Source organism: Dermacentor albipictus, chromosome 6 (assembly GCF_038994185.2).
Source record: "Dermacentor albipictus isolate Rhodes 1998 colony chromosome 6, USDA_Dalb.pri_finalv2, whole genome shotgun sequence".
In the NCBI taxonomy this organism is placed as follows: domain Eukaryota; kingdom Metazoa; phylum Arthropoda; class Arachnida; order Ixodida; family Ixodidae; genus Dermacentor; species Dermacentor albipictus.
Genome location: NC_091826.1, coordinates 144549920 through 144694098, shown reverse-complemented (window position 1 = coordinate 144694098; position 144179 = coordinate 144549920).

The window sequence follows — 144179 nt, the reverse complement described above, 5'->3', positions numbered from 1 at the left end:
TCCATTGGAGTTGTGTAACAAGTATTAATTTAGTGTTAGCTAGCGTTTTCACTATAGCAAGCCATAAGTAGGCAGTTTCTTTGCGAGATGATGCGCGTTTGACACAACTACTTTTTTGTATTTTTGTCAGTTTTGTGATGAGATGCATGCATGGTTGATTAAATTCAAGGTATCCAGTGAAGGTCAATAACCAGACACTGGCCAAGATGCAAGGTAGAGATCAGATTGAAAAAATTAACACAATTGCAATGAACCAAAGTGTACTGTGTTAGGATTCGAAAAGGTGCTTTATACACAGGTGTGGAACCGGTGGCGTCATTAGGGGTACATAAAATGTGCTGCAGCTACATCTGCATTGCGCTCGCAACTGCTGTAGAAATATTTCCCCACCCTGGCCAACTATGCTAGCGAATAGTGCGGAATTAGCATTAATTTGTGCCTTAATTTTGTTGTGAAAGCTCCATAATACCACATTCTACTGAGACTGTATTCTTCTTCGCGTAGTGGCCTGCTATTTGTGGCTCATCTTCAGTTTCCTCTCCCTTCAAGGCGATTCGGTCAACTTCACTTTAAAATGTGGATAATCTATTGTTGTACATACCTGTGCGGTTACATATGCAATCTGCAACAAACTTGGCTCTGCATACACTATGCGTACACATAGTGCTACAGGCCTTTTAGTGTGGTCAGTTTGTATTTCTTGCGTTCTGTTCATGTTTATTCCGATAATGTTAATCTATACATTCATCTGCCAAAAAATATTTGCAATTTATTTTTTGAAGTGTTTTTTTTTTCAAATGAAGAAATTGCAAACTCATGCTTCGCTATCTGTTAGTACAAAATAAACATGTAAATATACGCCTTACAAGTAATATGCTTAATTGGGAGTTGTGTGGTGCACTGGTCACATTGGACACTTAAAAAATCACTAAAAAATTACTCATTAGCTACAGAGCAAACTCCATGTTGGGCAAGCTACGTGGATGAAACTGCTTCATTGCTCGAAGCCAGAGCGCAAGGTGCCATTGCAGCAGGCTACCGCCCTGAGTGCCAATAATATGATGCACGCCACTGTGCGGAACAAATTTTAGATCAACTGGAAGTTGACAACACAGTGCTATCCCACATCTCACACCAACCCTTAATTCAGAAAGGCCTACTAAATTAGTCTCCTGCCTGTGTTCTTGAGTGCTTTTTGTAGATGCCTGTTCGGCTTGCGGGGAACTTTTTCTACTTATAGCATTGTTTTGCACTCTGACAGCGCTTCTGTGACGAGTGCAGCGCAGTAATGTGAATGCAGTGATTTGTAAAGAAAACAAAAAGATGAATTTGTGAATGAATGCCATTGTGAAAAAGGACTGCTGTTCACTGTTTTGGTAATAAAGAGTCGCAGAGATTAAGCGTGGCCGAAAATATTAGAGCCGAATTGCCTACTCCCATGCAAGAGCCACACCCGCCTTGTGACCAGCTGAAATTATTAAAAATGTCTATGGAAGTGCCCTTGAAAGCTGGGCAGAAAATCAATGGCAAGTCCCATGCAGCACGTAATCGTTTTTCTAGGATGTCAGGGCATCAATACTGTATCACGAGGTCGCCACATCGAGCAGCTGGTGAATTGCAAGGCAAGCTTTGACTGAATAACGACCATGTTTTGCAACTGGTTTCAACATATCAAGCGAGTCTTTGCCGACATTGCTGAATTGACAGCATCAGATACAAGAAACATGGCAATCTGAAAGGTTGAATGGTTGTCTTTGGTTGTCCTTTGCTGACTTGTACTATAGAAGCACTGACAACGTGGCAGAGTGCAAAGATGCATAATTGCTTCAAGTGTGCAGATTTATTTCAGAATACCAAACATTTTCCGAAGTAATTCTACATCATCCACATACTTCGTCAAAAGCTCCCTCCCCTGATTCCTTTGCGCATGGTGACTTTTGTGTTGCTTCCAAACAAACTCACTTCCCTCACCTTCACACTTTAAGCTTGCGCCATACACAATTGCTGTAGTATATTTTATTGCCCAACACTGAACTACACAGCCAACAATTGTTACACTTCAGAAGGAAAATCAGGAAGCATACTATTAGGCACATACAACTTTACTGCGCTTTTTCAATACATATTGTCACGTGGTCGTGACGTCAAAGAACACAGTAGCAATACTGCGAAAGGCAAAACTAGCTTTTATTGGGCGAACCTGTGCCCACAAAACAGGCTACACTTAAAGCACAACGAGAGCGGCGAACACAGTCGGCGATCGTCGTAAATCTGATCAGCGGGTCAAGCGCGTCGGCTTTTATACAGCAATCATCGAATGTTCCAGACTAAACGGTGGGACCTGCATGCCTTCTAAAATGTTCTACACCATTCGTGTCAAGCGATGAAATCAGATAACACAAAGTTCGGCGACAACAGACGACGTATAGAAGCATCGATAACTTTCCAGAAACTTCGGATACATGCAGGTGCGTCCCGCGCTGTGCGATAACATTTGTTAGGCGGCAAAACTTGTCGCCCGATAAAGATAAGTACACGTGTCAATATTAAAAACAAGGAAAGAACATTGTCAGACTGGAAAAAGATTTATGCATTGCACTGAAATAAAGTACTCAGAATGACTACTAGTGTTCTATAAAAGAAAATTAGGCAAACTCGAAAAACAAGGAAAGTCTTTTCCTTTTTATGAATGTCCCTCCACTCTCTGGGCTTCACCAGAAATTATTTGCTAACAATACACTTTTGATGCAATTCATTACACAGGCAACGTAAGCTTGGATGATCACTTTCAGTGCACACTGACTAAACAACTGCTTGAATCATACAACATGCCTTGTACTGTGTCACATGAAATAGAAGGTGGTGACAAAAACGATAACCTGAGAATGTCACCACTGGACTCCGAACACAAAGATGCCTATCAAGATTTCAGGTACAAAACAAACTCCAAGACTAAACATGGCAAGTTTATGGAAAGGCGTGCAATTGAAAAAGAACGGTGTAGAACATGTATCACAGACGTCACCAAATTGAACAAGAAGCTTTAAAGTGCAGCAGCCACAGGGGGCCCTCATGTCACAGTAGATTTCATGTGTGTTGAAATATTTTCATGTGCTACAAGCACTTGCACTTTCCATCTGCTCAACGCAAAGCACTCTAGACGTTACTACAGTTGCAAAGTCAACACTCCCACTTCAATACACAGGGCATAATGCAACAGATTTAATAACGCATGACACTAGCCAATGGCAGCCTATCTGCCATGCCTATCTTGCGGTGCTGTGTACAGGTGATGCAGCAGTTATGAAAGTTATAGCATGTACAGTTGAAGCCACTTATAATGATACCGGTTTGAATAATATGTTGGTTATAACAATGAAAAGCTGCTGCACAGTCAACTTTTTTTTGTTTTCCATGGTGAAATAACCCACTTACTACAATGCCCCGCTGCTGCATTATCGGTTATAACGATGAAGTCTAACTGCTGGGTGTCCATGCCAGAAGGTATTGAAATGCGAGATCCTCGAAAAGAAAAAAAATGAACACGAGAAATTTGAGCTGCTGAACGATGGCCCGCTGCCCCAACGGCCGCCATGCGCTCATTTTCTAGCCCTCTTCGTGCACCTCTCTCCCGTCGCTCTTGCATTCCTCCGAACACGAATGGGCAGCACCCACACCTTTAAGCCGCACCACCCTCTAAAACATGAATGGACCGCGCCAACTGCACTGCTCCCAGATTGTTCACTGGCTCCTCATTCAGAGCAGTTATGCAAAGAGTTTAATCGCTCGTGTTCGTCTTTGTGGGCTGCAGTGAAATTATTCCTGGCTACGTGGTTTCTGAGCCTTCTATGACTTGCTGCTGAAACGGGAGATGAATGATCCGCCCACTGATCATCGACAACGCACGATTTTGCCAGTGTAAAGAAAGTACAAAGCTATAGATGTGGAAACTAAGTGCTTCTAACCGATGAGGCGATCGTCGCAAACATGCTTGCATTGGATACGGACGGCAACGACAGCAGCAATGACTCGGTAGGGCAGGCTGCCTCAACGTTGTCTTCACAGAAGGACCGCCAGATGATGCAGTGCCTGCCGTGCTTTGTTTTCATGAGGAACCTCTCACTGCATTATGTGGAGCACCTGGATGCCTTCAAGAAGGATGACGGCAAGGTTTGCATAAAGCATGCAAGGTTGATGGATATAGGGTTTGCTCGTACAAGCCAGTTAGAAGTACGTGGCGGATGCTCGTGCGATCTCGCCTCAGCATTTCTTCTGGATTTCTCAAGCTGACAGGCTGCCGCGGAAACCTTCTCGCGCTCTTAAAGGCCCCTTTTGGAGCCACCAACGCGATGCCTTGGCGGAGCTCGCATATCACCTGCCACCCGTAACCCTTCTTAGCAGTTGTTCTAGCAGTGCCATTCTATAACGCCGACAGCCGTGGCTTGCTCCATGAGCACCTAAGAGGCAGTTACACGAGTGAACACAATCAGCAGCCTGATGGAGGAACGTGGTGGGGGGGGGGGGGGCACAGGCCTCCGCGCCATTATAGTTTTCTCACAACAGCTTTGCCATCCCCCATATTGATTTTTTCATGCAACCCGGCTTGACAAATATGAATTATATTACAATCTAATTTTAGTGGCACTTGAGTATTGTTATAAGTGCGTTCGACTGTAGTACTAACATTCGGGCCAAAAAAAGAAAAGTGTTTGCAGTCACATCAACAGCTATCTGCTTGAGTTTGGCAAAGGCATTCCAATGCACAAGTCTTGTTATAAGCATTTGTTATTGAAACATTAATGTCCAAGCGGATTCAGTAGCACCCATGCAAATACCAAATTTGTCTTGTATCAGCAAGAGAATAATAAGAGCTGGTCTCTTCAGTCGTGCATATGGTAGCCAGGTAACTTCGCACGAGATCATTTTGAAAGTTTGGCCTGATACAAGCATTACAGCCGCCCCAGCCAAGGCTGCCACATTTCATTGAAGGGGAAATGCAAAAATGGTTATGCACCATACATTGGGTGGACGTTTAACCAGCCCAGGTGGTCAAAATAACCTGCCCCTGCCACCGCAGGCCCCATAATCATACTGTTTCAGCATGTAAAATTTCTTAGGTTAATTGAATTAAGCATCACTGCTGAATTTGTGAGACAAGCATTCTCCTTTCAGCAAGCTGCTGGAAGAAACGTAATTATGCACATCCTTTTGTTCATCACCGCCACTAGCCACCACCCCTCCCCGCCAAGGAAAAAAGTGTATTCTCCATGCAGCATTACAATTTTCTTTCTATATTTTTGTGTGAAGTGGTTGTGTTGTCAAAAATACTAGTTGAAGGCCAATTACAATAAAAAAAATTATACTTTGCCCAAACAGGCTGCAGTAGTACTATGCGGGGTGTTTCTCTTTGGTACACGCAAACTTTATAAATATGCAAATGCCACTTAGCTGGGCAGAACCAAGGTAATGTTTGCCGTCACCTGGAAATATTCAGAATACTTCTTCCATTCTGCCAAATTAGATTACTAGTCTTAATGTAATTTCTAATAATATAAGTAGATGAAAAGTGTCCGTGAGAAAATTGTAGAGCAGCATAAAAAAACACATACAGCTTTCTGTTGCTCAGCACATTCTACATAAGTGTTTTTCCAAGAGTGAAAAAAGCCAGCGAATGCATGCGCAATTGCAGCGAGTCTGGCCGCTTGAGGCACTCTGTGTATACTGCTCAGCACTGTTCTCCGAGGTCATGTCGAGGAGCAACACGTGCGGTGCCCCATGTCGCTTTCAACAAGTGGTAATAGTGGCATTTTTTCATATATAGGTCTTATTTCTACGAGGACGACATTGAGGACGACGCAACGAGCTATGGAAAGCAGAATGATAGGTGTAACGTTAAGGGATAAGAAAAGACCAGATTGGGTCAGGGAACACACGCGAGTTAGTGACATCTTAGTTGAAATCAAGAAAAAGAAATGGGCATGGGCAGGACATGTAATGAGGAGGGAAGATAACCGATGGCCATTAAGGGTTACGGACTGGATCTCAAGGGAAGGGAAGCGTAGCAGGGGGCGGCAGAAAGTTAGGTGGGCGGATGAGATTAAGAAGTTTGCTGGGATGGCATGGCCACAATTAGTACATGACCGGGGTTGTTGGAGAACTATGGGAGAGGCCTTTGCCCTGCAGTGGGCGTAACCAGGCTGATGATGATGATGATGATGTTTTCTACGAGATCTTGAGGATGCATCCCCTACCTTTCGAAATGTCAGAATTTGCTTGCATGCAGGCTCTATATGTACGCTATATAAAACTAGGTTTCTTACGCGGTCCTAAATTTGTTGCGGTTGGCCTATAAAGGAAAGCTGAAAGTTTTTCCAGAACAATGAGTGAACATATGTACATAATGATTTTCGACCCTCCGAATTCGAATATCGTATCGAAATTGAGTGAAAGAAAGAGCAAATATATTTTATTTCGACGAAAAGTGCAGCAGCAGACACGCCCAGCTCGCGCGTCTCGTTTCCGCCTGTGATTGGTGGGGCGCCTCGTGACGTCAACACTAATGTTCGTCCGAACCGACCGCTGCCGCTACGCATGAAGCGCGGTGCCAGGTAGTTTGGTGCCGTTTTTCTGAGACGGTAATGCAAAATTGAGAGAGACTGCAATTTTCTGGGGAGTTCGGCGTTACTCCCTACATGTACGAGCCGATTGCGAAGAGGCGGCCGCTCGAAGATGCAAACGATGCTGGTGCGAGCAGTGCTTTCGACGCGAACGAAAGCGAAGTCTTGGGATCTCCTCGTGTTGAAAATGCTCTTTGGTGAGTATGTATGTTATCTAGTGAGCTCGTTTCCGGTCAAATAACAGTAGTGTTGTGTTCCTGCATGCCTCCTCGTGGAACGTAAGCGGGGATGCGGTCGTCGGCATTTGTGCGCTGTCCAAAGCTGTCGGCCATCTACAAAGACGGTTTAAACGCGTGAAAAGCTTCCCGGTTCATGCAGTACGTGTAGTGACCTTCATCTATGCGCCATCCGCACAGTACTCGTAACCGAAGTCGTAGAGGCGGCGAATTCCGTGAGATAGTCGGTTTCTCGCTGTGCGCGAGAGAAGGGGGGAGGGTAGCGTCATGGCGTGCGCCGGCTTTCCAACACATGCAAACTCTACATTTGCACTGCGTTATGGTAGCTGCATGCAGGCTGTTTTACAACGCACGTGCAAATAGAAAATTCGCGGTGCTTTGCGACGAAACCTGCGTCAAGGGCGGGAGATAAACATGCACCTTCCGTTCAGCGGGCTAACACGAAGGAGCTCGCAGTAAATCAAAATCCAGGTTTGGACGAGTCCGTGTATTCATAAGGCCTTCCAACACCAGTTATCATCCGTCAGTCCGCAGTCGTGCCGTCTTTGTTTTCGTTAAAAAAATATGGGCTTTTAAGTGCCAAAACCATGTTCTGATTATGAGGCACGCCGTAGTGGAGGACTCCGGAAATTTCAACCACCTGGGGTTCTTTAACGTGCACCTAAATCTAAGTACACGGGTGCTTTCGCCCCCAGCGAAATGCGGCCGCCGTGGCCGGGAATCGATCCCGCGACCTTGTGCTCAGCAGCCCAACACCATAGCCACTGAGCAACCACGGCGGGGGTTGTTTGCTCCTATCTTTTCGCGCTGCGTTTAGAAAGCCTGCCACTGGCAAGTAGTCCTCTCTCATTCTGTGGCCATGTACAGCAACTGCGCAGGCCGAATTGCAGGGCTGGCCGTATACGTGCTGCGTGCTTGACAATGTATCAAGCTGCTTGTGTACGCGAACACTGATGGCACTGCGCCGGGCCTTAGACGAGCTGACTTGACTGACAAACCCAAGGCACGCATTAATGATAAATTCTGGTGATAGTCGTCGTCATGGAAGTGGTTGGAGCACAGCACTGTTGTTCTTGAGGGCTTGAACTTCTTTCGCTTCACAGCAGCCTCCCACTTCGTTAAAAGCTTCTTGTCTAGTGGGAAGTAATGGAAGACAACATCGTCGCGGCCGCTGGTGTTCGTGCAACCGTAGGCTGCACAGAAAGCCCGCATGATCGGCCCACCACCTCAGTTGATGCTGCGCACGTTGACTACCAGTCTACATACACGCAGACGCACCAACAAAGGAATGCAGGGTCGATTGAAGCAGATTACGGTGGCACGCACGCAGAAACAAACACGGTCAGGCACGGTCGCGGAGGCTGCGAAGGAACGGAACACTAGTGTTGACGTCACAGCACCGCGGTTTGCGGTCTCCGCTCGCATCGTCAGCGCCAGCAGCAGCGCGCGGCATTCGACGGGGAGCGGAGCTACAGCGCAATTTTAACCGAGCATTACGTCGCTCCTAATTGAGAAAAAGACCCCCAAATTTTACTTACATGGTATATAAGGTTCCCGCATCCGTATATGATCGTCTTATTGAATTCGACAGACTCTTCAGCTTCCCTTTATTGCCCTATATGGGTGTGTCTGGCGAGGTACATTTCGCGAATGGTTTTGCAAATGAGGGCGTGCACCCGGACATAGAAATTTCTATCAAGTGCGCATCCTGTGTTTGGTTCGTACTATACAAAATGCGTGTATTGCTGGACCGGTAGCTTGTGTTTTGCAGAAAAAAAATATTTTCATATTTATACCTATACGTTGACGGATTTCAAGTGCACATGCTGCATGTAAGCATAATGGAAAGTTTCAGATTAGGGGACGCAAGCAGCTTGCGTACGCAAGAGCTAGGGGTGACGGTAGTGCGCATGTGCAGACCTAGACGTAGGGGTCTGTATATGCGCAGTACCGTCGCTCTTAGTTCTTGCTTACGCAAGCCACTTGTGTCCCCTAAATTAAACTCTCTAATGTTGCAATGGGAGTGTGAAGTAATGAAATTATGAAATTCTGCGAAAATTCATTACCAACCTTGTTTCCAGTTAACATCTTTCATGACTAGGTTATAAATAAATAAATACTTCAGCAGGAAAAAAAGTAAATAAAATTATGGACTGCATTTACCTCAACTTCCCATAATACTGATGCCACGCACGTCCTTGAGTACTGTATTACTTTAGCTTGACTTCATATTTGCCTTTAGGATCGCTTTGAACATACTGGCTGCATATTCGAAGAACTGAGACTCCCATTCCCCACACATTTACTCTGTAAATAAATTACGAATAAAAAATTAAAAGCCTATATTTGGCTGCAGTACAACGAAGCTGGTTTATTGATGGCTATTTGTTACTCCTCCTTTTTCTTCACATTGTTTTTCCCCTTATTTTACAACGCACTGTGTAATGCATTTAGCCTTTTCTTCTACATTGAAATAAGCAAACACATCAATGAAAAATTAAGTTTTTTGTCTGCAAATTCTTTCACTAGTTCTAGCATCTTTATTTTAAGTTCTAACTACCTCTCTTCAGGCACACGCTCCGTGTACTTGGCCAGACACAGCCCAAAATGTTCATGCTCATTGCGTGGCTCTGTTCTCTTGAGAGCTTCGCAAAGGTCGCCGAAATGTGCGTCTGTTTCGCTAGTGTCGTGCTTTCTTTTGCTGCCTTTGCACTGGGGGGTAAAAGCATTTTTTTGAAAATCCCTAAGCGCAGTAGTTGGCACTGCATGTGTTTGCAGCTGGCAAAGTGGTGGCAGGGAGGGCGGTTGCAAGACTATGTCCGAGTGCACAGAGCCATCTAGGAGAACATCTCTATCTATGTCTTCAAATTGCACGATGTTGTTAAGAAACTCCTGTGCATTCGGCTGACAGCTAGCAGTTGGGCTTGCTGGCCTCACTGGCTGGCTTGCAGGGCTTACTGGCTGGCTTGCAGGGCTCGGCAGATAGCTTGCAGGCCTTGGCGCCTGGCTTGTTGGGCTCACTGCCTGGCTTACAGTGTTCGCCGACTGGCTTCCAGGACATACGCACTGCCTTGTCTGATATGACGTGTAATTGCCCGACGTCCTACACAAACAAAAAGGCCAAACGTATCTATCAAGATGTACATATATTTGTCTTGCAAACTCTTTCCACGCAATGACGTGAAATAAAGAGTTTAGCGGGTATTCCAGATTTATCTAGTATACTATTACTACTGTTAGCATATTGTTATGCGGTGATAGATAATGCCACCACCAACTTGTTTGCAGCACTGCTGTAATCATGGAACAGAGACCTCGAAGTCATTACCAAGTTTACAGATATGCGATTGGCCGAGGCCGTTTTAGAGCAACTCTATAGAGCAGCCAAAAGTGCGTATCGGAGCATCTAAAGGCTTACATCAGCAGAAAGATTCGTTTTGAGCGAAACAAGACAGCTTACAAAAAGAGAGAGCCCTACTTGAGGCAAAACATAGGCGTGCACCAAAATGCATCTTATTGTACCAGCCCCCACAACTTTATTGCGAAAATGCAGTAGCCAGACCAGGCCTTTCCAACATGTGTAATACGACCATAATTTCCCTCCACTGCCACAACTCTTCTGTGGCTGCTCATAGGGTCATATTCCCTGCATTAGCACTATTACAATAGCGTATTTCTTCAAGAAGACAAAGACGTATATATTTTCATAACATCTCTAATGGTACGTCTTGCATTATTCTTTTCACTGGGCGCGAGCTGTGCCCTTTCTCATTTTCTTCCTCTTGATGTGGTTGTGTAAGCAAGGGACCATACAAAAGTACACATTTCGACTTTCAGCATGTGGACCTTGTCAATGCATCACACGTGTCCCAAAGCATGAAACTTTACAGTGGCAATTGTGTAGCCACAAGAGATTGCCTCAAATAACAAACTTAAAAACTTTTGCACTTTGTCGTTGGGCACGTCACTAAGGGTAAAGAAGCACTGTGCTCTAGCTTCGAAAATCCTATAAGGTACCACTTCTGTATTGCAGAATAATGAAGTAAGTGCGGAACTTAATTTAAAGATGACTGGATATGCAAATAATGAAAGAGACTGTAAAACCCGAAACACTAGTTGCAATTTGCAGTGTAAACATGCATGTGAAAATGTTACACATGAAATGAGGAGACAAATTAATGGCTTGGTGGTGCGTTATGAATCAGGCAAATTTGCCCTCTGCCCGTTCTGTGTGTGGCAGTGCTCGTGCTTTTTTTCAATTATGAATGCTAACTTGTTCAAGCTAATCACATTTTATCTAGACTAACAGATGCCTTGTCTTTGTTTCAGCAGGCCTAGCCTGTCCACGTTGCACCGATATGTTTGGTCTTTTCACATCATTCACCTAAATCGCAATCACAGCTTCTACTTCCTGCTGGAGGAAGTACATGATGGACTATATTATCGCTTGTGGTAATTAAGGCACCTCGACCTGAAAAGATTAGTTTCGTTTTCAAAAGTAACATACAGTAACTTCCATACAGCAAGTGAGCGCATAGAGTTCATTATAGTAAGTGGGGTATGTCAAAGCACCATAAAGTTACCTGCAGCTTTGCATGACCGGACTGCTGATTAGAAGCAAAGTGGCCATGTTACTGCAACTGAAATACTATTGCACTCAACACAAGCTACGTGAGAATGCATGGCAAAGCGCTGGCACATTGCAGGTTGCACTAAATGTGAGAGTACATCACAAGATGTGCCCACAACTAACTACTCGTTGTGTGCCGTTCAGTATTCATCTCCAGATAACCACTTCAGAAGCCCGAATTTGCAGAAGTAGGACACTTGTATTCGGTAATGACGTACTCAAGTAAGGTAGTTCTGACGCAAAAGTAGATGTCCAAGAGGACAGAGAAAAATAGTCCTTGCATTTTACAATAAAAATGAGCAAAGGAACAGCACATGAAATGTATCTGCAAAGGACAGCATTGCTCAAATTTTTGCACACCTGTGTGCATATTCAACAACATCAGCTATGTCAGTTGTCAATACTTGTACTTCGAAAAATGCACACGCTGCACTATACGTAGTAGTTAAAAAGAAACCACACTTTGTAAATAAATAGCCCGCCAACATGCACAGGGAGTGTGCTGCAGCTACTGAGCACACATAGTGGCAGGCGTAGACAACCAACTGTCATTTACCGCGTTTCACTCTGCCTGTTACTTGACGCGCTGTAGCTGCTGAACTGAGCACGTGCCTGAGCTGTTTGTCGGATTAGTGCCCAAGTGACAATGAAAGAGCTTGAAGAACAATGTGTATGTGACTGAAATTTTGCTACAAACTTAGCAAATCGTTCACACAGACATTGCATTGCATAGTCAAGCAAATGGGGGGAACTGGATGAGTAGCATTCAGTGTTACGGGTTGTTTAAGCGGCTTGAACACAGCAGAATGTCAGTCGGCGATCATCCCAAGTCTGGACAACCTTCCACATCAACAGACAATGACCATGTCGAGAGAGTTAGTGCTGTGAGTTGTGCAAATTGTCGTTTAGCTGTTTTAGAAGTAGCTGACAAGTGGGCATCAGTGCAGGGTGATGCCATCAAATTTTGAGTGACAAACTTGAGATGCGTCGTGTCATTGCAAAATTCGTGCCGCATTTGTTGACTGATGACCACAAACAGACTTGTGTTGAAATTGGCCAGGAACTGCTTGCCACTCCCTATGAAAGCTTCCTTAAGAATGTAATAAAAGGTGCACATTAAAACGAAGGTGCAGTCGCAGTGAGTGAGCAAAGGGTATCCTTAACGAAAAAACACGCATCAGTCAGCCAAACAGCAAGGTGATGTTGGTTGTGTTTTTGACTGCAGAGGAATTGTACATCAGGAAATTCTACCTTGGGGTCAGATGGTAAACAAGGAAACCTGGCACATTTGAGGGTTGCTGTGCACAGTCCTGAATTGTGGGAAAACCAGACTAGCATGTAGCATCATAATAATGCACCGGCCCACATGTTGCTCCTTGTCCGCAGCTGTCCAGCAAAATGTCACACTCCTGTTGTGCCCCATGCACCGTATTCTACAAACCTAGCCCCAGCTGACTTTTTCATGTCTCCCAAACTGCAAACTATATTTAAAAGGCATTGTTTCCAAGCCACATAGGACATTCTACACAATGTGAGAACAGACCTGCACTCCATCCTAGAAGTCGTTTCAAGAGGGTTTCGAAAAAATGGAAGAAACGATGGGAACAGTGTATTGCCAGTAGAGGGGCTACTTTGAGGGGGACAGTGCTTAGTATGTTGTGAAATAAGCAGTAAAGCCGCTATATCAAAGTTTCGGTTTTAGAACACATCTCATACAATAAAGGTATCCAAACACAGAACTACAGCTATGTGTGCAAATGACTTTAAAAAAATTTGGCAAAACTAACATTTACACCCTTGTTTGCATTGTGTCCTTCAAGAACAGCAGTGCGTCATAAAGGGCCATGAACTCTCCGACGATTCGGCATCCTCTTGGCTGGCGCCACTTCTGAGCTGAGCCTTGCGGGCAAAGAAGAGGCGCCCAAACTTGTCCCGTAGCGACGTATATCGTTTCTGGACAAGTTCAACGCCTTCTGCGCAAATGACAATCAGAAGAATGTATAGTAACAGTGCTGACATAAGCAAAGCATGAAAATCCGCCAGTCAACTCACCTTCAATGCCCACACCAACGGGCATGACGGCGGCCGCTACTTCACGCCACAGAGCCGCTTTCACCAATTTGTTCTTGTGCTCTCGGTGCCGGGCCATCCATAAAGCTGGCCGCTGCTCAACAGCAGCGATCAGCAATTCAGTGTCGGCGATCATTCCGGCCATGCTTCTGGGACACACACAACGAACTACACGCGAACAGCAAGCACGGAAACAGCACGGCGACAGCGGACAGCATGACCCGCAGCAGTTGATCAGGAAGTGTCGTCGTGTACGATGGAGGCTTCCGGTGAGGTTGCGCCTTCCGTGCAGTTTCGCAAGGCCGAAACCGTCGATTTGTTTGCCGGTCACTGTTTGCCGGTTATCGCCAGTCATTGTTTTCTATACGTGCTACCCCGCCGTTAGCGGATTTATTCTTCGTGTACTGCTTCTCACGGATATCTCTGGTTCAGTTCTCGCGCACATGCAACTGATGGCTGAAAGCTGAGCAAATTTCACACGCAGATTTATCGAAGGGTAACTTGTCGATCGCGTGGCATCGCGCGAATCATTTGCCCTCAAATTTAAAGACGTTTTAATGCCGTAAAATGCACAAATCGAAAAAAATACACAACGCATGTGGACATATATTCCTGAGATGTGCCGGAGAGTGCGACTGCTGCCTTCGTCAACGGTGACGACGGATTCCGGTCTTGACAGCAAGCACGCCGAGGTTCACCGTGCAAATTATATTTCAAATCGGTGTAATGCAGCCTCACTACTAAATTCACTTCCTTCAACAGATTTTCTTAGCTGGCCTGGTTCACTCGTCAGTTACGAACTCGATGGACCCGCTAGGCCTACGCATAACGTAAACAACATTGGCGATAGGCGAGTGCTGATTATGGCGACTTCGGAACTCGTAAACATGTTTCCATTCGTTTTGAGCACAACAAAATACACATACATCAAGCACAGTCATTGCGGTAATCATGGTTCGATTGGCTGTTTTAGCAGACGATCGCACAGAGCCCGGCGGAACCCAGGGGGCAGGTTGGATTCGCCGGCGTCGTTCGAAGTTGCTTCGGATCCACGTCGCACTGCCACAACCCACGGTCGTCGGTCGTATCGTCGTCGGCATACTATTACAACACTGTCTTTCAGGAACACTGTCGCACGCGTCGTACGCCCAAGGAACTCGGACGATCGTTGGTGCCGGCGCCTTCGTACGGGCGGTCATCATGGGCCTAGGAGCCGGAGTCTCCGCAGCCTCCGATTGGCTGACGCCTGCGGCGCGTCACAGCCTCTCATTGGTGCACGCCGGCGCTGCTACGCCGCGCGTCAGCAAACTTCTAGCATCGGCAGTAGACATAATCGCTGCGCGACGCTCCGCTTCGCCGTGTTCCCGACCGACGCTTTTGACGCATTTGACCCTTCGGCGCGCGCCGAAGCTTTCCGGCGAAGCACGAGGAGGAAAGTGGAGAAAGCACGAATAGGAAAGTGGAGGAGGAGGCTGCAGGGTGTGAGAAAGGGTAAAATGGGCCCACGTGCACCATTAAGGTATCGCAGGTTTTAGGAAATAGGAAATAAGAAGGTTGGGTTGGAAGGTGTTGGGTGAGGAGTAGAGAAAGGAGTAGGAATGTGTAGAAAGGAATAGAGAAAAGAGTAGGTGAGGGGTGAAACGTGAAGGATTAGAGAAGGTGTGGGTGAGAAAGTATGGAATAGAGAAAGAAAAACTACCTTCAGCATCCAGAGCCAAGGAGACGGGCTCGACCACACAACATACATTTATTGAACGAAAAGTAAATAGAGGTTAATAAATAAAGTGCTTTTTTCCGCTTCGTCTTCAAAGGATTCCTTTTTCTGCCTTATTCTGCGTGTTCATATTTTTTTATTCACATACCCTAGAGGCCCTTTACAGGCATTACATAGGGGGTTAAAAAATACAATAAAGTGATCATATTGCATAACACAGTGAACGATTAGAAAAGCATAAACAAACACGTGCTCAGGAAAACAGGGAACATAACTGTATAAAAAGAAGTGTTTGAGAAGACGCACACATGTGGACCACAATTCTCAAGACAATGTAAAAAAATACACTTCTAATAATAATCTAGTAAGGGCCAGCACAGAGTAAGCACTTCAGTTTGTTCACAAATGCGTGGTAATTATTTTCGGAAATGATTTCTGCATGTAGTTTATTCCAATGACAAATGGCAAGGAACAATGGTGAATGACGCATAACTTTGGTGTGAGCTATCTTGGGTAGCACTTTGAGGCAGTGGTCTAATAGGGGGAAAATGCGATGTGCTGGTTTGATATGAGATTCTGTGAACGTTGAAGGATTGTGATAAAGCTTGTGAAAGTGACATAGCAGGGTGACAAGTTTATTTATTTATTTATTTATTTGAGAAATACTGCCAGCCTTCAGAGAAGGCCGTAGGCAGGAGTGGACAGTACATATGAAAAAATGATCAAAAATGACAAGAACGCATTACACAATGCTCGCACTACGCACTGAAAAGTAGCGAAAGACCAATAGTTCGCACGTCGCTTGCATACAAACCTGTGCTACAGATATAAAAATTGTACCATGATATATTGACAGAGTGCTTGACAAGAAAAGAAGAAATCAGAACATGGACAATTCAAGCTGCACATGCGCGTCGCTCGATATGACTAACTGCTGTAATGCATCACATATTGAAGCATTTTGCGGGAGAGCCATAGCATATGTCGCGAGATGATAAGTGTTGCTGAAATTGAAGGCTGATGGAATTATAAAGCACTTAAGAATGACTGCATGGTGGGTTTCTCGACAATGTGTGCACTGAGACGGTTCCATTCTCGAATAGTTCGAGGAAAAAATGAATTACTGAAGCAATCGGTTCTGCAGGCGAATTCTTTGAGCTTTTTCGAGTGATTTCCTCGTGTGGAGCGACGAGTCACCTGCTGAATGTACAATTCCTTATTGATACGTAAATTATAATGATATATTAAATACATATATTTCAACCTATCACAATGGTCTTAGTTCAAGTGTTTCTAAATTAGCTTTTTCTAGCAGCTGAGTCGGAGATGTGTGCCAGCTATATGAATTATAGACGAATCTTATTGATTTCCTTTGGACACTTTCGAGTTTACTTATATTTAATTCAGTAAATGGGTCCCATAAGACGGAAGCATATTCAAGAATCGGCCTAATAAATGTTTTATATGCCAGTAACTTTATTTCTTCTGTCGACTGACGTAGGGAACGTTTCAGATACCCAAGCTTCTGCATGGCCTTTTTTTGTATGTAGTTGATATACAAAAGCCTTTTTTTGTATGTAGTTGATATACATGGCCTTTTTTTGTATGTAGTTGTAGTCTACCTGATTGGCAGTCAGCGGCGAAGCGCTTCTTTGTGTAACCCTGCTTTTCGCTCTTGGCAGGACGATCAGGTGTGCTGCGAACTTCAAAGGGGCGGCTGCGCCCGTACGACGATCCCGGACACTTCCATAAGGATTGCCTCGTTGCGCATGCGTTCACCTGGGCGGTTGTCATCCACGTGCAGTCGGCAAGCCCAAAGTTCCCGGATGCAAGAAGCCGGGCGGAGGATCACGTGGTGTCTGCCAACAGCCATATAAACCGTTCAACACCCAGGCATCATCGCAGTCAGCGGCGAAGCGCTTCTTTGTGTAACCCTGGTTTTCGCTCTTGGCAGGTGAGTTTGACTTGTCAATTGCTGTAACTAGTTATATTGTATTAATTTTTTTTTCTCGCCGCTGACTGCAAAAATGCCTGATACATGCTCTACTTGCACCAAACCCGTAGACGGGAAGTGTTTGAGTTGTTCTCGTTTCAAAAGATGTTACCACTTTGGAAAGAACTGTTCTAGTATCTCGAAAAATGCGTTTTCAAAAATGTCGACTGCTGAGCGTGAAGCCTGGACATGTCCATCATGCGAATCCAGCACAAGCAATCACTCCGACTCGGATGATTGTGAAGCTTCTTTTGGTCATGAATTCTCTGCTGTTAACAGCAAGCTTGACCGACTGACAGTTACGGTTGAAGCACTCGTAACTAATGTGGCGGAACTACTTCATTTTAAGGACACAGTTGAAAAAGTGGCCGAAACTGTTACTGAAATTCAAAAGTCAATTGAGTTCCTTTCCAATAAATATGAATCTGTAAAGTCTGGCCTGGAAGCTAACCAAACAGAGTTAACTCAGCTACATGCCCGAGTGGAATCACTTTCTGAGACTGTTGACGCTCAAGCTGAGCTACTGGATAAAACAAGGTGCGTAGTTAATGATCTTGAACAGTACAGCAGGCGATGCAACTTTGAAATACATGGCCTCCGAACCAACCCTAACGAGAATTTGGTTTCCTTCATGGGTGATCTAGCTCAAAAACTAGATTTTTCGGAATTTGAAGCAAATACTATTGCTTCAATACATCGAATGCCGAACAGAGACAGTTTGACTCCCCCCATCCTTGTGCAGATGCGTGACGTGGCGTCTAAAGAAAAATGGCTTGCGCTACGGACAAAGCTTCGCAATTTGCCTACTGATGAGTCTCATCCTCGGTTGTATTTCAATGAAAATTTGACAAGGACAAACAAGGAGCTTTTCCGATTGGCCAGGTCCAAGGGAAAAGAAAACCAGTACAAATTTGTGTGGACACGTAACGGCAGAGTTCTGGCCAAGAAATCGGAAGAAGTGAAGTCTGTCATCCGCATTGAGAAATTGTCTGACCTAGATAAGATCTGCTAAGCATGAGCAATCTCGAATTCCTTACGTGTGCAACTTTTTCTGAAGCTACAAAATATTTCACAAGTGACGCGCAACTTGCATTTCGCGCAACGCACGTTAATATCCGTAGTATCCGAAAGCACTGGGATGAATTCATGGCCGTAACTTCACCTTTTCGTTCTACATTTGACGTATTTGTACTGACAGAAATTAACATTTCAGCTGATGTTTTTAACCAGTATGCGATACCGGGTTACCAAGCAATTTCATGCACACGACCTGTAAAAAAAGGGGGCGGCGTCGCAGTTTTTGTGAGAGACAGTTGGACTATTACAGAGCTAAATTTTGGCTTCCAGCAAGCAGAAGTTGTAGCTTTGCGTATGAGCACGCCAGCTCTCTCTTTGATAGTCTTTGCAGTATACCGACCCCCCTGTTTTAATGGCAGGCTCTTTTTGGCCGAACTTGACACCGCCCTATCATCTCACTCGCAAGAAGACTATATCTGTGTAATAGGCGATATTAACATAGATACCTTTCGCCCTTCTATGGCTCTGGTCGCAGATTACCTTGATTTGTTATCAAAATGGGGACTGCAACCAACTATCCAGAAAGCAACGCGAGAAGAATTTCTGGCAGGGCAACTGGTAGTCTCTTGCATCGACCATATAAATATAAGAGCTCCGAATTTCGCCATACAGTCTGCTATCGTCGAAGCAAAACTATCAGACCATTACTTTGTTTGTTGCTCTTTAGCCCGGAAATCGAACCCTCCAACAGCGGTTCGCGGCAAAAGGGAAATATCCATCTGTGATCCCAAAATCTTCTACAGACTGGCATCGGAATACGATTCGGAAATGTTTTTGGAAAAAGTGTCCCCGATAGACATTTATGATAAACTTGTTGAAATAGTACAAGAGTTTAAGAAAGCGGCTACTCGCGTGGTTGAAATCAGGCAGCGCAATAAAGAAAACTTGTGGATGACCTGCAAAATACTATCAGCTATAAAAGAAAAGGATTTGCTCTGGGCCCAGTCGAAAAGGGCACCTGCTTCTATCTTGCTACGGTCAAAATTTAAGGTTGCAAGAAATAAAGTGAACGCAATGATTCGTCAGGCAAAACGAGCACATTTCCGTAACAAGTTTAAAAAAGCAGGCTCAGATACTAGAAAAACATGGTTTTTGGTTAATAATCTAAGAGGTGTCAAAAGGCGTGGCAATGATGGAAAAGATTTCGTGTCGTATTTTGGCACTGATGAAGAACACATAGCTAATGAATTCAACAAGTTTTTTTCGCAAGTTTCGGGTAGTGCGCAACAGCATCCCGAATTTTGTACTCTTAAGCACAGCACTGTCGAATCCGCACACCTACCTTTGCTAAGTGAGGATGATTTACGTTCAATTATTTTCGGTCTTAAGCGAAATAGATCTATGGGAATAGATGGCATTTCAGTTGATGATCTGCGAACCTTGTTCGACATACTTAAAGGAGTGTTGCTGTCGCTGTTCAACAGCATTATCTCAAGTGGCATGATCCCGCCGAACATGAAAGCGGCAATTATTACCCCAATTCACAAAGGTGGTGCACATAATAGATATGAAAATTATCGTCCTATTTCAGTCTTGCCCTGTTTGACTCAAATATTAGAAAAACATCTGCTGTTTACAATGACAAGTTTCTTAGATAAGCACAAAACCCTGTCACCGCGTCAGTATGGCTTTGTACAAGGTAAAGGGACGGAAGTGCTCTTGGAGGACTTTTCTGACATGTTAAATCGTTCTTTTGAATGTAACCAAGTGGTGTGTGCACTGTTTCTGGATGTCAGCAAGGCTTTTGACAGCGTTTGTCACACTCTGTTATTGTGTAAACTATCCAGGTTAGGCTTCCGTGGAGTGTTTCTTTTGCTTTTGAAAAATTTTTTGCAGCAGAGAACGCAATACGTCTCGATTGGGCGGGGAAAGAGTGCTTCTTTGCTAATAAAAGCTGGCGTTCCTCAAGGTTCCATAATTAGTCCGCTGTTGTTTAACGTCTACGTGAACGACCTTTCAAACGCCGTGCCTGCAAGCCTGTATCAGTACGCTGACGATACTGTCCTCGTATCCCAGTCGCCGAACTACTCTGACTCCCTTTCTTCTCTTCAAGCTGCAGCAACTATTGCTATGGACTGGTTCTCACGCAACCTAATCAAAGTAAACAGCTCTAAGACCCAACTTATATGTTTTCACAGCCCGATGAAGAAAGTAGATTTGAACCAACAGCTGCTCCTGCACGGATCTAATTGTTCTCAATGTCAATGTCTACCCCTGAGCTATAAAACTAGTGTGGAATACCTAGGATTATACTTCGACAGTGCTCTTTCTTGGAATGACCACTTATCCCACATTTGTAAAAAGCTCCGAACCGTCTCCTGTGTGCTGTATAACATTAGATACTATATGCCACTTTCAATACGCAAAGCTATTGTAAACGCTCTCGGTTATAGCGTACTGCGTTATGGCGTAACGATCTATGGTCACTGTGCAGTTCGTTGGAAGAACAGGATCAATTCTCTCCTAAGGTCTCTGTTAAAAAATATTGGCTATGATTTAGGCCTGCCCCCCAATTCTGATGTTTTTAAGGTATTTTCGCTACCTGATTTTGATCGCCTTTTGATGGAAACTATTGTCCTGAAACATTTTTGGTTTAGTGACTATAAAATACCGTATGTTCCCACACGGTCTCTTCGACCGAAGGAAGCTTTTTGTATTCCCCGACGGTTTACAAGATATGGAAAGCGCGTAAGAGATTTTTACGTTCCCTTTTACTTCAATAGGTTGCCTCCAAGTGTTCGCCGTGCAAAAACTAAATATAAAATAAAAAAGATGCTGCGATACGCTACTTAGTGGGTGTACGACGTTGTACACGCATGCTCCACCACTTATCAAATGAATCCTGTGAATTCGCTAGTTACTGCAGTATTTGTTGCACTTATCTGAGTATTTTCATGCTATTTTATTTTCCTTCCTTGCTCTTTACTCTGTTGTGTTTTTTTTATATGTAACTTGGGTTCCGTGTCTATTTTTATTATTTTTTTGCCACTATACTAATTTGATGTTCTGTAACTTTTCATGTGCCTTCATGCCTGTGTGTTTATCTGCGTGGTTCCGCTGCCTGTCGGGCTCTGCAACTCAAGCCCAATGAGGCTTTGGCAGGCCGGATGTTTGTACATTCTTTCAATACTTGGCGCAATAAAGTATTATTATTATTATTATTATTATTATTATATGCGTGTTCCACCTGAGATCAGGTGTGATCATGACACCCAAGTATTTATAACTCTCTACTGAAGAAAGACTGTAGCCATTTATTGAATATTGGTAGTGTAGGGGAATTCGTTTTCTTGTTATTGCCATCGATACGGTTTTCTTCTCATTTACCTTCATTTGCCACTCAGAACACCAATGATCTATTTTAGATAGAGATGAATTTAGAAGAGCCTGGTCATTCGGATGCTGAATTACGTTATACAGTATACAGTCGTCAGCAAACAACTTAGTTTTCACTGGTATGTCGTGAGTAATGTCATTCATAAAAATTAAAAAGAACAGTGGGGCCAGGATGGATCCCTGCGGTATGCCTGACAAAACTGGGGCCGGACTGGAACTAATGCTGTCGATGGAAACACTCTGCTGTCGCAATGAAAGATATGCTTCTATCCAGGATATTAATGTAGTGTTCTTGAATATTGCTTTCATTGTGATAAGCAGTTTAGGATGGGACACGCGATCAAAGGCTTTCTCGAAATCTAAGAATATAATGTCTACCTGGCTTTGCCTATCCAATGATGAAGCAAAATCATGAATGGTTTCGAGTAGTTGTGTTACCGTTGACAGGTTCTTACGAAAACCATGCTGTCTGGAATCGATCAGGTTGTTATTTTCAAGAAACTCCGATATACGTTTAAAAACGACATGTTCAAGTGTCTTCACACATGTGCATAAAATGGAGATCGGCCGGTATATCGCAATATGTGATGGATTTTACGATTTAGGAACGGGGATGATTCTTCCATACTTCCAATCATGTGGAAGTTCCGTTCGCCGTAAGGATTCTTTAAGTATTATGGTTAAATATTTCGAGCACCATTCGGCATACCTAATGAGGAAGGCATTAGGTATGCCGTCTATTCCAGGGGATTTTTTGCTGTCCACGTTCAAAAGAAGCGAGAGAACGCCTTCCTCAGTTATTGTTATGTCACCTATGGCGGGGCATTCGTGAAGTAGTGTAAAGTGTGGCTGATTGCCGTCATCTTTCGTGAACACTGAACAGAAGTAATCATTGAATGAACTCGCAATGGCAAATGGATCCCTAACAGGTCTACCATCAATACATAGATTCGATATTGTACTCTTTTTTTGTTTGAAATGACGCCAAAATTTTGCCGGGGACGAAAGAAGAAAGTTTTTCATAGTTACACTGTCATAATGTAACTTAGCATTTTTGATAGAGTGTTTTAACTGTCTGCGCATGTCGGAAAGTTTTTGCGCAGTATCTTCAGAGGGACTACGACGAAGTTTTTTTCGGATCTTTTTCGTCTTTCGTCCCAAGCGTACAAGGTCTTTGGTCATCCATGGTTTTGAGCGTTGCACACACTTCATTCGGAATGGTACGAAATCTTTTATGCACATTGAAACAAGATTTTTGGAGAAAAGCCACAAGTCATCAATGGAAATCTCCCCAGACTCAGAGTGGACAAGGAATTGTGAAAACGAGATGTCAAGCTGGTCCAATATACTCACACGATCAGAACGCGCAAAAATCGGTACCATAATGCCTGTTTCTTGATTTTCTTTATACAATTGAAATCTACATATGGGCTTACCATCTTATGATCGGATATACCGTCGAGAACATACGTTGTCGGGTTGCGATTAAGGATGCTATTGCTGACAAGAAAAAGATCTAAAATAGACATGGTTTCCCCTTGTATCCGAGTTGGTTCGGTAAATAGTTGTGTTAGGTCATGGAAAAGAATAATATCAACGTAAGGCTCGGCAGAGCTGCATAAGGGGTCTGGGAATTTACTGTTCCAGTTTATGGACGGTACGTTAAAATTGCCACCTAGAATCTAATTCCAAGAATAACTTTTGCTAGCCCATAAAAACTCATTAGGTTTCTCAAAAAAGGAAGTACCTGAGTTAGGCGGCCTGTAAAATCCTGCTACTACGAGACTAAGGTCATCGAGAAAGACCTTTAAGGTTACGTTCTCGATACCAAGTACACCAGGAAGCTTCTCCACGTGTAGCGTTTCTTGGAAGATAATTGCGACACCACCTCCTCGGGAATCCCTATCCGTGTGGTGAATTTGATAGCCCGGTGGCGTTACCTCATCGTCGCTGATCTCACTGTGCAGCCAAGTCTCAGTTATTATTATTAAATGTGGCTTGTACGTCAGAATGATGCTTTCTATTTCTTCGGACTTATTCATAATGCTACGAGCATTAAGGTTCAGGCAACAAAATGGTTGTTTATAGCCAGTTTCAGTTCATTGCTTCTTACTGACGTCAGGCTTTCTAACAGGAACCCTTTTATTTTCTGTAGCATCCCATTCGAACAGTTCGTCATTAACTTTAATTTTGTCGTAGACCAACTGGGTTTTTCCGGCTGCTTTTCTTAATTCTGAGGTGCTCTGCCAGAGTTTCTGACGTTTCAGTCTCGTTGGGGCTGAGAAATCTTCCGAAATCGAGACCTCTTTCCCTTTCAACTTGCGACAATTCTTCAAAATGGCCATCTTTTCACGGTGGTCCGTCAGTTTTATTATCACGGGACGGCGTTTGTTGAGTTGCTTGCGACTTACCCTGTGAATCCGTTCGACCGAAGAAACAGTCACGTCTAGGGTCTCACTAAAAACGCCGTTAATCACTTTTTCAGTCAAAGCATCTGTCGTTTCATCATCGTGCTCTTTTACACCGAACACAATAACGTTATTTTTCCTGGATCGGTCTTCTAGTTCTATCAGCTTACTTTCCATAGTTCGAATAGTCCCTTCTAGCCTAAGCACCTTAGTTTTAACTTCTGTGATAGCTATTGTGGCTGCCTCAACAATATTAAGCTTGGATTAAATTTCGTCGAGTCTGTTTTGGATGCTTTTTTCCCTTTAAGTAACTCAGCAAATTGTTGGTCTAGCGTGGGACCAGGATTCGGTTCCACGTCCCCACTTATCAGTAGCGATAGTACATTTCGAACATTCAGACAAAGAATGTAAAGACAGTGTGGGCACGTCAGCTGGAAAAAGCACGGGTTGTCCGATTTCACAGTACAAACTTCGTTACTAACCTGCATGAAGAACAGGAACGGATTTAGCCTCATGTTGACAGGAGGCCAGCCGACGTGACCAAGGCGGGCTCTTTATAGCTGCGGGTGACGTCGATAGTCCACGGCGCAATGACGCCCAGGTGTCGTTGTAGTGCTGCCAGTCATGTGCGTAATCTTGGGCTGGGGTGGTAGCAATGATAAACGATTGTGCTCCATCTTGTAATGCGCCGACCGTCACTGTCCAGCCAAGAAGGAACTGCATGAAGAACAGGAACGGATTTAGCCTCATGTTGACAGGAGGCCAGCCGACGAGCCCACTAAACTGTCGTGACCAAGGCGGGCTCTTTATAGCTGCGGGTGACGTCGATAGTCCACGGCGCGATGACGCCCAGGTGTCGTTGTAGTGGTGCCAGTCATGTGCGTAATCTTGGGCAGGGGTGGTAGCGATGATAAACGGTTGTGCTCCATCTTGCAATGCGCCGACCGTCACTGTCCAGCCAAGAAGGAACTGCATGAAGAACAGGAACGGACTTAGCCTCATGTTGACAGGGGGCCAGCCGACGTGCCAAGTCAAGACAAGTCTTCGCTTTTCAAGTGAGCCTAAATTTAGAGATGATTTAATATCTTTGATGCTGGAGTAGCGAGCGTATTTCCTTGTGATAAACCTAGAAGCCTTATTTTGAAGTGATTCCAGTTTATCAGCAAGATAAGCCTGATGCGGGTTCTAGATGAAACTGGCATATTCTAGTTCAGATCTGACTAAAGTTGTGTATGCTAAGAGTTTGGTTGCCTGATTTGCCAAGGACAAGTTACGCCTAAAGAAACCGAGGGTTTTGGATGCTTTGGTGGTTATATAATCAATGTGTTTGTGCCACGTCAAATCAGAATTAATGCGGACACCTAGGTATTTGATTGCAGAAACTTTTTAATGGCCACGTTACCGATAGAATAAAAGATGGGTTCCGTGACTCTAGCCGTCGTAAATGTTACAAGTTTAGTTTTTGAAACGTTTATTTCCATATGCCATTGTTCGCACCACTTAGCGATTTTGTCAAGATCTGATTGCAAAGCATTAGTGTCATGAGGGTCAGTAATCTTTCTGTAAATACCAAAGTCGTCCACAAATAGTTGAATTGTAGAAGTGAGGTTGCTGCTTATGTCATTAATTTAAATAAGGAAGAAGATCGGCCCGAGCAGCGAACCTTGAGGCACACCGGACTTTACATGGGTTAGTGCGGAGCAAAATTCATTGGCAGACACGAAAAAGTTAAAAAGTTAGCTATCCACTTCAAGACATTATTCGTTATGTTTAGATTTCCAAGTTTAAATATAAGACGATTGTGAGCAACATTGTCGAACGCTTTGGCAAAGTCGATGAATACGGCATCAATTCTCATTATATGGTGTATAGCGTAGTTCAGGTCGGCCACGAGTTCAAATAACAGTGACTCGCAGGAACGGCCACACAAGAATCCATGCTGGTTTCCAAAAAAAATTCTGCTTACTGAGGTACTCCATTATTGCTGATGATATGATGTGTTCCAGAACTTTGCAAGGTATACTCGTTAATCAGATGGGCCTGTAGTTTGAAAGGATACAAGAATCTCGAGATTTAAATATAGGTATAATGCGTGCGATTTTCCAAGCGTCAGGCACAATTCTTGTACCAATGGATTGCTGAAAAATTGGGAAGAGTATGCGAGCTATCACTGGTTTCAATAACTTGAGCAATTTTGGAGAAATTTCTTCGGGTCCGGGGCCTGAATTACTCGGTAAACGATCAGTAGCTTGCTCAATGCCTTCCTGCGTAATTAGGATGTCATTCATGTACGTGTTTATACTAATAGCATTAAAACGTGTGGGAAGTGGCGTTTCGATAGTCAACACGGAACTAAAAAATAGGTTCAATTCCGTGGCAACCTCAGATGGCTGAATAAAATCACCGTCTTTTACTATCGTGACCAGACTAGAAGAAGGAGGCTTAGGATTGATTACATTCCAAAACGTTTGAGTATTGGTTTTAGGCGAAGTTGATATGTCATGATTAAAAAATTTATCCTTGGCTCTCTCAATTTCTGCTTGGCATATTCTTGTCATATTCTTCTCTTGTGCTTGAGAGATTCTTGATTCTTGTCAGATCCAATTCTTGTGCTGGTTGTTAGGTCCATTGCTTGCTCTTGTGAAGTTGGTAGATTTTAAGCACTTTGTTTCTGAACATTGTAGACCATTGTGCTGTTATGTGTGCATCTGTTGTTTTGTGGTGGTGACATTGGTGCTTTGATAAGAAGTAGTGGCTGAGCAGTCCTCACTAATAATGGTTTTTATGCACCATTTCTCTCTCAAAACCTTGTTGTAATACGTTTAAACATGTTCTCAATTTTTGTTTTCACTGTTTTAGCTAATTTTGTCTCTTGTTTTAGCGATGTATAATGTTTTCGTCCATTTTCTCTACTATGTCCTCTAGAATCGTCATTGTTTTGTTATTCTTAATAATTGCTGGTTTTCTATTTTGCAACTTATCACCTATATTTTAATAAGTTCATTTTGTTGTGTAGTTACAATCGAGCAGTCTTCCAGGTAGTGCCCAATACAGTCAAAGATTTTCCTGCAATTACATCTCGATTCTGATGTTAAATCGCGAAAACTAAAAAGTGAATCTTCCATGTCCTGTCAGTACCTGGGAAGTACAGAAATTTGTTGCAAACTGGTTCGTAATGTGATCTACATTCTTTATCTATTTAAAAGTGTAACTGGTTATTCCTTCTTCATAACATATATTCTTCAATTCAGCATATAAATTTGTTGGTAGCAGTTTTGAAATAAATGCTTTTGAATTTGGCAGAAATGTTTCTTTGCCTTGCTTTGTGGCTTGTTTCGCTAGTTCATCTGCTGGTGTATTTCTTAATATTCCACTGTTGCCTTTCACATATGTTAACTACAAGTTGTGACTATGGAAAGCTAGCTTAGCGCTATGGAAAGAAGAATGATGGGTGTAACGTTAAGGGATAAGAAAAGAGCAGATTGGGTGAGGGAAGAAACGCGAGTTAAATGACGTCTTAGTCCAAATCAAGAACAAGAACTGGTCATGGCCAGGACATGCAATGCGGAGGGAAGATAACCAAAAGTCACTAAGGGTTACGGACGTGATTCCAAGGGAAGGGAAGAGCAGCAGGGGGTGGCAGAAAGTTAGGGGTGGGTGGATGACATTAAGAAGTTTGCAGGGACAAGATGGCCACAGTTTGTACATGAGCAGAGTAGGTGGATAAGTATGGGAGAGACCTTTGCCCTGCAGTGGGCGTAACCAGGCTGATGATGATGATGATGAACTTCAGGGTAAGTGCCTTTAATTGATCTAATATATTTTTTTATTTTGCGTTCGAATTCGTTGGTTTTATAAAGCTTGAAGTGCTGATAAGCTATATGTGAATAGGTTCATATCGCGTAACTATGGTATAAACTCAAGCATTACACAAATTAAACTAGACCTTTTGTTGCCGCCATTACATAATCGCCGCAACATCGCTCTTCTATGCTTATTCCACAAATATATTTGCACTTATAAACGAACCCGGTTACAACTGCAAATACCCCACTATTTTTCATGCAGATTACATAATCAGTTCAGTTTCATGCGCATATCTGCACTACCTCGTGCCATTAATCTCTGGAATGACCTCCCTGATAACATAGCCTTTATATCTAATCGCGACACGTTCCGCTCTCGGTTACTCACGCTTTTCCCATTTAATACCGTTCACGAGTGCCCAATCTAGTGTATATTACCGCGCATTTTTGCCATCTTGTATTATATTTTCATAAACGGTATTCCTTTTGCTCTGTTAACAGTAAAAGTGTTCGTGTGCCTTCAGATGTCGCTTTGTATTCCTTGTGCCTTCAATATTGTGTAACACGGCAATCTTTTTATAGCGCTGTTCCTGTTGGAAATTTATACTTTTTATACATTTACTGTTTAATATGCCTCCCTTACTTTATGCCCAGTCATAGGGCCCGTAAGCTTCTTTTGAATAAATAAATAAATAAATAAATACCTGGTATGTAAACTGTTCTTGCGATGATATGATGTGTTCTATTGCTTTTAAGATAGCTGGAAGATCTGCATCGTAATTGGAACTGTACCCTGGTACTTTATATTTTCTTAGGGTTGCAATTTTATTTTCATTGTCTAGTATTATAAAAGCTGCACCAGTATCTTGATCTTTCTTTGACCCATCCGTAAATATTCTATAATCTACGTGTTCCTCGGTGTGTGCAAAAGGTATACAATTTTTCTTAGATGGGTGGTTCTGCCGGTGATCGTATTTCTGCATTACTTGATGTTCAGTATACGGAAAGATATCTATAGCGGCTTCACAGCCACCATAGTCCTCCATAAAGAAAGCAACAAAATCCCAATAAAGAAAGGCGTCAAGCAGGGAGATACGATCTCTCCAGTGCTATTCACAGCGTGTTTACAGGAGGTATTCAGATACCTCGTTTGGGAAGAATTGGGGATAAAAGTTAATGGAGAATACCTTAGTAACTTGCGATTCGCTGATGATATTGCCTTGCTTAGTAACTCAAGGGACCAATTGCAATGCATGCTCACTGACCTGGAGAGGCAAAGCAGAAGCGTAGGTCTAAAGATTAATCTGCAGAAAACTAAAGTAATGTTTAACAGTCTCGGAAGAGAACAGCAATTCACAATAGGTAGCAAGGCATTGGAAGTGGTAAGGAAATACATCTACTTAGGGCAGGCAGTGACGGCGGATCCAGATCATGAGAAAGAAATAATCAGAAGAATAAGAATGGGCTGGGGTGCGTTTGGCAGGCATTCTCAGAGTGTGAACAGCAGGTTGCCATTATTCCTCAAGAGAAAAGTGTATAATAGCTGTGTCTTACCAGTACTCACCTACGGGGCAGAAATTTGGAGGCTTACGAAAAGAGTTCTACTCAAACAGAGGACGACGCAACGAGCTATGGAAAGAAGAATGATAGGTGTAACTTTAAGGGATAAGAAAAGAGCAGATTGGATGAGGGAACAAACGCGAGTTAATGACATCTTAGTTGCAATCAAGAAAAAGAAATGGGCATGGGCAAGACATGTAATGAGGAGGGAAGATAACCGGTGGTCATTTAAGGGTTACGGACTGGATTCTAAGGGAAGGGAAGCGTAGCAGGGGGCGGCAGAAAGTTAGGTGGGCGGATGAGGTTAAGAAGTTTGCAGGGACGACATGGCCACAATTAGTACATGACCGGGGTTGTTGCAGAAGTATGGGAGAGGCCTTTGCCCTCGAGCGATAGCGCTCGTCCCGTGTTCCTGCTTCGGCCTTGTGTCGTTCTTGCGCAATGTATCCCAGTTTACGATTAAACTACCAACACGCCCAAACTTCTTCCCTGCTAAAGTTTTAGTATATGCCGTGTTTACGAAATGAAGTTTTTTCCTTCGTTAAGTATTTTATATTGTTCGTTTTGTTTTTCGAGGATTAGATATACCTGTGGAATTTTTCGTAGAATACTAAGGGATAAATTTAATGTTGTTTTGAACGATTTAGATATCATTAGTGGTAGTCTTTCATTTGCTTTCACTCTCTTTGTTATAATATCCTTTCTAGTATACCAAGCACGTGAGCCGTATGCTATCATTCTCTCTATTCCTTTTTAAAAAATAAATGTAATGTATTTGTATTTGTTGTCTTGTCATCATTTATGATTCTACTTAATTTGTAAGTTAGATCTGCTACTTTTTCCTTTATATACCGCAAGCGCGGCAGAAATGTTAATTTATTGTCTACAATAACTCCTAAAATCTTCATCTCCTGGACCAATTTTTTTTTTTCTGTTCCTACCTTAATTTGCAGTTGACGGCTTGTATATTGTTTTCCTAATATCATATAGTTCGATTTGTCCTTATTAAATGTAATTCCTTTTTCTTTGGACCATGCATCAATTATTCTTACCATTTTATTTGAATTTTCCTCTGCATCCTTCCTCGCCATAAATTTATCACTAAAACAACGTCATCTGCGAATGCTTGCACATGGGTATCGCATGGAAATTTTTTATTGCATGGACTTAGGAGTGAACCTTGTAGTGATCCAATAGTTAATGTTTTACATGTTCTAATATAATCGTTTTTGTATATTATTTGCCTCCCACATAGCATGTTGTGGGCTAATGTGATTAAGTTGTGATGATATTTATACACATCTAGTTTTTGAACTATCAATGATTTTATCGAAATAAAGCGTTCTTCTTATCTAATAATACTATTAGATAGTCAATTTTGGCTTGTTTAGCCTGTTATATTGTTTTAATTATTTCCTTTAACCCCCTCGTTGTTGAAATGTTGTATGTAAATCCAAACTGATATTTTTTGAAGTGTTGGTTGTTATATAGAAAGTGATAAATCCTGTCCTTCAGTAACCTTTGTCAACTGTTCCCTAAAATTGAGTTAATAGTGGTTCGTCTATATTTATTTTCTTCAGTTTTTTTTCTTTGGGCCTTCCTGTCGATATGAGGATACCTTTTGATTATTTCTATCCTTTAGGTGAACGTCCGACTCTTCGGCACGCATTAACAGGTTTAAGAAAAATAATTTGCGTTTCTCATATATTGCTAGGATGAAAGTAGTTTTGAGACTGCCAGGGCCCGGCGCTACGTCTTTTCTAAGATTTTTAACAATGTTGGTAACTTCTCTTTCTGCAAAGGGGAGATCATTATTGAATATATTATCATGCCCTGTGTTAACTAATGCTCCTTCACTTCTGTTTTCATTCATTTCCTCTGTGACATTATTTAGATGTCCCTCTTGTATATGGTCTTCTATGACATTTCCTATCCAGTTAGGGATAGTTAGATTCTTTATTAAATAATCTATCGTTTCTTTGAGTGATGTTGTCAGTTCTCCCTTTTATTTCAAGATGCTCCTGAACGCAACACTAGTTTTTAATTGATTTCTTGCTATATTGTATGGTAGGTTGAATGCGTTTTTTGTTGTTTTTGTGCATAGAGAGAGAGCAAACATTTATTTGTAATTAGACGGGGTGACTTCCTCGTTGGCTGGGTCCTTTAATTCAGGGCCCCATTGGCTGGCGCCACTCCGCGTGCGCGCCGCATCAGCCGTCGATGCTCTTGCGGGTCTAAGATGGTCAGCGCAGTCTCCCAGGAGGACTTCTTTAGGCTTGTAGCGCATTTCAGAACAAACAAAAAGGAAGGTTGAAGGGGTAATGAATAGGAACGGAGAACAGATTTTTGACTAACAACCAACTGATGGTTTGTTTCGTGGCACGTAAGACTGCTTATACATTCAGCGAACCATGTGACATGAAGAGACAACACAAACACAAGCAACAAACCCGAATGTAGCCATGTGAAAAAACCTATTCAGACAGCATGTGGAGGCAGTCTGAGATACGCCAATTCCTTTCTAGATAACGACAGTGAAGGTGAGCTTACTCATGCATAGCCAAGACCTATGATAGCTTTTGCTTCAATAATTTCTCTTGTAAGCCGATTATGACTATGACCTACAATGACGCATTGTTGTAAAGCATGTTCGCAACCACACGTTTTGCAGTGCTGCGCAAGAAAAATCAGCCAGTTTGACCGACGTAACGTTTTCCGCACTTGAGTGGAAAACAATAAACACAATGTGTGCAATTAAGGAACTTCTTTTTAAGATTCCTCTAACAGCTAGGACGAGCCTCCTTATTCGCATTAGCTTGCAAATCCTCATAAGCTTGTTAGGGGCAGAAAAAACCACACGAATATTCGCTCGCTTAGCGAATCTCTTAGGATTATGTGAGACTGTGTGGATATAAGAAATAATGATTGTCCTACCCCGAGTAATAGTCAGATTATCTTTGTTGTTGTAGGATTATCTACTAGGGGTAGGACAAGCATTATGCCTTATATCCAGACCGTCTTACATAATCTCAAGAAAATCGCTAAGCGAGCGAATATTCATATGGCCTTTTCTGCCCCTAACAAGTTTAAGAGGATTTGCAAGCTTACTAATCCGAATAAAGAGGCTCATCCTAGGTGTGACAAAAATCATAAGAAGTTCGGTAATTGCACACATTGTGCTGTTTATTGTTTTCCATTCAAGTGTGGAAAACGTTACGTCGGTCAAACTGGCCGACGTCTGAATGATAGGCTGCGCGAACCTGCTTACAGTGCTAAGAATTGTATTACAGCTGGGGGTTTCTTGCGCGGCACTGCAAAACGTGTGCCTGCGAACCTGTTTTAGAAGAATCGGTCATTCTAAGTCGCTGTCATAATCTGCTTACAAGAGAAGTCATTGAAGCAAAAGCTATCATAAGTATTGGCTATGCATGTGTAAACTCGCCTTCATTATCGTTATCTAGCAAGGAGTTGGAGTATCTCGGACTGCCACCAAAGGCTGTCTGAGTACGTTTTTTCACATGGTTACATATGGATTTGTTGGTTGGTTTTGTGTTGCCTCTTCATGTCACATGGTTCGCTGAATGTATAAGTAGTCTTATGTGCCACGAAACAAACCATCAGTTGGATGTTAGTCATCAATCTCTTCTCCGTTCCTTTTCATTACCACTTCCCCCTTCATTTTTGCTCCTTCTGAGCTGCGCTACAAGCCTAAAAAAGTCATGACATGCCAACTCGCCCAAACCGCCCCGCTTTTTTCCTAGGAGGCAGGTGAAGGAATCGGGGAGTAACCCGGAGGGTGAGGGCACTCCCAGGTGCAATGATATACTATGGGCTTTGATCCACAATAGCGGCAACATGAGGTATATTGTATGGGGTCGACGAGGTGAAGATAAAAGTGGTAGCAAAAGGAATCAGCTTGAAGCTGTCACCATGCGCTGGCATCTTCTTGGTTAAGGGGATTATGTGGTGGAGGGAAGTGTCTCCTGCTATCTCTGTAATATTATAGAGTTGCAGTGTAGTTCAGTGGTTCTGTAGGTGTGTCGTCTGGATTGGACAGCTCTTTCAGTGGTGCCCGCTTAGCAAGCTCTTGGGCTACCGCATTAGCGCATTCATTACCATTGAGAGAGGCATGTCCAGGTGTCCAGACGATACGCACCCTGTGTAACGCTGTGGATTGTAATGATGTAAGGGTGCAGTGTCTGTAGGGTGTCACCCTCCCTCGTGCCAAAGTCCTGCAGGTGGTCTGTAAATCAGTGGCCACTGTAATGGGTCCATCCGGTGCCGGCATGGTTGAAGCGTGTACGATGGGCTGCTAGGGCGATAGCAGCCTCTTCCGCCATGCCACTGTCCACATTGTTGAGCATGGCCGAAGTTCTCAGAATGTCTGTACTATCTAGTAGGAGTAAACATAGGGCATGGTTCTGTGGGCAGCTGGCCACATCAGTGTATAGGACCGGTGTGTTCTATGTGTCATCGCCAAAGAGTCGAGCCAGGGCTTGTGCTCTTGCCTTTCTTCGGCATTTATGACGGTCAGGCTACATATTCCGGAGAATTGGGGCCACGTGAATTTTGTTGCGAATGCTAAGCGCATGAAGTGTGTGAATTATTGTTGTGGTTTTCTTGGTGTTTGGCATCCTAGCCGGGATAGAATAAAGCACCCTTGCATTGATTATTGCAGACTTTGCAATGGGATGTTAAGATGACCTCCTACTACTTCGCCGATGGTGTTGTGCACCCTCAGTCGTAGTAGGAGCTGCATAGACGCATGTTGGGGTAGTCCCAGCGTTGCCTTTAGTGAAGCACGGAGGAGGGTGTCCATCGGGTACATCTCCGTCTGAGTTGGAGTATGATAGGGGAGGTGGCAGGTTAATCAGCCTATTATGAGGGCCTGCACCATGCGGAGCACTTCTTTTTCTTTGAGTTCTTGTCGGCGGGTGGTTATGCGCTTTATCATGTGCGTTACTTGGGTGAGTTATTGGCGGAGCATGTGTAGGGTATGTGTGGCCTTCCTGTTGTGTTGTATGTGGAGGCCTAGTACACTTAGTCTGTTTACCCTTGGAATTACGTTGCCATTCAGATGCATTGTTATTTGAATACAAATCATTGTGTTTTTGCATCGTGTTTTTTTTAATACGAGCAGGAAGTCCGACTTAGCTGCGCAGGCGAGTCCTCCGGCTGTTGCATACTCTTGTACTCTATTTACTGCTTCCTGTAGTGCGTCTTGGATGGCGCCGTCTGACTTTGTGGTCAACCACATTGTAACATCATCGGCGTACAAGGCGTGCTGCATGTTCGGAAGTTTGTCGAGAAGCGGTGGTGGATTTGCCTATCCACGTTGAACATAGTGAGTAAGAGAACCGAACTCTGGAGAGTCTCTCGGCCGGAAAGGTTTATGACATCCAACTGAATATCACCTACACCGATGGTGGCTCTGCGGTCAGATAAGGAGGCTCGGACATAACCATAGATGCGTTTTTCGCATCGGGAGGATGCAAGATTGTTTAGAATGAGGTCATGTCAGACGTCAACGAAGGTCCCCTTGAGGTCCAACGCCAGAATGGCTCGTTTCAGCTTTACTCATACTTTTGACAACACCCTTCTTCGGTCGTAGGAGTACGTCATGCGCAGACAGACCTGATCGATAGCCGAATAAGGTATTGGGGAAGAATTGGTTCGCTTCGAGATGAGACTGGAGGCGCATTAGAACTACGTGCGCGAAGAGTTTGCCAATAAACGCAGTCAGGAAAATGGGTCTGAGATTTTGGAGGTACAGTGGTTTCCCGGGTTTTGCCATTAAGGTAATATCGGCGTGCCGCCATTCCTGTAGAAGCGTTCCATTTTTCAATTGTCGTTGTTGTATACAGTGAGTTGCCGAATGGCTTGATCGTCGGGGTTGCGTAGCAGTTCATAGTGAATACCGTCTGCTTCGGGCGCCGTGCTACGTCTTATGCCGTGTAGGGCTGCCCTCACTTCTGTCTCTGTAATGTCGCCGCCCAATTGGGTTTCTTCTTCGAGAGGATAGTCATTTTACTCCCGTCGATGACCTGTGGCAATGCATCTCTGTTGCAGTGTTTGGAGCAGAGCGGCACCATCCATTTGTTCTTTGTGGGTGATACTGCGGACGGTGTTGGTTCTGTGCGTTTTTGTGTCCGTTGGGTTGAGTAGTAGGAGGGACCACGTTTTGGAAATACTTAGGTGCTATTAAAGTGGTCGCAGAGGTTGTGCCAATTGTTATTAGTCAGGCTAGTGGCGTATTCTTCAGCTTCTGCTGTGATCCGGGCGATTGTTTCAGCCTGCGGTTTTGCCGCTGCCTCTTTTAGCGTTTGGTCAGGCCTCTCCGAGCATCCCAGAGATAAAGAAGATGTTTGTCCACATCCGGTGTCTCCGTTGTTGCAGCAAGTTGCTTAGTGGCAGCTTTAAAATCTGCTTGTAGCTGTTGTGTCCACCCATGCAGAGATGGAGCGTCCTGTTGAGATTTGATTCTGTTGCGCTGGAAAGCGTCCCAGTTCGTTATTTTAATTGGACGTTCTGGGGTGCGCATGGCCACCAGTTGGACTTCTGTGGCTAGAATGCCGTGGTCACTGCCCATATGTTCTATTAGGTTGTTCCTGGAGCATTCAGTCAACATCTTGACCATGGTTAGGTCAGGGCAGGTATCCCTGTTTAGGCTGTGGCCCATCCTGTTTGGTGTGTCAGGTTCTGTCAGCAGAGTAAATCGATGAACGCTCACAGCGTGGGCTAGACGCCGGCCTTCTGGACTTTATGTTTGGTACCCCCAGGCTTGGTGGGACGCTTTGAAATCTCCCCGAAAATTCAATTTTTTGGCTTGATTGCTGGCGGCCGCAAAAAGTTGTCCGAAGTTGTCTCGTCGCGATTTAGGTACACTGTAGGTATTAAGTAAAACAAGCTGGTTTGATATCGATTCCTGTGTACAATTGCTAAGAGCATATGCGGAGCATGGGAGCTGTCGAGCGTGTGCTCGATCACTGTGATTTGTTTGGACACAAGGGTGGCAGCTAGTGGTGGCTTGGTGGTGTCATGCTTGCCGGTGTATGCATTGTATCTAGTGAGCGCGGGAGTGAAATGTACTTCTTGAAGTGATATAACATCTAGTGGGTCAGGCTGTATGGCTAGGAACTGTGTGAGGGCGCGCATCTTCCTTTGGAACCATCTACAATTCCATCGCCACGCCCGGAAGGGATTGGTAGTACGCCTCTTAGGTTTGCTGGCCATGATTACCTGATATTGCCTCGCTGGCAAGGGCAAGTGTTGTTCTACGAGCCGGACGGGTATAAGGGTGTGACCTTCGTGGGTCTCGAGTGGTGTTAGTGTCATGTGGAAGTGAGTCCTTTTGATGGCTGAAAGTTGAGCTGAAAGTTGCACTAATGAATTCTTTCATGTCAGTCAGGGCTTGTTGTATTACGTGTTGTAGCATGTGCTTGACATAAGCCATAATCTCTTCCTTTATTTTTTGCATCTCCCCTCTCAAAACAGTCAACATTTCCTCTATGATTACGCATTACTCAAAGGACTAGCGCAAATTACAGGGACACAGACAGAGAAGACGACAGGACGAGGGCTATTGATTTCCTCTATGAGTTCGCAAACTCCTTGTTTGGTGCAGGAATTGTGAGGAAGTTTCTCAGATGCAAGTGTAGGTGCCTTGGTGAGGGAAAGCGCCTCTGCGCGAGATAGTGTTTTGTAGGTTGGTGTGCAGTGCGCATGGAGGTGACAGAAGAGAGGAGGGAAGACGGGGAAAGAGCGCTGACCAACTTACAGCTGTCACCTTCCTATAGTGTGATGGCCGGGCATTTTCGTCCACGCGGCCTGAGGTTCTTTCGGTAGCTATTTCTGCTGCGTCAGGCTGCGGCTCCCAGATCGGCTTCGACCACGTGGTTGATTGTGGTCCTTGGTGGACCTGTGGCCTCTAGACGTACTGCGACTTTAGGACTTGCTGGGTCCCCGGGATCTGTAGCGGGGACGACCACGTGTTGCATCAGTAGTCGTAGATGCCGCAACGTTGAATTGAACATCATAACCTTCCAATTTCTAGCTCAGTTGTCCACAACCGGCTAGTTTTCTGTTTTGATGGCTGTTTCTTCCTGTACCCATTTTGTAGTTATTCAATTTTTTTCGTAAAGAGGGGCTACTACATTTTGTATGCCCTCAACATTGGCAATGTTGTTTTGTGTTCCCCTAAACGACTTGCGATTATGTAAATGTCAAATTATTTTTTCTTGATCATTCAATGTTATACCACATTCTTCTAATGGTTCTACATTTTCATTACAATTTTTGTGTATCTGCGATCACTATTATTATGGTTTTTGATAACTTCTGATTGTGTTATGTTTCTATGTTCGTTATCGTTGACTATAGTGAGGTCAGTCCACCCCTTCGCTCTATCCGTCCTAAAAGTGGGTGGTGAGTCTTGATTAAGTAGTCTCCATCACAACTCGCAGACACACAACCCAAACTCTTAACATCAAATGCAGACATCCCTCCTGTCCCTGCAAAAGATTGCCCGCAAACCACTCAATAACCAACCCCGCGCAAACACAAAGCCCTCGAACCAATCTCAAAAGCAACACCAGCATACACTTTGGAAGGAAATGTCAGCTGTCAGGCCCTCACTAAGCTAGAACAGCGGATGTAATGCAACCTCAGCGAAGCATTAGACTGTAAGCTCACCACATTGCTCGACGCCTTCATTGCAAAGGCTCTCGAACGCGCAATGGACGCCCTCCTTACTGCGAAACTCGAAACGCTACTACTGCTCAGTATTGAGCAAGCCTTTGCGGCAAACGAACAAACACAACAGGAAAAAATGGACGACACGCGCAAAGTGCCTCAAGACATGGTGGCGAGTCCGGCTCAAAATAGCAGCTACCGATTGACAGTATTGGAAAACACCCTACTCCGTCCCAAAGCAGGTCCCCTAAATAAGCAGTACTCGCGTCCCGACAAAGATGGCTGCGAGTAATCCCGAAGGAATCACCTACTGCATTTGGCAGTAGAAATGCCTAGGCTTCCGGAGAAAACGAGCACACTTAGAGCAATACATTACCTATCTCGCAACACATACTTCCCACGATGTTGTTGCCTTACAACGGAGAACCGGCTAAGCTGTCGGGATACGCTGCATACACCGCAATTTTCGATGATAACCGCAGGCCCCAAGTAACCACACTGGTTAAGCGAAACATTCCGGCTATGCAGCATCACAGAGGCATTGATACAGCAGCACAGATTCTCCTGGGGATCATCTCATCTGCAAGGCGCAAGCAACAGAGCCTGTTCTTCCTCAATGTGTACAGCAGCCCGAAACAACATACGTTCCTACGACTTTTCACCAAAGCGGATCAAGTAGCCAGGGGAGCCTCCTGCTCATCGTAGGTGACCTAAACGCCCCTGCGTTTCCATGGGGATGCCTAATGGACCGCCGAAAGGGGAGGAAACTGGCTTGACTGACCGATTCTAGGCCTTACTCTTGTCATGGATCCAACTTGTCCCACTCGTGTGGGAAACAGCGTTAGCAGAGGCACTAATCCTGGCCTGACATTCGCAAAACGAATTCCACAGGCAGACTGGATTAACACATAAGACAACATGGGAAGCGACCACTATTTAATCCGAACAACGGTTCGAGCGGGCCCGCGAAAGCACAAGGGCCGTCAACTCCGCATAACGAACTCGGACGCTTTCCGGCATTCCAGAGCCCTCACCTCTTTCTCCGGTGCCCAACCCCCTTTCGAAGATTGGGTCGCATCTTTGCTGCAAGACTCGAGCGAAGCCACTAAATTGGTGCGTGAGGAAGCCAATCTGCAGGAGCCAGATAGGAAGGTACTGCATATATGGGAAGGCCTCACCAGTCTGCAACGCAGATACAAACACAACAAACTCAACCAAACGTTCAGGAAACGCATTTGCGCTCTCACTCTTCACATCGAAGACTTTGCACAACTTATTCGTCAAAATTGGCATAGCATATGCGACAGCATGGAGCGGCAACCAAACCTACCCGAAACGTGGAATAGCCTCCGTTGCCTCCTCAGTCCGGCCAACAGCAAGAACACACTATAGCACAAACTGCAAAAGCTTATTCACACCCATCCTGGCACGGACGGACAAGTTCTTAGGACCTAAGGACCTTAGGACTTAGGACCCATACATAGGACATCAACCTACTACACTCGCTCCAGCATACACTGGCACCGCTAACGACCACCTGAACGCGCCCACACAAGCAGCAGAATTACGTGAAGTCATCCTCGCACTCCGCCCTAACTCGGCCCTGGAACCTGATGGCATTACTAATAAAATGCTCAACAACCTAGATGAGGATTCTATACTAGCCCTCACAGCTTATTTTACCGCGTAGTGGGAAACTGGAAAGCTCCCTCATAATGGAAAGAAGCCAAAATTATAATGATTCCCAAACCAGGGAAGCGTCTCCTACTCAAAAACCTTCGCCCTATGTACCTTAGTTCATGTGTCGGAAAGGTCCTCGAATACGTCATCCTCATATGCTTACACAGACATTACAACGACAACCACCGCTTCTTCATTACGTTGGTTGACTTTCGCCGGAAACTTTCTGCTCAATATATCATGATTCAGCTCAAGCAGCAAATTACCGATGGCGATAAAAGCTCTAGGCTTGACACCAGAGCCATCTTGGGGCTAGACCTAAACAAGGCATTCGATAACGTCACGCATGAGGCCACAGAGGGAGAGAAAGAGATGCAAATGAGAGAAAGCAGGGAGGTTAACCTAAATTAAAACCTCCTGTTTGCTACCGTGCACTAGGTAATGGGAAATGGGAAATAAAGACGGAAAGAAGAGTCCCAAAAATAAAAGCGTAACAAAATATGAAGAGGGATGAAATGGATCATTATAGTCTTTCTAATATGCCACTGTCACGTAAAAAGGTCCGCAAAGCGTAGACCGACTTTCGCTGCGACGACAGTTCATGTCGGCATTCCAAAACTGACTGTTCTGAAAGTGGCCTGTCGTCAAGATATGCCAAAGCGGCCGCTAGTGACAACCGGTGCGCGCTGTATTGAGGACAGTGGAAAAGTACGTGTTCGATAGTCTCCTCACCGCCACAGTGACTGCAAGCCGCGCTGTCATCAATACCGACTCAGAAGGCGAAAGATCTTGTGTAGGCGGCACCAAGCCACAGACGGCAATGTACTGCTGTCACGAGTCGAGAGAGTCCAGATGGGGGCCGAAGTCGAAGGGATGGGTCCAGTCCGTGTAGACGCGTGTGCTTTAAGTATGGTGTGTTCCATAAAGTTCTGATAGTTTCATTTGCTAGCACACGAATTTTCATTGCAGCGTCTGTTCTTGAGAATGGAACGGAGTCTTGCAAGCCCTCCTCATGTGCAGATCGTGCTGCTGCGTCGGCATTTTCATTGCCCATTATGCCACAGTGGCTTGGAATCAACTGTAACGTGTTGGTGTGTCCTTGCTCGACAAGCAGCAGTCTGATTTATTGCGCAAAAAAGAAATGAGGCGTGCAGACAGGACACAAGAGTAGAGAAGTGGACAACACGTCATCACTGAAGTACGTCATCACGTACCTATCAACTGAAGGGAGCACTGAGGCGAAAAAAGAAAGAAGACACAAACCTCATCTGCGCATGCTCAGGAATGGTAACACCACGTGTCAATCGGGTACACGTGCCTGTGTACCTGAGAGATAACCATTAAGGCACTTAATCTCTTCCTTATGTGAAGTAATCGAAGGCTGACTCACGCATGCACTTCCACCATTATAGGTATGCCATGCCTCTACCATAAGACGTGTGTCTTCATTCTTATGCCTGCACAATATCGCGAATTCATCTAACTCTGGCGTGCAGTTACAATCTTGGCAATGTAGCGCGGATGACCAATGTGTTAGCGGACGACTGTGTCCTTCCGGACACAATCCGGGCAGGCCGCCATTGGAATATGAACCTGGCAACGTTTAACGCTAGAGCGTTATCTAGTGAGGCGAGTCTAGCAGCGCTATTAGAGGGCAGTAAATGGGATATAATAGGGCTCAGTGAAGTTAGGAGGCCAAACGAAGCATATACAGTGCTTAAAAGAGGGCACGTCCTGTGCTACCGGGGCTTAGCGGAGAGAAGAGAACTAGGAGTCGGATTCCTGATTATTAGGAATATAGCTGGTAATATACAGGAATTCTATAGACTTAACGAGAGGGTGGCAGGTCTTCTTGTGAAACCTAATAAGAGGTACAAAATGAACAGTGTACAGGTCTGCGCCCCTACATCCAGTCATGATGACCAGGAAGTCGAAAACTTCTATGAAGACGTGAAATCGGCGATGGGTAGAGTGAAAACTAAATACACCATACTAATGGGTGACTTTAATGCCAAGGTAGGTAAGACGCAGGCTTGAGACAATGCAGTGGGGGAATATGGCATAGGCACTAGTAATAGCAGGGGAGAGTTATTAGTAGAGTTTGCTGAACAGAATAACATGAGGATAATGGATACCTCCTTCCGCAGGCGGGATAGCCGAAAATGGACGTGGAGGAGCCCGAACGGGGAGACTAGAAATGAAATTGACCTAATACTCTGCGCTAACCCTGGCATCATACAAGATGTGGACGTGCTCGGCAAGGTGCGCTGCAGTGACCACAGGATGGTAAGAACCCGAATTAGCCTGGACTTGAGGACGGAACGGAAGAAACTGGTACATAAGAAGACGATTAATGAGTTAGCGGTAAGAGGCAAAATAGAGGAATTCCAGATCAAGCTACAGAACAGGTATTCGGTTTTAACTCAGGAAGAGTACCTTAGTGTTGAAGCAATGAACGACAATCTTGTGGGCACCATTAAGGAGTGTGCAAGGGACGTCGGTGGTAACTCCATTATGCAGGATACCAGCAAACAATCGCAGGAGACGAAAGATCTGATCAGGAAACGCCAATGTTTGAAAGCATCTAACCCTACAGCTGGAGTATAACTTGCAGAACTTTCGAAGTTAATCAACAAGCGTAAGACAGCTGACATAAGGAAGTATCATATGGATAAAATTGAACATGCTCTCAGGAACGGAGGAAGCCTAAAAGCAGTGAAGAAAAAACTAAGAATTGGCAGGAATCAGATGTATGCGTTAAGAGACAAAGCCAGCAACATAATTACTAATATGGATGAGATAGTTCAAGAGGCCGAGGAGTTCTATAGAGATTTATACAGTACCAGTGGCACCCACGACTATAAAGGAAGAGAGAATAGTATAGAGGTACTCGAAATCCCAAAGGTAACGCCGGAAGAAGTAAAGAAAGCCTTGGGAGATATGCAAAGGGGGAAGGCAGCTGAGGAGGATCAGGTAACAGCAGATTTGTTGAAGGATGTTGGACAGATTGTTCTAGAGAAACTGGCCACCCTGTATACGCAATGCCTCATGACCTCGAGCGTACCGGAATCTTGGAAGAACGCTAACATCATCCTAATCCATAAGAAAGGGGACGCCAAAGACTTGAAAATTATAGACCGATCAGCTTACAGTGCGTTGCCCACAAACTATTTACTAAGGTAATCGCAAATAGAATCAGTAACACCTTAGACTTCTGTCAAGCAAAGGGCCAGGCAGGATTCCGTAAAGGCTACTCAACAATAGATCATATTCGCACTATCAATCAGGTGATAGAGAAATGTGCGGAATATAACCAACCCTTATATATAGCTTCCATTGATTACGAAAAAGCGTTTGATTCTGTCGAAACCTCAGCACTCATGGAGGCATTACGGAATCAGGGTGTAGACGAGCCGTATGTAAAAATACTGAAAGACATCTATAACGGCTCCACAGCCACCGTAGTCCTCCATAAAGAAAGCAACAAAATCCCAATAAAGAAAGGCGTCAGTCAGGGAGATACGATATCTGCAGTGCTATTCACAGCGTGTTTACAGGAGGTATTCAGAGACCTGCATTGGGAAGAATTGGGGATAAAATTGAATGGGGAATACCTTAGTAACTTGCGATTCGCTGAGGATATTGCCATGCTTAGTAACTCAGGGGACCGATTGCAATGCATGCTCACTGACCTCGAGAGGCAAAGCAGAAGAGTGGGTCTAAAAATTAATCTGCAGAAAACTAAAGTAATGCTTAACAGTCTCGGAAGAGAACAGCAATTTACAATCGGCAGCGAGGCACTGGAAGTCGTAAGGGAATACATCTACTTAGGTCAGGAAGGGACGGCGGATCCGGATCATGAGACGGAAATAATCAGAAGAATAAGAATGGGCTGGGGTGCGTTTGGCAGGCATTCTCAGATCATGAACAGCAGGTTGTCATTATCCCTCAAGAGAAAAGTATATAATAGCTGTGTCTTACGAGTACCCACCTACGGGGCAGAAACCCGGAGGCTTACGAAAAGGGTTCTGCTCAAATTGTGGACGACGCAACGAGCTATGGAATTTACGACGTTAGGATGGATAGTTGGGCGTCATGGATAGTTGGGCGCCCTGTGTGTGTGTGTGTGTTTCTTCTTCGTCCTCCGTCCTTTTAGTGCCTTCACTTCAGAAATCGAGCTATAGAAAGAAGAATGGTAGGTGTAACATTAAGGGATAAGAAAAGAGCAGATTGGGTGAGGGAACAAATGCGAGAATAATGACATCTTAGTTGAAATCAAGAAAAAGCAATGGGCAGGACATGTAATGAGGAGGGAAGATAACCGATGGTCATTAAGGGTTACGGAATGGATTCCGAGGAGAGGGAAGCACAGCATAGGGTGGCAGAAAGTTATGTGGGTGGACGAGGTTAAGTTTGCAGGCGCGGCATGGCCACAATTAGTACATGACCGAGGTTGTTGGAGAAGTATGGGAGAGGCCTTTGCCCTGCAGTGCGCGTAACCAGGCTGATGGTGATAATGATTATCGCGCATTCATCTACCATTGGCGTGTCGCGTCATATACGTGTCATCTACCGTGTCGTCTTGTGTCCTGCCTGCTCGCCTCATTTTATGCGAAGCATATTACGAGAGCTCAACCCAGCTCCTCAGGCGCGGCAGTGTCGCCATGAAACCACGTGACACCGTGACGTCACGACAGAGGAGAAGCGGCTTTGGATCAACTCTTGCAAGACGGGCTGGGTGGGAATCGAACCAGGGTCTCCGGAGTGTGGGACCGAGACGCTACCACTGAGCCACGAGTACGATGTTTCAAAGCGGTACAAAAGCGCCTCTAGTGAATGCGGTGTTGCCTTAGAAACGAGCTGTTTCTAAGGCGTGCGTCTCTTGCTCAGGCGTACATTTCGTTGCCGCGCCGAACGCTGCTTTGCTCGACGCTCACCGCGTCCAATGCGGGGCGCGTAGTCGCTGCCCTGTAGCCCATTGTCTTACACCCCTTGGCGGGTCGACGGGAACGCTGTCGCGTTCCACTCTTGAAGGCGAAGCAGTAATGCATGAGTTGTTTCTTCGTCTAGCCGAACCAAATATAGCCAAGCAACAGCAGTTCACCAGGCTAAACAGTGGTTCAACAACTAAAATAAAGGCTAGTATGCTTCGCATCCTGGGCTTAACCTTACCTAAGCCACAGCCATTTGTTTTTTTGCATATAGAAGCGATAGTGTCTATGTATTTATGCGAAGCATATTGACACGTGTACTTATCTTTATCGGGCGACCACGTTTCGCCGCTTAACAACTGTAATCGCACAGCGAGGGACGCGCCTGAATGTATCCGATGTTTCTGGAAAGTTATCGATGCTCCTACCTGGCTGTCTGTTGTCGCCGAACCTTGTGTTATCTGATTTCATCCCGTAACGCGAATGGTGTAGAACTTTGTGGAAGGCACACGGGTCCGAACGATTAGTCTGGAACATTCGACGACTGCTCTATAAAAGCCGACGCACTTGACCCGCTGATCCGATTTTCGACGACCGCCGTCTGTGTTCGCCGCTATCGTTGTGCTTTAAGTGTAGCCTGTTTTGTGGGCACAGGTTCGCCCAATAAAAGCTAGTTTTGTCTTACACAGTACTGCTACTGTGTTCTTTCTTCACCGTCACTACCACGTGACATCTGGTGGAGGTGCTAGTGCGTTCATGTACCGAATGCCCCCGCAAAGCCGCGATCCAAGCCCGAAGCCCGAGGACAAAACCGACACCGCCCAAGACCAGCGTGCTAGCCGCAGACTGCAAGGACTGCCCCCAGAGCACGGACTTCTGCCTGAGGCGACAAAGAAGGTCGTGGTCAAGACAACCTCAATGGCTGCCCCAGCGTCCCCCGTTATCTTACAACAACCCCGGGACCCACCGACCTTCCATGGAGGAGCGACTGAAGACCCGGAATCCTGGCTGGAGATCTACGAGCGAATCGCGACATTCAACAACTGGGACTCCGACGACAAGCTGTGGCATGTCTACTTCGCCTTAGAAGACGCCGCCAGAACGTGGTTTGACAACCGGGAGTCGACCTTAACGACATGGGACCTCTTCCGTAGCGGCTTCCTGCACACCTTTACGAGCGTCGTGCGCAAGGAAAGGGCCGAAGCCATGCTGGACGCCCGAGTGCAGCTACCGAACGAGAACGTTCCTATCTTCACGGAAGAAATGAAACATCTCTTCCGCCACGCCGACCCGGATATGCCCGAAGAGAAGAAAGTCCGCCTTCTCATGCGTGGTGTGAAGGAAGAACTTTTCGGCGCAATGGTACGAAGCCCACCGAAGACCGTAGAAGAGTTCCTTCGCGAGGCAACCAGCATTGAGAAGACACTCGAAATGCGGAACCGGCAATTCAACCGCCGTACGAGCTCTACCCACTACGCAGGAATTCAATCACTGGCTACAGACGATCTGCGCGAGACCATCAGGGCCATTGTGCGCGAAGAACTGCGCAAGGTCTTGCCTTCATCGCAGCCTCAAGTGGCCTCGATCGCCGACATCGTGAAAGAAGAGGTGCACCGATCCCTTGGAGTTCCTGAGGTGGAACCAGAATCACCGCAGCCGGAGGCAATTACCTACGCCGCCGCCGTCGCCCACCGTCAAGGCCCCCCTGCGCGACCGCGCCATGGTCCTGCAACGCCGCAATTCTGTCGTCCGCCGCCGCCGCCGCAGCCAGCACGCCAATACGTCGCCCAGCGCACCTACGCGAGGAAGACGGACATTTGGCGAGCCCCCGACCACCGCCCGCTCTGCTATCACTGCGGTGAAGCCGGCCATGTGTACCGCCGATGCCCATACCGCGACCTGGGACTGAGAGGGTTCGCCGTCAACGCGCCGCGTCCACAGCTTGGCGAGCGCCCACGTGAAATCGCCGATTACCTAGCCGCCACTCAGCGGAACTCTCGACCACCATCCCGTTCACCGTCACCAGGCCGCTACCTGTCACCGCAGCGTCGACCATACACTGGCTCAGCTCGGGGCCGCTCTGCGAGCCCATATCCGGAAAACTAAAAGCAGCAACCGATGGAGGTGCGGTTGCTGTTCGTCGCACTGACGAAGATCCTCCGCCGCCGACGAAGTCGATGAAGAAACCATCTCGACGACCTAATGACGACACGCCGCCGTCCCGACGAAGTCAGCAAGCCAAGACTACACCGACGAAAGACGACTTGACGACGCGACGTTCCAGTTTCAGTTCAACACGACGCAGCCGTGATCCGACGCCAAGACCTAACTGCAACGCCAGACAAAGAACCACCGACCTCGACGTGCTTCTCGACGGCCACGCAGTTACCGCCTTAGTGGACACCGGTGCTGATTACTCCGTCATGAGTGGACACATCGCCGCCCAGTTGAAGAAGGTTAAGACTGCATGGGAAGGCCCTCAAATTCGCACCGCTGGAGGCCACCTGATTACGCCGACTGGAATCTGCACGGCAAGGATAACCATTCATGACCGGACTTACCATGCCACCTTCGTTATCCTCCAACAGTGTTCTCGAGACGTCATTCTCGGTATGGACTTCCTGAACCAACACGGCGCAGTCATCAATCTGAAGTCGAAGTCAATAACGCTGTCGGAAGATAAAGCGATACCGCCGGAGAGCCCTCGTAGTCACCACGCCTTGAGTGTGCTCGAAGACCAAGTGTGCATCCCGCCCCGCTCCAGCATTGTTATTTCGGTCGGCACCGAAATACCCGCTGACGTAGAAGGTGTCATCGAAGGCGACCAACGCCTCCTGCTAGACCGTGAAATTTGCGTCGCAAGAGGGATCGCTCGACTGCACGGAGGGAAAACTGAAGTGTTGCTGACAAACTTCAGCCCGGAGTTCAAGCACATCAACAAGGGCACGACGATCGCATACATCGAGGAATTTCAGGAAACCAGCGATGCGTTTCTCCTCTCGGATTCTGTTGCATCTACCCCGACGACTGTAGTTCCCAAGCCAGACTTCGACATAAATCCAAGTCTCCCCGTGATTAAGAAGCAACAGCTCAGAAGTCTCCTTCGACGATACAAAGACTGCTTTTCGACGTCATCGAGGATTCGACAAACCCCAGTCGCAAAGCATCGCATAATTACCGAAGAATGCGCTCGACCACTCCGCCAAAGCCCTTACCGAGTTTCGCCGCGAGAACGCGAAGCTATAAGAGAACAAGTCGACGAAATGCTGCGCGACATCATCCAGCCGTCGAAAAGCCCGTGGGCATCCCCTGTTGTCCTGGTGAAGAAAAAGGACGGAACCCTACGTTTCTGCGTCGATTATCGTCGTCTGAACAAGATCACGAAGGACGTATACCCCCTTCCACGGATAGACGACGCATTGGATCGGCTCTGCAACGCAAAGTACTTCTCCTCGATGGACCTCAAGTCTGGCTATTGGCAAATAGAAGTCGACGAAAGAGATCGCGAAAAGACCGCCTTCATCACCCCAGACGGCCTCTACGAGTTCAAGGTTATGCCATTTGGACTGTGCTCGGCGCCTGCAACGTTCCAGCGCGTGATGGACACGGTTTTAGCGGGATTGAAATGGCAGACCTGTCTCGTTTACTTGGATGACGTCGTTGTATTCGCCGGAAATTTCGACGGTCACCTTAGGCGGCTTGCCACAGTACTAGAGGCGATCAAGTCATCAGGGCTCACTCTGAAGGCAGAAAAATGCCGCTTCGCTTACGACGAGCTTCTGTTCCTAGGCCACGTCATCAGTAAATCCGGAGTACGCCCCGACCCGCAGAAAACAGCTGCCATCGCAAAGTTCCCAGAGCCCACCGACAAGAAGGCAGTGCGTAGATTCCTTGGCATGTGTGCCTACTACAGGCGCTTTGTCAAGGACTTTTCACGCATCGCCGAGCCGTTGACACGTCTAACTAAACGTGATGTTGAGTTCAAGTGGGAAACGCCGCAGGCCGGCGCATTTGAAGAACTTAAACGACGCATGCAGTCGCCGCCGGTACTTGCGCACTTCGACGAGTACGCCGATACAGAAATCCATACTGACGCCAGTAGCCTAGGCCTCGGTGCCGTTCTAGTCCAGAGGAAAAACGGAGTCGAACAGGTGATATCTTACGCTAGCCGGTCGCTGTCACAAGCGGAAGGCAACTATTCTACGACCGAAAAGGAATGCCTCGCCATCGTTTGGGCTACAGCTAAATTTCGCCCTTATCTTTATGGCAGGCCATTCAAAGTCGTCAGTGACCATCACGCTTTGTGTTGGCTAGCGAGTATAAAGGATCCTTCAGGATGACTGGCGCGGTGGAGCCTCAGACTACAAGAATACGACATCACTGTAGCCTACAAGTCCGGACGAAAACACTCCGATGCCGATTGCCTATCACGTGCCCCCATTGACCCGCCGCCGCAAGATGACGAAGATGACGACGCCTTCCTTGGCATGATAAGCGCAGAAGACTTCACTGAGCAGCAACGGGCAGACCCGGAGCTAAAAGGCCTGGTGGAATATTTGCAAGGGCACACCGACGTTGTCCCCAGGGCATTTGCGCGGACTATCTTCCTTCACGCTTCAAAACAATCTCCTCGTGAAGAAGAACTTTTCACCAGTCCGCGCCAACTACTTTCTTGTTGTCCCGTCAGGACTTCGTCCAGAAGTATTGCACGCCCTACATGACGATCCGACCGCTGGACACCTCGGTTTTTCCCGGACACTCTCGAGGATACAACAAAAGTATTATTGGCCGCGCCTGACCGCCGACGTCGCCCATTATGTCAGAACATGCCGAGAATGTCAGCGACGTAAGACACCGCCGACAAGGCCAGCCGGATGACTACAGCCAATCGAGCCTCCTTGTCGACCATTCCAGCAGATCGGGATGGACTTGCTGGGACTTGCTGGAGAATGATTACAAGGTGGTATACCGACCAAGAACCGGCTTGAAACTGTCCAGCTGGCTGGACGAGAAGATCATCGAAGGACTTGCAAGGGCAAGTGGTTCCCCTTTCAAAGAATTTTGCGCGAACGTAACCATCCAAACGCAGTGGAAGCAGAACCTGATAATTGCAAGCACCGTAGACGAGGACTACGCACTGAAACTCGGTTCCATCAACGGCATCGAACTTGGGGCGGCCACATACGAGATGACGCCGTACATCAAACCGCTCCCAGGAACAGTACGTGGAGTCGTGCACGGCATCACTGCGTGTACGACGGAGAAACGACTTGCGGAACTGCTGGCAGCCAACAACTGTGGCATCCTGCATGCGAGGATGCTCGGCAAATCCGCCTCAGCAGTTATCACCTTCGAAGGTCCGCACATCCCTTTCTATGTGAAGGTGGCCGGCTCGTACACACGTTGCCGCCCATACCGCAGATCGGTACAGTATTGCAAGGCCTGCGGAGAAATCGGCCACCGGCAGGACGTGTGCCCCAACCCAGACAAACACATTTGCAACAGGTGCGGTGTGCAGAACCCACAAACAGATCATGATTGCCAGTTGCAGTGCAAACTATGTCGACTACCTCACGAGACGGCAAGCAAGGAGTGCGAGAAAAGGCTCAAGCCAAGACCCCCACCCCTGTACGTGAGGGAGAGAAGTAAATCAAGAGGCCGACAACCACCTATAACAAGGGAGACAAGTTCAAGCTCCTCGGAATATCGAACAAGTAAGCCACAGCAAGAACAGCAGAAGATCAGCTGGGCGGAAGTGATAGCCAGTTCCAAGTCGACGACCGACCCATTTCCCTCACTGCCGACACGAGAGCGAAATTCGAGGTACGAGGAAACCATCGCCTCCCTCAGAAGGCAAAACGCCGACCTGATGAGGCGGAATGAAGTGCTCATGAAGCGTCTAGAAGAGCAAGAAGGACGTCAGGAAGAACGGGACAAAAGAGCTCAGGCCAGGGAACAAGCCCTGGAGAGGAAGCTCCAACATCTCATTGAGCAATTTCAAAAACAGCAGACACCGACCATAACGCCAACGCCACCGAGGGAACATACTCCCCCGATAGAGGACCTAGAATCGGGAATAGAGTACAAGGTGAACAAGGCCCGAACCGAAGACAAGACCGAACTGAGAAATGAATTCCGAGCCGAACTGGCTCAGGCCGTCGACACCATAAGCAAGTCTGTGGCAGCCACCGTCCAAGCAGCCTTACAAACGCTCCGCCAGGAGATCACCCAGATGGGCAATGAGCTCAGCCAACGCATCTCCATCCTAGAAAGGGAAAAAGAGCAGGCAAGGAAAAAGCCAAAATACCCCATCAGAGAAGCCCAGATGAACGAGACTCTGGGAAGCCAAGATGGCGAATAAAATAGCAAAGAAGAAAGAAGCGACCGAAACCCTAAAAATTTGGCAGTGGAATTGCAGAGGAATAAATCGGAAACGGCAAAATTTACTTCACCTATGCACCCTACACCAACCTGACGTCATCGCGTTACAGGAAACAGAGACAAATAATATTACGATGCGTGGCTACAAAACGCACATTGCCCAAGGAAGGACCCGGACCACCGTCCTCATCAAGAAGCACTACACGACGCAGCAGCACGAAATCAACCACAGAATCGAGCACACTCTGATTGAGCTGGTTCCTCCCAAGAAAACCCTGCAGAGCCTCTTTATCCTGAATGTATACAGTCCTCCGCGCGACACACTAAAGGACTTGGACAAGTTACTGAGAGAAGTGAAGAAAGTCACCAACGGTCAGAAACTTCTCGTGGTGGGCGACTTTAACGCTCCACACGTGGCTTGGGGCTACCGATCAACCAACAAGAAGGGTATGGACGTGCACAACGCGGCACAACACCACCAGCTGACGTTGTGGACCGATCCTCTAATACCAACTAGAATCGGCAACAGTGTCTCCAGAGACACCAGCCCAGACCTGACCTTCTCCACTGGCTTCAGGCAAGTCGAGTGGTCGAGACTGGACGAGACTCTGGACAGCGACCATCATATCATCCAGACCGAAATCATGCACCACAAAATCCCCGTGAGATTAGGTCAAGCCAAAATTACAGACTGGCCTGCTTTCCGCAAAGATGAACACGCCAGCAGCCTAGAGAACATCGAGGAGTGGACCAAGAACGTGATGGACTTGGTTACCAAGTACACAAAGACCATCCAACTCACTGCGAACAATCCCGAAGTCGACCCACACCTACTTCACCTCTGGGAGGCCAGGCGAGGACTTTTGAAGAGATGGAAGAAGCAGAAGAGAAACCGCAAACTCAAGATCCGCATTGCCGCAGTCTCGCGGCAGGCGGAGGAGTATGCTGAAAAACTCGGACGTCAGAACTGCAATCAAGTGTGCGACCAGTTACAGGGAACCCTCAGCAACCGAAAGACCTGGGCCATTTTAAAGACCCTTCTGGCGAAGACGGAATCAAAAACTGTCACGGGGCAACACATACAAAGACTTATACACAACTTCCAGGGAACCGAAGAAGAAGCGCTCGAAGCCATCCCTGCGAAATACATCGGAGACGAGCAACAACGGAAGACGCAGCCAGTCATTCACCCGGAGTACGAGGGGGAACCTTATCCGGATTCAGACCAACCTTTCACCAAGTCGGAAATCGTGGCAGCCTTAAGAAATCTCACAAGAAACACGACGCCTGGCAGGGATAAAATTAACAACAAGACCCTCCGTAACCTGGACGACGGGGCGACGGAGAGTTTGCTAAAGTATATCAATGAAAGCTGGGAGACGGGCAGTATACCGGCTTCCTGGAAGCACGCGGACGTAACGATGATCCCGAAACCCGGCAAGCCCATCAACCTACAGAACCTGCGTCCGATCTCTCTTACGTCATGCGCGGGAAAACTCTTCGAGCACATGGTCCACCATCGTCTCTCGCCCTACCTGGAAGAAGGTGGGCACCTGCCGAACACTATGTTCGGTTTCCGGCCTAACCTCTCCACCCAGGACATTCTACTTCAGCTTAAAGAAGAAGTCATCGACGGCCTCAGCACATGCCACAAGAGTGCCATCCTGGCACTCGACGTGAAGGGAGCCTTCGACAACGTCTCACACGAAGCAGTGCTAAACAGCCTACAACATACCAACTGCGGACGGCGGACATACAACTACGTCCGGTACTTCCTGACGGGTAGAACGGCGACCATAGGCCTGGGGAATCTCAGGACCGAGAAGTTCCCAGTATCGCAGAAAGGAACCCCCCAGGTGTCGGTGATCTCCCCGTTGCTGTTCACTATAGTGATGAGGGGATTGCCGAACCTCTTGGAGAATATCAGGGGTATCCGTCACGCAATGTATGCAGACGACCTGACCATGTGGACGTGCACGGGATCGGCGGGCGAACAACAAGACGCCCTGCAGGAAGCCATCGACAGGACCGAGCATTATCTACACTCCTGCGGTCTTTCATGCGCGCCGGAAAAGTCGGAGCTCCTGATCCTCAAAAAGAGGACAAGAGGGCGGCCTCCGCAGGACACACCTGACCCAACGTTGACACTAAATGGAGTCAACATACCCAAGGTGGACACACTACGTATTCTGGGCCTCACTTTCCAGAAGGACGGTGCCGGTCTCGCCGCCATTAAAAAACTGCAAGCGACAGTTATCCAAGTCGCGCACTTGGTGCGAAGAGTGAAACAAAAAGCACGGCCTGAAAGAGCAGGACACAATCAGATTAATACAAGCCCTGATAATCAGCAGAGTCACTCACGGCACCACGTACCTGGGTCTCAAGAACAGCGAGAGAGACAAATTGAACACCCTAATACGAAAAACCTACAAGCTGGCACTGGGGCTTCCACCGACGACGTCGACGGAGAAGCTACTCAGCCTGGGCATACACAATACTTGGGAGGAACTTGTAGAGGCCCACAAGACCAGCCAGATAGAGCGACTCAAGCTCACCAGCACGGGTAGGGACATGCTAATAAGACTGGGCTACCCAGTCGAATATGAGTCTACAAAACAACGGGTTCCTCTACCCCTGAGGGAGAAGATAACGGTGGCCAGCATCCCGAGAAACATGCACCCTGAATACCACAGAGAAAGGAGGCGAGCGAGAGTGAAAGCTCTACGTAAGGCCTACGAAGGACCAAAACAAGGATAAGTCCGATACACCGACGCGGCAAAGTACAAGAACAGAGCGGCCCACGCTATCAGCGTGATCAACGGCCAAGGACAAGAGGTAGCTGCGGCCTCGGTAAACACTCCAGACATCGACTGCGCGGAAGAAACGGCGATAGCCCTGGCGGCCACTACGGGCCAGCGAGAGGAAGATCTAATCACAATCATCACCGACTCGCAAACAGCATGTAGAAATTACCAAAAGGGCCGCATTTCCAAACAAGCCCTGAGCATCCTCAAAAAACGAGACAATTTTCTTGAACTGTACATTGTCTGGGCCCCGGGACACGAGTCCCTGGCGGGTAATGTAGCGGCTAATGCCGGTGCCCGAGATCACATTCTCCGGGCTATCCCACCAGGTTCACGAGCCCCGGTAGACCAACAAGATAGCGTCCCGAAAAGATACGCCGATATCCTGAGCCACTACAGGCTGGGTAGGAGGATCTATCCACCCCCGCATCCCCAGCTGACAACAGAAGAGGCGGTGATCTTCCGAAAACTACAGACCGGCACATTCCCGCACGGCACCCTGCTACACGCGATGTACCCTACGAGCTATACCCACAAATGCGCTTTCTGCTCTAGGCCCAATACCCTCTACCACATGGTATGGGAATGTCAACAAAACGCATCGACACCGCCCATCACCTGACCAACCGTCGAGCAGTGGGAGGCCCAGCTGACAAGCTCGAGCCCTGAAGACCAGCATCGCCTGGTGAGCAGGGCCAAGTTATTAGCTCAGGCCCACGGCATCCTGGACTAGGGAAGCCGCCCACCTCGGACGATTTTACCGTCAGCTCATTTCTACTAATAAAGTTTATTCCTCCTCCTCCTCGCTCACTTCTCCTCAGACAGAGTGTTGTTTAGGTCACTCTCGGTGCGACAGCCATCACTGCAGACAGAAATCTCGACAAAAATTTTTTATTCACTATCCATTTAAAGTTTAACCTGGGTACCAATGACGAACGCATATCTCGTGCGCACAGGCTGGGGAAATTCACACTGGGAAAGTGCCGGCCTGTCATAATGAAACTTGCGTCTTCCAAGTTACCCGAGGGCATTCTAGCCGCAAGAGCCAAATTGAGGGCTTGTGACGTGTCGGTTAATGAAGACTTCAGCAAGGCTACAAGTAGTGTGTGCAAAAAGCTTTTCGAATACGGAAAAGCTAGTAAGGAGCAGTTCACGGTACGTTACAACAAACTATATATACAAAAAAGTGCTTTGTCTACTCGCAAGCAACCGATAGTATTTGCGAACTAGAATCTGGCAGTGCCGCTATTTCAAACGAGTTCTCGTCCACTTCTACGTCTGCAGGTCGCGCCACTTCCTTCTCCTAGCACAACAAACGGTATGCCCCCTGTTCTAGGAAACATATCCTTGCTGCTTTCAAATGTGCGATGCATAACCACTAAGAGAGACACTTTATCGGCTATCACAATTTCATACTGTCATGAGAAAGAAGAAAAAGAAACTTAAGGCGAAATATTCGAGCTCGATTTTGTATAGCGGGAAGTTCAGCTTTATGTAACAGTTCTGTAGGGGAGTCAAGACGGCGATACTTATTAAAACTAAATATAATCGCTTTCCTTTCTACGCTCTCCAATTTTGCTATGTAGTGTTTACAGAAGGAAAACCAACATACTATTTCATAATCCATAATCCATATTGCATATTGCATGACGTGCTGAAGTCATTAGTTCTACAATACACACGTGTTCCTTTGTTTTTGTTAGGAGACCTTAACTTTCCTAAGAATGATTGGTCAGGTACTGGCCCTACAAACACTGAGACAACCACTGAGAAAAAAGCATTTGCTAATTTATGTTCAAATTTCAATTTCACACAACTAGTCACCAAACTAACAAGAGTAGGCCTTACGTCTGCTAACGTGCTGGATTTGATCCTTGCCACGACACCAAACTTAGTGCACTCACTGACTTATTTACCTGGTATTAGTGACCATTGCTGCCTTGAATTTACCTTAAACTTCGACATTTCACCCCGAACTATTACCAAGACAATAAAATACTACAAGACAGGGGAATATACAGCAATAAATAAGGAACTAGAACAGTTCATCGATAATTATATGCCTGGCTTTTACGACAGGTCAATCGAGAAGAATTGGAGCCTCTTTAGAGACGAGGTCGCTTCATTGATCGGCAGGCATGTACCACAGAAGTTATATTCAAAAAGCAGCGAGCGCCATGGTTTACAACAAACCTAAAAAGGCTTCTTAATACGAAAAAGCGCCTCTTCCGTTCTGAAAAGCTCCGCAGCAGTGCTTGTCGTTGGCACGCTTATCGTGAAGCTCTTTCCGCATATCGCTCTTCCATCAAAAACGCCAGGAGTAACTATGTCAACATTACGCTTCCCTCGCTATTGTCTACTGACCCATCCAAGTTTTCCAAAAGCGTTAAACCAATGAAGGACACTGTAATAACACTTACCAATTCTGATGGGCGTGCACTGAGCAACTAAGAATGACGTTCCATTCTTAACAACGTTTTTTGGCAATGTTTTTCCGATTCACGAGTGATTTCGGTGCCGCAGCTATGCGATAGCAGGTTTTTGGAGGTTTTTTGAATTTGGAGGGGTCATTAACTTAATCCGGAAACTTGGCTGTCGTCTGCCTGTGGAACTGATGAGATAAGCGCGAAATTTCTGAATAACACTGAAGTGTACTCTTCCATAATTTTGTCACACATTTTCATGCAGTCTCTCCAGTGCTCTAATTTGCCACCGGGTTGGAATGTGGGGAAGGTGATTCGCGTCTTTAAATCCGGTAACCAACACTCTGCCTTAAACTACCGACCAATTTCTTTAACAAGTATTCCATGTAAAATGCTTGAGCACGTAATCTATTCTAACCTTATAACATTTCTTGAAACCAACTCATCCTTCAGCAGGTTCCAACACGGCTTTCGTAAGCACCACTCGTGCGAAACTAAGCTTCTGTGTTTTACGCATGATGTGCGCTAGATAATAGAATTCCGGTTGATTCTATGTTCCTAGACTTCGCAAAAGCTTTTGATAAAGTGTCCCATAAACTATTACTACTGAAGCTCAGCACGCTGAACATCGACCCCCATATTCTCAAATGGATAGAAAGCTTTCTGGCTATCCGCACGCAGTACGTAACCGCTAATGATTGTTCCTCGAATTCCTGTGCAGTTAAATGTGGCGTTCCGCAAGGCTCAGTTTCAGGTCCTTTGCTCTGTTTAATATATATCAATGACCTTCAGCGTAACATAGCGTAATACATAAATCGGTTTGCAGACGACTGTGTCATGTGTAGTAGAATAACTAACGAAGACGACAACTACCTTCTTCAAGCTGACCTTAATCGCGTCTCTGACTGGTGTAATACTTGGCTAATGACCCTTAACGTAAATAAATGTAAAAGTATGGCAATCTCGCGTTCTAACACCCCTGAACCTTTTACCTACACCTTGAACGGAACTAAATTAGAGCATATTTGAAGTAGTAGCTTAGCTCAAATAAAACCATGGACACAAGGAAGACAGACATAGACAAGCGCCACTCACAACTGTTTAATGGAAGGAAGGATAGTGCATATATATATATATATATCCTCTTGTCACGCATGTGCCTACCAAGCAGAAGAGAAGCCGGTACATCCACATCAAAGGCGGTTGCGCAAGAAGGTAAATTCGGCATCCAGTAATGTGATGGAAGGCTCACTCACACATCTACCTCTATTCTTCTTGATAAAGAAGGCCTCAAGAGCGAGCCTGGAAGACGCGTTGCCGCTCCTGCCAAGAATAATTGTCGCAGAAAATCGAGCGAAAATCGAGTGTTGCTCCTATATAGTGCGACATTTTTTTGTCTTTTATTGATAGGTCTTTAGAGCAGGTTTTTAGTGGGGGCAGGTTTTAAAAGTTTTTAGGTATATTGATGATATTTTAGTGCTTTTAAACAATAAGGGTGACTTTACATCCCCTGCTTTTATTTTAGAAGCTTTTAACAACCAAGGCCAATGGCTTGTTTTTACCCATGAACTTCCTGACGACACAGGCCTGCAGTTCTTAGTTTTAAAACTGTCTTTTGAAGTTGGCCACGTCTGCTGGTCCTATCAACCACGAGCCATGAAGTAATTGCTGCCGTATGATTCCGCACACTCTAAAGTGGTAAAGCGAGCAGTTGGTAGTCTTTGCTTGGAATCGGCTTTGCGGAAATCGTGCGCACACCAAATGCGGTCTAGTTTTACGAATCAAGTTGGACGCCTTTTGGCAGCTGGTTTCCCTTTGACGGTCGTCAATGCTATAGTAGAGTCTCTTCTGCAAAAAGTAAAGCTTGGAGCACGAAGGGCGAGCGCAGAGGTCGAACGACCGAAGACAAGACCAGAGGTTATTTCCTATGTACACAAGGTGTCACAAAAACTTAAAAAGTTTGCTAACCGTCATGGTATTCCTCTGGTTTTCTCTGCGCCCAACAAGCTTTCGAAGCTGTGTTCTCGAGTTTGCTGTAAGAGCAGGCGGCGCTGCCGCACGAGGCATGAGAAGCCCTTTGTTGAGTGCCCCAGAGGGGTTGTTTATGCAATTCCCTTGCACCCTTGTGGGCAGCTCTACATTGGTCAAACTGAGCGTTGTGTGAATGACCGGTTAAGAGAACGTGCGCAAAAACTAAAGAAAAAAGAGGATAAGCGCGCACATTTAGTGGCTCATGTTATGGCGTGTGGCTGCGACGCTCGATTTTCTGCGACAACTATTCTTGGCAGGAGCAGCAATGCGTCTTCCAGGCTCGCTCTTGAGGCTTTCTTTATCAAGAAGAATAGAGATAGATGTGCGAGTGAGCCTTCCATCACATTACTGCATGACGAATTTAACTTCTTGCGCAACCGCCTTGGATGTGCATGTACCGGCTTCTCTTCTGCTTGGTAGGCGCATGCGTGACAAGAGGTTATATATATGTGCACTATCCTTCCTTCCATTAAACAGCTGTGAGTGGCGCTTGTCTTTGTCTGTCTTCCTTGCGTCCGTGGTTTTCTCTGCGCTAAGCTACTACTTCAAATATAGACGACCAACTAGCCTAACAGTCAACTCTTCTAAATTAGAGCAGGTTAGTACTTACAAACATCCTGGTGTTTACATATCGAACGATTTATCATGGCACCCTCACATTAACTACATTACTAACAATGCTTGTCTTAATCTTGGTTACCTTCGCCGAAACTTTCGCCAAGCGCCAGCACGCCTTAAACTACAGCTACACCAAACATTAATCAGTCAAAAGCTCGAGTACGCTTCAGCCGTCTGGGATCCAGCTCAATCAACGCTAATTGACACCTTATAATCGGCCCAGAATCGTTCAGCTCGATTTACACTTAATAATTTTGCTCGTGCTGCCAGTGTCACATTGATCAAATCCACTCTTAACCTTCCAGACCTGGTGATGAGAAGAACGATTTCATGCCTCTTGCTTTTTCATAAAATCTCTTTTCGTAATCACGTACTTCGACAGGAACTAATCTCAGAACCTCCTTACTTTTCATCACGTGTTGACCACCCAAATAAAGTAGCCGTCCCTTGGTGCTGCACTAATCTCTTTTTATATTATTTTCTTCCGAAGACAAGTAGAGAGTGGAATCACCTTCCCCCTCCATTGCTGCCACTGAGGACGGAGCATTGTTCAGGTCTGCAGTTACTGAACACTTACTGATGTAGCTGCAAACTGTTGATTTTTCCTGTAAATTCCTTTTATTGTTTTGTTTTGTATTTGCATTGTAGCGACCCCCTCTGTAACGCCCTCTGGGTCTTGAGGGTATACTAATAAGTATACTAATATATACTAATAAAAACAAGAAAAAAAGAAAGAAAGGAGCTCGCTATGCAATAGTTTAGATAAAACTGGAGGATGGCAGAAAAAAGGAAAAGTGGTCAAGAGATTGAGGTGCAGGCAATAGAGAACGAATCGGTGTGTATGCAGTTACATAAACACACCTACAAACCTAGAAGAGCTACCAATGACGATAACTGTTTGAGAAGAGCGCAAGAGAACAACATTGGAAAGAAAGGGAGCGGGAGTTAGAGTGCAAGAATCAGGGAGTGAGATGAGGAAGAGTAAATTGAAAGTGTCAAGAGTATCTTGGTTATCAGGCACACTCAGTGGAAAGAAAACTTGGTTAGGCTTGACGTATTTAGGAAAAGGAAAAAAATTGCAAGGGGAAGAATCAAGTGCTAGTGGAATGGCTAAGTGCGGATGTTAAGGGTTTCGGGAATAACGGTGAATTTATCCTATTGGGTGACAGGAATGCTCATATTCAGGAGCCGGAGGGTTAAACTGCAAAGAATACGGTGTTAATGCTACATCTCTGTGAGCAACGTAACCTTGTTATATTCAATACAGGGTCTCAATTTGACTGCCAGATGACATGGGAAGGTGGAAATAGGCAATCGGACATCAATTACTGTGGGATAACAAAAGAAATGTATAATATTTAAATGATTTTAAAGAAATGGTTCATTGACTAGGAAGGATATAGCAGCATAGAGAGCGGCCACAAACTCATCATTTTATAAATGTGACATGTATGTGGGAAAGAAAGCGAGAAGCGAATGGCCCGTTCAAACTTCTACCCTGAACAAACAAAATATAAAATCACGAGAGTCGAGGAAGAACTTGACAAATGGCCAAGCAAGGAGTGCGAATATAGTGAGCTTTTAATTGCAATGTCGAGAGAAATGAGGAAAGAAAACAGACATGTTGGAAAGGAAAAAAGAAATCCAAAAGCTGTTGGAAAAGCGACATGCGAGAAGTGATCGAATAACGGCCGAAAACATCCCGAGAGCATGGGCAGGCGAAAAATGCGCAGCTGCCGCATGATGAAATAGACAAAAAAAGTAGGAGCAATACCTGTAGAAAAAGACTATGGTTCGAATTCTGCTTCAAGCAAAGATAAAAAGTGAAAGTAACGTTGGTTGTCAAAAATGTCTGAGAAAAGGAAGGCCGCACGTACGGTATCTTGGAACCCGATTAACTTATTAGAAAAGTCTAGAACACTATAACAACATAACCTATACAAAGACTGAAAGAAAGTGGAAGGGGGTGCGGCATTGTTTACATCTGGAAAATAACAGCCAAATCATTCCTAGGCATTGACGAGGTGTTCTTGTAGAAAAACGAGCGTGAACGAGAGCCAGATGGAAAAGGAGCTGGTGTTGAAAAATGTCAAAAGGAAGCAAGCCAAGAGAAAAATCCTAAGCGTACATCCACAGGGCTAGACGAGGTTCCCGTTAGGGTGATGAACGAACAAGGACGAAAAAGTAAGGAAGCTCTGTTGAAAGCAGTAGAAAAGCCTTCAAGATAGGCGTATACCAGAATGTTGGCGACAAAGTATAATGAATGTATTTTAAAAGATAAAGGGGGAAAAGCCAGAATCGATTGATGTAGACCGTTTGCAATTGCAGCGGTAATATATAGGATAGCAATTGAGGCATACTGCACGCTCGGACAGAACAAGATGATATAGTGGTAGAACTTCAGAAGGGCTTCAGAATCGGTAGGCGTCTGGATAACAGCTTTTTTGTTCTCACTCAGAGTATGGAAATATTAAAAAAGGAAGGAGACCAGCACATGTGGCTTTTTATATATTACTGGAGCGCAAGAGAACGTAGAGCACAACAATTGGTGGTATATTATCGAAGGTGAGGTGTAAAAAAAAATTATGGTGTTTGCCTTGCCAAAACCACTTTCTGATTATGAAAGTCCAAAAACAAGAAAGGGGCTGACAGATGGAATAGCACACTGTTGTATAAAGTTTGTAAACAGGGATGAAGTGCCTCAGACAGGCTGGCCAACGTTTCGATAGGAGGACCTATCTTCGTCAAAGGCGGCCTCGTCGTCCTCGGCGGGTTACTTTTAAAGGGTTAGTGCAGTGACGTCACGTGCGGGTGTTGTCGCTGGCGGCTGGTTTTAAAGAGAGAGATTACAAGAGGAAACAAGCGCTGTCGTCTGACGTCTGTGAGCTTCATTCTCAAGACGAGGGGACAAGAGCGTGAGAGTGGGCACGCGGGGAGAAAAGAAACGAAATAGAAGCAGAAAAAAAGGAAAAAGAAAAGAAAAAAAAGGGGGTGGGTGGGGAAAGCCACGGCGGCCCCAAGACAGACAAAAAAGGGGGGAGTGAAGGAAAAAGAAAGAGAAAAGTGAAATCTTTAAGAAATACGGGGGCTTGGGAGCGTGTTGGGGATGCGAAAGGTTAGGAGGTATTCAGGGGGAGTCGTTGGCGGCATGTTTTTGAGGCATTAAAACGGCCGGTCAAGCGGTCAGCGCGCGACTAATACATAAGACAAAAAAAGAGATAGGAGAAAACCCAGACACACACACAAAAAAAACATGAGTTGACAGTGACTTGGAAGTGAGTGAGTTGGAAGTGAGCATAGTAGTAATACGTCGAGTAATTTTGAAATAGTTAAGGTGGCGACGAGGAGTCTGCGGTGCAATGTATGGGGTGACTGAAAGGCAGCGGCATGGTCTTTCAAGGGGCACTGCCCCACGCGCTTAACGTAGGTGTCGTTACGGCGGCATCCAGAGATGGCGATACTCTGGGTTGAGGCGCCGAAAAAGGCATATTGACTTCGGAATGTGTTGCCGAGGATATTTCAAGAACAAAAAAGACTAAAAAACGGGGGGGAAGGGAGAGGGGGAGGGGGGCCGAAACCGGTATAACAAACAGGAGGGTGACGCGCGCAGAAGGGGGCAAGTGTACATGGAAGAAGGGGATCGTACAGTTGGTATAGACGTAAAAACCTGAAAGAGTACAGTAAACTGAGTAGTAGGCAGGAAAAATTTTTTTCGAAATGGAAGAGTAGGTGAGGTTAAGAATTAAAGTTGGCTGGGGGCCTAACGTGTTTTGTGTATTGGTTGACGATATGAGAGTTTCAGATTTAAGTTACAGCTTTTAAAGATTCTAAGTTGCCGCGTGCCAAATTAATTCCTGTCGGGTGTAGGCAAAAAAACTTGTGTATGAGGTATGATTCCGTATACTTCCTTTCGCGAGGGGAACGGAAATTTGTTTGTAGTATATACAGCCTTGCTTTGTCGAACATATGTCCATGTTCATTAAAGTGGCTGGCTACTGCTTTGGGTAAATTGTGTTTTGTGTCCGCGCGGTGACCATTGAGTCTTGTATTATTTTTGTTGTCCAGTCTCACCTATGTATTGTTTGCTACAAGCGGTGCATTCTAGACAGTAGACTACGTTACTTGATGTGCAGGTGAAAGCCGAAGTTACATTGTGTGTGTAATTCGACGCTGTACTTTTTACTGTAGTAGTAGATTGAATGTGTTTGCATGTAGAGCACCTGGGGCGACCACAGGGATTGGTTCCCAACTTCTTCTTTTTCTGTAGTTTGGCGTGCACAAGAACATCTTTAAAATTAGTGTTGCGTCTGTAGGCCACTCTGGGATGGTCGGGAAAAATCTTCTTAAGTTTCAGGTTGCTGGTGAGAATCGGGTAGTATTTACTTAGGATGTTATTCACGTTTGGGAGTGCGTTTGAGAATTTAGTAGTAAGAAGAGGCGTTGTTGTTCTTGTGATCCTCGGGCGGGGCTTGAGGACCTCGGCTCGATCAAGTTTGGTGGCAGCGATGTAAGCTGTTTGAAGGTCACTGTTTGGGTGGTTCCTGTTTGATAGCGTTTCTTTAAGGTGATCGAGTCTATCTATGTAGTCTTGGTTTTCATCGCAAATGCGACGTAGTCATGTGGCTTGGCCTTTAAAGATGCCTTGTTTGCAATGTCTGGGATGGTGGCTGGTATATTCTAGGTACTGTTGTTTGTCGAAAGGTTTCCTATACAGCGTTGTCTTTAGTTCACCATTGTCAATGTATATTGTTGTGTCCAGAATGTTTATGCGCTCAGTTGAGGATTCTGATGTGAATATTATTGTTGGGTGAACAGAATTTAGCAAGGCTACATATTTATCTACACTGTCTTGACTATGTCCCCAGATTATGAGTATGTCGTCTATGTATCGTAGGTATGTGTGGGGCTTGGTAGTGCAGCGCGATAGGAAATCTGTTTCTAGAATCCCCATAAATATGTTCGCGTAGGTTGGTGCAGGCATACATAATGGAGGACTCCGGAAATTTCGACCACCTGGAGTTCTTTAACGTGCACCTAAATCTAAGTAAACCTAAATCTAATCCTCAATCTAAGTATCGGGGCGTTTTCGCATTTAGCCCCCACCAAAATGCGGCCGCCACGGCCGCATTTCGGGGTAGGCAACGACTGTATACAGCTTTTGAGGGAGATCTGTTGAGAAAATACCGTTTGCGTTGAACGAGAAAAAATGAGGAGCGAGACGAAAGTTGATACCTTCAAGGAACTAAGATAGTGTTGCCCACTTTTCTGGCTTGTTGGAACCTCAGTGCTGACACCCGTTATTGCAGTCGCACCGCTGGCACGAGTTGTTGGAAATGGGTCGCTAGCCCCAAGGGTAGCGTTGGCATGGCGGCCTGGGGCACAACTGGAAGCATCCGAAGGTCCTGGCAAAGCATGAGTCGACTGCTAACAGAACAACTTGTTTATTCTAGCATCGCAACAGAGCGGCCGGTTGGGTCGACCGAAGCGGAGAGACGGGAGAGCACGCTTCTCGACGGAACAATTCGGAGCCTCTCTCTTGTCGTCCGGGGGCAGCTGCTCTTATACTCTCGGAGTTGAGGGCAAGAGGAAACGTCACGGGACGAGGCCACGTGACAGCGAGGCACGGACGATCTTCCCCCGCCGGGGGAAGATCCTGGTGGTCAGGGGACTGCATCCTCTGTCCGGAGGGATGTCGCTCGATGATGCTCATAACCGAAGTCGGTCGTCCCTCGGCGTTTCTTGAGCACAGCGCACCGAGAAGGCCTCGTTCTCACGTTCAGGTTCACACAGGATACTGCAAGGTGACTTCGGGAGAGTTGCCATTTTTCTCTCGTTCCCAGTAAGCGTTAGAACTGTGCCGAAACTCAACCGCTCAGTCAGCAAGCACGAAACAACCCTCACTAAGCCATGCCAGGCTCTTTCCCCTTTTATACTACTGCCTAGTTCCTTAAAGTAGTCTAGCAGCACCCAGAACTTGTCCACAAATTGGAAAATTGCACTAGAAAGCACATCATGACTTTGAAGCACTAAACAAAAGCAATATGTTAAAAATCCTGCCTCAGGAAGAAAAACATCAGTAACAAACAACTCTGAGGCTGATTCTTACGTTAGGGGCTTCGACTTATGCCATAGGCGTTACCGTTGAGACTCCCCTTTTTGTAACGCACCTCAACAGGCCTGCGGCCTCCGGTAAAGCAACAAGACGCTATTATGTTCCTGCTATCTTCAATGAACTACCGGACGATGTACTTTCTTTGTCCACCCGCAAAACACTGAGAGTTGCTGTACAAGCGTTAGAGAACCTTTAATATGTACTGATGTTATCAGTGTATCTTTGATAATGTGTGATGGTTGTGCCAAATGCACAACCAGCTTCTGATGGAGTTCTGGTGTGTCGCGTAGATTGCCGCGGCTGCCGGTTGTCGCCGCACAAGCCCTCTTGTGGCTTCGGCGCTTCCGTTTTTTGTATACTGTTTTAACTATGCTGAATAAAGATTATTATTATTATTATTATTATTAAAGGAATATTGTTGCAAAGCGAGGCTCCAGCGCAGGAGGCGGCCATTTGTGGAACAGATGGTCTGCAGCCATTGGAGAGGGCAGTGATCCGTCTCGAAGCATGCGAAGCGCAGATCGCAGCGAGCGACCGTACACTAGCTCAGCTGGCGAAAACCCCGTAACCGCATGCGGCGCGGTCCTCAATGCAAACATTACCCCAGGCAGACACAGCTCCCAGTCAGTTTGTTGTTCAAACCACAATGTTCTCAACACGCGCTTCATGACGGAGTGGAGCTTCTCAACGGGATTCGACTGTGGGTGGTACACTGAGCTGTGTAACAGCTTTACCCCGCACCTTTCGAGAAAAGTCGTCGTCAAAGCGCTAGTAAATACTGTGCCCTGTTCTGATTGGATTTCCGCAGGAAAACCAACTCGCGCAAATATGGACAGTAGTGCATTGACTATCTCAACTGAGCTGAGTTCTTTAAGCGGCAGTGCTTCAGGGAACTTTGTCGCTGGGCAGATCACATTTAAAATGTGTCTGTACCCCGTGGCTGTCACTGGCAGAGGTCCCACTGCATCAATAACGAGCTGTCTAAAAGGCTCCGTAATGATAGGTACCAACTTCAACGGCACCCTCGATTTGTCCCCTGGTTTGCCCACCCGCTGACAGGTGTCACATGTCCTCACAAAGTGGTCTGCGTCCCGAAAACACCCTGGCCACTAGTACTCTTGCAAGAGACGGTCCTTAGTTTTCTTAACTCCTAGGTGTCCGGACCACGAACCCCCATGCGACAAGCGCAACAGACCCTGACGGTAGCAGTGAGGCACGATCAGCTCTTCGAACTCCACTCCCCTGCGGTCTATATACTTCCTGTACAGGACCCCACCTCTTTCCACAAAGCGAGCATTTTTCTTGGCGATACTTTCCTTGACAATGCAGCGTATGTTTTCTAGGCTGGCATCCTTCTTTTGCTCGGCTATCATAGCCGCCCGGCTGACTTTTAGCAACCTATCAAGTCCGTCTGACGTAGGCGCGATGAGCAAGTCTGCAGATAGCTCTTCTAACGTTGCCGCATCGGGCATTTCCTCTCCAGTATCTGGTGCCTTCAACGCTACAGGCTCAATTTTATTCAGTTTGGACGTGCTCTGAATATCAGCTTGCTGCGCCTCTGACCCTTTCTCATTGTTCGATAACGTCGGCCCCGCAACTATCGCCTTTGCAGCGAGCTCCCGAACCTTCGATCTGGTTAAGGCCTGAACGCTAGCCTCACCATACAAAAGCCCCTTCTCGCGCAGAAGGTGATCGGACCTGTTCGAAAATAGGTACGGGTACTGAGGGGGCAGCATAGATGACACTGCGGCCTCCGTCTCAAGTGCTCCGAAAGGTCCTTCAATAAGCACTTTTGCTACGGGCAGACACACGCTATGAGCTTCCACGTCTTGCTTGATCCATGCGCACTCGCCCGTGAACATATCGGGTTTTACGTAAGAGGGGTGAACTACATCCATCGTAGCTGCGGAATCGCGAAGCACTCGGCACTCTTTCCCGTTCATGAGGAGGTCTCGCATGTAAGGCTCGAGAAGCTTCATGTTCTCGTCAGTGCTGCAAAGTGACAAAAACACGACTATTGTTTTTGTTTCCGGACACTGCGCCGAAAAGTGACCCGGCTTTTGGCACGTATAACACACGCGCACTTGCCTCGTCTCGAACCGCTTTCTGCGTTCGGCTTCGGCTGCCGCCGTCTCCTTACGTTCGGTCGGACTGCTTTCACTCGCATCCGCACTACGTGTGTCCCCCTTTGCTCTCATGGGCGTGAACTTCAGCCTCTCAAACTTGAAGCCAAATTCACCCTTTTGACCGTCCTTAGCTCCGCGAGCCCGACGCGTCACAAACTCCTCGGCTAGCTCAGCGGCTCTAGCCACCGTACTAACGTCTGGCGTATCCAAGACCCAGTACTGCACGTTCTCAGGTAACCGACTCTAAAACTGTTCCAGCCCGAAACACTGCAGAACTTTCTCGTGGTCACCAAACGCTTTCTCATCTTTGAGCCACTCCTGCATGTTTGACATAAGCCTGTAGGCAAACTCTGTATATGACTCACTTTTACCTTTCTCATTTTCCCGAAACTTCTGACGGAACACCTCCGCTGACAGCCTGTACTTTTTTAGCAGACTCGATTTCACTTTGTCGAAATCCTCTGCCTCCTCTCTCTTCAAGTGAGGGACTACGTCGGCCGCCTCGCCGGGTAACAAAGTGAGCAAGCGCTGTGGCCACGTTTCCCAAGAGAACCCCTGCTTCTCGCACGTTCGCTTAAAGTTAACCAGGAACAAACCAATGTCCTCTCCAAGCTTAAACGGCCGCATTAGGTCAGTCATTTTGAACAATACTCGTTCTCCGGCACCGTGTGCCTGACTTCCATTACGAGCGCCTTCCATCTCTAACTCGAGACGGTTCATTTCCAAAGCGTGTTGACGGTCGCGCTCTCTTTCTTTGTCTTGTTACTCTCGCTCTATCTGTTTTTTACGTTCACGCTCATCTTTCTCTTTTTGTTCTTTAAGTTCGCGCTCCTGTCTTTTTGCCCTCTCCTCAATGGTCTCAAGGCATTCCGACAGCTCGTCATCCTCAGCTTCGAACTCAAGAATAGCCCTCAGCAGTTCTGGTTTTCTGAGTTTGTCTGAGACATCCAGACCCAACTCCCTTGCAAGCTCCAACAATTTCGGTTTGCGCAACAACTTCAAATCCATGGCTGCTCTGAATGCTGCTTTCTCTACTGCCTACTATTGTCTTGCCGCAAACTAACCCGGCAGCAACGACAACCACAATTACCAGCTCTGTTTCTGACAATAACAAAAGCCTGGCAAAACTCAGAAGAAGAAAGTCCCGCACTCACCAAACCTCGCAGCCAAGAATTCAGCGCAGTCGTTCCGCTGCAGGTAACCAGTCATCACACAGGACTCGTTACACTGCTCCCGGATGGTCGTTGTGCTGCTCAGCATACGGTAAACCGCATATCTTCGCTGCTGGCCTCCGTTGTCGCGATCCCACCGCTGCCACCAGCTGTTGGAACCTCAGTGCTGACACCCGTTCTTGCAGTCGCACCGCTGGCACGAGTTGTTGCAAATGGGTCGCAAGCCCCAAGGGTAGCGTTGGCCTGGGGCACAACTGGAAGCATCCGAAGGTCCTGGCAAAGCATGAGTCGACTGCTAACAGAACAACTTATTTATTGTAGCATCGCAAAAGAGCGGCCGGTTGGGTCGACCGAAGTGGAGAGACGGGAGAGCACGCTTCTCGACGGAAGAATTCGGAGCCTCTCTCCTGGCGTCCGGGGGCAGCTGCTTTTATACTCTCGGAGTTGAGGGCAAGAGGAAACGTCACGGGACGAGGCCACGTGACAGCGAGGCACGGACGAGCTGAGAGACATGTTAAGACGAGTGTAGTGACGCATCAGCCGGGCCGGCGCTGGTCAGACCTCCTCGCTTCACACTTGGGGAGCTCCTCTCCCCGGCAGCCGCGCTTTGACAAGCGTGGGCGCAAACACACACGCGCACACACGTGGCACTGAAACATGCCTGGACGCGCTTGGTGGGGAGGCTTTGCGGCAGCTCCGAACGGGCGAAAATGTCCGGCGCTTTGAACGAAGTCCCAGCGTCCGTTGCATCCGCGCCGGCTATACCGCGCGTCGTAGGTGAAACGTAACAGGCTGCTGTTTATGATCTATATAGTGTCGCGTGTAGTGACGTTAAAGAAGACAGCAGCAATACTGTGAAAGACAAACTTTTATTGGGCGAACCTGTGCGCACAAAAACAGGCTACACCTAAAGTACAACGATAGCGGCGAACACTGTTGGCGATCGTCGGAAATTCGATCAGCGGGTCAAGCGAGTCGGCTTTTATACATCAGTCGTCGAATGTTCCAGAGTAATCACTGGGAACCGCGTTTTTTCCACAAGGTTCTACATTATTCGCGTCGCACACACATGCAATCAGGTTACACAAGGTCCGGTCACAGATAGTGGATAGAACCATCGATAACAATCGAGAAACGTCCTATACATGCAGGCGCGTCCTACGCTGTGCAATAACATTTGGTAGGTGGTGAAACGTGGTCGCCCGATAAAGATAAACAGGCACATGTGTCAATAGTAGGGGTGGAAATGGAGATATAAGGAAGCAATATCGTGTTTACTCTGTGATGCATACAGGCAAGGACCACAACAGAGCAGCAGCTTGCGGGTTTGTTTTATGCGGACGACATTGTGTTGCTTGTTAACTAGCAAATTGATCTGCAAGGTCCGGCTGATATATGTAGACAAGAAGGTAAGATCCTTGGATTAAAATTTTGCGATAAATATGACGTTTAATGGTATCTATCGGAACCGGCACGGTGAAGTGTGGAAGAGGAAGATGATGAACCAGTTGTGCGCGCTCGTTTGCTGTCCAGCTGAGACTTCCTCAGGAAGGCATACAAGACGGCTCTGCATCTACCCCGAAACACGTCGAACGAGAAGTCGCTCCAGCTGGGCATCAGCAACACCTTCAGCGAGCTCGCTGAGGCTCTGCTGGGTACGCAAACCGCGAGACTCAGAGGCACCCCAACGGGACGAGCGCTCCTGAGGAGATTGGGCCGGGATACAAGCGGACTGACAGATAGATACGCGGACGTCCCGGACCACCTCAGCAAAACCATTAATATGGGACCACTGCCAAAAAACATGGATTCCAACCTACACAAAAACAGGTGAAAAGCTAGGGCCGAATACGTTGAGAGAACGCTAGCCCAGCTAGACAATACAGTATACAGGGACGCCGCCGTATATCCACAGGGAAGAGAACGCGTGGCCGCGATGGTAGTGGTTAACAAGGAAGGAAACCCGATCACGTCTGCCACGGCAAAGGTCGCTGGCACAGCGGAGGCCGAGGAGATTGCCGTAGCGCTGGCGGCAGCGGAAGGTTATAGAACAGGCCGATCTCTCAACATAGTGACAGACTCAAAAGAGGTGTGCAGGAACTACACGAGTGGCAGAATCAGCAAAACGGCCCTCATAATACTCAGCCGAGCCGCCTCCACCGAGAAGGAAAAGCCCAGGCACAACCTAATCTGGATCCCGGGTCACGTAGACATAGGGGGGGAACGAAAGGGCAGACAGCCTAGCTCGAGGTGAAGCGTTCCGAGCAGGGCGGTCGAATGCCCCGGAGACCCACCTACAGGCTTGTGAGGCGGGATACGCAGAGACCCTGAACTTACATAGAGGAACTAGAATTAGATATGCGCCACCATACAAAGCCCTCACAAAGGAGGAAGCGACCAGCTGGCGCAGACTACAAAATGTTCCCCAACTTACACGTGCTCAATAAGATGTTTCCGACACAATACAGGGCTGCCTGCCCTTGGTGCGGTGCCACACCTACACTCTACCACATCACCTGGGAGTGCGAACGCAACAAAGGATTCCACAAACACGAACACCCGAGTGCGGAGCAGTGGGAGAGTCGCCTCACCAGCAGCGAGCTCACGGCCCAAAGGGCCCTAGTGCAGCACACGAGCGATCCAGTACGACTCAGTGGAGCCTTGGAATAGGGGCCCACCCTTGCTGAAGACAAGTCTCAAGTCGCCAGCGCCAAGAAGATGAAGACGACGGAGACCTCGTAACCACGAGACCCTTGAAAGACTCAATAAAAGTTTTCACTCACTCACTCACTCACTCACTCACTCACTCACTCACTCACTCACTCACTCACTCACTCACTCACTCACTCACTCACTCACTCACTCACTCCTCATTTTACTGGTCTTCTGTCAGCGGCCTGTGGACTTGCCACAGGTTGTTATTGTAATTCCACATGCCGCCTATCCGAAAGCCAGTAAAACTGGGTAGTCTCGCCTGGACAGCGATCGAGCGCGCACTAATATTTGCCGTCTTCCTCTTCCACACTTCACCGTGCCGGCTCCAGGAAAGCGTCTGGCGAAGATTGCAGACGAGATCTTTCTATAACCCGTACGTGTTAAACAAAATCTACCCGGACGTTGAGCCGGAATGCAAATGGTGCCAGGAGCTGGCCACCTATGACCACATATTATGGAGCTGTAGCATAGCGCCGCGACCGGCGGATATTCGAGCAGTGGGAGGCCGTGTTGGCAGTGGGAGGCCGTGTTGGCCAGCTCAGACCCGGTCGTCCAGACCAGGGCCGTGGAGTGGGCCACCCAGGTCGCCGTCAGCCATGAGCTGATGGCCATCTAGCACGGAATCGTCTGTTCATGCGTTCTGACGAAAATAAAGTTTTTCCATCCATCCATCCATCGAGTAATCTCCAGCATAGTATACAATGAAACAGTGGACGCAGTAAAAACAATAATAGCAAAAGGGAAGAGAAATGTGCCACAATAAAACACCGAGTGGTACGAGGATAAAGTAGGTGCGAGGTGCTCCTGGGTAAATCACGAGGCGCAATTTTTCCACGACTTACATTTGGAAATGCGGTTGTTTGCTATAAGCGAGGGGCGTAGGACTCGATCGTAAGGAAAGTTCATTGGGATGCCTCAGATTGGCACTCACGAGGAGACTACTAATGAAGCTGTGCAGAGTGAAATGGCTCAACAATTTTAGGCGTGAGGGAAGCTCAGAGCAAAATTGATTTTGACAAAAACAAAGACTGTGCGAAATGGAAGAACAACAATGGGTTGCGAGAGTGTTCATATATTCGTGCAGGAAGAACATTGACTCACAGTGGAGGAAAAGAAGTAGGAAGCTTACCAGCAAATATGTGACCGGTATGGTGAACAAAATGGCGGCAAAGAACGTCACACGTAAGGTGAGAGAAGTTGCGACAATCACATGTGTGGCGGCAATGAAAAAAAAAACCTGCTATTAGTCTCAAAGGAGAAAACCAAATCAGTGAAGAAACAATTTGCGATAACTCAATGGGAAGCTAAGATCCTTACTTTTCGAGGCAAGATCAAGTTGTATTATAAGCGAAGTACACCATGGTCTTAGAAGCATGTGCTTGCATGGTGTGAAGTAAAGGAAACGATAGAACATGTTTTATTAGAATATGAAGATATGTTTACGAAGCCAACTCATTCCGAGAGAGACGTTATGCTTGGAGCAGATGATGAAGAAGAAGGAGGAGAGTGCGGACTTGGGCTGGTTGGTTCATGATTACGAGCAGAAAATGAATGGATGGAAACAACTTTATTCTGAATCCGGCAAATTTGACGACCCGGGCTCAGGTCTCCCATGAGGGGACTTCGAGGCCTTGCCTCGTCGCCGCCTCTCGGGCTTGCTGGACAGCCCACTCTTGTGTCTTGAGGTTGGAGCTGCGCAGAGCGGCGGCCCACTTCGACGCAAGAGCCTCCGGAGCTACTGCCATTGTAGCTGATGTAACCCGACACTCCCACAACATGTGTGACAGCGTCGCTCTAGTCTCCTGACATAATTTGCAAAGAGCAGTCGGGTATTGCGCGGGGAAAATGTGCTGCAATCGCACCGGACTGGGGAAGGTTTGTGTTTGCAATTGTCGCCAGATGACTGCCTGGCGACGTTTCAGCATGGGGTGAGGTGGGGGCAACAACCACCTGCCTAGCTGGTAGTGCTTGGTGATGTCATTGTACCTGACCAGGCGTTCTCGCGTGTTTTGAGCCAGCAGCTCTGAACTCGAAGAGGCGGTCTCCGATTCTGCGCGGCGGGTCAGTTCTCGCGCAGAGCGGTGTGCTACCTCGTTTAAGTTAATGAGGCCCTCATCGGTGGGGGTGGCGACGTGCGCTGGAAACCATATGATGGCGGTGTTATCGCAGTGCTGTCGACCAGCTTTCCTTAGAATCTGGAGAGCTTCGGAGCAAATGCGCCCCCGCGCGTAGTTGCGAACTGCGGATTGTGAGTCGCTAAAAACTACCTCGCAGAGGGGGTCGGTAAGCGCAAGCGCAATTGCTACCTCTTCTGCTGTTTCGGGGTATTCTGTTGCGACACTACACGCGTACGTAAGCCGGGAGCTAACGTCTACGACTACCGCCGTGAACCGGTGTTCTCGTGTGTATTCTGCGGCGTCTACAAAGCGCGTAGTCCTCTTTCCACCCAAGGAGCGCAGCAGTGCCTTGGCACGGGCCTGGCGTCGGCCCCTATTAAATTCGGGGTGCATGTTTCGAGGTATAGGGGCGACAATCAGCGTGTCGCTGAGGTCAGGTGGAATGACCTGTTTCTGACCGTGTTGGGCGTGGTAGTTGAAGCCGAGTTTCTGCAGGATGTAGCGGCCCGTGGCTGTCAGAGACATGCGTTCGAGTTGAGAGGTTCTTTGCGCATCCACAATTCCCTCAAGCGTATTGTATACCCCCAGCTGTAGCAGACGAGCAGTGCTTGTGGACTCCGGTAGGCCAAGGGCGATCTTGTAAGTCTTGCGTATAAGGGTGTTGATTTTCTCCCTTTCAGTGACATTCCAGTTGTGGAAGGCAGCCACATAAGTGATGTGACTGATTGCGAAAGAGTGTATGAGGCGCATAACACTGTCCTCCTTCATGCCCGTGTGCTTGTTTGTAATGCGTTTGATCAGGCGGGTAGCCGCTGTAACCTTGCCTTCGATTTTGCGAATAGCTTCTATGTTTGACCCGTTGGCTGTTATATGCATGCCTAGGATGCGTATCTTCGGGACTCGGGGAATGCAGGAGCCGTCTTGCGTATAGAGGATTATGTCGTCACATTGGCGCGATTCGGCTGTAGGCTTGGGGCGGCGGCGCGAGCGGTAGACGAGCAGCTCCCATTTCAGTGGAGATAGTTGGAGACCTGTGTCTTGGAGGTAGGTTTCGACTGCAGAGACCGCTGCTTGTAAGGTGCATTCTATCTGACCATCACTGCCCTTGTTGACCCACAGGGTGATGTCATCTGCGTACAAGGCGTGATGGAGGCCATCGATCTGGTCGAGGTAGGCCGGGAGACCCAGCATCACGAGGTTGAAAAGGAGCGGGGATATGACCGATCCTTGAGGAGTGCCGGTGCTTCCTAGTGTATGTTCGTCGGATGTCATGCTGCCGACCGCGAGGGTGACTGTGCGGCGCGACAGGAAGTCTCTGACGTAGTTGTAGCTTCGCTCACCCAAGTTGAGCTTGTTTATGCGCCTCAGGATTGCTGCATGTGCTACATTGTCAAATGCCTTTTCCAAATCTAGACCGAGGATGGCCCAGTTGCCACTAGTTGGGTCATTGATAATCTGGTGGTAGAGCTGGAGCATGACGTCTTGAGTGGAGAGGTGTGACCGGAAGCCCACCATAGTGGGTGGGTAGGCTCCAGTGTCCTCGAGGTGGTGGTTCATGCGGGAGAGGAACGCGTGCTCCATCACTTTGCCAACGCAGGATGTGAGGGAAATCGGCCGCAAGTGATCGAGGCTGGACGGCTTGCCTGGCTTCGGTATCAGGACTGCTTTAGAGCGTTTCCACGCCTCTGGGATGCAACCTGCTCGCCAGCATTTGTTGATGTATGCCGTAAGAGCGGTTATCGAGGCATCATCGAGGTTTCTTAGAGTCTTGTTCGTAACCTTGTCGGGACCAGGTGATGATTTGCCATTAAGGTCGTGGACAGCTGCGCGGATCTCTGACTCGTGAAATTCTTTATCGAGTGTCACATTTGTCTCTCCAGTGTAATCTCCGTGTTGAACATCGGGCCGTTGAGGGAAGCACTTGGCTAGCAGGCGTGTCACGAGCTGGTGATCACTCGTGGTAGCTTGTTCCTTGTGCAAAAGGCGTCAGGTTTGCTTGCTGAACAGACTTGCTCTGCGTTTCCCCCAAGAGCTGACGAAGGAGGCGCCACGTACTGCCATTGTGGAGCTGCCCATCGACCGCGTTGCAGATGTCATACCACTGTTGGCGGCTTAAGGTCCGGCAATGTTCTTCCAGCTGGCGATTGATATGTGCGATCCTCTTACGAAGCTTTCGGTTGTGCCTTTGCTTTTTCCATCTTGCGTTTAGGGACGTCTTGGCTTCCCAGAGGTGGGCTAGTCGGCTGTCGATCTTGTCAACCTGGACTTCGGGTGCGAGCGTCTGCGTCGCCTTGTTCATGTCGTCGTTGAGCGTTTCCATCCATGCCTCGATGTCATCGATGTTCTCCTCACCTCTCTGTTCAGCTCGCTGCTTTCGGAATTTGTCCCAGTCCGTCCATTTGAATAGCTTAGGAACAGGGGGTGTACCCGCTTGAGGAATTCGTGTTTCTATGATCATGTGGTCACTACCGAGATCTTCAAAGGTATTGCGCCACATTGCTTGAGGGATGTTACGGACCGCCGTCAGGTCTGGTGTCGTGTCCCGTGCCGTAGAGGTGCCCGTGCGGGTCGGCGCCGTGGGATCGGTAATAAGAGTTAACTCGGCATCATGTAGGTCGTGCCACAGGCGTCGACCTTTGGCGGTAGTGTGGCCATAGCCCCAGGCCTCGTTCGGGGCGTTAAAATCTCCCCCGACCAGAAACAGGTTTGCGCCCGCCAAGGCAAGCGCCCCTCGGAACAGAGAGAGAAAACGAGCCCGTGAGTGAGCCGGATTACTATATACGTTGAGGAGAAATACACTGTGGTTGCGTGTTCTATTGGGAAGGAGCTCTACAAGCATGTTTTCCGCATGTGTGCCGCTTACGCTGTGTTCTTGCGCTACAGTCCCTTTCCGAATTAAAATTGCAAGTCCGCGATCAACGGGAATCGGCGAGGCATGCGCAGTGTAACCTGGAAGCTTTGGTACGGTACCTACTGTTTCTTTTATCATTATGATGTCGGGTTTGGGTTGCGCGTGTCGGACGTATTGTTGCAGCAGTGGTTGCTTCTTAGTGAAGCCCCGACAGTTCCACTGCCACACCACGAGCTCGTTAGTGGGGCTGGCCATCGTGGTGCTGTACTTGTGCGTTGCCTGAAATAGGGCTAGGGTGAATGACTGTAGGGCCCATGGTGGGCATCATTTCCATGCCTGGGCGAAGGCCCATGTGAGTCTCGATTTTGTCTATATGGGCTTCAACCCTGTCTGTTCGAGCAGTGAGGTTATTGACCGCAACGCCGATGTTGCGGATCCCGGTTTGAATTTCTGAAAGCAGCTTCCTCATTTCTTCTTGTTCTTTCCGCCAGTCATTTATCGTGACATGTGCTTTGCGCCAATCACTTACTGCTGATTCGAGGTTCTCGAGCTGTTGAGACTCGGAACTGGCCGCCGCGCGTTTCTTTGTGGGCGGCGCCGCACTGTCGTTACCGTTCGTGACGGGAGTCGGGACTGAAGGAGGTTTAGGTATAGATGTCTGCGCCATCGACTGTTTAATCTCTCGAATTTCTTGGGTTAATTGTAGCACGACCGTACGTAATTGTGCGTTTTCGCGCTGCATTTCTTCTAATGCCACATTCTAATGCCTCTTATTATTGGGTTCTGAGGCAGTAGCTCCCTGAGCTTTGCGTCTCAGCGAGCCCTTAACCGCATCCGCCCAGCTCACCTTGTCAGGTAGGTCCGAATCTTGCTGGCCGGCAGAAAATAGCTCTCAACAACTGGATGAAGACAGGGACACAGACCACAGTGCTGACTAACAACCAAGTTTCTTTTTTTCTTTTATTCAGCATATAGATACTCTACCGCTATCTCAAATAGCGGTGGAGTATATGCCGACTGAAAGAATAAAAACACTTGCTTGTTATTCAGTGCTGTGGTCTGTGTCCCTTTTTTCGTCCTGTTGCTTAGCGCTGTTTTCTGGTCGTAAGGAAGAAGACGGGTCGCTTTTAGTGTAGAGGCTGTCCACCATGTTGGTTGCTGCTGTATACCTCGTTGTAAATACATTGTAAATAGTCACGCCTCGTGTCATTTCACGTCAAATCTGTGTGGTCAAGGTCGTGGTTGTTCCTTGCACCCATCACAGAGCTCCGCAACGGCCGCCTGATCACGGTTCCGACAATGTCACTCGGAGCCGGAACATCCACTTCGCTAACTGCCCCTCCCGTGGCTCTCATCTACATAGTTCCCTCTTCAGTTGGGGATGCTGGCGTGTTTTTCGGCCAGGATGGTGTTGACATCGACAAATGGCTACACATTGACTAGCGGATCGGCGCCCACTACTGGCGAGACCCCAGCCTTAGGCTCGCCAACGTGCTGTTTTAGCTCGATGGCCCACCACGAGTGTCGTTCAAGACGCACGATGCAGACATTACAAGCTGCGTCTCTTTCAATGAAAAGATTCGCGATCTCTTCAGTTACAGCACTAGTCGGCTGCTTGCTGCGTGAAATGAATTGCCGACTTGTGCGCAGACGTCTTCTGAGTCCTCCGTAGCTTACATCCAGGACGTTATCGCTCTTTGCCGCCGTGTTGACGAGCACTGAGCCCGAGAAAGTTTCTAATCTGCTGAAAGATATTGTCGACGATGTTTTTAATGTGCTCGTTTATATAAACGTTGATACCAACGACGCCATCATCATATAGTGCCGGTTTTTTGAACAAGCCAAAATCCGCAGTATTTCCCACAGATTCACACGGCTGCCCAACACGGCAGCAACTTCATCGTGTGAGGCCGTTCGGCCGCTCCCCCCTGCGACAACGCCACGTGCATTGTTTGTCGCGAGAGTGAAGCTGCCTCTCCTGCACCTTTTTACATCCGGTAATTGCATCGGCAGCCAGTGACTCATCTCCACCATCGGTGTCCCTCATCCAGGCTGTAGTTTGCAAACCTCAGCCTTCTATGAGCGTCCCCACTGGTTCGTCCTGATCCTGGTTTGGCCTTACTTCACAAATACTACTCGGCGATCATACACCTCTACTTTGACCTTCCGCAATCCTACAGAATAGAAAAGTTCCAATGATCAGCCCATCTGCTTCTTCTGTCATTAGGCATGGTACATTTCTCGTTATTACCAGTGCCGTTGGACCTGCACTCATCGCCAGACGTTCCGGACCTCCGTGCGCCCTACTCCTTCAAGCCGTTCAGCTGCTGCTTCCCCTACTTACCATTCGCCGTCTTCCACGTACCTCTTGCTTCTGATGTCACTCCTGTTCGCCGCTTTTCCCACTTCCCGCCGCCCGAACGCCGCCCATTCGGATCACCGCAGCCTGGTCTCTTTTCGTCACCGACCTTCTCTGGACGCTCCCAGCGGGAAAACTAGATCATGCAGATTATGGAGATAAAGCTTCAATGGCCTCATCCCCTGCATATCCTCTAACGACGCTCCCCACTTACCATAGCCTCCTAGAAGTAAAATTCAACACTGTTCCTGTAACAGCGCTCATTGACACTGGCACACAACTATCTAGAATTCGCGCCCCTTTACGCAACTGCCTGCAGAACTATATGACGCCGTCAATGACATGGAGAATCCGTGTTGCCGATAGTGGTGCTGTTCAAGTTATATAGATGTGCACTGTGCCTGTCAGAATTACCAGTCACCAAACTGTTCTTTTTTGCTGTCCTGGATCCCTGCCCACATGACCTTGTATATGGCCTTGATATTCTTTAGGCACACTCGGCCTTAATTTATTGTTATGATATACACTGCCTCGATGTTCCTCTTCTGTCAGATGCCTTTACCACGTCAGTCAGAATCTTAAGCCCACCGCTTTTGTTTGCCTGCGGCGTCGAGCAGTCATGTACGTCTGTTTGTCATCGACTCCACCCGTTCCGGACAGCGACTATACCGTCTCTCAGGCTGCTGACTTACCATCGACCCTTCATGTTACTGTGCCAGATACCATCGCCACAATAGCAGATAACTGCATGTTCCTCCGGCTTCTAAATTTTAGTATGACCCCTCAAGTGTTTCCCCACAAGATGCCGCTTGCCCAACTCACCGTTATAAGGGACAATGACGCGAAAGTTGCTGCCATAACTGCTCCAGATGAAGCTGTGGTTCCAGGTCAGCAAGTTCTGACGACATCATTTGACGAAAAATGATTAAATCAGACCTTTCGCATCACCAGACGGACGCTTTCTGCCGGGTTTCGGCCTGATACAGCGAATGTTTCGACATCTGTGATCGACCCCTTGGCGAGACTAAGATTGTCACCCACCGCAGCAACACTGGGGACTATTCGTCCATTCACCGTCGGCCTTACCGTGTGCCCGCATCAGAGCGCGAAATGATTCAGAAAGGAGTGACCAAAATGCTTGCGAAGGACATCACTATGCCATCTTCTAGTCCTTTGGCCTCCCCTGTCGTCTTAGTAAAGAATCAAGATGGCTCCTGGCGCTTCTGCATTGCTTACCGGCAGCTGAACAGTCACCAAGAAAGACGTGTGCCCTGTTCCACTTATTGACTATGCCCTCGACTGCCTCCTTCTCTCGACCTTCGCCCAGGCCACCGGCAGATTGCTGTAGACGACATAAATCGCGTTAAGAATGCCTTCAGGATCACTGGCAGCCTTCAGTAATTCATGGTGTGAAGCAAAGGAAACGATAGAACATGTTTTATTAGAATGTGAAGATATGTTTACGAAGCCAACTCATTCCGAGAGAGATGTTATGCTTGGAGCAGACGATGAAGAAGAAGGAGGAGAGTGCGGACTTGGGCTGGTTGGTTCATGATTACGAGCAGAAAATAGCTCTCAACAACTGGATGAAGACAGGGACACAGACCACAGTGCTGACTAACAAACAAGTTTCTTTTTTTCTTTTATTCAGCATATAGATACTCTACCGCTATCTCAAATAGCGGTGGAGTATATGCCGACTGAAAGAATAAAAACACTTGCTTGTTATTCAGTGCTGTGGTCTGTGTCCCTTTTTTCGTCCTGTTGCTTAGCGCTGTTTTCTGGTCGTAAGGAAGAAGACGGGTCGCTTTTAGTGTAGAGGCTGTCCACCATGTTGGTTGCTGCTGTATACCTCGTTGTAAATACATTGTAAATAGTCACGCCTCGTGTCATTTCACGTCAAATCTGTGTGGTCAAGGTCGTGGTTGTTCCTTGCACCCATCACAGAGCTCCGCAACGGCCGCCTGATCACGGTTCCGACAATGTCACTCGGAGCCGGAACATCCACTTCGCTAACTGCCCCTCCCGTGGCTCTCATCTACATAGTTCCCTCTTCAGTTGGGGATGCTGGCGTGTTTTTCGGCCAGGATGGTGTTGACATCGACAAATGGCTACACATTGACTAGCGGATCGGCGCCCACTACTGGCGAGACCCCAGCCTTAGGCTCGCCAACGTGCTGTTTTAGCTCGATGGCCCACCACGAGTGTCGTTCAAGACGCACGATGCAGACATTACAAGCTGCGTCTCTTTCAATGAAAAGATTCGCGATCTCTTCAGTTACAGCACTAGTCGGCTGCTTGCTGCGTGAAATGAATTGCCGACTTGTGCGCAGACGTCTTCTGAGTCCTCCGTAGCTTACATCCAGGACGTTATCGCTCTTTGCCGCCGTGTTGACGAGCACTGAGCCCGAGAAAGTTTCTAATCTGCTGAAAGATATTGTCGACGATGTTTTTAATGTGCTCGTTTATATAAACGTTGATACCAACGACGCCATCATCATATAGTGCCGGTTTTTTGAACAAGCCAAAATCCGCAGTATTTCCCACAGATTCACACGGCTGCCCAACACGGCAGCAACTTCATCGTGTGAGGCCGTTCGGCCGCTCCCCCCTGCGACAACGCCACGTGCATTGTTTGTCGCGAGAGTGAAGCTGCCTCTCCTGCACCTTTTTACATCCGGTAATTGCATCGGCAGCCAGTGACTCATCTCCACCATCGGTGTCCCTCATCCAGGCTGTAGTTTGCAAACCTCAGCCTTCTATGAGCGTCCCCACTGGTTCGTCCTGATCCTGGTTTGGCCTTACTTCACAAATACTACTCGGCGATCATACACCTCTACTTTGACCTTCCGCAATCCTACAGAATAGAAAAGTTCCAATGATCAGCCCATCTGCTTCTTCTGTCATTAGGCATGGTACATTTCTCGTTATTACCAGTGCCGTTGGACCTGCACTCATCGCCAGACGTTCCGGACCTCCGTGCGCCCTACTCCTTCAAGCCGTTCAGCTGCTGCTTCCCCTACTTACCATTCGCCGTCTTCCACGTACCTCTTGCTTCTGATGTCACTCCTGTTCGCCGCTTTTCCCACTTCCCGCCGCCCGAACGCCGCCCATTCGGATCACCGCAGCCTGGTCTCTTTTCGTCACCGACCTTCTCTGGACGCTCCCAGCGGGAAAACTAGATCATGCAGATTATGGAGATAAAGCTTCAATGGCCTCATCCCCTGCATATCCTCTAACGACGCTCCCCACTTACCATAGCCTCCTAGAAGTAAAATTCAACACTGTTCCTGTAACAGCGCTCATTGACACTGGCACACAACTATCTAGAATTCGCGCCCCTTTACGCAACTGCCTGCAGAACTATATGACGCCGTCAATGACATGGAGAATCCGTGTTGCCGATAGTGGTGCTGTTCAAGTTATATAGATGTGCACTGTGCCTGTCAGAATTACCAGTCACCAAACTGTTCTTTTTTGCTGTCCTGGATCCCTGCCCACATGACCTTGTATATGGCCTTGATATTCTTTAGGCACACTCGGCCTTAATTTATTGTTATGATATACACTGCCTCGATGTTCCTCTTCTGTCAGATGCCTTTACCACGTCAGTCAGAATCTTAAGCCCACCGCTTTTGTTTGCCTGCGGCGTCGAGCAGTCATGTACGTCTGTTTGTCATCGACTCCACCCGTTCCGGACAGCGACTATACCGTCTCTCAGGCTGCTGACTTACCATCGACCCTTCATGTTACTGTGCCAGATACCATCGCCACAATAGCAGATAACTGCATGTTCCTCCGGCTTCTAAATTTTAGTATGACCCCTCAAGTGTTTCCCCACAAGATGCCGCTTGCCCAACTCACCGTTATAAGGGACAATGACGCGAAAGTTGCTGCCATAACTGCTCCAGATGAAGCTGTGGTTCCAGGTCAGCAAGTTCTGACGACATCATTTGACGAAAAATGATTAAATCAGACCTTTCGCATCACCAGACGGACGCTTTCTGCCGGGTTTCGGCCTGATACAGCGAATGTTTCGACATCTGTGATCGACCCCTTGGCGAGACTAAGATTGTCACCCACCGCAGCAACACTGGGGACTATTCGTCCATTCACCGTCGGCCTTACCGTGTGCCCGCATCAGAGCGCGAAATGATTCAGAAAGGAGTGACCAAAATGCTTGCGAAGGACATCACTATGCCATCTTCTAGTCCTTTGGCCTCCCCTGTCGTCTTAGTAAAGAATCAAGATGGCTCCTGGCGCTTCTGCATTGCTTACCGGCAGCTGAACAGTCACCAAGAAAGACGTGTGCCCTGTTCCACTTATTGACTATGCCCTCGACTGCCTCCTTCTCTCGACCTTCGCCCAGGCCACCGGCAGATTGCTGTAGACGACATAAATCGCGTTAAGAATGCCTTCAGGATCACTGGCAGCCTTCAGTAATTCATGGTGTGAAGCAAAGGAAACGATAGAACATGTTTTATTAGAATGTGAAGATATGTTTACGAAGCCAACTCATTCCGAGAGAGATGTTATGCTTGGAGCAGACGATGAAGAAGAAGGAGGAGAGTGCGGACTTGGGCTGGTTGGTTCATGATTACGAGCAGAAAATAGCTCTCAACAACTGGATGAAGACAGGGACACAGACCACAGTGCTGACTAACAAACAAGTTTCTTTTTTTCTTTTATTCAGCATATAGATACTCTACCGCTATCTCAAATAGCGGTGGAGTATATGCCGACTGAAAGAATAAAAACACTTGCTTGTTATTCAGTGCTGTGGTCTGTGTCCCTTTTTTCGTCCTGTTGCTTAGCGCTGTTTTCTGGTCGTAAGGAAGAAGACGGGTCGCTTTTAGTGTAGAGGCTGTCCACCATGTTGGTTGCTGCTGTATACCTCGTTGTAAATACATTGTAAATAGTCACGCCTCGTGTCATTTCACGTCAAATCTGTGTGGTCAAGGTCGTGGTTGTTCCTTGCATCCATCACAGAGCTCCGCAACGGCCGCCTGATCACGGTTCCGACAATGTCACTCGGAGCCGGAACACCCACTTCGCTAACTGCCCCTCCCGTGGCTCTCATCTACATAGTTCCCTCTTCAGTTGGGGATGGTGGCGTGTTTTTCGGCCAGGATGGTGTTGACATCGACAAATGGCTACACATTGACTAACGGATCGGCGCCCACTACTGGCGAGATCCAAGCCTTATGCTCGCCAACGTGCTGTTTTACTTCGATGGCCCACCACGAGTGTCGTCCAAGACGCACGATGCTGACATTACAAGTTGCGGCTCTTTCAATGAAAAGATCCGCGATCTCTTCAGTTACAGCACTGGTCGGCTGCTTGCTGCGTGAAATGAACTGCCGACTTGTGCACAGACGTCTTCTGAGTCCTCCGTAGCTTACATTCAGGACGTTATCGCTCTTTGCCGCCGTGTTGACGAGCAGTGAGCCCGAGAAAGTTTCTAATCTGCTGAAAGATATTGTCGACGATGTTTTTAATCTGCTCGTTTATATAAACGTTGATACCAACGACGCCATCATCTTATAGTGCCGGTTTTTTGAACAAGCCAAAATCCGCAGTATTTCCCACAGATTCACACGGCTGCCCAACACGGCAGCAACTTCATCGTGTGAGGCCGTTCGGCCGCTCCCCCCTGCGACAACGCCACGTGCATTGTTTGTCGCGAGAGTGAAGCTGCCTCTCCTGCACCTTTTTACATCCGGTAATTGCATCGGCAGCCAGTGACTCATGTCCACCATCGGTGTCCCTCATCCAGGCTGTAGTTTGCAAACCTCAGCCTTCTATGAGCGTCCCCACTGGTTCGTCCTGATCCTGGTTTGGCCTTACTTCACAAATACTACTCGGCGATCATACGCCTCTACTTTGACCTTCCGCAATCCTACAGAATAGAGAAGTTCCAATGATCAGCCCATCTGCTTCTTATGTCATTAGGCCTGGTACATTTCTCGTTATTACCAGTGCCGTTGGACCTGCACTCATCGCCAGACGTGCCGGACCTCCGTGCGCCCTACTCCTTCAAGCCGTTCAGCTGCTGCTTCCCCTACTTGCCATTCGCCGTCTTCCCACGTACCTCTTGCTTCTGATGTCACTCCTGTTCGCCGCTTTTCCCACTTCCCGCCACCCGAACGCCGCCCATTCGGATCACCGCAGCCTGGTCTCGTTTCGTCACCGACCTTCTCTGGACGCTCCCAGCCGGAAAACTAGATCATGCAGATTATGGAGATAAAGCTTCAATGACCTCATCCCCTGCATATCCTCTAATGACACTCCCCACTTACCATAGCCTCCTAGAAGTAAAATTCAACACTGTTCCTGTAACAGCCCTCATTGACACTGGCACACACCTATCTATAATTCGCGCCCCTTTACGCCACTGCCTGCAGAACACTATGACGCCGTCAATGACATGGAGAATCCGTGTTGCCGATAGTGGTGCTGTTCAAGTAATATGGATGTGCACTGTGCCTGTCAGAATTACCAGTCACCACACTGTTCTTTTTTGCTGTCCTGGATCCCTGCCCGCATGAACTTGTATATTGCCTTGATATTCTTTAGGAACACTCGGCCTTAATTTATTGTTATGATATACTCTGCCTCGATGTTCCTCTTCTGTCAGATGCCTTTACCACGTCAGTCAGAATCTTAAGCCCACCGCTTTTGGTCGCCTGCGGCGTCTTGCAGTCATGTACGTCTGTTTGTCATCGACTCCACCCGTTGCGGACGGCGACTATACCGTCTCTGAGAGTGCTGACTTACCATCGACCCTTGATGTTACTGTGCCAGATACCATCGCCACAATAGCAGATAACTGCATGTTCCTCCGGCTTCTAAATTTTAGTATGACCCCTCAAGTGTTTCCCCACAAGATGTCGCTTGCCCAACTCACCGTTATAAGGGACAATGACGCGAAAGTTGTTGCCATAACTGCTCCAGATGAAGCTGTGGTTCCCGGTCACCAAGTTCTGACGACATCATTTGACGACATCATCGGGTTTCGCCCTGATACAGCGAATGTTTCGACATCTGTGATCGACCCCTTGGCGAGACTAAGATTGTCACCCACCGCAGCAACACTGGGGACTATTCGTCCACTCACCGTCAGCCTTACCGTGTGCCCGCATCAGAGCGCGAAATGATTCAGAAAGGAGTGACCAAAATGCTTGCGAAGGACATCACTATGCCATCTTCTAGTCCTTTGGCCTCCCCCATCGTCTTAGTAAAGAAGCAAGATGGCTCCTGGCGCTTCTGCATTGCTTACCGGCAGCTGAACAGTCACCAAGAAAGACGTGTGCCCTGTTCCACTTACTGACTATGCCCTCGACTGCCTCCATCTCTCGAACTTCGCCCAGGTCACCGGCACATTGCTGTAGACAACATAAATCGCGTTAAGAATGCCTTCAGGATCACTGACGGCCTTCATTAATTCAAGGTAATGCTTTTGGGACTATTCAACGCGCCAGCTACCTTTGCGAGAATGATGGACACACTGCTTCAAGGATTTAAATCGTCGACGGGTTTATGTTACCTAGATGACGTGAGAATCTTCTCACCCACATTGACAACACCTTTAGCGGCTTTCAACGATTCTAGCTATATTCTGACGAGCTGGTCTTCAGGTAGGTTCCTCTAAGTGCCACATCGCTCTTCGTCAAATTACTGTGCTGGGCCACCTTGTTGCCGCTTCCAGTGTCCAATAAGACCCAGCTAAAGTACGCGCTGTGTCGAACATCCCCATTCTATGCTCTGCTCATGATGCTCGTAGTTTCGTGGGGCTGTGTTTTTACCTTTACCGTTTCGTGGAAAACTTTGCGGCACTCGCTCCTCCGCTCACTCAAACCTTCTCAAACAAGACGTGCCGTATTCTTGGGGACTTGGTAAAGCTGACGCCTTCTTTCAACTCAAATGAGACTTTATTTCAAATACATTTTTGACAGATTTTGTTTGCTGGTCAATCTAAGCACATCGTGCTTGTTAGAAGACCAAGCAGCAAGTGGTACAGCTTTCAATAGAGATATGAAACATACAAGTACCGTTCCAAATTATACAACTTCAACGTAAAATATTCTAACACACAAAGAATAAATACTACGCTTTCCTGTCACGTAAGAATCCCAATAAGAAATCACGTATTACAATAAATAGTCGACTACCACTTCCTCACTTTTTTCATAATTTTACCTTTCAAATTAAAATCATACAGTGTTGCATCAAGTTCATTAAAGGTATCAGGGACATAATACTTTCTTGTTTTCTTTCCATTGTTTGTTAACACCCTTGGCTTAAAATACCTTTCTGTTTTGATAACTCAACATCTTTTTTTACCAATACTTTAAAAGAATTGGAATAATATGAGCGTGTTACAACCACATACTTATATAGCTCCTGTACTTGAAGTATTCCTGGAATGTTATACTTTTCTTTTATCTCTGATTGTTCTAGTCCGGTTCCATAAGTTATGCTGTTGACAATTCGCTTGACTACGCGATCAATCGCTTGTTTTTTATAGTCAGAACATGTACCATATAACGTTATACCATATGTAATTACCGATTTTGCTAATGCCTTGTATATAGTAACTCTTAGGTTAATAGGCGTTTTCCCGCGCAGACTATACATCATGGCCGCGACAGCTCTTAGCTTTCCACAAACGTGTATGACATGGTTATTCCGGGTTAGATGCTGATCAAACCTGGAATAACCTGAAAGAACCTGAAAGCTGTAACTAGTCCCGTAGTTACAGCTTTCATTGTAACTACTCCGCCTCTTCTTGCACAGTTTGAACCAGCAGCTCCCATTGAAGTGCGCACACACTCAACGGTCATGGCATAGGCGCAATTTTGTCCCGAAGCCAACGAGGCATTCGCCGTGTTGTTACATACGCCAGCCGTTTCCTTCCGAAATCTGAACGCAACTACTCTTCTACAGAAGGGAAATGTCATGCCCTTGTCTGGGTGGTTTCGAAATTCCGTCCGTACTTGTATGGCCGACCTCCCAGGTAGCACACAGTTTTCAACACGTTGTATTAACACGTTGTATTAATCGACTCAACGTCTCAAACAGATTTTTGACCAAACTCGACGCGTTAAAAGCGTCGCAAGCAGGATAGCTTAAAAACTAGTGGTGAATACGTCTCGAAAACGTTTTCACAAGACTGGCTGTATTTGTCCAGTCAGCGTGCTGGGTTTTCCACGGCACCGTTCTTGGTGGAAGAATTATCTATTTATCAAGCGGCACTCGGTCGTCTTAACTGCTGCAGTATTCGTCCTGCATTAGCATGAGTAACATGAAGAGGCGGGCTAGTTGGTGATCGATATTGAAATGCATCATGTAACCGCGCAAACGACAACGGACGAGCCTGTCCCGCGCCTGTCCTGTGTGTTTCTTTCCTCGTCCGTTGTCGTTTGCGCGGTTACATGATGCATTTCAATTAGCATGAGTGCGGCTAGGAAAAAGAAAACTTTTGTGGTGCTGACCTCACATAACAAGAGACTAACGATTGTGAATGAAGTTGACACCGCAAGAGGTCATGAATAAATGATGCGCGAGCGCAGTAACATTGAAGCCTCTCTTTGTAACGTGGACAAAGGCTCCATATCGACTGTGGAGGAGCGCTAGCAGCCAGCAGACCTTGCGGATGTTAGTGCTTATTCTGACAGTGCATTCAATTTGTTTCTGACGATTTGTTCCAGTCCCCTGCACTATATTTTTTTTTATATTACCGCCGGTGCATATGTGAAACGACCGATATGTCACTCTCCTCGCTTTGCGATTTCATTCATACCACGCACTATCTCTGAACGGAACCGCTTGCCATCGCACGTAGCTACTGAAGGATACGTACGCAGCAAAATTCAGAGAGCTGCTGCACACTGAGTGCAGTGCATGACCTAATTTCTTTCTGCGCGTTTTGTTTTCAGTTTCTTACACAATGAGATATATTTTACCGAGGGCACGTTAATTTTTCTCCTGTTCCATTTTGTAAGCATTCTTATGCGGTATATTTATTGGCGTTTTCTATATTACGCATCAATAAAGGTATCGACTTAAAAAGCTACCATCACTTTCGATGGCGTCGAAGGAATACATCGGTACAGCCGCTACAAGGAAGGTGCTCTGCAGAAAGTGTTGCGGTAAACTCTACTGTAATCATGATGTATACAAAAACAATGTGCAGAAACCACAGTCGATGAATATTAGTACAACAGATAGTCCGAATGAGCGAGCGAACGAAAGAACCAGAGAGTGCGAGCAAAATATAGATGGCGAGAGAGCAAAAGAACGAACGAACGTCATCCTTGCACATCAACAGTACTTAAGACCGACCACTGTCCTCTTGCCAGCCATAACAACAGCCGGAGGCAGTAAGCTATTCGCTTTGATATTTATGAGACTCAATGGTATGGGCTCGGCACGCTTGGACGTACAGCTTGGTGCAATCGCGCCTGTTCAGACGTTCTGATCAACAAGCCAATGAAAGGCCTGCGAAATGCGCTATGGAAACTCGCAGCTCACAGACGGAGTGGCATATCGAGCAAGCGAGCAAGCGCGCGAAAGTACAACGAAATCCCCGAGAGGGCGTCTTCTGACTCTGCGCGACATGAATCACAGTCAATAAACAGAAACGCGCAACACCCACGAAGCGCACGAATCGCATACCAAGAGCTCACAACACGGCGCTTCCACAACCCATCAACTACCATCATCACCATCCAACCTAACGCAATGTGGCGATGCGATACCGTAGCCACATCGGTCATGGGACCAAGCGTCTGACCAAGCCGTGCCTGCCGTTTGTACCCGGGCTGTGCGTAGTTCGGCAATTGTGCTCGTTTAGGCAGCCGTGGGTTTTCAGTTGCGCTGTCCTTTGTAAAGCAAGTACTGTGCTTTGTTGTCGTACGGCTGTTTCACATTCTGCGACTGGAACGGCGAAAGTCGGTGCAGTCGCAGGTGTCGTCATGCGATTTTGAATTAGTAAAGGCAAGGCGCAGAAGACCAGGACTCAAGATGAAACACAAACGACAGGACCGGCAAACACAAGCGACAGGATCTTGTGTCCTGGTCTTCTGCGCCTTGCCTTTACTAATTCAAGAATGAACCAACTAGACCAAGCAACAGTTTTACTTGAGCTATTTGGAGCAGGCCCATTTCACATGATGGCGATTTCAACAAAGCGACTGGTGCGACGCCCAGGGTTGCTTACTGGCAGGTTTCGTGGCACACTCTGCATAATTCTTTTACTGTAACGAATAAAACTTGTATGTATTTATTTTTACTTATTTAACGACACCTCACAGGCGCCTAGACGCATTGTGTAAGGGGGAGAATACACTCAAAGGTTAAACGATTATTACAATATATATGTGAATACGTATACCGAAAATACAGTGTAAGAAATGCACTAACATGAAGTAAGCTAGTGTTAAAATTTGTGCAAAAGACGAAGCGAATGCTTTAGAACGCAGGAGGTTCGAACAAAAAAATTTTCACAAAGTAAAATATAGCCAATAGAATTACAGAGCAAACGGGACAATATTACGCTATAATAAAACAGTATTTAAGGGGTATGTGAAGAAGAAGACGCGCCTCGCGGCACAGCCGCATCGCTAACGCGCGGCTCGTCTCGGCTCCCGCTGTTGATTGCTGGCGTCCGTTTGGACAGTGCTTCGGGCTGCTTCGCCGTTCCCGGTTGCTGTGCCGTTACATTAGGAGCCGCCAATAAACCTTTTCTCAATTGGTGGAGGTGCTGGGACTCAAACCCCGTCGCTTGAAACCCTGGAGCTGAGATCACGAACGCTACCACCCGCCATGACCGACAGGTCCTCCCAAACGGCACCGACGCCACAGTCCGTCACCTGCACCGGCGTTCCACGACAACGGGACCCCAAAGTCTTCAGCGGTGCAGACGACGAAGACGTAGAAGACTGGTTTGCGTCGTATGAACGGGTAAGCGCACACAACAAGTGGGATGATCCCGCAAAGTTAACTCACGTCATCTTTTATCTGGCTGGTGTTGCCCAACTGTGGTTTCACAACCACGAAAGTGACGTGCCCACATGGTCAGTCTTCAAGACAACCTTTACCGAAGTGATCGGCCGCCCCGCTGTTCGCAAGCTCCGTGCCGAACAGCGCTTGCGCGCCCGAGCACAGCAGACGGCGGAAACGTTCACAAGCTACATAGAAGACGTCGTGGACCTTTGTAAACGAGTCAACGCCGCAATGCCCGAAGCTGAGCGAATTCGCCATATACTGAAAGGCATCGATGACGGCGCCTTCCAGATGCTCCTAGCCAGGAATCCGCGCACTGTGTCTGAAGTTGTCAGCCTGTGCCAAAGTTACGATGAGTTAAGGAAGCAACGCGCTTCGACTCGGCGTCCTTTGGGAACCGACGACTTGTTGGCGAGCCTTGACAACATGTACGACCCATCCTCATTCTTTCAGCGGGTCAAGGACTTTGTGCGTGAGGAAGTTGCCCGCCAACTTTCTTTATTCCCCTTCACTCAGGAGCCCACCTTCCGTCTTCCAAACACGCTCCGCACCCTCATTTCCGAAGAGGTCGCCCAAGGTGTCCCTTCCACACCACATCAGCCGCCTGCAGCCGTGAATCTCAACTCTACGCGGGCAGTGCAGCCTGTCGCCACGCCTCTCACCTATGCGCAGCCAGTCCTGCCTGTGGCCGCGCCTCTTACGTACGCCCAGGCAGTACGCAGGCCTCCACCGGCGTCTTTCACGACCCAGCCCCAACCTCTGCCACCGGAAGCCCATGCTACATCTTGGACCGCACCGCGAGCTAATCCTTGGCGGACACCTGACAATCGACCCATCTGTTATTCTTGCTGCACTCCCGGACACGTCGCTCGATATTGCCGCCGTCGTCCTCAAGCATTCAGCGACGCCTCGCGGCCCTTCCAGTACGGCAGCCAGCCATTTCGCCAATACGCCGCTCCTTCCCCCCAACCGTATGATCGTGCTGACATCCCAGAATTTCCTTCGCGTCGCTCGCCATCCCCTCGCCGACGCTCGCTCTCCCCAGTGCGTCGGCGACCCGCACCACCTGACCAGGAAAACTGAACGTCGCAGTTCAAGAGGCAAGAACTGCGCCCCGTTCGAACTGTCAAAGTCATCGCCCCTCTCCTGCTAACGTGGTCGAAATTTGTGTAGAAGGTGTTCCTGCATTCGCTCTTGTGGATACCGGCGCAGCCGTTTCTGTGATAGCCGCCATACTGTGCCGTTCGCTGCGCAAGGTGACCACGCCGCTTTCTGGACTGTCGCTTCGTACGGCAAGCGCGCAGCCCGTTACTCCGCACGCAGCCTGTACTATACGTGTGCTTATTCACGGCATTGTTTACATCGTCGAGTGTATTGTTCTTCCCACCTGCTCGGATGACGTCATCCTCGGATGGGACTTCTTATCCAGTCATAAAGCCGTGATCGACTGCGCACGCGCCGAAGTTGAATTTTCCCCTTGTGACGCACCCTTGGACGAAGATTGCGACCGCCCTTCTAAACTTACCGTGCGCGAGGACACAGATATTCCACCTGGCTCCTTCGCCCTCGTCCCCGTCTTTTGCGATGCCATCGCTGATGCAACGGTCCTCTTCACGCCGTCCGACGTCTTCATGAGCCGTAAATCTCTACCACTACCCTTCGCGACGCTTGACATGCCTGGCGGCTGCAGCAATACCTACTTTTACAATCCCCTCTGTGCGCCTATTACGTTGCTCGTTGGTGAATGCCTTGGCTTCGTGCAACTCCTCGACTCTTCGTCTTTGGTTGACGTCCCTGGAGACTCTTTTGACGTCGACCCCGGCCAAGCATCTTCGATGTCCGCGCTTGAGGAAACGTCCAGGGTTGCGTTCTCGCATGCCATCGCCGATACCCTCACACCTGCCGAACGCGCCGACCTTCGTGATCTCCTGCACAAATTTAGAAGTTCATTCGACGTTTCACAACCTCACCTGGGCCGCACGTCGGAACTGCAGCATTACATTAACACCGGTTCACATCAGCCGTTACGTCAACGACCATATCGCGTCTCTGCCGAAGAGCGTCGTGTCATTACCACCCAAGTCGAAGATATGCTGCGCCGTGATGTTATTCAACCTTCGCACAGTCCCTGGGCATCTCCTGTCGTTCTCGTTCGCAAGAAGGACGGGTCTATTCGCTTTTGCGTCGACTACCGTCGGTTAAATAAGGTAACGCGCAAAGACGTCTATCCTTTGCCGCGCATCGATTACGCCCTCGACAGTCTTCAGGGCGCAGAATTTTTCTCGTCCCTTGACTTGCGTTCAGGGTACTGGCAGGTCCCCATGGCTCCGGCCGATCGCCAGAAAACCGCGTTCATTACGCCTGACGGTTTATATGAATTTAAGGTGATGCCTTTCGGGCTTTGTAACGCCCCTGCCACCTTTGAACGACTCATGGACAACACGCTGCGTGGCCTCAAGTGGTCTATATGTCTGTGTTACCTCGACGATGTCGTGGTTTTCTCACCTGATTTTCCTACTCACCTGATCCGCCTTAGACAAGTTTTGACCTGTCTAACGAACGGTGGCCTTCAACTCAAGCTCAAGAAGTGCCGCTTCGCCGCGCGAGAGCTGACCATTTTAGGCCACGTTGTGTCCAAGCACGGCGTTCTACCCGATCCTGCAAAACTTCGAGCAGTCGCTGAGTTTCCGAAGCCTCAGACCATCAAAGAACTTCGAAGCTTCGTGGGCCTATGCTCATATTTCCGGCGCTTTGTTCGAAATTTCGCATCGCTCATGGCGACATTGACTCAGCTTCTACGCGGTGACGCCGCCCTCTCCTGCTGGTCCCCTGCATGTGACTCCGCCTTTGCTACGCTGCGTCGTCTTCTGATCTCCCCACCTATTCTTCGCCATTTCGACCCGTCAGCTGCAACTGAAGTACATACAGATGCCAGCGGGGTCGGTCTCGGCGCCGTACTCGCCCAACGAAAGGCGGGCTACCCCGAATATGTAGTCGCCTATGCGAGTCGCACACTGACGAAGCCTGAGGCCAATTACAGCGTGACCGAAAAAGAGTGCTTGGCTTTAGTATGGGCACTTGGCAAGTTCCGACCATATCTGTACGGGCGCCCATTCGACTTGGTCACAGATCACCATGCGCTTTGTTGGCTCGCCAACTTGAAAGATCCCACTGGCCGCCTAGCCCCTTGGGCACTACGCATCCAGGAGTACGATATTCGCGTCGTCTACCGCAGTGGACGCACACACTCCGACGCAGATGCCTTGTCTCGTTCACCTTTACCTCCAGACTCGGCCTGCGCAACAACTTCCGCACATTCCGTGTCATCTCTCGACATGGACTCCTTTGCAACCGCACAACGTCGTGACCCGTGGGTCGCTTCTCTTTTCGACTATCTTTCTGGATCGTCGACCATCCCTGTATCCCGAACCCTCCGACGCCAAGCAGTTCATTTTGCCATTCGTGACCAGCTGCTGCACCGACGCAATTACACTCCTGAAGGTCGTCGGTGGCTTCTGGTGGTTCCCCGCAGCTTAAGGTCTCAAATATGTGCCGCTTTCCACAACGATCCGCAGTGTGGCCATGCCGGAGTCTTCAAGACGTACGAACGAATTCGCCACCGCTACTACTGGCGCGGCATGTACAATTTTGTACACAAGCTTGTTCGGTGCTGTCTTGACTGTCAACGCCGCAAATCGCCGCCTTTATGCCCATCTGGTGCCTTGCAGCCGCTCCCGTGCCCTGCCACACCCTTCGATCGCGTCGGCATCGACCTATACGGCCCGCTTCCTATGACACCACACGGCAATCGGTGGATCGTCGTTGCTATTGATCATTTGACACGCTACGCCGAAACTGCAGCTTTACCAAGTGCTACAGCGCGGGATGTAGCCTCTTTCGTCCTACATCGCTTCATGCTTCGACACGGCGCACCTCGGGAACTCCTCAACGATCGAGGTCGCGCTTTCCTCTCCGAAGTCGTCGAAAGTTTGCTTCCGGAATGCCATATTATTCATCGGACAAGCACGGCATACCATCCACAGACTAACGGGCTCACAGAGCGATTTAACCGCACACTTGGTGATATGCTCTCTATGTACGTGGCATCTGATCATGGTAACTGGGACCGCATCCTTCCATTCATCACGTCCGCGTACAACACCGCGATCCAGGCCACTACGGAATTTTCACCTTTCTTCCTCCTGTATGGCCGCGAGCCTACGCATACCATCGACACGCTCCTTCCATACCGTCCTGACGCCTCCGAGTGTCTACCTGTTTCCGACGTCGCCCGACAAGCCGAAGAATGCCGCCAGCTAGCGCGCTCCTTTACGGCAGAGCAACAGCAGCGCCAGAAAGAAAACCGCCTCGACACGCATCCAAGCACGACCTACGCTCCAGGCGTTCTTGTGTGGTTGTCCGTCCCTTTCCAAACGCCGGGGCTTTCCTCGAAACTCGTCCCAAAATTCGAAGGGCCTTACCGAGTCTTGGAGCAAACATCCCCGGTGAATTTTCTCATTGAGCCCCTGTCACCACCTGAAGACTTGCGCCGGCGTGGACGTGACATTGTTCACGTCTCGCGTCTCAAGCCCTACCACGACCCTCTGCCTCCCGATTCTTAAGGCGCCAGGATGGCTCTTTTTGTCCAGGGGGAGATTGTGAAGAAGACGCGCCTCGCGGCACAGCCGCATCGCCAACGCGCGGCTCGTCTCGGCTCGCGCTGTTGATTGCTGGCGTCCGTTTGGACAGTGCTTCGGGCTGCTTCGCCGTTCCCGGTTGCTGTGCCGTTACATTAGGAGCCGCCAATAAACCTTTTCTCAGGTAAAACGTGAACAAGGTGAATGCAGGAGCCTGCATTCACCTTGTTCATGTTTTGCTCATCGTCTTGAATTTCCGAGACGCTCCTGCATTCACCTTGTTCACGTTTTGCTCATCGTCTTGAATTTACATCTCCCGCATTCCCCGTGTTTTCCCTGTATTTAAGGGGCAGTAGCATCATAATAACACGAGACAGTTTGAAAAATGCGCTGCAAGAACACATGGTAATGTTGTTCACCTTTCTTTATTATGAGCAAATAATATGCCTGTTTGGTAATTTAAAAAGTGTTGAGGTTAAGATTTGTTTTGGAGTGCGTAACGGGTGGTTTCTGAAGTTCAGTGAGATGAGAAATGGCGCAAGGAACAGCTGTGCGCAGCTGGTTCAGTGGTGTGTGTTGTCTCATCTGTCTTCTACCACTATTTCATCCAGCCTGCGCTACAACAATCTACAAGATGACCTAACAACTTCATATAGCTATCCTCACCGCATATGCAGTATTAAGAATCGGGCTGCCACAAAGTCATCGTGTCAGCCCAACAAGATTCTCGCGCTATCCGTGCTCAGCGTCAGCTTCTGGAGAAATTATGTGTGTACATTGCTCGTGATTGTGCATATACGGTGGGTACTCCTAGCCATATTCTTGCACCAAACGCAACAAGCACCAACCCGAAAGCCTGCTTCTGCCCCTAAACGAAGCCGGAAATGATCTCTGTGTGGTTACTCAACGTGGAATCGAAATTGTGTGGTCAAATCCAACCTTAGCGCTAGCCTCGTTCGTCCATCGCAGTGCGTGTGCTATGAATATATATAGGGAGTCGGCTCTGACTATTTCTAAAGGCACAAAAGTGGACGCGTCAATTTTTTTAACAGTTACCGTCACTTTTGTAGAAACCTCTACGTTGTATTATTGCATTCTAATGTACACGGTTCTCGTCCGCTTTGTTGTCCTGTGTCTCGCGCTGGTAGTGTACCGTGAGCTTCTAACAAGAAGACCATTTTAATACGTGCTGTGCATAATGCAGGAACGTAGGGCCACGACAGGCGCACTTGCTGTAGGGTTTTTCACCTTTCTGCTCAGCCTTGCATGCCGCTCACGGTTAGCCTGTTTTAGGGAAATAAATATTGTTATTATATTGGTAATGCTAATAAATATTATAGTTCCTTCTCTGTAATGTATAGCAAACATCCAAATTTCTTAAGCTAGTCATGCATTTACCCTCTATTAGGTCAACATTGTTACGACATGCTTATGGGAGTCATTTCAATATAGATTGCTCAGCTAGAGAGAGTACAAATGAAAACCTCAACGTTTATTCCTATCTGGTATTTCTAAACATAATACACATGCAGTATTTTATGCCAGCTTGCATTGCCTGCAATTCAAAGTTCAAAGCTGGGAAAACTGATTCCTTTTCTTTCTGTCGAAAGGCTGCTTGAATGTCCATAGCAAGCTATAGTTATTCATTTCGAAAGTGTCCAGCAATGACTATATCTCAAAGGTTATCAATAGAGTTTTGTTCAATGAACACAAGTTTTTTTTCTCCCTCACATCAGCAGCCATGGAATGAAAGTGTTCACTTTTATAAGTATCAGGATGCAAACATTCTAGAGTTTTTCCTTAGCATTAGTCCACATCCTATAGTGTGCTTGTCTGTATTGACTAGTGTACTTGTTTGTCTTTATCGGGCGACGTGTTTGACCACCTGAAAATGTTATCGCACAGAGCAGGACGCACCTGCATGTACCGGAAGTTTCTGGAATGTTATCGATGCTTCCATCCGCTGTCTGTGACCGAACCTTGTGTAATCTGATTGCATGTGTGCGTGACGCGGATAATGTAGAACTTTGTGGAAGGCACGTGGTCCCAGCGATTAGTCTGGAATATTCGACGACGGATGTATAAAAGCCGACGCGCTTGACCCGCTGACCAGATTTTCGACAATCGCCGACTCTGTTCGCCGCTATCATTGTGCTTTAAGTGTAGCCTGTCTTTGTGGGCACAGGTTCGCCCAATAAAAGCTAGTTTTGTCTTTCAAGCTATTGCTACTGTGTTCTTTAACGTCACTACCACGTGACATCTGGTGGAAGTGCTTTCCGTCCATGTACCGGACACCCCCGACAAGGCGTGATCCAAGCCCGGACCGCAAAGAGAGCACTAACGTAGTCTCGGACCATCGAGCAAGCCGCCGTCCACAACAGCTGCCCCCGAAGCACGGACTTCTACCTGAGAAGACCAAGAAGATTGTGGCCAAGACAACCACAATGGCAACTGCAGTGTCACCCATCGTACTTCAACAACCCAGAGAGCCCCCTACCTTCCGTGGAGCTACGTCGGAGGATCCGAAAACCTGGCTCGAAACGTTCGAAAGGATCTCGACTTTCAACAACTGGACCTCTGACGATAAGCTACGACATGTGTACTTCTCCTAGGAAGATCCCGCGAGGACTTGGTTCGAGAACCGGGAGTCCACCCTTGCAACATGGGACCAGTTTCGCAGTAACTTGCTGAGGACGTTCACGAGCATTGTCCAAAAAGACAGGGCCGAAGTTCTGCTGCAAACCCGAAGCCAACTATCCAATGAGACCATCGCCATCTTGACAGAAGAGATGACCCGTCGTTTCCGGCACGCCAACCCGGAAATGTCCGAAGAGAAAAAAGTGCGTTTCTTTATGCGAGCCGTAAAGCAAAAACTTTCCGCTGGACTAATCCGAAACCCACCGAAGACCGTAGCTGAGTTACTGCCAGAGGCTACGACGATTGAGAAAACGTTAGAAATGCGCACTAGGCAACATAACCGCCAAGTGCTCAAGCCTCACTGCACCATCCAAGCATTGGGCTCCGGTGATCTCCAAGAGACCATCAGGGCCATTGTGCGCGAAGACCTGTGCATGTCTTGCCTTCATCACAGCCTCAAGTAGCTTCAATTGCCGACGCCATCCCAACGTGAGGAGCTACAACACAACTCGGATGAGCCCCTGAATCGCCGCTGTCTCAGCCACAAGTGATGACGTACGCCGCTGTAGCCAGCTGTCATTTTCCCCCTACGCGCCAACGGCAGGGCCCAGTGACGACACAGTTCCGTCGTCCGCCACCACCCCCGCCGCCAGAACGCCAACCCTTCACCCCACGCAGCATTCCAAGGAAGACTGACGTTTGGCGCACCCCCGACCATCGTCCGCTTTGCTATCACTGCGGAGAAGCCGGGCACATCTATCGTCGATGCCCATACCGGGAGATGGGACTCCGAAGGTTCGCCGCTAACCCACCGAGACCACAGCTTGGCGAACGACCTCGCAATATCGTCCACTACCTCGCCGCCACTCAGTGGAGCCTTCGACGACCGGTCCGTTCACCATCACCAGCCCGCTACCTGTCGCCGCAACGCCGACCATACACTGGCACACCCCGGAGTCGCTCTGAAAGCCCATATACGGAAAACTAAAAGCAGCAACCGATGGAGGTGCGGTTGCTGTTCGTCGAACTGATGAACATCCTCCGTCGCCAACGAAGATTACGAAGAGACTGCCTCGGCGACATAACAACGACACGCCGCCGTCCAGACGAAGACTGGGAGCAAAGAATACGCCGACGAAAGACCACCTGACGACGACACGTACCAGCCACAGGTCAACGCGACTCAGCCATGATCGGATGCCAAGGGCTAACTGTAACGCAAGACAAAGAACCACCGACCTCAACGTGCTTCTCGACGGCCACGCAGTCACCGCATTATTAGACACAGGAGCCGATTACTCCGTCATGAGTGCACCCATCGCAGCCCTGTTGAAGAAAGTTACGACGGTTTGGGAAGGCCCATTATTTCGGACCGCTGGAGGACACCTCATCATGCCGACTGGAATCTGCATGGCAAGAATAATCATTCGTTACCGGACTTACCCTGCCACCTTCGTTATCCTTCAACATTGTTCACGAGACGTCATTCTCGGTATGGATTGCCGGAATCAACACGGCGCAATCACCGACCTGAAGTCGAAGTCACTAACGCTGTCGGAAGATAAAGCGATACCGCCGGAGAGCCCTCGTAGCCCTTGAGTGTGCTCGAAGATCAAGTGAGCATCCTGCCTTGCTCCAGCATTGTTATTTCTGTCAGTACCGAAATACCCGCTGAGGTAGGTGTCATCGAAGGCGACCGACGTCTATAGCTCGACTGTGAAATTTGCGTCGCAAGAGGGATCGCTCGACAGCATGGAGGAAACACGAAAGTGTTGGTGACAAACTTCAGCCAGGAGTTCAAGCACATCAACAAGGGCACGACAATCGCACAATTCGACGATCGAGGAAATTCTGAGAACCACCAATGCGTTTGTCCTCTAGGATTCTGTCGCATATACCTCGACGACCGTAGTCCCCGAGCCAGACTTCGACAAATATCCAAGTCTCCCCGTGATTAAGCAGCAACAGCTCAGAAGTCTACTTCGACGATACAAAGACTGCTTTTCGGCGTCAGCGAGGATTCGACAAACACCAGTCGCCAAGCATCGCAGAATCACCGAGGAGTGCGCTCGACCACTCCGCCAGCGCTCTTACCGAGTTTCGCCGCGAGAAGGTGGTGCTATAAAAGAACAAGTCGACGAAATGCTGCACGACGACATCATCCAGCTGTCGAAAAGCCCGCGCCCCCCCCCCCCCTGTGGTCCTCGTGAAGGAAAAAAACGCGACCCTACGTTTCTGCGTCGATTATCGTCGACTGAACAAGATCCGAATAAGGACGTATACCCCCTTCCACGGATAGACGATGCATTGGATCGGCTGTGCAACGGTATATACTTCTCGTCGATAGACCTCAAGTCAGGCTACTGGCAAATAGAAGTCGACGAGAGAGATCGCGAAAAGACCGCCTTCCTCACGCCAGACGGCCTCTACGAGTTCAAGGTCATGCCATTCGGACTACGCTCGGCGCCGGCAACGTTTCAGAGCGTCTTGGACACGGTGTTAGAAGGATTGAAGTGGCAGACATGTCTTGTTTACTTGGGTGACGTTGTTGTCTTCGCCGGAAATTTAGACGATCACCTTAGGCGGCTTGCGACAGTATTAGAGGCCATCAAGTCATCAGGGCTCAGTCTGAAGCCGGAAAAGTGCCGCTTCGCTTACGATGGACTTCTGTTCCTAGGCCACGTCATCAGCAAATCTGCAGTACGCCCCGACCAACAGAAGAGAGCTGCCATCGCAAAGTTCCCGCAGCCCACTGACAAGAAGGCAGTGCGTAGATTCCTTGGCATGTGCGCCTACTACAGGCGCTTTGTCAAGGACTTTTCGCGCATCACTGAGCCGCTAACACATTTAAGCAAATGGGACGTCGAGTTCAAGTGGGATGCGCCACAGGCCGACGCATTTCAAGAACTCAAACGACGCATGCAGTCGCCGCTGGTACTTGCACACTTCGACGAAGACGCCGATACCGAAATCCACACTGACGCCAGCAGCCTAGGCCTCGGTGCCGTCCTAGTCGCGAGGAAAGACGGACCTGAACGGGTGATATCTTCTGCTAGACGGTCGCTGTCAAAAGCGGAAGGCAATTATTCTACGACTGAAAAGGAATGCCTCGCCATCATTCGTACTAAGGCAAAATTCCGCCCTTCTATGGCAGGCCATTCAATGACGTCAGCGACCATCACGCGTTGCGTTGGCTAGCTAACTTAGAGGACCCTTCAGCATGGCTGGCGCGGTGGAGCCTCAGACTGCAAGAATACGACGTCACGGTAATATACAAGTCCGAAAGAGAACACTCTGACGCCGACTGCTTATCACGCGCCCCCATCGATCTCCCGCCGCAAGACGACGAGGACGACGACGCCTTCCTCGGAATAATAAAAGCCGAAGACGTCACTAAACAGCAATGAGCAGACCCGCAGCTAAAAATCCTCGTCGAGTATTTGAAAGGGAACACCGACGTTGTCCTTAGGGCATTTAAGCGCGGATTGTCTTCGTTCACGCTACAAAACAACCTGCTCATAATGAACTTCTCGCCAGTGCGTGCCAGCTACCTTGTTGTTGTTCCGTCACCGTTGCATCCAGAAGTACTCCACGCCCTACATGACGATCCAACCGCTGGGCCCCGCGGGTTCTCCCGGACGCTATCGAGGATACAGGAAAAGTATTACTGGCTGCGTCTGACCGCCGACGTCGCCCGTTGCGTCAACACATGCCGGGACGGTCAGCGACGCAAGACACTACCGATAAGGCCAGCAGGATTACTACAGCCTATCGAACCCCCTTACCGACCATTTCAGGAGATTGGGATGGATTGGTTGGGACCGTTTCCAACGTCAACATCCGGAAATAAGTGGATCGTCGTGGCGACGGACTATCTCATCCGCTTCGCTGAAACTAAAGCTCTACCAAAAGGCAGCGCAGCCGAAGTCGCGGAATTTTTCGTCGAGAACATCCTGCTGCGACATGGTGCCCCAGAAGTCCTCATCACTGACAGAGGAACGGCTTTTACAGCAGGGCTTACCCAAGCTATTCTGAAGCACAGCCAGAGAAGCCACAGGAGGGCAACTGCCTACCATGCGCAAACGAATGGTCTCTCGGAGCGCCTGAACAAAACCCTCGCTGACATGCTAGAAATGTACGTCGACGTTAAGCACAAGATTTGGGACGCGGTCCTGCCCTACGTAGCCTTTGCTTACAACATGCCGGTGCAAGAAACAACACAGATCACGCCGTTCAACCTAGTTTACGGCAAGAATCCAACAACTACTCTCGACGCCATGCTGCTGCATATCTGCGACGTCACCACCTTCCTCCAGCGCGCTGAAGAAGCTCGACAGCTCACCCGCCTGCGGATCAGGAATCAACAGAGGACAGACAGCCGACACTACAACCTACGACGGCGCTTCGTCGAGTACTAGCCCGGCGACCGTGTTTGGGTTTGGACCCCGATACAACGACAATTGTTGTGTTCATATAGGAACCCGGAATCAGGGTGTAGACGAGCCGTATGTAAAAATACTGAGTGATATCTATAGCGGCTCCAAAGCCACTGTAGTCCTCCATAAAGAAAGCAACAAAATCCCAATAAAGAAAGGCGTCAGGCAGGGAGATACGATCTCTCCAATGCTATTCACAGCCTCTTTATAGGAGGCATTCAGAGACCTGGATTGGGAAGAATTGGGGATAAAAGTTCATGGAGAATACCTTAGTAACTTGCGATTTGCTGATGATATTGCCTTGCTTAGTAACTCAGGAGACCAATTGCAATGCATGCTCACTGACCCGCAGATGCAAAGCAGAAGGGTGGGTCTAAAAATTAATCTGCAGAAAACTGAAGTAATGTTTAACAGTCTCGGAAGAGAACAGCTATTTATAAGAGGTAGCGAGGCATTGGAAGTGGTAAGGGAATACATCTTTTTAGGGCAGGTAGCGACGGCGGATCCGGATCATGAGACAGAAATAATCAGAAGGATAAGAACGGGCTGGGTTGCGTTGGGAAAGCATTCTCAGATCATGAACAGCAGGTTGCCATTATCCCTCAAGAGAAAAGTGTATAATAGCTGTGTCTTGCCAGTGCTCACCTACGGGGCAGAAACCTCGAGGCTTACGAAAAGGGTTTTACTTAAATTGAGGACGACGTAACGAGCTACGGAAAGAAGAATGATAGGTGTAACGTTAAGGGATAAGAAAAGAGCAGATTGGGTGAGGGAACAAACGCGAGTTAATGACATCTTAGTTGAAATCAAGAAAAAGAAATGGGCATGGGCAGGACATGTAATGAGGAGGCAAGATAACTGATGGTCATTAAGGGTTACGGACTGGATTCCAAGGGAAGGGAAGCGTAGCAGGGGGCGGCAGAAAGTTTGGTGGGCGGATGAGATTAAGAAGTTTGTAGGGACGGCATGGCCACAATTAGTACATGACCGGGGCTGTTGGAGAAGTATGGGAGAGGCCTCTGCCCTGCAGTGGGCGTAACCAGGCTGATGATGATGATGATGATGATGATGATGATGACGACGACGACGACGACGACGACGACGACAACGCTGACGAGGGCTGAGTGAGAAACTATCGCGGCGCTATTTAGGACTCTACAAGGTCATTCGACGCTTTGGCGCACTTGACTATGAGGTCGTGCCAGAGGGCATTTCGCATTCGCAGCGGCGCCGCGCACGATCTGAAGTGGTCTACGTGGTGCGTCTTAAGCACTTTTACGGACGCTGACGAACTTCCTTATTTTGTTCTCTTTGATAACGGTGTTTATTACTTTCCTTTGCAGCATCGGGTCGATGCCTTCTAAAAGGGGGGTATTAGCACGTGTACTTGTTTGCCTTTATTGGGCGACACGTTTGACCACCTAAAAATGTTATCGCACAGCGCAGGACGCGCCTGCATGTATCGGAAGTTTCTGGAATGTTATCGATGCTTCCGTCCACTGTCTGTGACCGAACCTTGTGTAATTGATTGCATGTGCGCGCGACGCGAACAATGTAGAACTATGTGGAAGGCACGCTGCTCCCAGCTATTAGTCTGGAACATTTGATGACGGATATATCAAAGCCGATGTGCTTGACCCGCTGATCAGATTTTCGACTATCGCCGACTGTGTTCGCCGCTATCGCTGTACTTTAAGTGCAACCTGTCTTTGTGGGCACGGGTTCACCCAATAAAAGCTAGTTTTGTGTTTCACAGTAGTGCTAGTGTGTTCTTTAGCGTCACTACCACGTGACAGTATCAAGTTCTGGTGTTGTAATCGCATTGATGTACACATTTCTTTATATTGCTACGGAACAGTGTGCCCCCTTGCGGGGCACGCCACCATACGACAGTGGTCAGAAAAATCCCCTTCTTGACGCAGGTTCTCGTCCTGTGGTTCGTATTGTCGCTTCGGCTGAGCCAAGGTCGATCCAAATAGGTCACGAAGCTTCGGGCGAAAAGCGGTTCAGTACAGATTGTCACAAACATCAGCATGGGGGGTTATGGGAGCAGCGATTGAAGCGCGACTATGTTTGGAGGGAACAAACATTGGGAAAGAAAAACGCGTTTTTTAATTCGAACGAGACACACTTAGATTCATTCAACGAAAATAAAATTCCTAGTCAATTATCTATATTCGTGAGGAATTTCGAAAATACGTTTAATTTTATTATTATTAATAAATGCATTTTTTTCACCGCCCATCGCTACAGGGAGCGTTGACGCCACTATCACTCGCAGTGCAATGCACGTCTTCAAATGGACAGAAAGGCGCACTCGTATCACCTGTTGAAATACGCCCACCTCACAATTTGTGCTTTCTTGCTTGTCGAAGTTTGTCTGAATTTGGTGACGCGGATAGCTTCACTGCTTCCTAATCTGTACAGTCAAGAGTTGTAAGTTACGACGGCCAGATAATTATGTAGTTGTTTTCGTGCGACTGCGCTGGCCGACCGGCTTGGCATCCGACAATAGGATCAGCACTCTACACCTAAAGCTTTCGTCGGCCTCCACTGAAAGTATGTTCCATATGTTCTGTGCAGGGATGCGATTTCGACAACCGTACGGCTGGCCTTTTCGTGCATCGCTTGCCACGCTGAAAGCTCGAAACGCCCATCAAGTCGAATGGCGGGGCATTTGAATATATAGCTCCAAAGAAAGAACAACAAAACAAATTTCGCGCCTTCGAAAACAAAATGACGATACTTCTGCTTTTAACGGACACGGCGTCACGTTATTTTTTCTGCCGCCGGAAGCGTTCCCACCACATACAGATGGCGCTAAGCCCCATGAACCGGTGATGGACCACCATGTTTTGAACGTATGGGCTCCTATGGAAGCTTCGCTACCAGGTATATTTACCTTGGCTGAGCTTCCACGCAGCAACACGTTCCTGGCTTATCACCAAAGCGCCCCCGTCCAGATGCGACCCATGGCCCTGAACGATTCTTCGCAAGTCACCGCACACTGTCCGTTCCTTGCCACAGTCCGGTTTTTCGTGCAACTATGCACGAAAAACCTTTTTCGGTCCCTCGTGCAACTATGCACGAGGGACAGCCGCATCGACTACATATTGCACCCCCGGACTGGGGCCAGTTGGGGCACGCCACCGCAACGACAGTGGTCACGAAAATCCCCTTCTTGACGCAGGTCAGTTACCTTCCGAACGCGCCTTGTGTCCGCTCTGGAAATCACTGTTTGCTTGCGGTGTCGTGCCCCCCTTGTGTTATTGGAACTTGTTGTGGGCTGTTGTCTGAAATGTTATCTAGATATATCAAGGCTAACACAATTGCTCTGCTCCTGTTGCTGTAGGGCGACAGTAGAATTAAACCCAGGACCAACTGACCACCACCGTCCATTAAAACTATTGCAAATTCCATATCTCGCATAGAAACATCACAAAGCTCTGTTCTGTCCGAACTTTCTCTAATCCGAGCATCACAGAATAGCATCGAGACCCTCGTGACCTGCCTTTCGGCTCGCGTTGATGCCCTCGAGAAGATTGTCCAGTCGACTTAGTCAAACGAAATAGGTTTAAAGGCGGACGTGAATGGTAGCCTTGAAAAACTTTCCACTGAAATCAAAGTTCTTACGGAAAAATGCGATGATGCAGAGAATTGCCTGCGTCATTCAAATTAACTTTTTGTGTAATTCAAGACACAAAGGGTGAGACTTGGCTTGAGTCTCAGACAAAAGTAGTATCATTCTGCTCCGAGCAACTCGGTTTATTCGTTAGTACAGACGACTTGGAGCGGACACACCGACTTGGTCGTTACCAGCAAGACAAATTATTGTATTAATATTACAGACGTATTATTGTAAAATATGCAAGATTTAAAGATAAATCAAGAATTCTTGCAGTGGCTTCTAAGCTCAAGGGCACGGATTTTTCGATTCGCGAGGACTACTCAGCCAGAGTTCGACAGGTGCGAAGGAAACTTTATTCCCTTTATCTTCATGTACAACAGAGCGGCAGATCATTTAAACTTCGCTTTGACAAGCTGCTGCTTGATGGCAAACAATTCACGTACAATGCTGAATTTGGTTGTATAGTTGAACTGAGGGCATAGCGGTCACTGCGTCTGTCTAGGCATGCGCGTCCGTCTTCTCCCCCCCAGACCTGCCGCGTCTCCATTACTGTCCCTGTTTATCAAAGTATGTCGGTCTTGCTCGCAAACATGCGTAGTTACCTGCCTAGGAAAGACGCCCTAGAATCTATCTTGAAAGACAACAATACTGACCTTGCTATACTTACGGAATCTTGGCTGCATCCAAATATTGCTGACCACGAGCCACTAAATGATAGCCAAACATACGCTGTTCACAGGCTTGACAGGTTGGGGCGCAGGGGATGCGGCATTTTGATTTTTGTGGAAGAAAGTGTTCCTTCATATGTCACCAAATTGAACTGTCAACATGAAATTTCGTGTGTAGATATATCACTTCGGTCAAGTATGACTGTGATTACTGCTTGTTATCGCGCTCCTGACTGTGATGTTTCTTTCAACCATGAACTAAATTTTGTACTAGCGAATCTTTACTCACGCTTCCGGTCTGCGAATTTTATGCTCTGTGGCGATTTTAATTTTGCGGACATTACCTGGGCAAATCTAGGCGCACATAACCAGCAATCCAAAGATTTTCTAGACCAATCCTTACATTCAACTTTACTCAGATGGTTAATATGGCAAACCGTGGGTTGAACATTCTAGACCTTGTCCTTGTTTCTAACCCCAAAATAATAAAATCGCTATCATCCGTAGCTGGTCTAAGCGACCACAAATTACTGCTATTTAATCTTTGCATCCCAGTTCCTTTCGAACAGCCTTCGACCAAATACATTAGGGACTACAACAAAGCAGATTTTAGGAAAATCCCCACTGAACTGAACACTTTTTCACATTTTTTTTCGTGAGACTGCTCCTTCTCGTAGAGTAGATGAAAACTGGTTGGCATTTAAAAATAAATTATTACGGCTTGTTGAGAGACATGTACCTCTTGTTCGTATTCGCGGTGATTTAGGAAAACCCTGGTTTTCGAACACACTTCGGAGGCTGTCGGGAAGGAAAAAAACGTCTGTTTCGTGATGCGAAATGCTCTAAATCTTGTTCAAAGTGGGACAAGTACTTCAAATGCCTCCGCAAATACACTAGTACTTTGAAACAATCCAAAAAGAAGTTCTCCCACCACGATTTGCCTAACATCATACCTGTCAACCCCCAAAAAGTTTGGAATATTCTGAAACCGAACAATAGCTCCAATAACATTTCCTTGACTTATCCTGACGGTTCAAACGTGCCGCTTGCTCAGCGCTCAGACGTTATGAACTAATATTTCTCTTCTGTTTTCACTCGTGAGCATGCACTGAAGGACTTTGATTTGCCCATCCACAGTTTTCCTCTCATGTTTCCCATTACAATTAATTCTCAAGGCATTATGAAACTTATTGATAACTTAAAGATTTCTAGTGCCCCCGGGCCAGATAACATCACTGCTAAGATACTAAAAGGTATGAAAGCGATTTCTAGTCTAATATTAAAAATAATTTTTACCCAGTCCATTACTGATAGTTCACTTCCAAATGGCTGGAAGATTAGTAAAGTGGTACCAGTATATAAGTCAGGCAGCCAATCTGATCCTTCCAACTATCGCCCCATTTCCCTAACGAGTATTCCCTGTAAACTCCTTGAACATATAATATATTCGCAAATAGCATGTCATCTCGGTGATCATTCCTTCTTTTTTCACAATCGGCACGGTTTCCGGCCTGGTTTTTCATGCGATACACAGCTTTTTGTATTTAATACTGAACTTCACCTGAATTTAGACTCATCACTTCAAACTGACGTCATATATCTTGACTTCGCCAAAGCATTTGACTGTGTTCCCAATCAGCGGCTTTTGGACAAACTTTCATGCCTCGGTCTCGACCCTCTCGCACTGTCATGGATCCGTTGCTTTCTTACTAATCGATTCCAGTACACAGCCATCGGAAATCATTGCTCAACCACTGCTAGCGTCATCTCCGGAGTACCACAGGGGTCCGTCCTCGGTCCCCTTCTGTTTCTCATCTTCATAAACGACCTTCCCAACGGCATATCATCCAATATCCGACTTTTTGCAGATGACTGTGTAATCTACCGTTGCATTACAGACCCAGCCGACCATGCAACGCTCCAAAAAGACTTACATTCATTAGAAACCTGGTGTTCCAACTCTTTAATGAAACTTAACACCTTCAAATGTAAAGTTATGCAGGTATCCCGTGAACACTCTAAGAAGAATCACTCGTACTTTTTAAACTCGACAGCCCTATTCACCATTGAGTCGTATCGTTATCTCGGTAATACTATTAATAGCAAGTGGACCTGGTCCGACCATATAACAAAATTGGCTACCGACACTAATAAATCACTTGGTTACGTCAGACGTACCCTTGCGCTGTGCCCCTCTTCCACAAGAAAACTAGCTTATGAAACTTTTATTCGAAGTAAACTTGAATACGCCTCAGCTATTTGGAGCGCGCACCAAGCTTACTTAATTAATATGTTAGAATCAATGCAAAATCGTGCCGCTAGATTCATTACTTCCAGATACAGCCGTGAAGAAAGTGTCAGTGCGATTAAACCATCCCTAGTACTCGAACCATTGGTGTTGCGTCGGAAAATTGCGAAACTGTGCCTTTCCCAGCGACTTTATTATAACTTCCCCGAACTGCATGGAAGGCTTCTAATCCCACCAACCCGTACATCTCGTTGCCTTTTTAACTCTTGCAGCATCCAGCGCTTGCATGGTTCAACACTTTCCTTTAATCAATCGTTTTTGCCTAGCGCCATTATAGAGTGGAACAATTTACCAGATAGAGTTGTCAATGAGGGCAACCCCCCTATCTTCAAGCAGCTGCTCACTGATAACCTTAAATCCTAACCTTATAATTACGTACTGTGCCTTCATTCTTTTGCGATTGCCGTTTCACATTGTGACTGTTCTGCTGATTTGCTTTTGCATTCTATTCAGTGTGCCTCTTGGTTTTCTTTGTTATTGTTTGTTTGTTTTCATGCGAATCCACAGGCTGAGTCTTGTAAGAAATTGTAACCATATCTTTGTTTCTATCCTTATCTTCTGTAACACCCCTCCTTAAGGACCCTGACAGGGGTCCTTAAGGAAAAGTAAATGATGATGATGAACAGTATTTGCAATCACGATGAGGCGAGCAGGGTCACGACGACGACGACGATTAGAGGCTAGTGTGGATTGTTGCCTCTTGACCAAGCGCGGCGTATTTTCTTGCAAATATACTTGTATATAGCTTTTCATCTGCGTGTTCCTAAGTAACATATCTGGTGGAGGTGGATGTTCCCTGTCCCTCGTCACGGAGCTTCGCAGTGGACGGTACGCCGAGCCTTCCTACTCGACTCCGCTGGCTACCACACGTGCTGCCACTTCGACGACCTACATCACTCTCCCCGCTCCCCGTAATCCTGGCGTATTCTCGGGCAGACAGACAGACAGAAAAACTTTATTCATAGCATGTGAGTTTGGACTCTTCTGGGTCCTGGACCACCGCACGGTCCCGCACTACGTCGAAACGTTCATGCTCCTTTTGCTCATGACGTCGGCAGCCCGAGCCACCGCAGTAACCTGCGATGTCGGGTCCGTAGACGAGAGCAGGACCTCCCAGTCCTCCCAGCTTGAGATGGCGGGCTGTCCCTGCGGGGGAGGATCGGCAGGGCAGCCAAAAAGGATGTGGGAGAGTGTGGCGTGAGGGTCTCCGCATAGCGAGCATGTAGGGGAGGTGCCACAGTAGTGGGATAGCAGCTGAGGGGATGGGAGAGAGCGGGTCTGGAGGCGTCTCCAGAGAATCTGTTGGGAGTGCGTCAGGGAGGAGTGGGGAGGAGGGTAAGACCGACGGTCCAAACGGGGTATTTGCGTGAGCTCCGCAAAGCTGTGTACCCGCTCCCTCGAGAAACCCGGATCGAGGCTGTCCTGAGCCCGGCAAATTAAACCTCGGGCCAATTTATCGGCAGCCTCGTTTCCGGGGTTCCCAGAGTGAGCCGGCACCCACCGGAGCTCAACCCTACGTGGTAAATTCTGGGTGGGGATGTTCAACAAGTTCCAGGCAGGGTTGTGAATTCTGCCTCTGGCAAAGTTGGACAAAGCAGTCTTTGAATCGCTAAAGATGTATTCAGCATCCGAAAGGGCAAGGGCTAAGGCGATGGCGGTCTCCTCTGCTTCCTCAGGTGTAGAGCCCGAGGGAAGATGGTGAGTTAGGGGTCGGGGTAAGGTTGGGTTGTAAGCAACTGCTACAGCTTCATGCGTTGTACATGCGGCGTCCACCCAGATGGCTTTCTCGACCTGTCCGTAATACTTGTGGAGGGCATTTGCGCGAGCTATGCGGCGAGAGATGTGATATTGGGGATGGACGTTTCGAGGAAGGGGTTTCACTACAAGCGGTGTATGAATGTGTCGAGGAATGGCCATAAGGGTTGACTGATTAGCGGGTATGTTGATGCGAAGGGAGGCGAGGATATGGCGGCCAGTGGCGCTCGCGGCAAGTCTTAAATACTGCGTCTGAAGGTGTGCCTCAACTAGTTCAGGAAGCGTGTTATGCATGCCTAGTGCAAGGAGTTTGGCTGTGCTAGTACTGCGAGGCAGGTTGAGGGCTGCCTTAGTTGCAAGGCGGATCATGGCGTTCACGCGCTCGGTTTCCGTGCAGTTCAGCTTGAGATATGGAGTGGCGTACAGAATGCGGCTAAGCGTAAAAGCATGAACAACTTTCATGTTGTCTGCTTCGTCTAAACCCTTGTGCAGGGAAGATACGCGGCGTAGAAGCTGCAACACTGATTGCGTGGAGGCCTTGAGTGTTTTAAGGGTATGGTCATTGCGTCCGGAATCCTGCAGGTAGAGACCAAGGATGCGCAGGGTGGGAGTGATGGGGATAGGGGATCCTTGTAAAGTGATTTGGATGGGTGAGTTGGCGGCAGATTTTGGTCTAATTAGGAGGAGCGCGGACTTAGAGGGGGAACATTCGAGTCCGATAGATGATACGTGAGCGGAAATCGTGTCGACTGCTAATTGTAGAGTTTCCTCAATTTCCCCGTCTGAGCCATGAGTGGTCCATGCGGTAATATCATCAGCGTACAGAGTATGTTTTAGGTGTGGGATGAGATTGAGCTTCTGAGCTAAGGGGATGAGAGCAATGTTAAATAAAAGGGTGGAGAGGACCGCGCCTTGCGGGGTTCCAAATTCACCGAGCGTATAAGAGGGTGTGCTGAGCTGATCAATGTGCAAGGAGGCAGTGCGGCCAGAGAGGAAGGCGCGAACGTAGTTGTAGGTCTTAGGGCCTACCTGTAGTTCCTGCAGTTCCCGTAAGATGGCAGCGTGTCGAATTCTGTCAAATGCCTTAATGAGGTCAACCGCCAGGATGGCTTTAGTAAGATGGGGGATGGTATCATCAAGCACATCGTGCGTAATTTGAAGTAGGGCATCCTGCGCAGATAGATGCGCACGAAAGCCGACCATACTGTGGGGGAAAAGGTGATTTTCTTCCATGTACGTTGTCAGTCGGGCGAGGATTATGTGCTCAAAGGTCTTGCCGAGACAAGATGTAAGAGAAATGGGGCGGATGTTCTCGAGGGTGATGGGCTTGTGGGGTTTTGGGATAAATATAATTTTTCCATGCTTCCAGGAGGCAGGGAGGGTACCTGCCTCCCAGCACTCGGTAAAGTAGGTAACGAGGTGAGATATGGAGGCATCATCAAGATTTCGGATGGCAGCATTCGTAATTTGATCTTCCCCGGGTGTGGTATTGCGCAATTTCAATAGGGCTGCACGAAATTCAGATTCCGTAATAGGAGCGTCAAGCTGTGGTTGGGGTGAGCCCGTGTACTCGGGATGTTTGCAAGGAGGACCTGGGGTGGTATAGGTGCGTTTCACCTGCGCGAGGAAGGCGTCGGTGTCCTGCCGGTGATTATGAGTGAGGCGGCGAATGCTAAGACGCGTCTGAGTTTTAGATTGCGTGGGATCGAGCATATGGCGTAACAGGTGCCAAGCGCGGGTTGTGGAGAGATTGCCTCGGAGGCCGTCACAAACCTGAGCCCAGTTAGCTTTGCAAAGAGTGGCACTATGGTGTTCTATTTGGATTGAAGCTGGGTGAGTTTGAGTTTTAGTTTCCTGTTGTGCTTTTGAGTTCTCCACCTTCGCGTTATGTTCTCTTGAGCTTCAAGAAGGTGGGCGAGCTTACTGTCGATAACGGGGGTGTCTGGGGTAGTATCGAGCGTTTGGGTATGTTGGCGAATGTCTTTCTGTAACTGAGTAGTCCAGGTGTCTAGGTCGAAGGGGCCCTGTGCTGGCTGCGCTTGCCTAAATTTACGGAGCTGATCCCAATTAGTGTGCCTAGCGGTAAATTTGCGCTGAGGTCGGCGATAGTTCACCGCTATGCGAATTAGGTGGTGGTCGCTGCCTAGTGTGGCTTGCGTTCTTTCCCACTGTAGGTGAGCCAAGTTTCTACCAAGCGTGAGGTCTGGGCTAGTATCGGCAGTAACACTGTTACCAACCCGCGTAGGTAGGCTAAAATCATTAAAGATGGTCAGGTGAAGTAATAGCGTATTATTGTATAAAACTGTGCCTCTGTGGTTGGTGCGTCGATAGCCCCAGTCCACGTGAGCGCAGTTAAAGTCACCGGCAATCAGTAAGGGGTTTGATCCGGCCATTTGGGTTACGGATTTGAGGAGTGGAACAAGTAGGTGAATCGGCTGTCGTGGGAGAAGATAGCAGTTAAGCATGAACAGGGGAGATTGTGCAGGGGTGGGGGGTAAAATTTTGATGAAGGTGTGAGCAATAGGGGAGGTAACGTCGTGCTCCGCGTAATGCAAGGTGTTACAGACGTATGTAACCACCCGAGGAAGATCAGTGGAGTCAGAGGGGATAACAGCGTATCCTGGCAGTTGCCTGCAAACATTGGCATCCTGGATAGCGATAATGTCTGGTGGAGACAAAGAGTTGGCGATAATCTGCTGCAGAGGGTCGCGCTTTCGCCGAAAGCCCCTGCAATTCCATTGAATAATTCGTAAGGAATTATGGTGCCTCGGAGGAGCCATGTTGAAGGGTGGCGGGGCGAAGGAGGAGTGCAGAAGGTGGGACTGCGGGAGGAGAGGCCGCTGAGAGTCCAGATATAAGGTTAGCTAAACGCTCCTCAACCTTGGCCATGATGCTAGATATGACCCTATCTATTATACCGGTAATGGTAGCTTCAATCATAGTCTGGCACTGTGCAGTGACCTGCGCAGTAATGCGCTCTGTGAACTTGGATTCTAGGTTTTGGGCGAGGTCCTGAAATTTGGCTTCCAGGTCTATAGGTTGGACTGGGCTCTCATCAGGCCTCCTCTTTTTCTGAGGAGGTTGGTCGGACGGGTTGGATGAGGAAGATGGGGATGGTGGAGTTGGGGGTAGAGCAGGGGTGGAGGTAGAGAGGGCTGCCTTGAGCTGCCTTACCTCATCCCGCAGAGCCTTCACGTCCGAGTCCTGGGAGGTCATGATATTCGTCTTGGCAACCTTGGAAGCCCATCTAGAGGTAGACGGGAGGGTCGTGTTAAGCGGGGGAAAGTCCTTCTTGGTAGGGAACTTTGACTTCTGGGGCGGTGGGCTATGTCGTTTGGTGGCGGCATTTCTTGCCTTGCACGAGCCGGTGCCCGTGAGGTGCTGCCCCCCACAGAGAATGCAGATCGGGATGCAGGAGGGAACATCTTGCGGCTCATGCTTGTCCCCGCACCGCGGGCAGAGACCACTCTTGGGGTGGGGGCACACGTCGTGTCTGTGGCCCGGTCGACGACAGTTTGTGCACGCGTCTGGACTTCCCTTGTACGTCGTGCATCTATGCACTACACTCATGTAGCGTATGGTGTGAGGGACTGGGCCATGCGCAAATGTGATCAATATGGAGAGGGTCCTACCCATGCTGCGGGCTGCGATGATATCAGCTTCCGGGTTGCGAGTCTGGAGGTCTTGTAGCATCTCTTCGGGTGTTTCCGCCCAGTAGGCTTGCGAGATGACTCCGCGCGCAGCAGCGGGCGGCGGTGCGATGTAGGCGGCGACGGGGTAACTGGTTTCTTGAAGGACCACTTCCTTGAGTTGGACGAGGTGAAGGGCCGTTGACTCGTGAGGTGTAGCGACCGTGAAGGTGTTATTCGTCGGGTGAATCCGGAGGTGAATCTCTCCTAGGTCCCGGTCAGCGGCGGTGACTCGCAGAGCTTTCATGAGTGGCTGCGCCATGGCTCCGTTCAAAGCGAGGCCTCCTCTTGGTCGGAAGACTACCCTTATAGTGCCGGGAGGGAGTGAAGCAAGTTGCTTACTTCGCAATGCGATTGCGTGCGTCACGCGCAGCTGTTGTTGTTGAGCACGGTATGTCGGCTTGAAGGTCGCAGGGGCAGTGTCGGCCGGAGCACCGACGGCGGGCGCGGCAGGCTTATCTCGAACAGGGGCTGCATGAGGAGGCACAACCAGCGTTTCCGGGCTTGGTTTGCCTCCCTTGTACGCGCGGAGTATCGTGGTCCACTCACTGGGTCTGAACGTTGTCGGGTCGAGGTCTTCGCCCTGCACCGGCATGGCTGTTGGGGGTGGGTGCGCTACCAGTGATTAGCGAGGCAAGACCAAGTGCGGCGGCTGGCCAGGAGCAGACTTTCCGACATCGATGTGGTCCAAAAAAAAACTTCTCGGGCAAAGATGCGGAAGACTTCGATGACTGGGTCAGCCTGTACGAACACGTAAGCCGCAATAACCAGTGGGACCCTACTATCATGCTCGCCAACGTAGACTTTTATCTCCGTTGCACACCTCGAGTTTGGTTTCGGACGCACGACGATTAGCTTACCAGTTGGGATTCACTTAAGCAAAAACTTCCAGACTTGTTCGGCAACCCCTACGGTCACCAACTTGCCGCGCAGAAGGCGCTTTGCGGCCGTGTGCAGACGTCAACAGAACTCTGTCACGTACATTCAGGACGTCTTGGCTCTGTACCGCAATGTTGACGCTCATATGACTTAGTCAGGCAAGGTTTCCCACATCCTCAAAGGCATTGCCGATGAGGCCTTCAACTTGCTCGTTTGCAACAACGTGGCGACGATGGATGCAGTTATAAAATGGTGCCGCCACCTGGAACTCGCTAAAAGCAGACGTATTCAAAAGCAGACGTAGACCAGCAGTTTTGCCCGTCTGCCCAAAACCACAGCGATATCTTCCTGTGCCGACGCTCCTAGTCCCAACAACACTGCCGATGTTACCAGGATCAAGACGGAATTAAGACGGCAAGCTGGGCGAGTTGGTAATTGAACATGGTCCCATGGGTGGGTAGCGCAACCCGGACGAAGCACGAGAGGAAGTACACAACACGAGCGCAGACTAACTACTGGTTTATTATTTCAAGCAACGGACTATAATATACAGAAAATGTAAACACGTGTAAAGTGACGTTTACAGCGGTGTTAGCCTATCTTACTGTCCAAAAAATCAGCGCCTTTATCCTGCAGAGTGATAGAAGGCTGGCTGACGCATGCGCCTGAGTTCACATGCATGAAGTAGGCCTCTACAATCTCGCGGTTAATTTGATGCATATTTTTATACAGTATTTCCGTTTGTTCAAACATGGGTTTGCATGAGCAAACTCTACAAGGCGTGGCCAGATTTGAACCTGTTTCATTCCTGATCGCACCTTGGTGCTCCCTAAGCTGGATGTAAAGGCAGCGTCCCGTCTGCCCAAAGTACATTTTGCCGCACGAAATTGGAATGACGTAGACCACTCCCGCCGAGCATGCCACAAGCTGCCCCGAGCGTTTGACGCGGCATGTAGCTTTTGACGCTTCTTTGGGTCTGTTGACAAGAGTGCAAATCTTGTTTAAGGAGTTCTTTGCTGAAAAGATTACTTGAACACCATATTTCATGGATGTCTTTTTTAACCCATGCCCCATCTGATGTACATAAAGGATGACCGCGTACTTTTTAATTTTTTCGATCTGTCTTTGGGGTGCTTTCCCTTTCTCTATTTTCTTCACTAGGCGTTCACATATTGACACAATAATGGATTTCGGTAAACCGGCCTTCTCTAGACGATTGTGTTGTTGCGAAAAGCTCAGATTGGTGAGGTGGTGGCATGACTTTCTAAGTTCGGAACCCAAACACGTCATAGCAATTCCTCTTTTACCACCCATATTTCCAACTAATTATGCAAAAACCTGTGTGTCTTTTTTGCGGTGTCTTTTCAGTTGTTGCTTTTTGTTTCTTTGTACATGACCAATCCTTCGAGATTTGTAGTATTGCTTCCCCCGCCTCATTATGTAATACCCGCACATGGGGCCCTTGTTTATGGAACTAATAAATGACGACGATGATGATGATGATGCTACGTGGGGCGAGGGGTTGGCGGCGGGGGTGGTGGTGGACGACGGAACTGCGTCGTCACTGTGCCCTGCCGTGAGCGCAGAGGGGGAGCGTGTCGGCGGGCTACAGCGGCGTGTGTCATCGCTTGCGGCTGAGTATGCGACGATACAGGGGCTACTCCGAGTTGTTGCTGGAGCTCCTCACGTCGACGTATAAGGAGACATGGCGCTAGCGCGTAAAAAGGTCACGGACATGAACAAGAAAAAATACACACCGAACGCTATAGAGCGACTGGCTTTATTGTCAGGAGGACTCAAATGTTTATGCAAGAAGACACGTGCTAAATGACCAATCCCTAAAGCGCATACGCAATGGCACCTTATTGTGGAAGAATTTTATTTCTTTTGCCGTCAAAGATACGTTAGGTTTGCTGACGCAAGCCTTTTTTTTGCCGATGAATAAGGAAGGCCTCGAATGATTCATGCTCTTTCTGATCTGTGCTAGAAGTAATCACTTAAGTTTTATTAAAGAGTGACATGCATTCATTCTCACAGCGCTTGCAATGTGCCGCCAAAAGCCCAGATCCCGCTGGTGCCTCGACAAGCAGCTTGTGCTCCATTAGTCGAACGCTGGTAGACCGGCCAGTTTGGCCGATGTAGCAACTTCCACATGACAGCGGAATTCTGTACACCACATTTGTCCTGCACTCCACATAAGGCAGTTCATGATTAATTGGGCAGGGTAGTTCCCTGCAAGTGGCGCCACTGACAACTTCTCAAAGTTTCCCGAGTTTATGCGGTGCCCTGAGCACAGCTTGGACATTGCCTTTCTCGGCCACCTTTTTAAGGCACTGTGTCAGCTGGTGAATATAGGGCAGTGCGACGAATCTAGCCCGCTTATGAGCTTGTCACTCAATCGTCAATGCCCGATCACCAGCTTTAACCGCTTTCGTCAAGCCTTCAGCCACGGACGCCACAAGTTCCCTAGGGAACCCTGCCTTTGTCATGCGAACTGCCTGTAAATGTACACTTTCACGAACCTTGTATGAGCAGGACTTGTCCAGGGCAGTGCATAAGCATGTCGTGGCGATGTCTATCTTTATTAATTTGGAGTGGGCCAAACCAAAATTAAGTACACTTTTTTCGACCTTGGCTGGTACATATAACAAACGTACGAGTCGCTGAAGAAAAAACGAACATCCAAGGACTCTAGGCTACCCTCGTTGTTAAGCTCACGGGTGAAGGTCAGACGTTGAGCGCATGACCTAAAAACAGTTAACGTGCTTTAGACTTCCGCCTCGTTCGCAACACCTTGACCAATGTGCGCGACAACCAGAAAGTCATCGACGCACTTAAAAGTTATTTAAATTTGGTTGTCTTTCAGGCACTCTTGAATGCGTCTGTCCAAACTAGCTAAAAACAATTCACTCAGCACGGGGGCGATGCCTGAGCCTATGCACACTCCCTCGCGCTGGATGAATCTACAGCGCTCAAAATTTACAAAGGTAGCAGAAAGATAAAACCGTAAAAGCTTTTAAACATTTCTATAGAAATGCCCGCAGCGTTTCGGAAGCCCACAGTTCCCGACAATTCAATACTGTCCTTCACTGTCGCTAAAATATCACTTTGAGGAATGGAATAAAACAGGTCTGCAATGTCAATCGAAAAAGCAAAGTTAGCTTACAATGACCTCCCTTCGTGACAGGAACAATCAATAATAACCGTTGAATTACGCACTCTGAATCGGTCCTCAATCGGAAGGCGGTTCAAACCTTTTCGGAGGAATTTGGAAAGAATACCATGCCAAGAACCTGCCTCAGTGTCTATAGAACGTAGAGGAACCTCCGGTTTATGGGTTTTGGCCGAGGACAATAGTTAAGTCGTTTCCATCGGCCCCTTCTATCTGTTTCTGAAGGCTAGCCAGATTTAGTTTCTTTCTAACGGAAATCGCGTGCTTCTTGAACTTTGGCGCGGTTGAATGCGTTTGCACAAAATTCTTCGTTGTAGCCTCACGTGCCTTCTTTTGGAACAGTTGTTTCGGCAGTACTACAAACTCGCCCTCCTTGTCGGACACAAGTAAAGCAAGATCATTGGAAATTAAATAGTCAGCTATGGTTTTCCCATTGAGCTTGGACTTCCCAGAACAGAAATTACCCCTTAGGAGACAATCCACACCTTCCGACGTACACCGACCTTTCGCCTCTTCATCTGCACAGCTGGCAATCTTTTTGACCATCGCAAAAAGTCCAGGTGCCGTTTTTCTCGGCTCCATGCAGAACTTAGGTCCCTGAGTCCTGACATCCATGACATACCATCCCTGACATCCCTGACATCCTGACCACGACACTTATGAAGAACACTTAGTGGAAGAACACACCCACCAAGGCACTTCACCATGTCCAGTGTTCCTCTTTTCAACTGATCTCTTCTATGCACACAGCTTCAGTAAACAAGCATGCTGAAGGAAATCAGTGATACGCACAGCATGCCGGGTCCAGGTTTGAAACAAAGCATCACAGCATTCCGGCACCGTGGACGAAGTCGCAGCAAGAACACGCAGGCTCAACTCCAGGTGACGAACTTGCCTCGTTAGCTCCGAACGCGAAATCCTGGTGATCCTCTTGGCGTGCCGTAAGGAGGGGACACACGGTGCGAACAGCCCTTGGATTTCGGGTGGGATGAGTGCATTATTCAGTGAAAAACTGAGGGTCATTGCACGGAACGTTGTCACAGCGATGATGATGATGATAATGATGATGATGATGATGATGATGATGATGATGATGATGATGATGATGATGAATAAAGTAGCAGGAAAGGTTAAACATATAGCAGGGGGGAGAACTAACCACCGACCACTTTATTTCATTTCATTTATTTACTCTCAAGACCGTACGGACAATACAGAGAGGAGTGGCAATAGAAAAAGAAAAAGAAAGCTAATGAGGCAGCACATGGTCACAGATAGCCGACTTGAACACATCATGATCTGTGATAGTGACGTTGGATGCGGGAAGGTGATTCCACTCTTGACTAGTTTTCGGGATGAAGGCTTCGAGGCAGACATTGCTTTTACACTGAGGCACCCCAACCTTCATTCGATGGTCAATACGGAATGACAAATGGCTCGCTGGCGAAAACAGTGACAATTTTAGCTCATTATTAGTGTACTATATTTTGTGAAACAGGCATAAGCGGGAAATTCGATGCCTAGTAGAAAGAATAGGCAATTCAAGCGTTTGCTTCATGCGAGAAACGCTGGCTAAGCGTTAGTAGTCAGAGAGGATAAACCTAACTGAGCGGTTCTGAACCGATTCTATGGACTGGGTTAACGAGCTAGTGTACGGGTCCCATATCGATGAGGCGTACTCGAGTGTAGAATGCACGAGTGTTTTATATAGTAGTAGTTCAGCGGAATGGCAGCCAGGCGAAAATTCCGCCTAAGAGAACCAAGGGAAGTGTAAACTTTGTTAATAACATGGTGGATATGCTTCTGCCATGACAGATTTTTAGTGATATGGACGCCTAGATACTTGTAGCTGTCTACGAACTGAAGAGGGCAACCGTTAAGATGATAGCCCTGAGAAATGAACTATTTAATCTGTCGAGACACCCTCATTGCTTTACATTTGTTAATGGTTAGTTTCAAAAGGCATGCATCACACCAAGTAGAAATGTTATTCAAATCAGTTTGAAGAACGGAGAAGTCATTAGAAATTACGCGGTACAGAACGCAGTCGTCTGTAAAGAGCCTTATGTTAGAAGTAACAGAATCAGGCAGGTCGTTAATATAAAATAGAAAAAGAAGAGGCCCTAGGACTGACCCCTGAGGAACACCGGATGTTACATCGCATGATTTAGAGTCATGATTAATAACAGAAACGTACTGTAAGCTATTTTGCAAGGAACATCCAATCCACTTAAGCAAGTTGCAATCAAGATGGAGTGTGCTAAGTTTCAGTAATAGTAGTCGATGTGAGACGGTATCGAAAGCTTTCGCGAAGTGAAGGAAGATGCAGTCAATAACTGAAGCTCGATCTAATGCGGAAGACAAAACATTCCTAAAGGTTAATAATTGAGTCTCACAAGAATAATTTTTGCGAAAACCATGCTGCTGTGACGCAAAAAAAATTATTAGACTTGAGAAAGCGAATCAGGTTGCAGTAGATTATGTGCTCTAATAGTTTGTATGGAATAGAAGTTAAGGAGATCGGCCGGTAGTTTAAGGGGTTATATGTATATCACTGGATTTGTGGACTGGAATCACCTTCGTCGTCGTCCAGTCGTCCGGAAGTGTTGAACTCTGCAAAGACTGCGTAAAAATATATGGCAAGAAAGCAGATTAATGTGCTACAGTACTCGTAAGGAATTTGTAATTTGTGGTATCAGCACCTGCCGATGAAGAAAGTTGAGCTTCCTTGTTGAAGTTGTATATGCCATCAAAATCGATCGAAATCGGCTCCATCTCAGGGTACGTAAGGACACGTGCGGACGGTGAAGTGTCTATTAGAGCGTCAGAAAAAGATAGCGAGAATGTGTTGTTAAAAACCGTTGAGCAAAGCTCACGGGGGACAGGAAATCCATCGTCAGTTTTCAGAACGATTTCTGTGGGTTTGCGTAGGGTAATAATGTTCCAAAACTTCTTAGGATTCGTTGTGAGCCGATGAGGTTGTGTTTCAGAAAAAAAGTAATTCTTGGCTCAGCGAATGGCCATTTTATATTCAGATGCGATAGCTACGTAGGCAGCGTTTTCTTTGGTTTCCCCAGATAGCTTGAAGCGTCGAAAAATGCGTTTTTTTTTCTTGTTACGAAGCTGTTTTAAACTCAAGTTAAGCAAAGGAGCCCGATTGCATGGAGAAAATAGGCGAGTCGGAACATATTTTTCAGTTAGCGTTTGAACCTTGTTCTTAAATAAGGAGCCAGTTTTCTGCAATAGTTCTTTCCCAGAACTGAGGGAAAAAGAAATCGGCAATACTTTGTAATTCCTTATTGATCGAGGAAAAATTTGCTCGACTGCAGTCACGAATTTTCTTACGGTGTTTTAGACGCTGTGGTGAGCGTAAGGGGATTGCAAAATTAATCACGCAATGATCGCTTTGACCAGGTATAATTGATAATGATGAAATTGAATCAGGGGATGTGGTGAAGACGAGGTCAATGATGTTGGCAGAAATTGCAGTGAGACGGGTAGGCTCTTTAAAGAACGGGGTGAGGCCAAATGTCGAACTTATATCAAGAAAGGTTGAACATTGGGATGACGATGAAGTCACTGATGGGAAGTCAACAGCCCAGTCAATGCCAGGGAAATTGAAATCAGCGAGCAAGAATATTGGTGCTGCTGGATATTTAACAACGATTTGGTTAAGACAGTCAAATAGCTCATTGCAAAATGTGGATGTACTATCGGGTGGTCGATAGCAAGCGGCGAATATCACGTCTTTGTTATTTATGTGAATACAACAGTATACGAACTCAATTTGGGAAGGCACGTGTATATCAAAAGAGGTGATACCAGTTGAAACAGCGATCAAGGTCCCACCGCGACATCGTCCTATTCTGTCATTTCAATAAATATTGTAAGCCTTGCTGCACGCGAAAAGCTCCGAATTTTCACTTTTGTCTGAAAGCCAGGTTTCGACTAAAACAACAATATCTGCATTACACGTGTCGATCAGCGCAGACAGAGCATCGCGCTTATTCATAATGGAGCGGATGTTAGTGAACAGCACAGAGTAATCGTTGTCATGCTTATTCTGTACGGCCGCACGATTCTAACTCGAAACGGGTGACGGGGGATTCGCAGAGAAATTTATTCCGCTGCTGCCTACATTACCGCTGGCAGTAGCAATACTGTTCTGCTGGGGTTCATAAACGGTATCGGTTTGAGAGCAATACGCGTAGCACGTTTTGTTGACGAACAATTTGTTGTACCTGAGATGATACAATTACCCGAAAGACTTCCCAAATGCAAATAACTTATTCCTGGTCATTCTAGTTGCCCGACAGAAGTCTTCTTGAATGAATACCCCGGATCCTTTCAGTTTCTTCTTTTGTGTTAATATGTTTTCCTTTGCTTTAAATGATGCCAATTTCACTACCACTGGTCGAAATTTGTTATTTATAAAGGAACCTAAGCGATGCGCACGCTCAATTCCTTCTTCAGGTAATTGCAACGCGAAAAACTGCACAAGGAGTGCGCGAACTTTTTCTTCTGTTTCCGCCCAAGCTTCAGAGGCAACATCGGCAATACCATAGAAAATCAAGTTATCTCTCCTTGACCTGTCCTCGAAATCGTCCAGATGTGATTGCACCGATGCATTCTCACTTTTCATGGCTTCGGTATTAATGCCTCGGATATGAGCAGGTTCTTGCTGAGTTTCAAGTGCAGCGACTTTCTGCTCTACGTACGCTAATCTGGCATTCATGCTTGTAATACGCTCCTCAAGTAATTCTTGGTTGGCTTTCATTCACTTCATTAAGAGTTGAGATTAGCTCAGCGTGACGCGCATCCATTTCAGTAGCAACAGAGTTGATGGCCTCGAGAACAAGGTTAGTGCTACAACTGGGATCAGGCCCAGGGTTAAGCTCAATGTCTCCGGACATCATAAGCAACTTCCTAACATGTACACAGTCGGCAAATAAACACCACGAAATGTCCGGGCATGGGACGAGCAGCAAAGCGCGATTGCTAGAGCGCTTACAGTAAAGTGAAGTCGAGTTACCAATCTGGATGTAAAAGAACGGTCTCAGCAAGGACTGCGACATTGCTGCTATCACATGCCCACTGACGAGGGTCGTCATCGTTGGCCTATTTATATGCGCACCACAGGGTGACGCATGCGTTGATGCCATTGCTTTGGTGAAATGATCTGGTGCGATGATTCCGCTGATGTTTCCGGCATACGCAGGCGAAGAGAACAGCAAATCGCCGCATGATGCAAAGACCGAGTTTTCAGTAAGGTAGGGCGTAGTACAGGCTCCATCGAAGGGGTTCTAGGCATGGACAGGAAACAGCCCGATTAGTGGAAGAATCTGGATGTAAAAGAAGAACGGTCTCAGCAAAGACTGCGCCATTGCTGCTATCCCATGCCCATAGGAATAGCCACCAACTAGCCCAGCTTTCGGCATTAAATAACGTACGACATCGGTAATCGAAGTTGCTTGAGGCTGTGATGAAGGGAACAGCTTATGTAGCTCCTTCCACATGACCACTCGGATAGTCTCGCGCAGGTCGTCGGTGGCCAGTGAGTGAACTCCGGCGCAGTTTGTCGAGTTGGTGGGGTGGTTCAATTTCCGGTTTCGCATTTCCAGTGTCTTCTCGATGCTGGTGGCCTCGCGAAGAAACTGGTCGCCGGTCTTCAGTTGGCTTCGTACCATTCCGCCGAAGAGTTCCTCCTTTACACCACGCATCAACAGGCGACTTTCTTCTCCTCGGATATTTCCGGGTCGGCGTGGCGGAATAGGCGGCTCACTTATGTAAAGATAGCAACATTCTCGTTTGGTAGCTGCACTCGGGCTTCCAATAGAACCTCGGCCCTTTCTTTCCGGACGATGCTCGTGAAGGTCCGTAAGGAGTTACTTCGGAACAGTTCCCCCTTTGTAAGAGTTGACTCCCGGTTCTCGAACCAGGTCGTCCTGGCATCTTACAACGAGAAGTACACGTGACGCAGCTTGTCCTCAGAGGTCCAGTTGTTGAAGACCTAGACCTTTTCGAAAGTCTTCAGCCAGGCTTCTGGATCCTCAGACGAAGCTGCAAGGAAGGTGGGTGGCTCTCTAGGCTCTTGAAGCACGATTGGGGATGCTGGTACTGCCATTGTGGTCTTTGACTTGGTCACGATCTTTCTGGTCGTCTCAGACAATCGTGGTTGGGCAGAAAAATTCTCTATTCACGCAGGAAAATCCTAGGATTGAAGTTCATTTACAATATATACAAAACTAAAACTGGTATCGACAAAACACTGTTAATTAAGGAGCCGCATTACGTTTCATCTAATGAGCCCACGCTAACAAAATTAGAGCTTAGCAGTGGCGTACCAATACGTTCATGTACTGATTTTTTCCTAGCACAATTACCGATTGGAATGAGCTCCTTAATGAAGTGATGGCAGCGTCTAGTATTGAAAATGCTATTGAGAGTCATATTCTTTAAATTTTCTGTTGTTTATCTCTGCACATACGCTAGTGTTCTATTGTCAGTTACTTTGTTACTTACTTTCTTTGGTACTTTGTTAGTTTGTTTTCGGATTGTGCGAATTTCAGGGCTTAAACAATCTTCCATTTACTGATGTATTCTTTTGATTTTGCTTAATAATTTTCCGTTGTGAACACCACCTGTATTTTGACCCCCCTTACGATAATGCCCTGCAGGCGATGTACGTATACCAAATAAATAAACAAATAAATAAATAAATAAACATTCGATGTTTTGCAACTGGTGTTTGTCGAATCCTCAGTGTCGTCAAACAGCAGTCCTTGTGTCGCCGGAGAAGACAATTCAGCTGTTTCTGCTTATTGATGGGGAAAGCTGGATTTATGTCAAAGTCTGTTTCGGGAACTATGGTCTTTGACGTAGATGCCACGAACTCCCACAGGAACAACACATTGCTGGTTTTCACAACTTCCTCGATGTATGCGACTGTCGTGCCCTTGTTGATGTGCTTGAACTCCTGGCTTAATTTTCTCAGCAACACTGTCGCTTTTCTCCGTGCATCGAGCAATCGCTCTTGCGACGCAAATCTCACGGTTTAGTAATAGACGTTGGTCATTCTCTATGACGCCTTCTACGTCTGCAGATGCCGATGGGGATGAGAATGCTGGAGCGGGGCGGAATGCTAACTTTATTTTCGAGTGCACTCAAGGCTTGGTGACTACGAGAGGTCTTCAGTGGTGTCGCTTGACCTTCGGATAGCGTTATCGACCACCACTCCAGTAGATGCCACGTAGTAGTGACGGCGAATAATACAGCGGTAAGTCTGTGAATCACCAAAATAATTTTTTGGGGGCGAACTTGTGCCCGCAAATGCAAGTTACACTCAGCACAGCGATAGCGGCGAAACGATCGGCGATCGTCGAAATCTGATCTGCCGGTCAAGCACGTCGGCTTTAATACACGAGTCATCGAAGCTTCCACAGTAATCGGTGGTACCCGCGTGTCTTACCAAAAATTCTACACAATTCGTGTCGCGCAGGCCATGAGAATACGCAAGATTCGGTAAAAACAGAACCATTGATAACATTCGAGAAACATCCAATACATACATGTGTGCGCGTCTCGCGCTGAGCGATAAGATTCGTCAGACTCTCAAAAGCACTCACCCGTATAAGATAAACAAGTCCACGTGTCAATATGCTCACATCGTATGAATAATTATAATGAATCAACCTTGGGCCGCGGTATTGAACGGCTTTGAGCGCGTTGATTAGGTGTTTCATGTGGATTCCATATGGTGGATGCTTATATCAGCTTCGGTCGGGCTATTAAATGGTAGGGCAGTAGTTTAACAGGTTCGGGGGCGCCTTTCAGATGGCAGTTCAGAAAACCGAGTGGGTTGTTAGCAGATGAAATCATGTTAGTGACATGTGTGCGCCAGGATAAGTCGTTAACTATAGCCGCACGTAGGTACTTGTGACACTGCGTTGCACACACAGGAATGCGACTGATTGTGGGTTTGTAATTAAATGCATTCCGCCGACGCAATAATACTATAATGTTGTACTTTTGAAGAATAAATTTCACTAACCAATGGTACCACCATTGCTGTAAGCAGCACATGTCCTCCTCAAGAAAGCCTACATTAGATGTGCTAGTAATTGTTGATAAATGCTGCAGTTCAGTGCGAACAAACTAGCGTTGCAAGACGCGCGAATGGGCAAGTCACAAATATATATATTTTTTTTAGATTAGGGACCCGAGAACCGACCCTTGCACAGTTAGTCACTGGTAAGGGGTTTCAAGTGCGCGGTTAAATGTAACGAGCTGAGATCGATATGTCAGGAACGCTTCGATCCATCGTAATATTTCGGGCTTAAGGGTGGCAAGAGGAAGTTTAGTAATGGGTCCTGGCTTGGTGCCTTGTTCAACGTTTTTGAAAAATCTACAAATATCGCTTTTGCCTGGAGATTAGAATCTAAGTTGGTGTGAATATCATGCAAGAAAATGGAAAGTTGTGTTTCCCAAGGAAAGCATTTGTGGAACCCATGGTTTGGAGAATGAAAGCCTTTACATAGTCAAGAAAATTCATTATTTCTGTGTACATGACGTGTTCCATGAGACCACAGTGCGCATTCGTTAATGAAATGGGGCGATCATTAAACCGGCAATTCCTTTTCACCTGCTTTACGGATGGGAACAACCTTCCCCGCTTTCCAGTCGTATGATATTTCACCAGTTGGAAGTGGTTGCGAGAACAGCAAGGCCGCGGTGACTGTTTTAGTATTAACAGTTTTGTATTTATGTAATAATGCTGGCTGACGATGTGAGTTTAACGCTGTCGATTAACGATGAAATACCAACTGGGAAAACAGTAATGGCTGGCATAACGCTTGTTGCATAAGTGCGTAAGGGAAGATTGTACGTGGCAAATTTTCGCTTAACTAAATACAGAGACAGACTGCATCATTAATAATAATAATAATAATAATAATAAAAATAATAATAATATTTATTGTTGCCATCTTACAATAATCGTACATCAGAAGACGGGCCCGTCAAAGCCAACGAAGTGGCTTGCGTGACTTGGCCCGGCATGTCGGCAAACAAAGTCAAAATGGCAACATGTACAGAAATGACAAGCTCGTGAAGTTCATCACACAAAATGAAACAAACACAAGTAATAACACAAATAATAATAATAATAATAATAATAATAATAATAATAATAATAATAATAATAATAATAATAATAATAATAATAATAATATTAATAATAATAATAATCGCAATAATAATATCTTTAGTGCCATAACACATATATAGAATTATAAACAGGCCTGTCTAAGCCTACAAGGGCTTGTGGGACATGGCCTTGCAGAATTGGCAAGGCCAATTCTGCAACATTGAGATAGGAAAACAATCACATAGTACAGAAAATATTGACGCTGTTACATAACGCGCGCGACATTACATTTGGCTGCGCAAATTTATTCCAGCAGTACCTACAGTTCAAGCTTACATAAAACGAACAAAACGTACAACACAAAACGCAAGAATTCAAATCTTTGAAACAATGTCCTGATAAATGTTACCTGCGATGAGAAGGCAAAGCAATGTGAATATGTAACATGTTTAGCTTACAGAGCACGTATGATCTTTTTCAGTGATATTTTCGAAGTTGCTGTGAAAATGCCTTCTGGCAGGTTGTTAAACAGATTAGGAACGTACGCATATCGCTGGGCCTCACCGTGTCTCGTTGCGGAACGAGGCACAGTGAAACGCAAGCCCGAACGGAGCATGCGCACAGGCTTATGCTCAACTTTGAAATCTGAGTTCCAAAAATGACGTAATGCCACTGTTTCAACAACAAATGAGCGGAACGAAGGAAAACCTACGGCGGTAAATATGTTTCGAGAAGAAAGGAGAGGCGCATAATACGCTACACTCTGGAGCATGTTGTTTAAAAGAGCGTCCACCCGGCTCTCCCAACGCGCAGAACAGAAGGCGGAAATTGTGTTGCCATACCTTAATATTCCGTATGCAAGAGCGTTCACAATTGTTTTTTTTTTTACTTAAAAAGGAACTATTCTTTTACAGTGATAGAGTACCCAGGCAACGCTTCGGAGTTTACTGCATAAATATGCTAAATGCGATTCCCTCGACAGGTTTGAGTCAAAATATACGCCCATGTATTTCATAGACTGCACATATTCCACTGGAGTACAGCTACATTGCGAACATGACTTTTTATGCAAAGGGATATGTTCTTCTATCAACGTAATTTTTGAGGGATTCCTGAAGCAAACCAACTTTGTATTTGAATTGTTGATTACAAGAAAAGTTTTAGAAAACCAATCTATTAAGTTATAGACATCTTTTTGTAACATGTTGGTTGATGATTTGTAGCATAAATGCTGTGCTAGCAGAACGGTGTCATCGGCGTATTGAAAAATTGCGCATTTTGAAACAGTGGACGCAAGGTCATTCATGAAAATATTAAACAGTAGCGGGGCTATAATGGACCCTTGAGGGACTCCAGCTTTAATAGGCAAAATATAGCTAGAGTGATTGCCTAATACTACTGTTTGCGATCTTTTCGATAGACAATTTTTCAGGGTGTCATGAAATGGCCCGCGGAAGCCCAAGAAATGTAATTTTTTCAACAAAATGTCGTGGTTAACTGTTTAAAAAGGCTTTACTAATATCTAGGAATAATGCAATGCTAAACAAATTTTGGTCGAAAGCGGAAAAAATTGCATCCGAAAAGGATTCTAAAAGTAAAGTACTACCTTTACCAGCGACAAACCAAACTGATGAGGGGACATTATCGAGAACTTAATAATGAAGGAAAGCATTATTTCCAAAAGAAACTTTTCTAACACTTGGGACAGTATAGGCAAAATTGCTCTGGGTCTATAGTTTTCGATTACATCCTTTTTTTCTCCTTTGTAAAGTGGCTTGACTAAAGCAGTTCTGAGTCTTTCGGGGATAGAAGAATCGGCCAGAAACCCGCTAAGCGTAAAAAGAAGAATGCCCGACAGGGTTTCAAAGTTTCTTTCGAGCATGCGCGCTGAAAGGCCATCAAGAAAGACTTGCGAAAGACTTGCGACGGTAGAAAATCAGACCGGTAGTTTTGAAAAATGGCAGCATAAACTCGGTGACGTGCGTGAAGCGGTTGGGAATATAGCAAAGGACGCTGCATTCCTACGCTCCCGAGTGGATGATGCGGAAGACCGCTCTCGTAGAAATAATCTACTTTTTTATGGTTTACGCACATCACCACCGAATCCGCTGTTCAATCGGAGGAAAAGATACTGGACATTCTAACAAACACTCTAAGCCTCAGAATAACTAGTGACAGCATATCGCGCGCACATCGTATTGGTAGATTCAGTCCAGGGCAGTCTCGTCCGTTGATAGTAAATTTTGCTGCCTCTAAAACGAAGGAAGAAATATTATCGAACCGCCCCATGCTAAAAGAAATGAGTATCTCTGTTAGTGAAGATTTCAGTCCCGCTACACGCTACGCCAGAAGAACTCTTATCGAATACGGAAAAAGTCAGAATGTACCATTTAAATTAAGAAATAACAAGCTACTAATTGGTAAAAAATGCTATGTATACGACGCCACTGAGCAAAAGGTCTGTGAATTGAAGCCGTTAAGTAGTACCCCAGATGATGCCACGGCGTCTGTTCTATCCTTAAGATCAGGCCGCAATGTCCTAACAGTGCGCCCATAGCATAACGCGAGGGGTAGGGACCTCGATCCTATAATATCAAGACTACCGGTTCTTTTTACTAATATTCGTAGCTTCTTACCTAAAAAAGATGATCTCTGTAGCCTAATAAATGATTGTGATGCAGACATAATTGCAATAACCGAAACGTGGTTGACGAGTAAAGTAACAAACTCTTAGTTATTCTACTGCAATAAAAAGTATAATATTTACCGTACTGATCGCGCTAACACACTAGGCGGTGGTGTCTTAATTGCTATTAATGAATGCTTTGACTGTTTCTCTGTATCCATATCATGTAACATTGAATGTGTATGGTGCTGCATTTCTGTAAATTTCAAAAAAGTTGTGATCGGTGTTTGTTACCGACCAACATCATCAGCCTCTACTTTTTGTGATAGCATGTATGATTGCTTGTGCCAGATAAGTGTTCGCTTCCCCGGAACGCCAATATTACTTATGGGCGATTTTAACTTTCCGAATATTTCCTGGTCAAGCACGTGTCCTTTACTAAATACAACTTCCGCAGAATCAAAGCATTTTGCAGAGGTATGTGCTGATTTCAACCTGGTTCAGGTAGTTACTTCTCCTACACGTGTAACGAACACCACATCATCTCTTTTAGATATTGTTTTAACATCATCAACAGATATTATATCTAAGGTTACACACTCACCCGGCTTGAGTGATCACGACGTCTTGAATTTTTTCATTAGCTTGGCAATCCTACCCTCCCAAAACAGTATTAAAACCATTCGTGATTATAAAAACGGCAACTTCACCGCTATCAACAACGAACTTGCTCTATTCCTTGATAATTACCTGCCTAGAGTTGCTGAGCGCTCACTGGATACTAACTGGAATATATTCAAAGAAAAAATTCACGATCTTGTTAACAAGTTTATTCCGAAGAGGCGTGTTTTTTCGAATAACAATGCTTCATGGTATACTAAATCTTTGAAACGCCTACATAATAGAAAAAAAAAACGTCTTTTTCGCACCGCTAAGTGGACGGAAAGCCAGGCTAAATGGCCGGCTTACAAAGAAGCTGCCTCGGCCTACTCATCTGCGATAAAGAAAACTAATTTTTCTTTTTTCAATAATACCCTTCCGAACATGCTCATCAATAATCCAAGAAGCTTCTGGAATGTAGTAAGGCCTAGTGCGTCGAAAATCGTATCACTTAGCACGTCTTCCGGTGAGCCTATACCTCGGCAGCACTGCGCTACGATTTTAAATAATGTATGTATAAAGTTCTTTCACTCCTTCAGCACATGCTAACGACCTTCCTAGGCTACCATGCTGCAATGTTTTTCCTATGGATCCCGTAATTTTTAACTCTACTGGCATAAAAATAATAATAGACAATCCTAAACTTACGTCTTCTTGTGGAATAGACGAAATCACGACGAAATTTCTAAAAAATACTAGTGAGTATTCCTCTATCATCTTAGAGAGCATTTTTGCACAATCGTACCTGTCCTCATCCTTGCCTCATGACTGGAAAACAGCAAAGATTATTCCTATCCACAAATCTGGCGAAACTCAAGATCCTTTTAACTACAGGCCCATATCGATTACCTCAGTACCATGCAAAATTATGGAGCATATCATATGTTCTAACCTCGTCAACTTTCTTGAAGGAAATAATTTTTTCTCTAACGGTCAACATGGCTTCCGCAAATTTTTTTCTTGTGAGACCCAGCTGGTAACTTTCACTAATGACTTACATGTATATCTTGATAGCGGTTTCTTGACTGATTGCATATTTTTGGATTTTTCTAAAGCTTTTGACAAAGTGAAACATGTACTGCTACTACACAAACTTAGCGCACTCAACATTGACCCGGGAGTACTCAGCTGGATCCAATCATTCCTTTCTTCTCGTTCCCAATTTGTTGTAACTAATGACTCCACATCTCACGCGGCTCCAGTTGAATCCGGTGTTCCACAAGGGTCTGTTCTTGGTCCTCTTTTATTTTTAATATATATTAACGATTTACCTGATAACATTTCCTCACAAATTTGTTTATTTGCTGACGACTGCGTTATATATCGAAAAGTTACTAATGCATCTGATATAGCTACCCTTCAATCCGGTTTAAATAATATATCTAATTGGTGCCACACTTGGTGCATGGAACTCAACATTCATATATGAAAATCTATGCGGATTTCTCGTTCTAACACAACTTGCCCTACCTACGCCCTTAATGACTGCCGCATTCAATCCGTTGCATGCTACCGTTATCTTGGCATTCATATAACTAGCGATCTTTCTTGGAAGCAGCATGTACAGTATGTAATATCTAAAGCTAACCGCTCCTTAGGATATTTGAAGAGAAATTTTTCGCTTGCGCCAGTTTCCTTAAAACGGCTGTTGTACACGACATACGTCCGCCCCCAATTAGAATATGCCTCATCCGTTTGGGATCCTCATCAGATCACATTAATTAACGAAATTGAATCGGTGCAAAATCGCTCGGTTCGTTTCATCTTAGCTAACTACCATCGCACTGCTAGTGTTACATTAACCCTTTCAGGCGCCACTTGCAATTATGCATAGAAAAAAAATCTTTTTATATATAAACGTTCTTTTTGGGACCTAAGAAACACAAAACCATCGAATTCTCGAACGTTATCATGAAACTTTATTATTTGCAACATCGTACACAATTGTGTACACAGCACCTCGGTGGTCACAAAATTCACTTGTGGAATGCGAGGAAGCAATTTCTCTCTTTCGTCAGGCACAGTGCCACGGCGCATTTCATGCAGAATATCCGGGCGCCTCGTGTGCACTTCTCGAGCTTGCACCTAATTCGCACCTTCTGGTCGCGGGATTCGGGCCAATGGTCAAAGGAGTCGTAGTGCGCGCCGGTGCAAGGAAGCGATATTCTTGCTTTTTTGCCCTATCTTTGGTTGTGGTGCTTGGATCTCTGCAAGAGAAGGCCTTCCACGCTTTTTCTTGGGTAGTACCGACTTAATTAATGCTTCGGCAGCTTGCAAGCGAAAATTCATCAAATATAGGAGTTAAGTTCTAGGTAGCGTTTGATTTTCGCGGTGGTAGTCCAGCAAGTAATTGCAGGTACCCAGGTTCACAAAAGGAAAAAGCACTCTCAGTGTCCACTTCTTCAGCTTGCGTTTCCCCTACAGCAGCATCTTCCTCTTCTGTGAGGTTGGTGAACGCAGCTGCAACGCAGGCGTCGGTTGCTTCACACGTGGCTTCTTCTTCGTCACTTTCCCCGATGTCTGAAACATTTATCAGCAATGAGCTCCAAAAGCCTTTCAGCTGTCTTTTGGGTTTTCTTATGCTTGTTTGCACTGTAGAAAGAAGAACGACGAATGGACAAAAAACCTGGAAAGAAAATCAGAGCAACTCTCAGCGTTCTTCATTTCTGCAGCGACCACGGCGCTTTGTACACAATCGTGTACACATGCGCGTGCGAGCGTTAGCGTTCGGTCATCTCCTCAGAATGGATGAAATTATCACTCCTCGGTACTTCATATGATGCACAAGCGCGTCTAATTTTTTTCCCTTGCTACAATAAAAAAAAGTGGCTCTAAAAAAATAGGAACTTGACTCACCGCTCTTTGCTGCTCCAGCATCCGCCATTTCTTGTTTTGATATGAACATCTTCACCGAAATGCGACAAATGGCGCCCAAAATGCACATGGTTGTCAGTTTAAAGTTTGGGAATGCGCTAAAGCCAACCTAATAGAAAATTGCACGCCCTAAACGTGAAAAAAACACCAGAAATACAATGTACACAATTGTGTACAAGGCGCCTTAAAGGGTTAATGAAGAGAACCCTTCAAATTCCATTATTATCTCTTCGAAGAAAAGAATCACGCATTTCCCTTTTTCATAAAATCTACTACCACAACGCATTTCTTCGCCCTCTTTGGATCCAACCTGCACCTTATTATTCGGCTCGTCGTGACAACTTACATAAAGTTAACGTACCCCGTCATAACACCGTTGCGTGCTCACAATCATTCCTTCCTAGGACTTCAGTCGACTGGAATAACCTACCAACATCATTAGTAAGCATCAGTGACCCCGCTCGTTTTATGAATGCACTAACCAACACAAAATAATGTATGGTAGCAAACGGCATGATTATGTACTTATCCGTCAACATTGTCTGCTTGTTAAAGTGTATTCTTTGTGTATTTTCATGTTATGTAAGCCTGTGAGATTTGTTATGAATGTGTTACTACTTTTTTCATATTGCTTTTGTTCGTTGGAAATTCCTTGAACTAATCCTGCATTTTTTACTCTTCGAATGTATTTTCGCCCCTCCCCTCCGCAATGTACATTTATGTACCTTGAGGGTATCACAAATAAATAAATAAGACCGTGTGGTTTGTTCTGTCTGAAGCTGAAAATAATCCTACGTAAATCAAGTTCCGAAAACTTCGGCAGGAAGGCTGAGGCAGATATAGATTTTGAAGCGTGCAGTCCAGAGCATGCCCTTGACTAGCTCCGTCAGACGAACGAGCAAAATGACGGTAAATAGATTAGCCGTTGTTACGGGGCCGTTCGAAAAGGAATGAATGGCAGATCTCGAGTCTGCTTTTCTTCGAAGGTGATTTATTAAAGACCAAGTCTTTGCTGAGTTTTTCAAGGCTAGATTAAATTGATGTAAAAAATACAGCCGTTTTGCCGATCTAATGAGGGCAACTACCTTGTTTCTAGCTGCTGTGTGCTCAGTGCGAAGTGTTACATTTTGGGGGAACGTTTCGAACATTTTCACAAGACATCTCTTTCCGCTATAGCACGAATTACGTTAGCACTTATCCAGTTATGATTTTTTCGGCGTTTCCTTGTTACAGTTTTTTTTTTGCCAAATTTTCAAATGTTCCTATTTGTTAACAAAAGCAGTCGTAGACATGTGCAGCCTTTCTGTTCAATAATGTAGACCAATCAAATGCCCTGATTAGGTCATCGAGCTTACGCTGGTCTATTATAGAAATCTGAACGCTGCTAGGCAAGTCCTCTGCGCAAGCGCGTGTTCTTAAGGGGTTGACGACACAAACTGGCAAGCCACAAAATAATGATCTGCCAAACGCTGTTTTATGACATATGAATTTAAAGAATAATTTGAAGTGCGAACCAAAATATGATATATGCATGAACTGACTACATGCCCATTTACCACGTCTTCTCTGGTTGAAATGTTTATCGTATTTTCCATCCCACAGGAAGCTAAAAGGGATACGTAGTGGGATACCGCACCCTTTTTGTGACAAAGAACGTTTATGTTGAAGTCTCCAACTGGATACAGACTGGGAAACATAGCGCAAAAAATGACACAGGGACAAGCAGGAACACAGGACGAGCGCGATCGCTGTGTCATTTTTTGCGCTATGGTTCCCAGTCTGTATGTATCTCACCAACACGCCCAGACTTCTTCCCTGCTAAAATCTCCAACTAGGCATATTTCATCCACCGGGTTTTTTCGTTGTAAGAAGGCTTATGTGAAGAAGTGCGATCAAAGTACCGAGCGCAAGAGCAGACGACATTGCAGCCGTCCTCAACAAGAGGAAAAGAAGGACGAGGGAGGCTCGTGCAGCGCGGAAAAAGCGTCTCGCGCAACGGAGGTCGTTGGAACGCCGGCGCGACTATGGCCACCGGGCCTTCGGAACCCACATCTTCTGGTGAGGTTCACCTGACCGAGCGTCCATCTTCGGGACAGGGAGCGCCTCGGGTCGTTGCACGGCACGAGACCCCGGAACGGCCTGCTGCAGCCTCGAACCCGCATCTACGTCCGAGGTTCGGGAGAGCGAGCGTCCATCGTCGAGGCGAGGAGCGCCTCGGGTCGTTGCCTTGCACGAGGCCTCAGGTCAGCCTGCCGGCATCTTGGAACCCGCTTCTACGCGCGAGGTTCGGGTGACCGGGCGACCGAGTGGCCTGTTCTCGTCTATGGAATTGTGGGCCGTCCACTTTTCGCTGCCCCGTGCTGCTGCGTCTGCTATTCCACGCCGGTCATCACTCGACGAACAAGCATTTCACGTCAAGGACTCTACGTGTCACCACACTCCGGACTTAACCGCAACCTCGTGAGACTACATTTTTTCCTACTTACGAACAACCTTGTATGTGTGGGTCTAGGTTAAGATATTTTTCGTGTTCACGTGCCGTCTAATATATTTGTGCGTTTGCTCATCATGCACCGTCTGAATGAATGAATGTTTAGTTTTTATTGGCGCAAGGGCCAGGTATGGCCAAAGAGCGCCAAGCCAGTGTTGATGAATTCGCAATGTAGTTATGAGTTCAATGAGCTTGGTGTGACGTGGCTGTAAAGGGGCCTTAAAAATGGTCGCTCTAGAGTGCGTAAAATCTATGTGTTATAAGATTATGTCGATGACAATGACATGTTCTATGAGAAATAAAGTCCATCGTGAGGGAATGATGCATTATAAAAGATCTGTGAGATGGTAAAATTACCTGGAGCACTACTGCCTCACCAGAGCCCTTGAAACACAAGGGCCTGGAGGCATGTGCTATACAGTATGACTTTCACAGCGGCATCCTCTCAAGAGAGGAAGCGCTACGAATGTATGGGACTAATAACGTGTAGGACAACATCTCTGAGGAAACCTAGGACAGTGTTTGTAATAAAAAGTGGTTCTGGACCGAGAAACATTACAGGATGAAGAGGAATGTGTTGACGGCATGCTAAGGAAAAATGTCTCCTTCTCTCAGATTCGGCTTTCCGACACTCCAGGAGAAAGTGGAGCACGGTCAGCCTCTCCCCGCATCTGCCACATGTTGGAGGGTCATTTCCGGTGAGTAAAAAGTTATGGGTGCCAAATGTGTGTCCTATTCTAAGACGACAGAATAGGACATCTGTCTGCCGTGATTATTTTATTGCAGAAGGCCAGAACCCTAATTGTGGCTTTGTTACGGGCAGCTTATTATTTGTTTCCCTGTCCCACAATCGTTGCCAGTAGTTTCGAAGTTTCCTGTGCAAGAAGGGCCTCGGGTCTGTGACAGGGACTGCAGCAGTAGGATGAGCAGAATACGATGCAATTGATGTGGCCATCTGGTCCGCCAGAACGTTACCTTCGATGCCCCTATGACCCGGCACCCAACGTATGATGACATGCTGGTTACAGATATATGATTTACATAGGACGGAATATAGTTCATTGATTACTGGATTTTTGTGCTTACAAAATGACATCAAAGCCTTCACAGCGCTTAGGGAGTCCGTATATATAACAGATTTTTTTAGTTTTGTTCTCCTTATATGCTTTACAGCCGACAATAGTGCGTAGGCCTCAGCCGTAAAGATGCTTGCTTCCGGATGCAGTACATCGGATTCCGAAAAGGATGGGCCGACGGCTGCATAGGACACCCCCTCGCGTGACTTCGATGCGTCTGTGTAGAACTCCGAGCAGGAGTGTTTGTATGGGAGTTCCCGGAAATGCATTTGTATTTCAATCTCTGGAGCGTATTTTGTAACTTGTATGAAAGATGTATCGCATTGTATCATCTGCCGCTCCCAAGGAGATAGCAGCTTGGCTGGATGCATTAGGCGATGTTTGAGGATTGGGACATCTATTTCAACACTAAGCTCCCTCACACGAAGTGAGAAGGGCCGTCTTACAGAGGGACGATTACGGAAGAGTGTGTCATATGTCATGTCGTTAAGGGTATTAAAACACGGATGTTCAGGATTAGAGTGGACTTTCAGGAAATATGTTTGGCTGATGTATGTTCTCTGGAGATGGAGTGACCACTCATTTGATTCGACATACAAACTTTCAATGGGACTTGTTCTGAAAGCGCCAGTGGCCAGTCTAATTCCTAAATGGTGAACCGGATCTAGCATCTTTAGCACGCTCGGGGCTGCAGATTGATAAATCACGGCACCGTAGTCCAATCGTGATCGAATGAGGCTTTTGTGAAGATTCATCAAACATTTTCTGTCGCTGCCCCATGCTGTATGGGATAAAATTTTCAGTAAGTTCATTGTTCTAAAGCATTTTACCTTGAGATATTTTATGTGTCGAATAAATGTTAGTTTAGAGTCAAGTATGACACCTAGGAACTTGTGCTCTTTGTTCACAGGGATTTGCTGGCCATACATTTGGATATCAGGATCTGCAACGAGGCCTTTCTTTCTTGTGAAAAGCACACAAGAACTTTTGTTCGGGTTCACTTTAAATCCGTTTTCGTCTGCCCATTTAGATACTTTGTTCAAGCCCTGTTGTACTTGCCTCTCACACACTGCAAGGTTGCAGGATTTGAAACCTCTTTGTATATCATCTACGTAAACAGAATAAAAAATGGCTGGCGGTAATGAAGCACGGAGGGTGTTCATTTTCACGATAAAGAGTGTGCAGCTAAGCACACCTCCTTGAGGTACACCATTTCCTTGTATAAAGGGTCGCGACAATACATTGCCGATTTTCACGCGGAAGGTACGTTTCGACAGATAGCTTTCTATTACGTTTAGCATATTTCCACGGATGCCCATCCCCGAGAAGTCTCGTAAGATCCCGCATCGCCACGTCGTGTCGTACGCCTTCTCCATATCGAGGAATATCGATAAGAAGAACTGTTTATGTACAAATGCATCGCGGATATTTGCTTCAATGCGTACAAGATGATCAGTCGTGGACCGCCCTTCTCTGAAGCCACACTGATAAGGGTCAAGCATATTGTGCAGTTCAAGGAAATGTATTAGCCTACGATTAATCATTTTTTCGAATAGCTTACAAAGACAACTTGTAAGAGCTATCGGGGGATAACTTGCCGCCAAGGAAGGGTCTTTGTCCAGCTTCAAAACGGGAATAACAATAGCCTCCTTCCATGAGGATGGGAGGTATCCGGCAGCCCAGATAGAGTTGAAAAGTGCCAGAAGTGTCATTTGTGTGTCTTCGTGTTAGTTCTTAATCATGTCATAGATGATTCTATCAGCTCCCGGAGCAGAGCTTCTACATGTACTCAATGCAGCTTTAAGCTCGGCAATGTTAAAAGGACGGTTATAAAGTTCATCCGGACGGCATTTACGATCAAGTGTCTTAAGTTCAGCTAAGTGGTTATATTTGAGGAATGATTTTGTGTAATGTGTGGAGCTTGATACATGTTCGAAGTGTTCGCCCAGAGCGTTCGCCTGGTCCTCCAAGGTAGTCCCTTGGTCGTCCACTAAGGGCAGAGGGTGGATTTGTTGCCCCTTTATCTGTCTTACACCATTCCAAACTTTAGGTTCTTGAGTGTAGGATGTGATGCCCGAGAGAAACCTCTCCCAGCTAGCTCTGCTTACCTGTCTCCGTGTGCGCTTCCCTTGTGACTTTGCCAGTTTAAATTCAATAAGGTTTTCTGCAGTCGGGGAGCAACGCAGCAAGCCTCACGCTTTGTTTTGTTTCTTTCGTGCCAGTTTGCACTCTTCATTCCACCAGGATACCCGTCTTTTACAAGAGAGACCTTGTGTTTGGGGAATTAACTTTTCAGCTTCGTCCAATATAAAAGAAGTAAAATATGCTACAGCATTGTCTATGTTAAAATCAGTGATAAAATCTCGTGATAAGTAAGCTGCTTCCTTAAAATCATTCCATTCGGCGGAGGCTAGTTTCCACCGGGGTGTATGTAGGGGGCTTTCATGTTGAGGCATTGAATTTAACATTACAGGAAAGTGGTCACTTCCATATGGATTTTTTATTACATGCCATTGCAAGTCCGGGAAAATTGAAGCCGAGCCAATAGACAGGTCTATTGATGAATATGAATTGTTATGGATATTATAACAAGTTGGCTCCTTCTTGTTGAAGAGGCATGCACCGGAGTTCATAGGAAAATTTTCAATGAAACGGCCTCTCGCGTCACATCGCGAGTCTCCCCACATGGTGTGGTGTGCATTAAAATCGCCTGCGAGTATGTAAGGGCCGAAAGCTGATCGATTAGGTTATAAAAATCACTTTTTTCCAGATGAAAATTGGGGGGTATGTATAAGCAACATACAGTGATCAATTTATTAAAAAGAATTGTCCGAATTGACACTGCCTCAAGGTGCGTCTGAAGGGCGACCTGGTGACAGGCTACGGACTTGTCTACAATTATTGCAACACCGCCAGACGAGGTATTCGCCTCGTTGCGGTCTTTACGGTAGATGGCGTACTGACAAAGGAAGTTTGTTTGTGTGTATTTAAGATGTGTCTCCTGAACACACAGCACCTTTGGGTTATGTTTGTGTAAGAGTTCTTTAATGTCATCGAGGTTGCGGATAAGACCTCTAACGTTCAAGTGTATTATTTGTGTAGCCATATTGTTGGTGTTTTTATGCTGTGCGTCAAGAGGAGTTAAGTTAGAGAGATGACTTACGGAGCCGTTTCAGGCCCCGTGATTATGGTACGGGTTCTGTCTTTTTTGGAGCGGTCGCGAGACTCGCGCTGCTCCCGAGGCGCTGGATGCGCCTTCTGGCTCGGGGTTATGTCCATCGACTCCTGGGAGCCGCTGGACTTCCGCTCACTAGAGCGAGGTGTTTTCAGGGTAGGCCTTGCCTCGAAAAGCAGAGCCTTGGAAGCCACTAACCCAGAGGTCGATGGGCCCTCCTTTAGAGACGGCGCAGCAGCGCTCGGGCTGAGGACAATGCCGTGGCCACACTCTTTGTGGGCCGGGCTGATGCCCCAGTGTGCTGCGGTGCTGCCCCCCTACGTGCCGCACCAGCATACCCTGCGGTATGGAGAAAAGAAATACGCTTTCGTGCTTCTTGAAAAGAAATGTTCTCTTTGATCTTTAATGTGATGATTTCCTTTTCCTTCTTCCAAGAAGGACATGACCGAGAGTATGCAGGGTGGTCACCCTCGCAGTTTGCGCAGCGGTGTGCCTTGGTACAATTATCGGCAGGGTGTTCGTTTGAAGCGCACTTTGCATATGTGGTACGGCCCCGGCAGCTCTGAGAGCCGTGAACAAATCGCTGGCACTTAAAGCAGCGGCGCGGGTTCGGAATGTAGGGTCTTAGTTTTATTTTCATATAGCCTGTTTCAATATACTCTGGTAAAGTGCTTGTGCAGAATGTCGAAATTAGGTGTTTAGTGGGGATCTCTTTGTCATCCCGCCTGATCTTTATCCTTTGGACATTTGTCACGTGCTGTTCCTTCCAACCTTCAAGCAGCTCAGTTTCACTCAAATCAAGGAGATCTTGTTCAGATACGACTCCGCGTGTGCTGTTCAATGAACGATGCGGATTTATCGAGACAGGGGTACTATTAATTTCAACAAGTCCAGATAGATTCTCGTACTGTTTCTTGTCACTAACTTCGAGCAACAGATCACCGCTGGCCATTTTTGTGACCTTGTAGCCGGGACCTAGTTTCTCAGTAAGAGACTTTGCGTCAACAAATGGTGACAGGGTTCCTGCTGTTTTATTACGGTTTCCACAACTTAAGACATGGTACTTTGGATAAATTTCTTTGGTCTGGCCAAAAAGTTTCAGGGAGTCATCGGTGCGCCCTCTCTTGGAAATAGGGCGATCAGGGAGTCGGGGGAGTGATGAAAAAGCCATCAAAATAAATATCACTTCGGTGGCTATGCCAGCCGCGCACCACCGAGCCCAACAAGGGGACGCTGCGAAGCCCAAAACCTACGAAGACGCCAGCTGTACACAGTCACTATAACCTAATATACGATACCCAAGGTTTGATAGCTACACCAGGTTGACCCCCGCCACCTGGAAGTCTGGAAGTAAGAAAAAGCGAAGAGAAGACAGGAAACATTGAAAGTGAGAGAGAAAGACGAAGATTGAAGAGAAGGACAGGAAAAGGTGACTGCCGATTTCCTCCAGGTGGGTCAGCCTGGAGGTGCCGTCTATGTGAAGCAGAGGCCAAAGAGGCGTGTTGCCTCCGCCGGGGGGCCTTAAATGTCCAAACACCCGGCATCGGCTCAACCCCCAGGATCCCCCTTTCCCCAGACACGGCTAAGCCGCGCACGCCTACATGCGGGAGGGTCCAACCCTCGTGTGCTCGGGTACGTGGTGTCGCAACACACCAAACGCCTGCTTACGCAGACGCCCCTGCGGGGGCATGCACCGTCTCCTCCATCTTCCTCGCGTCACACGCTTTGCAACGTGACGATCCTAACAACATCACAGCTTACAATTGCATTAAAAAGCGACAGCCACTATATGATGGAGGACGATAAAACGCGAATACAGATAGCAGGAACCGCCCCTGAGGCACTTTATTAGCAAGACATTCCGCAAAAGTGAATGAAACATCGATGTGTGACACGTCATACACGTTTTTGACGAAAATAGCAATCCTTCCTCCTCGCCGATGTGATCGTGTTACAAAGTGCGGTTGATAACCGTGTAGAACAAACGTATCCAGGCCTGTATCTGCGACGTTAATTTCTGCTATAACAAACAAATCCACAAACATAGTGTTGAAGTGACGATCATTTTAAATTCGTCCCAGTATTTCCGTAAGCTTCTAATGTTAAGATTAATAATTATGAAATCACCATTCGACTTGTGACTGCAGCTGTCACAGAAAGACTGAAAATCGGGAAACTCTTGGCAGGTGCTTGCCATTATGTCATTACGTCTGCTAGCATGTTGATTCGAATCAGAGTCGAAGATTCATCTTTCTTTGCGCAAATTTCTCCGGCTTTGACCCAAGTGAATTTGTATCCCTTTTCTTCGGCTACTGTCCTCACTCGCCAAAACAATTCTCGATTTTGCTTGGTTAAATTTTCATCGAAAAATAGTTTTGGCAACTTATGAGAGTGATGGAGCTCCCGAAACTTGCCACGAACCTGGAACCATCTTTCCTTAGCCGTAACAGATGTGAAGCGCACCAGGACTGTGGGAATGGGATCGCGTTTTCCTTGTAAGCGATGAACAGCCACCACATCTGATAGGGTGAAATCCGCCAATTCCAGTTTATCAGCGAGCTGCCCCAACGTCTGCTTCAAGTCTTCGTGATCTTCTTGAGGAAGGCAGTGAATTTCCAGATTAGCATTGCGGCTGTTTTGCTCACTGTCATTTTGAACATCGTGCTGGAGCTGAAGCTGCACTGCCTGCATTTGCACTGTAGAAGATAGAGCGGCAATCTCAGATTCGTACTTTGCATTTTGAGTCTTGAATTCATTTAGCTGAGTGGTAACCTAGTCGTACTTATTCGACATAAATACCACCACTTCCTCGAGGTGGTCAACGGACTGAGTTAATTTCGAAAAATATTCTTTGAGGCCTAGAAGTGTGTCAACTTTTTGAGTCAGGATTGATAAGGAGAGAAGACTCTCTGTTATGTCCTTGAGCTCAGCCGCCAGTGACCCATTCGGGATCACGTTATCGACTACATGAGAAATTTCAGACTGTGAAGTGGAACCAGCCCAGCTCTTTTTAGTTCTACAGGTTTTGTAAATCCACGCTTCTCTTTTAGACAAACCCATTGTGGTGAACGTATTTTGGGCAATACCAGAGCGAGGTTGGCCTAAGTGATAGGAATGGTTACAGCTTGAACACTTCATTAACCTTCTGTCAGTGGGCAGCTGTTTGTGACACACAATGCAATTTTCATCATCGCCCGACATGCTGATTTCACGAGGTAGCAACAAAATTGCAATCAAAAACCAAAAATTGCAGTCGGCGGCGATACAACCAACAAAAAAAAGTAATAGTGTCGCAACACTCTGCCTGTTAAGACCGAGGAATCAGCCTTGGCCGAGGGTATCGTCGCCAACTGCAAGGAATCGTGGGCGTCCGGCCAAAATATATAGGTGCCCTTCTCCCAGAGTTTCCAGGTGAGTAGATGATTGTCGCTGAATCTAGAGACTGGCAACCCAGTCCTAGTGCAGCAAAATGATGGACCGGTCCTGCGACGCTTGACGAGAATCCCGGAATTCAGGAGTAGCAGCGGGGGCGGTGGCTTGAAGTATCGGCAAACCAGTTGCAGTTCAGCCCCAACACGTTCCCGCGGCGCATCTGTAATCTGTTAAAAATGAGGTATCAGCCTTGGCCGGGGGTATCGCCGCCAACTGCAAGGAATTGTGGGCGTCTGGCCAAAATATATAGGTGCTCTTCTGCCAGAGTTTCCAGGTGAGTAGACAATTGTCGCTGAATCCAGAGACCAGCAACCCAGTCCTGGTGTAGCAAAATGATGGACCGGTCCTGTGACGCTTGACGAGAATCCCGGAATTCACGAGTAGCAGCGGGGGCGGTGGCTTGAAGAATCGGCAAACCAGTTGCAGT